Genomic DNA, 130,898 nt, shown 5'->3' with positions numbered 1-130,898 from the left:
GGACTTCCACACTGGGTCTGCAGGGTTGATGTCCTCTACTCTTAGAACTTCACAGATGGTATCCACAATGGAGCTGTAGAACACCCAGCTGGTTACGAACTACAGAGGAAAATATTTCAATAAAAAGGATCATTTGACAGTAATAAAAAAAAGTAAAGGGATAAGAAAAGACAAATCATAATAATACTGGCCCAAAGAAAGCTGAAGTAGCTATATTAACGTTAATATCAGACAAAGTTGATTCCAAAGAAAATTACAACAGATAATGAGGGGCATTACATACAACAAAAGATAAAAATTGTTGATTCACTAAGAAGATAAGACAATCTTAAATGTGTATGAACCTAATAAAAACGTGAAGCAAAATGACACAACAGGAAGGAGATTTAGAGAATACCACAATAACAGTCGGGAACTTCAATGGTTCTCTTTCATTAACTGAAGAGCAAACAGAAAATAAGTACTGATATAAAACAGGACTTCCCAACCTCACAACTATTCATTTTGGAGCAGTTAATTATTTTTTGTGGGGGAGCCATCGTGAATTCTTTAGCAGTATCTCTGCCTTTGCTCATTAGATGCCAGCAGCATCTTTCTTTCAAGATGTGACACTTAAAAATGTCTCCAGACATTGGCAAGAGTCCCACAGGGGAAAGGAGAAAGGGACAAGACCACCCCAGCTGAGAACCACTGTTACAGAAGAACCGACATTTACAGAATATTCCCCCCACAACAGAGAATGTACATGCTTCTCAAGTGGAATCACCTACAAGACAGTGTGCATTCTGAGATGGAAAACAAACCTGAACATTTTCTTTTTTAACTGAGATGGGACAAGGAAATTTCTCTATCCATAAAAGAACAAGGCCCCAAATCAGTCACAGGATAATAACAGGGAATTTTCCAAACAACTGGAAACAAAACAACTTAATTCTAAATAATCTATATGTCAAACAAAAGGTCTCAAGGAAAATTAGAAAGTATTTTGAGTTGAAAATGAAAATATAAGATATCAAAATTTGGGAAGCACAGCAAAAGCGGTGCTTAGAGGAAAATTCACAGCATTAAATGTGTATGTTATAAAAGAAGTCGAAATAAATATGCTGTGACTCGGAGAAAATAAGAGCAAAATAAAAACAAAGCAAACAAGAAGAGACCATAAAAAGCAGATATCAAAATGAAAAAAAGAAAAACAATAGAGCAAAGTGATGTAAGCAAAATCCAGTTATTTTTAAAGATCCATAAATTTGATAAACTCTGGAGAGAATGAACAAAGAGAAAAGAGGAATCACAAATCACCAGTACCACGAATGACAGAGCTTGACACTGTTGTGCAGGCAGACCTTAAGAGAATAATAAGCAACTCCTGCAAACAACTGATGAAGTAGATTCAACAGCCTAATTTCTCTAAGCCACGAATCAGAACGTGCTCCAAATGAAAGGTTAACCAGAATAGTCCTAACCATGAAGGAAATGAATTTGTATTTAAAATAGTCACCCAAATAAATCTTTAAGCCCAGGTGGTTTCACTGGTCAATTCAACAAAAAAAAAATCTAAAATGAAATGACACTGATTGTACATAATCTTTCTCAGAAAATAGAAAAGGAGGCAAACATGTTCTAACTCATTCTATGAGGCCAGCAGTAACCTGATATCAAAGTCACTCAGAGATAATACAGGACAAGAACACTACCAGCCAATATACCTCATAAATGTAGGTGCTAAAACGTCAACAAAATAGAAAATCAAATCCAGCTATAGGCAAAAAGGAAAATAATACACCTTGAACAAGTGAGCTTTCTCTTAGGAGTGAAATTGATGGAGAAAAAGCTTTCAATTAAGTGTAACATTAACACAATCTAAATGCTTAGAAAACTTAGAATAGGAGGGAATTTCAGTGACCTGGTCAAAGGTGCCTTAAAAAATTAATGTCACATGGAAGCTTGAGAGAGTGAATGCCTTCCTCCAGAGACCTGGGGCAGATCCAGAGTGTCCACTGGTGCTACTTGCTGCCCAGCACTATTGGGAGCACTAGCCAGTGCCGTGAACAGAAGGAACAGAAGAAGCTCACAGGTTGGGAAGAAAGAAACAAAACTATCGTTGTTTTTCAAACATGATGTTTTACATAGAAAACCCAACAAATCTGTTTTTTTAAATCATTACAACTAATAGATGGGTTTAGCAAGATTATGAATATATGAATGTGCAAAATTAATCATATATATATACATACATATATATATATACATATACTAGCAATAAACAGAAACCAAATGTATAAATATCATTTACAATAACTCCCCAAAATGAAAAAAAAACCCTGGTAGAAATCTAACAAAATACATATAGTACCTATATGATAAAAACTACAAAATGCTTACAAAAGATCTCAAAAACCTAAATAATTGAAGACACACTAATTCATGGATTGGACACTCAACATAGGAATAATGTCAATTCCCTAAATACTGATCTATGGATAAAATTAGAATTAAATTTTTAATTCTAATTTTCAGCAAGAATTTTTGTAGATCAATAAGATCATTCTCTTATGGAAAGGGCAAGAAACTAGGACTACCAAAAAAATTTTTTAAAATTTTTATTCTTCTTTTAAAAAGAAGAGTAACATAACCACCCTACCCAATTTTAAGACTTACTATAAAGTTACAGTATTTTATATAGCATTGTACTGTCATGAGATATGTATATATTAATAGGTCAATGAAAGAGAAGAGACAGAACAGAAATAGACTCACAAATATGACAAATTGATATTTGACAAAAGTCCAAGTACAATTCAATAGAGAAAATAATCTTTTTTTAAAAAAAAAGTTGTAACAAAACCTTGACCTTAATGTCTTACATAAATATAGATCATATATCTATAAAACATTTGAAAGCTCTATAAAACATTTAGAAGAAAACACAAGAGAAAACCTTTGGGTCCTAGAGCTAAGCAAATAGTTCATACATTTAATATCGAAAGCAAAATCTACAAAAGATAAGACTGATAAGTTGGAGTTTATTAAATTTTTAAAACTTTCGCTTTGCTGATGACACTGTTAAGAAGATAAAATATGAGCAATAGAGGAGGAGAAAATATTTGCAAATCATAGACCTGACAATGACTGACATTCAGAATATACAAAGTATGCTCTGAAGCCAACAATAAGAAAACAAACACCACAATTAAAAAGTGAGTGAAACTCCTATAGCACAAGAAATAAAATCAAAAAACAATAAATGGGATGAATTCAAACTAAAAAGCTTCTGATCTATGGATAAATTTTTTATTCTAATTTTCAGTAAGAATTTTTGTAAATGAATAAGATCATTCTTTTATGGAAAGGGAAAGAAACCAGGACTACCAAAACAAATTTTTAAAAATTTTTATTCTTCTTTTAAAAAGAAACAATCAGTGAGTTGAATAGAGAGCCTACAGAATGGGAGCAAATCTTTACCACACGCACATCAGATAGAGCACTGATCTCTAGGATATATAAAGCACTCAAAAACCTTAACACCAAACAAACAAATAACCCAATCAATAAATGGGCCAAGGAACTGAACAGACACTTCTCAGAAGATGATATACAGGGGCTGGGGATGTGGCTCAAATGGTAGCAGGCTCGCCTGGCATGTGTGCAGCCCCGGGTTCGATCCTCAGCACCACATACAAAAACAAAGATGTTGTGTCCGCCAAAAACTAAAAAATAAATATTAAAATTCTCTCTCTCTCTCTCTCTCTCTCTCTCTCTCTCTCTCTCTCTCTCTCTCTCTCTCTCTCTCTCTCTCTCTTTAAAAAAAAGAAGATGATATACAACAATCAGCAAATATATGAAAATATTCATCCTTGGTAGCAATTAGAGAAATGCAAATCAAAATTACTCTAAGATTTCATCTCACTCCAGTCAGAACGGCAGCTATTATGAAGACAAACAAAAATAAGTGTTGGTGAGGATGGGGAAAAGGCACACTCATACATTGCTAGTGGGACTGCAAATTGGTGCAGCCAACATGGGAAGAAGTATGGAGATTCCTTGGAAATCTGGGAATGGAACCACCATTTGATCCAGCTATCCCACTCCTTGGTTGATATCCAAAGGACTTAGAAACAGCATATTACAGGGACACAGCCACATCAATGCTGATAGCAGCACAATTCACAATAGCTTAAGTGTGGAACCAACCTAGATGCCCTTCAGTAGATGAATGGATAAAGAAACTGTGGTATATACGGAATATTACTCAGCATTAAAAGAGAATAAAATCATGTCACTTTCAGGTAAATGGATAGCATTGGAGAATATTATGTTAAGTGAAATAAGCCAATTCCAAAAAACCAAATGCTGAATATTTTCTCTGATATGAGGATGCTGATCCATAATGCGGGGGCGGGTGTAGAACATGGGCGGAAACTTTAAATAGTAAAGGGGAGAGGGGGAAGGGAGGGAGCAGGGGGTAGGAAAGACAGTGTAAGGAGATGGACATCATTACCCTAAGTACATGTATGAAGACACGAATGGTGTGACTCTACTTTGTGTACAACCAGACATGAAAAATCGTGCTCTATGTGTGTACTATGAATTGAAATGCATTCTTCTGTCAAGTATAACAAAATAGAATAAATAAATAAAAAACAACCACAGTTAAAGAAAAAAAAGTGAGTGGAAAAATTTGAACAGATGCTTCAAGGAAGAGGATAAACAGGAAATAAGTGCAAAAAAAAGATGTTGAAACCTTCTGCTATCAGGGGCCTGTACCATGTTCAAGCCTTTGTTCAAGCATCTGTCAATCTGCACCCAACAGCCCATCTTCAGAAGGAAAGAAATGGAGCATAGGGTTAAATGGAAGAAAGAAGTTAAAGGAGAGGAAGAGACACTTAATTTTTTTTAACTGATAATTGTGATTTTATTCCTTTTCTACAGCTCCCATGACAAAAACCTGAGAGATGCAGTGGCTTAACCAACATAAACCAAGGCCTCATGCTGTGGGCGCCCAGAGGCGGTGGCCAGTGTTGGCAGCTGGGTTTCCTCTGGCTGCCCCAGTGGGCTGCCTCCTCGCTGGGTCCTCCGTGGCCTTTCCTCTTGGACCTGCCTCCCTGGTTGTGTCCACATTTCCTCTTCCTCCATTTTTTGTGAAGATTTTTATTTCATTTTGAAATTATAACTGATGAATATTAATTGTGCCAATTGCTGGGTTTCACTGTGATATTTCCATAACATACGTGTCAAGTTTTGACCATGTTCACCTCCCCTCTACTCTCCTTGGCCCTCCCCTCTCTTCCCCTCTTTCCTGGACCCTGGGCCCTGTCCTCTTCCCTAACACTCTAATGGACCCTTTTCTACTATCAGGTTTTCTTTTATATATTTTTAGTTTCCATGTATGAAGAAACGTGTGGGGCCTGTCTTTCTGTGCCTGGCTTATTTTTCTTAACGGGATGTCCTAGAGTTCCATCCATTTTCCTGCAAATGATAAGGTTTCACTTTCATCCTGGCTCAGTATTGCTCCCCATATCGACCATATTTTCCTCATCCATTCATCTGTCTTTGGGCACCTAAGCTGATTTCACATTTTGGCTGTTGTGAATTGTGTCTCAATACACACACGCTGTCTCTCTTGTGTGCTGACTTCGTTTCCTCTGGATAAATAATCAGGAGTGGCTTGGCTGAATCGTGTGGTAGTTCTATTTTCATTTTTTCCTGAAGATAACTCATGTGATCACTGGGTTTTCCACGGTGGCTGTTCTAATTCACAGCCCATCAGCCCCGCAGGAGGGCTCCTTTTCCTCCACATCCTCACCAGCACTGTTTCTGGATTTTTTTAATACCAGCCATTTTCTGATGGCTAAAGGCATTGACTATTTTTTCGTGTAGTTATTGATCATTTTTGCTTTTGTGAACTGTCTGATCAGCGCATTTGTCCCTTTGTTTATTGGATTACTTATTCTGTGGTCATTTTTTAATTCTGCATATTAATTTATATTCTGGGTATTAATCCTCTGTCGGGTGAGCAGCTGGCAACGACTCCCTCCTGATTTGCAGGCTGCTCCTTCACTCTGTGGATTGTTTCCTGGGCTGTGCAAAAGATGTTCAGCTTCTTGTAACTGCATTTGTCAATTCTTGCTTTTGCTCCCTGGACTACTGCGGTCCCACTCAGGAGAGCATTCCCTTGCTGAGACCTTGAAGTGTTTCTCCTGTATTTTTGTCTAGTAGTCTTAAGGTTTGGGGACTTACCTTACAGTCTTGGATCGGTTTGAGTTGACTTTTGTACAAGGTGAGAAAACAGGTCCAGTTTTAATCGTCTGCACAAGACTCTCCAGTGTTCCCAGCACCATTTGTTGAAGAGGCTGTCTTTTCTCCAACATGTTTGTGGCATCTCTGTCAATAATCAGTTGGTTGTACATATGTGTTTATTTCAGAGTCCTCTATTCTATTACATTGGCCTACACGTCTATTTTTATGCCAATATCATGCTATTTTTGTTACTATCTGTGGAATATTTTGAAAATCAAGTATTATGATGCCTCCAACATTATTCTTTTTCAGGATTGCTTTGGCTATTTAAGCTTTTCTGCGTTTCCATATGAATTTCAGGGTTTTTTCCCTAGTTCTATGAGGAATACTATTGGTATTTTGATGGGGATTGCAGTGCACCAGCAGATCACTTGGGAGTGTGGCCATTTTAACACTATTAATTCTCCCCATTCATGAGCATGGAAGGTCTTTCCAACTTAGTGTCTTCAATTTCATTCTTTAATGTTTTTAAATTTTTATTGTAGAGGTCTTTCACTTTCTTGGTTTGTTTTCTTCCTAGAGTTTTTTTTTTTTGTTGTTGTTGTTTGTTTGTTTGTTTTGATGTTACTGTGAATAGGATTATGCTTCTAATTTCTTTCTTAGTGGGTTCATTATTTTGTGTACAGAAAAGCTCCTTTTTTTTTTTTTTTGGATACTGGGGATTGAACCCAGAGGTGCTTTACTGCTGAAAAGCTACTTATTTTTGAATGCTGATTTTGTATCCTGCTACCTTGCTAAATTTGTTTATTAATTCTAAGAGGTTTTTTGGTGGAGTTCTTAGAGTTTTCTAAATCTAGACCCATATCATCAGCAAAAGATGATTTGACTTTCTCCTTTACTATTTGTATTCCTTTTATTTATTTCTCTTGTCTAATTGCTATGGCTAAAGTTTCAAGTACGATATTGAATAAGAGTGGTAAAAGTGGGCATTCTTGATTGGTTCCTAATTTTAAAGGAAATTTTTTCAGTTTTTCCCCATTCAGTATGATGTTGTCTATAGATCCTTCTATGCCTAATTTCTACATCTGTTGAGATGTTCATATGCTTTTTAAAAATATACTTGATTCTTTTCATTTTGTTTTTGTTTGTACCACAAATTGAACTCAGAGGTGTTTAACCATTAAGTCACATCCCCAGCCCTTTTTACTTTGAGACAGGGTCTTACTAAATTGCTTAGGGCCTCCCTAAATTGCTGATGCTGGCTTTAAACTTGCTATCCTCCTGCCTCAGCCTTCCCTCCCAAACCCTGGATAGGTATAAGCCACCATGCCCACCTCCTTGATTATTTTTATCTGATGTATTATGTTTATTGATTTACATATGCTGAAACCATCCTTATATCCCTGGAATGAAATTTGATCATGGTATATGAACTTCTTAATGTGCTGCTGAATTCAATTTGCAAGTATTGTATAGACATTTTTTAATCTATGTTTATCATGGATATTGGTCTATAGTTTTCTTTTCTTTTTGTTGTTATTGTTAATGTTATGTCCTTATCAGTTTTCAGTAGCTCAGCTTCACAGAATAAGTTTGGAAGTGTTCCTTTTCTTTATTTTATGGAATAGGTTGAGGAGCATTGGTATTTGTTCTTTAAAAGCCTGGAAGAATTCAGCAGTGAATATGTCTGGTACTGAGCTTTTCTTTGTTGGGAACCTTCAATCAGTGCTCCAATATCATTGCTTGTTATTGATCTTTATCTCATTGGTTTGATTTTGGCAGTTCATGTGTCTGGAAATGTGCCCATTTCTTCTATATTTTCCAGTTTATTGGTGTATAGTTTTTCAAAATATTTATTCCCTAACGATTCTATGAATTTCAGTGATATCTGTTATAATATCCCCTTTTCATATCTACATTTATTTATTTAATTATTCTACTTTTATTTATTTGGTTAAGGGTTTGTCAATTTTGTTTACATTTTCAAAGAAAGAACCAATTATTTCATTCCTCCTTTGTATTGTTCTTTAGCCTCTATTTCACTTATTTCTCCCCTGATCTTTATCATTTCTTTCATTCCACTGATTTTGGATTCAGATGGTTCTTGTTCTTCTAACACCTTGAGATGCATCAATAGATCATTTTAGAGCTTTCTGTTTTTTAATGTAAGAACTCAAATCTATAAATGGCCCTCTGAGTATTGTTTTCACTGTATCCACAATTACAGTAAGTTGTGTTTCCATTTTCATTTGATTCTAAAGAATGTTTTAATTTCCCTTTTGATTTCTTCAGAGAGCCACTGTTTGTTCAAAGTGTATTGCTGAATCTCCATGTGCTTGTATAATTCCTATAGTTGCTGTTGATATGGATTTCTAGTGCCTTCCATTATTATTTGATAAAATGAGAGAAGTTATTTCAATTTTTTAAATCTGTTAAGCTTCCTTTATAACCTAATATGGGATTTGTTTTGGAAACAGGTCCATGTGCTGATGAAAACAATATATGTTCTGTGGCTGTTGAGTGAAATAATCCATAGGTTAACTACTAAATCCTTTGATCTATAATATAATTTAATATTGATATGTCTTTATTGATATTTGGTCAGGATAATCTATCTGTTGAAGAGAATGGGGTATTAAAATCACCCACTATTGTTGAATTGTGACCTATCTCTCCCTTAATATCCATTAGTATTTGTTTTATAAAATCAAGTGCTCTGATATTTGATGCATATAAACTTATAATCATTTTACCTTTTGATGGTTTGTTGCCTTTATCAAAATGTAGTGAACTTCTTTGTCTCTTCTGATTCTGGTTTAAAGTTTGTTTTGTTAAATATGAGTATAACTTCCTCTGCTTGCTTTCAGATTCCATTTGCTTGGAATATCATTTTCCATCTGTTTACTTTCAATTTGTGTGTGTTTTTACCAGGGAGATGATTTTCTTTCAGGCAGCATATTGTCAGGTCTTGTTTTTTTAATAAAAGTCAGCTGGTTTGAGTCTAATTGGAGAATTAAAATCATTTACATTTAGAGTTATTGAAAGACATGTTCTTCCTGTTATTTTGATGTTTTCCTTCTGATTGTTTTGAATATTCTATATTCATGTCTTCCTCCCTATTCATCTTAGAGACTTGATGGTTTACTATATGAATATTTTTGGTTTGATTAATGTTTGATTCCTTCCTATTCATATTTGCTTATCTATCTCTCTACTAAATTTATTCTTTCTTTTGCTGGAGGACATGCTTTTAAGGTAAACTCTACCTACTAGTCATGGAGGCAATAATCAGAGTGGGAAAAGTGTATGAGTATGGAGTCAGACATTAGATTTTTGAATCCACCTCTAGCATAATACCAGGTCTTGAACAACTCATATCATCCAATAGTTTGAATGCTGAATCTCCCCAAAGGTCCATGTGTTAAAGGCTTGGCCCACCGAGTGGTATTATTGAGAGATACTGGAAACTTCCAGAGGTGGGGCCTATTGGGAGGTCCTTGGGTCATTAGAGATGTGCCCTAGAAGGGAACTGTGGGAATCGAGACTTTCCCCCTCATCTTTTCTTTCTGGCTGATGAGGTTGGTGGTTTTGTTCTGCCATTCACTCCCACCATGATGCACTGCTTCACCACGGGCCCAAAGTAATGGGGCCAACTGACCATGAACTGACCCAACAGCAGGGTTTTTTAAATTTAGTTGTTCTCAGAGTAAACATCGCTAAAACAAACTTCTCCATCACACCAAAGAAGAATTTGAGCATTTTTCCCTCTAGTCCTAAGTTTATAAACTCTTGAAGAAGGGCCTATCAGTGCCCTAGTAAAGCCCAGGGCCCTCTTCTAACAAAGGAAATGAGATTTATATGAAAATAAATCACATTCAAACCAAATGGTTGAAGTAGGCAAAAGCATTTCTTGAAAGGAAGGAAAGAAGCATTTCTAAAAAGTGGGAAGAAATGTTGAGCACTTCAAACCACAGATATCTGTCTACCACAGTGCTGAATTGTTTAAACTTTATCAACTTTATATTTAGCCTAAGAATGCATCCTTAAGAAAATGTACTGGCATTGGATGAAATAAAGAAATAATTATCTCTTGAACATTCTCTGGCATCGCTAGGTGACTTTTGCCATCAATGACTTATAAAGAATATTTTAAAATCATTCACCTGCTCTTTTTACTTATAAATTTTAAACTGATGCTGTGTCTATGAGTTTGCAACCATCTTCCTTAACAAATATATGTGTAGTATAAAGCCAGAACATCTGAAGTCAAATCTCATCTTTGCACTTTGCTAGATTTATGACCTTGGTTAAGTTATTTATTCTCTCTGTGATTCAGTTTCCTCATGGCAGATTAAGGACACTAGCAGTATTTGGCCCACTGAGCCAATATGAGGACTATAGATAAATGATTGCTTATAAAAACACCTATAATTGCAAAACAAATATTCATTCTTATTATTCTATTATTAAATAAGCATTCTTAAGAACAACTCTTAAATGATAAGTTAGCTTCTAATGTATCAATTTATACTTTTAAAAAACATTATTTTCTTCTTCCTGATTTCCTTCTTTCTCTTTTAAATGCTCTAGGACAAATATCTAGCTCAATGATATGTCGTCTTCCTCTTTGACAATGAAAGAAATCAATGCCAGAACTTAAGATTATTGCTGCTTTGTGTCATGATCATTTTTCAAGGATTTTATAATTGAAGATTTTTTCTCTCTTTCAAGCAGCAGTTGTTAGTAAAACAATTTTGTTTGGTACATTGCTGGTGGGAATGCAAATTGGTGTGGCCAATTTGGAAAGCAGTATGGAGATTCCTGGGAAAGCTGGGAATGGAACCACCATTTGACCCAGCTATTGCCCTTCTCGGACTATTCCCTGAAGACCTCAAAAGAGTGCACTATAGGGATACTGCTACATCAATGTTCATAGCAGCAAAATTCACAATAGCTAGACTGTGGAACCAACCTAGATGCCCTTCAATAGATGAATGGATAAAAAAAAATGTGGCATTTATACACAATGGAGTATTACTCTGCACTAAAAAATGACAAATTATGGAATTTGCGGGGAAATGGATGGCTCTGGAGCAGATTATGCTAAGTGAAGCTAGCCAATCCCTAAAAAACAAATGCCAAATGTCATCTTTGATATAAGGAGAGCAACTAAGAACAGAATAGGGAGGAAGAGCATGAGAAGAAGATCACCATTAAACAGGGTCGAGGGGGGGGGAAGAGAGAGAGAAGGGAAATTGCATGGTAAAGGAAGGAGACCCTCATTGTTATACAAAATTATATATAAGAGGAAGTGAGAGGAAAGGGGAAAAAACAAGGGAGAGAAATGAATTACAGTAGATGGGGTAGAGAGAGAAGATGGGAGGGGAGACGGGATAGGAAGGGGATAGGGAAGGCAACAGAATACAACAGACACTAGTATGGCAGTATGTAAAAAAGTGGATGTGGAACCGATGTGAATCTGCAATATGTATACGGGATAAAAATGGGAGTTCATAATCTGCTTGAATCAAATGTATGAAATATGATATGTCAAGAGCTTTGTAATGTTTTGAAGAACTAATAATAAAAAATTTAAAAAAAACGATTTTGTTTGAATTTCTAAATGCTTGGTTTTCACTGTTGCTATAATATATATCATTTGAGAGTACTTTCTAGTTTTATTGTGAGTTGTTCAAGACTATGGTATGGATATTTTCTGCTTTAAGGAATATATTATATTTTATTTGTGGCCTAAGATATGAACTATTTTTGATTAAATTCTCTGGGCATAAGGAAAAACGTCATATCTGCTATAAATGCAGATTTTATTCATAAATCATATCTGTTATTTGTTATTGAAATTTTCTATACCCTCATTTATTTTTTACTTGCTTGATCTGTCAAGAGATGAGAGAAGAGTATTTCAATTTTCCATTACTGTTATAAAATTTCTCCTTGCATCAATGCTATGATATTTGGCAAATAGTTTCATGATGTCCTGTCTTATAAATTTCGCTTTTATGGATGTGAAGGAGACCTATTAGTCCTATTTAGTATTTTTAAATTTGATTCTTCTTTATCTGAAATACAATGCAAAGCTTTATTTCTGTGGTTTGTATTTGCTCTTCTCAGCCTTTTATACTTGGACTTTATTTCTTGACTAAATAGTTATAAGGAACCTCTTAAATTAATTCTTACAGGGCTGGTGTTGTGGCTCAGTGGTAGAGTGCTTGCCTAGCATGTGTGAGGCACTGGGTTTGATTCTCAGCACCACATATAAATAAATAAATAAAATAAAGGTCTATCAACAACTAAAAAATGTTTTTTAAAAATTTACTCTTATAATGATAGGAACTGTGTTATGCTTATCATAAACTTTTCTTGTTTCTTGTTACTGCTTTTATTTTTTCATTGTTTTCTAAAAAAATTTTAATCTCATAATTTGGGTAGTACACATGATCTTTAAAATTATATCTTGATTTATTTTTAATATGTTAAAACATTTGAATTGACATTCATCTCCCATCCTCAAGAACAGGACAAATTCTTTTGATCTCCTCCCATGCAAAACGAGATGCTCAGCACACATCTGTGCCTCTGTCTCATTTCCCTGCCTCCTTCCTCCCATATTTATCAGTTGAACCTAAGACATTTTTATCTTCGGAGTCTTTGCTTCCACTGTTGCATACTTCCCACTATTTCATTTCCATTCCTTGAGACACTTTTGTCAGAATTGGAAGTAGGAGGAAAAGTGAATACAATGTGAGATTTTTCCAGAAGGCCTCAAATGATACTCTACCTAATAGTAATTATTTTATATACTTAAGCTTCAAAGCGTCTTTGTGATGCTTCTGAGGTGATTTTCCATGACATCTTAGCACTTACTGTTTTGTTTTGCTTCCATGCATAAGCCTACCTCCAATGGAAGAGAATATAAAAGCATTTTAAGTGTCTCATTATAAATCTTGTTGTCAGTTTAAGAATCTTATTCAAAATTTAATGGTCTGATAGAAATGTGGGCTTTTTAGAAATCTGTTTTGAGACCCTCCCAGAGGCCAGCACAGAAGGAAGCTACGCTCACACTAGAGCTAGGAACTCTATATTGAAATTTCAAATAACAGAAGTCAGAAAGCTATGAAAAATGAGAGATTCTCTTTCTTCTTGAAAAGAGAAGGGGACATTGCCTTCTTTTGATTTAAAAGATAAAAGGACAATAGGCAGGCAGAAAGGCAAGCGGCAGGAAGGCCAGTCAAAATGTTTCCTCTGGCTGGCTAGAAATAGATGAAGAAGGAAATTCTCTTGGAAAAGGAGGCAAGCCTAGGGGTTAAAACTGACGGAACTTAACACAAGCAGAGAACTTACAAAGAATGCTTCCAACCAAGGCTGAGAAATCTATTTAGAAAGACATTCACCAACCAGAATAAAGACTTTTGGAGAAAGTTTTTGAATTTGCCCAGAAATTTATGTCTTTTAAAGGCATTCCAAGAACTATTTTCCTGTTAAATGATCCACTCATGGGTCTCTTCTACTAAAGGACTTCCTGGTGAGCCGTGTAAGATAAATGGCAAGTGAATGGAAAGGCCTCCCAACAAGCCAACTCTGAGCAGCTTTGAGTGCCAGAGATTTGTAAGAAACCCTCCAGATGAAGAAGGGAAGAGAAGAGGCAGAATGGCCAGAGGCAGAACTTGGGCTGTCTCAAGAATGTCCTTGGCCAGTCCTGCAGGCAGCTCTGAAGCTGGGATGGCCCTTCTGAGTTGTCTCAATTCAGGTGCAGGTGGGCAGCTTCCCCAAGAGGGCAGAATGTGGGCAAGGTGGCTTTTCATCTAAGGCCAGTTGCCAAAAAGGTTCCCAACCAAGGGTTCCAGCCAGCACTGAGGAATAACAGACTCAGTGCTGAAGGGAGTTCTATGTGGGCAACACGGCTTCCAGCAGGACAAACCCCCTGACTTCAAGTGTCTTCAAACTAATACTCTTGAATTTGTACCTTTAGAAGGGAGATTTCTGCTGGACTCCAGATCCCTATGCACAAGTTTCTTCAATACCTTTGCTTGGATGGTTTGAAGACATCTAAATCTCAATATGTCTGAAATTGAATTCAAGGTCTCAGGTTTGCCTCACCCCCCAATTCATCTGTTGAATTCTAATTCCCATTGTGGGAGTATTTGACGTGGGCCCTTTTGGAAGTGACTAGGTCACAAGGGTAGACCCTTCTGGATGGTATTAATGAATGCCCTTATTAAAGGGACCTAGCAAATCTCCTTAGCCACCACCACCCTTCTGTTTTTCCCACTATGTTAAAAGAAGCCAGCCGTCTGCAACCTGGGAGAGCTTACCAGAACCCAACCATGTCAGCGACCTGATCTTGCCCTTCTAACCTCCGGAACTGTGAGAAATAGATTTCTGCTGTCCGTCAGCCACCTGTGTATGGTACTCTATGATAGCAGCCCAAATGGCCAAGAGAGCCTCTACCCTTGAATTTACTCCTCTGCCTGCCTTGCCTCAGTGAATTGCCCCCTCCTGCCCACATTGTCCTAGCCAGAAACCTGACAGGAATTGTAGACATCTCCTTCTTCCTCATTTTTTATGTCTGATTACCAATTTTTAATAATTCTCCCTCCTAAGTGTCTTTCAAATAAGTCTACCCTTTCTATTACCATGACTCTTACTTAATCTGCTCCATTTCCCTGCTTAACAAATCCCTTTAAAATCATATTTTTCTCCTGCCATGGCATGAATATGGTTGGAACCTGACAAAACTCAAATTGAAATTTAACTGCAAAGGCATGGTATTGAGAGGTGGTGGGCCCTTTAAAAGGTGTCTGGGTCATGGAGACAACAGTCTCATGAATGGATGGATTGGTGGATCCATTAGTATAGATTCCAAGAGAATGGGCTATTGGTCACAGTGTAGCAAGTTATAGTATAAAGTAAATCCAAGCTGGGAGTTGTGGCACACCCCTGTAATTCCAGAGGCTGGAGAGGCTGAGGCAGGAGGACTGAAAGTTTGAGACCAGCATCATAAATTCAGTAGGGTGCTAAGCAAGTTAGAAAGACCCTGCCTCAAAATAAAAAATAAAAAGGACTGAGGATGTGACTCAGTGGTATTAAAAAAAAACAAACAAAAAAACCCACACCTGGGTTCAATCTCTGATACCAAAAAATAAAGATAAAAAAATACAGAAAATACAGCAAATCCAGCTGCCTTGGCTTTCTCTTGCTCCTCCCCAAGAAGCGCCCACAGTCCTCTCCACTTTCTACCATGAGTTGAGGCCACACGAGGACTTCACCAGAAGACAAGCAAATACCTGCTGTGGTTTAGACAAGTGTCCCCTCAAGATCTATATACAACAGCTTGGTCCCAGGGTGGTCTTAGGAGATGCTATGGACCTTTAGCAGGTGGAGCCCAATGGAGGGTCACCTCAGGTGCCCTCAGAGAGAACGGTGGGGCCCTGGCCAATCCTGCCTCTCGGCTTCCAGCATCATGATGTGAGCGCTTGTTTCAACATGTGCCCCTGATATGATGTGCTTCCCTCATCAGAGCCCAAATCTAGGGGACCTCCAGACTTTGGACCTGCGCCTCCAACACAGTGACATGAATAAACCCTCTTTTCTTCATTATTGTGATGCAAAGCCGACTGACAAATGCTGACTGGCAACCTCGGGCTTCCCAACCTCCAGAACCATGAGCCAAAACAAATCTCCGTCCTTCATAAAGGACTCAATCTCAGATCATAGCAACAGAAAACACCAGGACACTTCCTCATCCCTCTTCCAGCCCAGGCAATCCCACACTCAGCCTGGGAGGCTCTTCACAACCCGTGCCCTGTGCCCAGTTCCACTTCCCTTGTCTCCCAAACACACTCCTCACCCAGGGACCTTCCATGTGCGGTTTCCTCTGATGCTTGCTCTGTGGGGAGCACTCTGCCCACTTCGTTAATTAATTTCCTATGATTCTTCAGAGCCATCTAGATATTACCCTCAGAGAAGTCTACCTCAAGGATCTAGATATTCAAGTCTTCTCTCATACCCTCTCCGGGTCGGTGATTTTTATTTTCAGGTTTTGTTTTATTGTTTTGATTTGTTTGCTTATTGTCTCTCCAAAAATATATTACTTATTTTATACCAATGAGAAAAACATGAAAATTTTCTATCAGAGGAAAAATATCCACTCAGTCCTACAAAACATAAAAAGAAAATTAATTGTGGATTTATCAAAGACTATTAAGCCAAGGTGATAAAATCAAATAATTGAGGGTAAGTTCACTGGGTATTACACAAGACCTTGTGGAAAATTGCTTCTACAGACCTGAAACCTTTTGATTTATCAGAAAAGCTGAGCAGTTAGTAAACATCTATTACTCTTAAACAAAGTGCAGTGGGGATGTAAGTGCTCTCTCCCAGAAGGTGCGCTATACATTTCCTTTAAAGAAAACATGTAGTATCTGCAAATTTCTTACAAAAAGTCTTTGTAGAGAAGGTCTACTTGCTTGATCTTTTTGTATAAATTAAAATACAGGAGTAGAGGATCATCCCTCACCGACATTATAAGGTACAAAGTCCCTCGCCTCCTTGTAGTCCTTCCTCAAAATGGCTGCCAAGGCAGTTCTGTTAAAGTTAGTCGGCTCACATCAATCCTCTGCTCGGAGCTCTTCAGTGCTCTAAGGAGCCCAACATAATCTGGTGTCTCTTGCTCGTTTTTTCCTCTCCTCTTATTCATGCCACCAGATCTCATCTTATTTTGTGTTGTTTTGTTTGGGGTGAGGGTGCCCCCATTTCTCCAGCCTTGGGACTCTAGGGCTTCGCCCAGGGTGCCTCTTACACTTTCCTCCCATAGAAGTGCCTGTCTGGCTCCCTCAGTTCTGGTTTATCTAAGTCACACTTTCTATGGGAGGCCTTTCCTTCACCAACCTATTTAACATTGCACCCCTGAGACATACTCATATGCTTCCCTCATTTATTTCTTTATTTTTCTCCTTAGCATATTTATTTATTTGTTTGTTTGTTTGTTTTGATACTGGGGATTATACTCAGGGGCAACTGACCATTGAGCCACATCCCCAGCCCTAAATCTCCAATAAAATTTTGTATTTTATTTAGAGACAGGGTCTTAGTGAGTTGCTAAGCGCCTCACCATTGCTGAGGCTGGCTTTGAAATCACAATTTACCTGTCTCAGCCCCCTGAGTGGCTGGGTGCTTGTGCCACTGTGCCCATCTCCTTAGCACTTTTTATTAAAAAACATAGTTAATATTTATTTCAACATCTGTCTTCCCCCAAAGAGGGATTTTTATATATTTTGCTCACATTTGTTTCCCCAAAGCTTAGAAAAGAATCTGGTACATGAAATTGACTCAACATATATGAAACATGAATGCATGTATGTATGCATGTCTTACTTGAACCAGACTCACATAAGGTAGGAGACTCCTGTACAGAGGTCACAAAGCTCTGCCCTAGACCATTACATAACTGAAGACTCCCACCTTCAGGCAGGAGTGGGTAGTACATAATTGGCAGCCACTTGGCATTATCTTTTGTTGGGATAATTTCAGTTCTCATTTGATCTGTGCCTTTTGATACCCAGAAGATTCCTTTTCATGATGATTTAAAAAAAAAAAGAAAGAAAGAAATGGTTTGGCTCAGAGAGGAAATAGTCCTAATATGGCAGATGCTAACTATTGAGACTAATGGGGTGACTCACAGTCAAACTGGCCTGTTCTAGTTGTTTGAAATGTTCTCTGAGCATCAATCAAGTGCCATCATAATGAAATCCAATGAGGACACATTAGGATCCTTGAAAAACCAACATGACAGCTGATATTCTGTAAGTCTTAGCCTGTGCAATAAATTTTCAAATAATAAGAAAAGGGCATATATAGATTGGAAGGGGAAATTAAATCTCTACTCAAAAACAAAATAATTGTCTTTGAAATCACAAAAAATATATATGAACAATGGACAAAAAAAAGTATTACTAGGAGTAAAACCAAAAATCACAAAATACTTATGCCTACATCTTACATGGAAGATCTGCAGACTGAAACCACAGTGCATTCAAAACCCAAAAAAGTGAAAAGACCAAAATAAGTGAAGATATACACCATATTCCCAAATTAGAATATTAATATCATTATGAGAATTTTCACCAAACACCTATATACAGCTCAATAAAAAGCCCAATAGTGTTTCTTATCTACACCAACAAGCTGATTCTCAAATTTATATGAAAAGACAAATGACTAGAAGAGTCAAAATAATTGGGCATTCACAACATAACTTTTAAAAATACTATAGCTAGTTGTAGGAAAAACTAACCACATTTACTGTAGCTTCAAGACAGTGTGCTTTTGGAGAAAGAGTAGAGAGACACATATCCACAGAAGAGAATAGAGCATCCAGAAATAATCACAAACATGGTCAACTGATATTTTTAAGGAAAATTTTGTTTATATTATTATAAATAATGATTTATCATAAGGATTATTATGCAGTGTTATAAATTAACTTTTCTATTTGAGAGAATTTGCACAGTCACAAACAATTTTAGGAGGTCTCATGCTCCCCCATTGATGACATCTCACAAAGTACAGTGAAAAATCCCATGCAGAACACTGGCATTGACAGAGTCGAGATACAGAACATGTCCATCATCACAAGCTTCCTTCAGAATGCCCTTCCATAGCCACAGGTGCCAGCCTTGATGCCCTCTGTAAACCCTGGAAACCTCCAATCTCTTCTCTATTTAATAATCTTATCATTTCAAGAATGTAATGCAGATTGGATAAGATAACACATCACTTTTGAGATTGGCCTTTTTCACTCAGCATGATTCTCTGGAGACTCGTCCAGGTTGCTGTTGCACGATGGCTTATTTCTTTTCATTGATGAGTATTCCATGGTATGAAGGCACCTCATTTAATCCTCCATTGAAAGACATCTGGGTCACTTACTGCTCTCAGCTATTACTCATAAAACAGCTATAAATATTCATATACAGGTTTCTGCTTTTGTGTGAACAAAAATTCATCTCTCTGGGATGAATGCCCAGGAGTACAATTGCTGGGTTTGTGTAGTTTTTTAAGGAAATTGCTAAAATATTTTTCAAAGTGACTACACTATTTTATATTCTCACCAGCAATATATGACCATCTAAGATGCTTTGTACCCTTTCCAAGCCTTTGATGGAGTCAGAAATTTTTATTTACCCACTCTAATAGTGTTATCTCATCATGGTTTTAATTTGCATTTCCCTAAAAACCAACAATGCTGAACATTCCTTGATAGGCTTATTGCCTCTGTATATCTTCTCCAGTGAAGACTAAGTTCAAGTTTTTGTTAATTTTTTAATTATTGATTTTCTTACTATTGAGTTTAGCTCTTTATATATACTACATTCTAGTCTTTATCAAATCTGTGGTGTTTCAAATATTTTCTCCCATTCTATAGCTTCCAATTTTCTTATTGACTTTTGCAGAATGAAAGATTTAAATTTAATGAAGCCAGTTTTCTAGCTTTTTATGGATGTTTTTGTTGTTGCATGTCTAAAAACTCTCTGCCTAATTCTATGTTGTGAAGACTTTTTCTGTGTCTTCTAAATATTTTATGGTTTTACATTTATATCTATGATCCATTTTGAATTATTTATTTATATAAGATATGAAGTTTAGGTAGATTCTTTTTTTTTTTTTTTTTGCACATGATACTCAATTGTTCCAGCACCATTTATTGAAAAAATAACCCTTTCTTCATTGCATTAAATGTTTCATTACCTCATAAAATATCAGTTGAGACTATGCTTCCAGGGAAATGGAGTAGACATGTTTTCCTATTCCTTCTAGAAAGTGTTAAGACTAAAAATCTTGGACGTTATATACAAAACAAACATAAGGCGGAGAGGAAAGGAAGGAGAAAGACTGGATCAAGACCTCATGACTCATGAAACACCATCACGGTGAGTTCCCTAGATTTTCTTTTTGCTTCATATATTCCAGACTTGAAGCTGAAGAAACTGGACACTTGAAAATGCCACCAGGCATGGACAAAAATGGTCCAATGGAAGCCTGCTTTCAATCAATAGCCACTACCGAAGTCTGGCTGCAGCAAACTAACCCGGGGGTGACGAGCAACTTGTGAAGGTTAATACAGCAGAAGTGGGAGCCGTTTATTGTAGGACAGTAGGGGTATATATATATACATAACTAATTACACACAGCTTATCTTAATTAACATAAACTAGGTTCAGCAGTCAACCAATAAGGAATCATCATCTTAATGATTACACACAGCTTAACTTAGTTGACATAATCTAGACACAGCAGTCAGTCATTAAGGAATCTCTCATCTTAATGGCTCACTGGCGTTACTTCACAAACCACTCCCTCTGGCAAAACGCCAGGCACCATCTTGACTTGTTTACAGACTCTAACAATCTACCCCTGCCCCTCAGAAAACCAAGAAAGGGATAGCCTAGCAAGACAAAATTTAAGGAAATAACCACTGCACTCTAGCCAAGTGCCACGGAAGAAACTGGGGCCCCCACCATACCCACATCATTAAAGGCTGAATTAGGACCCCAGACTTCTCCCCTCCTGAGGCCATACTGATGTGCCCCAACAACCCAAGGCTGTTGCTTTTGACTTGATGGGTTCCAAAAGAATCCTATTCACAAAGTTCCAGGTGCATACATACTTGGTGCGTCCTAGCTAGGCAATTCATCTCTACCAGAGTCCAGAAACATATAGGAAGCTGTTTTTCAAAAGGCATTTAATTTTGTGCTGTGGGCAGCATGATTTTGATCCATAATCCCATTATAGGGCCTAAGATTTTCCATAAGCAACACATTACATCTTTTTCCAGTACTGACATCTTCAACACCATAAGATCTGCCAGATAATATGACCCAAGCAGCAGGATTACTTACACCACAGCCCAGACCTGCTACAGAGCTCTTTTCTGCACTGGTTTCCACTTAAGTTGACAAATTTCCATGTCACCTAATGTATGGGCCGATATAATCAATGTTCTTAGGTGAGAAATGTATCATTTAAAAACTGTCCTTCTCTGATTAGGATGGAAAGGAATGCATTTACCACATCAATACCATGTTTCTACTCTACCAATAATGTCTGTCTAACACAGAGGCTGTGATCAGGGCTACTCTTCAATGAAGTCTGTAGTCGTCTACAGTCTTTCACATTTTCATTGTAGCTATAATCTTTGCCATCCTCCTACACCTGTAAAACATCGTCTTGCTCTTTATTTAATATCTTATCTAGGAGCAGTGGGACAATTTTAGATATTTCCACTCATCTTTTCCCACTATAACTCTTACTGCACAGGACAAGTATCCAATGTGGGGGTTACTTCAACCACCAGGTACTTCAACTCCTGTCACATACCTGGGAAATGGGGAAGTGACTACTGGGTAGGTTTATAAACCCAGTGGGTGCATTGTGCACCAGACTTTAGTCAGGATTCCATTTACTACCTCATTCCTAGAAGATTCCATTCTAATAGGGGTGCCTAGAAGATGCTTTGCAGTTCCAAGTATCAATGTCAACTCAGAACCTTTGATCAATATTCCTAAGTATTCTTCTTTTCCCAAGCATCTAAAAAAGTGTCCCAAAGTACGTGGATCACTGATTATCTATAGGCTTGAATTCTAGCCTCTTTGATCATGCAGTCTCAGCATCCATCCCAGATATGTCCCTTGTTCATGACAATACATGCTAACTAATTCTTAAAGAGCTTTCTATGTTTTCTCTCCTTCTTCCTTTATCTGGCCCAGCACTTTTCCAGTTGGGTTACACTAGGACTTAATCCTAGTTAGACAGAGAGGTGAGGCAGTTCCCGAGAAGAACATCTCTTGCCTTAAAGGTGGGGCTCCTGCACCACCTTCCAACACAAGCTAAGAGTAGACCACCTTTGCAAACTCTGAGGATTCAAGTGAATCCTTCTGTATACTACCAGCACATAGCTATGATTCCCCACTTAGAAACGTAGATACTACTCCAGTGGCATACCTCTGCCTCATCAAGTGTTCCCCCATAGTAAAAGGCTGTGCAGTGCTACTCCCCCCCATCCACTCCCAGAGTTTTCAGCCTCCCTGTTCCCTCAAGCCTGTTCCCTTGTTCTAAACTATTCTTTTACTGTTTTATAAACCTGTTTCCTGAAGGGTCCTAGATTACTCAAGACTTTTCTAAAATGTTATCCTTTCTTCATGTTGCATTAGATGGAAAAAAAAAAAAAACCTTCCGTTACTTCTGTGTTAGAAGATCCCACTGATATTTCCTCATAATTCCAAAGTTCATTTGAAATCATCTGAGTTATCTGAAATAAATGGCTGAACGATTATTGGAAATATTGACATATTTCTTCTCTATTCTGTACTCACTAAAATCTTTCATTTTCTCCTCTTCCTGCCCTGCACATCTAAGCATAAAACATCTACCACAAATTCCAAAACAGAACATGAAAATAAAATCATACATCACATAATGATATCTTGGCCAACAACAAATTTCATACACAACAGTGACATCACAGACATGCTAACACAATGCATTCTTCAAGTGTTTGTGATGATGCTGGTATAAACAAACCTATTGTTCTACCAATCATATAAAAATCAGCACAGGGCTGGGGATGTAGCTCAGTGGTAGAGTGCATGCAGGCATGCATATGGCCCTAGGTTTGATCCCTAGCATTGCAAAAGAAAAAATATAGTAAAGTATAGCACATACATTATGCACTTTATAAACTTTAATGGTTTATATATTTACTATACTATGCTTTGTTGTTGTTTTAAAGTATACAAGTCTACTGTTATGCCAGTAGCAACCTCACACATTTGTTTACTGCATCTCCTGGTTGCATCAGGAGGACAAGTTGATAACCGACTCAAGCTACCTAAGCTTCTGTATGCAGAATCTCTGATGTTTAATGATGCCTTTATAAGAATGTAGGGCTACAGGACCAGACTACTGGGCTAAAATAAGCTGCCTTTAGTCTAAGAGGAAATAAAGAATTAGGTATGGATTTAATGAGTGGACATTCCTATTCATGGAGGCCACAGAAAAGAGAGTTTGGAATACAGATGAAGAGAAGCCAAGACTATATAGTAGTCTGAGGTTTTAATGTATCAGAGTCATCAACCTTGCTAGAATTATAGAATCATAAATAAACAACAGTATACAATGAACATGTCATCAAATAAGCCCTATTATATTTAAGAAAACAGAGACTTCAATACATTTTCACCAGGAATTATTTAACAAAAATTAAAATATTTAAAGCATTCATTTCAGTGAGAGTGTTCATTATTCCATGGTTCTAGAACAGTGAGACAAACTAAGTTTGTACCCAGCATTAGATTCATACTGTAAATCTAATGAATACTAGCACACCTGATAAAACAGACTATATTACTATGTCAAGTTGCACAAGTCACATAAATAAAAACTACACTGAAGAAACCTAAAACTTCACCACAAAACTTTATGCAGCATAAATTACAATAGAAACATGTCTCATTTTGCAATGCATTTAAGTTGTACATGCTAAAATTTGAAACTTCACTCAAGGATTTAGCATACTAATAATTTATTCAGCACACTTTAAAGAAGTTAGATGTTTCTGTGTGCAGGGGAACTGTGGACCTCATGTGACAGGCAGGACCTAGGCCATGTGCCCAGGCAATATGTCCTTCAACTAAAAACAAGTGGATTGGTAAACAATCACCAGAAGACATGCTGCTTCAAATCCTAGGCCATTGGACTTTTATGAAGTAAGTAAGTTATAAGTAGAGGAAGAAACAACACTGTGAATTATTTTACAGTGCTTATATCTTTTATTGTTTAATGATAATTTTGTATGTTCCCATTTTGCATCACCAGTATAAGAAAATTGAGGAAGCTCAACCTCTCAATGCTTCCACGAGGAACTGATGTAATCCGTGTTCCCATCTGGATTATTAAAGGAAAAGACCTACCACCTCAAGGGAAAGAAGCAAGTAGTGTACAAAAGGTTTGAAAACCCTCTTTTGTCTTTCCCTCCCAAATTCCCAAGCCAGCAAAAAAACCAAGAACACTGCTTAATGTAACATTACTTACTACTTAATATTAGGTGGAAAATAAAAGAACTAAACTGGGAAACACTTCTAAATAATTGTTTCAGAGTTCTAAAGTTCTCCCTCAATGATTTAAAAATAATGTATCTTTTAATTAGGAGTCTGGCCATGGAGAAGGGCATCTCCTCTGATCTTTGCTCAAAAATGTTCCTAAAATACTCCATATCATTATAGAGTCAATTGTAATATATTCATATCATAAACATATACACAGGCTAATTATCCTTAGGATGAAAGCACAGCTTAAGTAATAATTAGTTTAGTTTTAACACCCAAAATAATTATTGCTCTTCACAATTTTAAACAAAGGGAGGAAGCCAAAAATAATTTAAATTAATACAAGTTTAATTTAAAAGTTACACTTAAAAGAAGAGATGTATAAGTAGCAGTTGCAGACTTACTAATGAAAGGTAAAAGTTACCAATTATAAACATAATTGTGTTATATGCTAATTAAATTTTATGTTTAAGATTAATTTAAAAGTATTAATTCTGAAAATAATACTTGCATGCATATGATAATAATGTTTAAAAATTGTATCGGCTTGCAAAAAAAATACTATTAATTTATAAAGAGGCTAGTTTTTCCACTGAACTATTATATTACTAATTCCAAAATCACACCAAAGTTAACAAATAATTGTGATTCCATTTAACATTCCATCTTTAAACTCTTCATTATCTTCACTGGTAAATAAATCCAAAGATAGGTTAATCCTAAATGAAAGGTAACAAAATTTAATTTTATTAATAAAATAAAACATCATGTCAGTCAGTATTCATTGACATTTCTGACATTCTAGACTGTAGAGACCAGTAGGACACTCCTGCACTTACTGTGTTAATGACATGCTTGCTCTGGTCAGCCATGGCCTCTCCAGGTACAGCCCGTACTTTCCTTCTCCACTCAACTCCTACTAATACCCTTGGTGACTTCATCAGCTCCATGGACAGGAACTATGTCCCAGAAATGTGTCACAGGCCACTGCAGGCACTCACCGAAAGCCCACTTCCCAGACCTGCCATCACTTGTGCTTTGCTTCTGGGTGCTGGAAGGCTTAGAGTTCCTAGATGACATGTTCCCTTCCTCCTACTGTCCATGCCCCTCACTCTCAATGAGCACAGTCCCTTGACCTCCTGCAGACTCCATTGTGCTTCTCTCACTAACCCTCAGTCAGCTCTCTCTTTACTGCCAAGTCAGCCCCTAGAATCCCTAACTTTAAAACTAAAAACTCCCCTTCCTCCTCAACCCACCTGGTGTGCAGTCTCCTCTCTCCATCTCACAACCAAGCTTTCCTTTGCCCCTATTGTGAGAGCTACAAATGACCTTTATGCAGCTCAGATTGATCACACTGGCTCCAAAAATTGCTTGCATGCAATTTTTACCTGGGTCCCCTCACTTCACCTGACATTCAACATTCAAAAATAAAAGCCAATACATTGACTAAAGAGTTCTTTCTCCCCACTTCCTTCTTTCTTATTTCCTTGTTCTCAAAGCTCAGTGCCTTCTTTCTGATCCTGACATCTAATCATGTCTCTGCTCTACCTGCCCTTCCACCTTCCTTCAAGAACATTTCACTTTTTACTTGGATTGCCATGACAGTCACAAGTTTTCTTTTTCACCTCCTGATTGGTCTCCATTGAAAACCTTTTCACATGACAGATTCTTTCTAAAATGCAGATCTGATAGCTTCACTGTTTTAAAATGTTCTACATATTGATGAAGAATAAGATATTTGCATTCTTCTCTTATTATCTTTCCATGGAATATTCATTAATTACAAAAAGAAAAATTGTAACTATAAATGGGCAACTTAACCTAGAGATCCAAGTCAATAAAGGATCAATGAAGATCACATGACTCCAGATATGACACTTTGAGAAGTAAATTTACTAATATAAAGTTCCAGTCAAAATGCATAACATAAATCAAATAATGACAAAGTACCAGCAAGTCCAGAGGAATAATCTGAAACTTAACTAGTCTACTCTTTAAAAAAAAAAAAATGTCAATATCATGTCCAGCACAGATGGCTAACTTAAGGTCACTTGGGGGAAATTCTCAAGGCATTAGAAATAAAACACGACACACAATTTACCTTTAAACCAAGCTCCAGGACGGCGCCTCTGCCCTTGGCCTCAAGCTCTCCAAATGGGAGAGCAAGGAACTACATGAGAGGTTGGCGAGAGAGCAAACACATTTTGGAGCGAGCTTTTATTAGGGGAATCTAAATTTTTAGGAAATCCCGGTCCAATGAGGGTCAAGGGGGGCAGGGTTACAAGGACAAGTGAGGTGATTGGATCCCTGGGGATGTGGAGAGACATGCCCCTTGCACTAAGACACAGTTGATAGCACCCTAGAAGACTGGGGCTATCCAGCAGCGTGATGGCCTGATGCCATACCATTCAGCAGGGGAGTCAAACATGGTCACATGCTAGATTGGCCTCCCACAATCATGAAGTAGAAAGAAAAGTTAAAGAACTGTTACTGATTTAAGAAGATATTTGACAACTAAATACAATACATGATCCTGGACTGGACTTGGTACATAGAAAAAACTACCATTAGACTCATTTGAGGCAATGGAAAAAAAATCAGAATATAAATTATATAATGGTTTTATATTAATGTCATATTTCCTGAATTCCATAATTATAGTGTGGTTATACAAAAGATACACTTTTTTAGGGCCTACATATTAAAGTATTAGGGGTAATAGTTTCATACACAGAGAAAGGATAGGAAAGCAAATGTGGAAAGATGCTAAAATTGGTGGATCTGGATAAATAATAGAGTTCTTTCTTCTTGCAACTTTCCTGAACATTTGAAATCATTTAAAATAAGTGGTCCATGCTTCTTCATTACCTGCTAAACAGACTACAGATCCTTGCCTAGCAGCTAAGTGAGACTCTTTGAAATACAATCTTAGGGTTTTTTACATCTTTCTTTAATCATACTATCTTAAGTAATCTTTAATAAAACTGTACATTCCCTAAATGCTGTGGTTTGGACCTGGAATGACGCCCAAAGGCTTACATGTTGAAGGCCTGATGCCCAATGCAGCAGTGTTCAGAAGTGGGACTCTTAAGAAGCAACTGGCTTGCCAGGGCTGTAGCACTGGCTTAGAGGCTGGTGGCACCATTGGGAGGTGGAAACTTTAAGGGCAACCTAGTGGAGGAAGTAGGTTACTGGGGGTGTGCCTTCCCCAGCCCTTTCCTCCCTCCCTCTCTGTGCCCAGCTGCCCTGAGGTGAGCAGCGTTCTCACACCATGCCTTTCTGCCATTGGATTCTGTCTCACCAAAGCAAAGAAGCCAGTCAGCCACAGAGAGAAACCTCTGAAACCATGGGCCAAAAGAAAATTTTTCTCAAGTTGTTTTTCTCGGGTGTTTTTCACAGCAACAAAAAGCTGCCTAATACACTCAACATTCTGTTGTACTCCATCAATTTGTTATGTTCCTATCTAAGGTATATGCTCCTCTTCACAGTCCCACTTATAAAAATCTAATTTTTATTTTCAAAGGCCTGTCTTACCTCCTCTATTATTTTTCAATTCCCATAAAACTGTATGTAATCTCTCCTTAGGAGCTTAATGAGTCTAAATTATTAAGAAACCAGGGACATGATTGTTAAAAATAAAAAAGAACAAGATGGTCAGTTTAAAACCTGGGATATCAAAAGTAACTATGGAATAGCTTAAAGAAAATCAGAGGTCAGAGATAGAATAGAGATTTAAGTCATATTCCTAAAAGAAGTAATTGGAGAGCTATAAATAAATATCAGTATGTTATCTGAAAGTGAATGTAAGGAGAGCACCCGCCTGCCAGTTATTCCTGGAAAAGCAAAAGGGGCACATTAAAAATACACAGAAAATACAGTCAAAGAGGCAGAATGAGAACCATGACAGTCTTCAGGACACAAGAGAAAAGAAAATGTTGAAGGAACTATAATAGAAAGATAGCATTAAATGTGACAGCACTTTCAAAGAGAAATAACTGGAAATATGAGTAAAAGGAAGCAGAAGAAAAAAATGGACCATTGGGGGAGTGGTTTCAATAGTTTAATGAGAAGAACCTAAATGAAGTTTTAAATGTCAACAAATACTTAAGGAGTGACAAATACTGGATTAAGGATATAAGTAAACTGGAACTAGCAGTGGATATATATTAAAAGGCAAGGAAAAATCTATACAGTTATTATCTAAATGGATTCTTACCAAAAGATGAGCATAAGATTCATCTTGTGTAATCTGAGTCTAGAAATAATATAAAACACAAAAATTCAAGTTTGTCTTTAGCATTGATTTTCTCATTAAGAAATACATACTAAGGAATAAAGTTATAACATTTTTGAAACATTATTGGTTTTATAAAAATTTTGTAATCTAGTTTAAGACTGTAATGTGAACTAATAAATTACAAGGATACCTTTTTGTTTATTAGAAACTATTTCGGAAAAACAAAACAAATTAAGTTGTTAAATAATCTTTACAAGCTTACTTTATGTTTAGTGGAAGGCCTTTTGCTGAGGCACAAAAGAACCTGCCAAGTTCAAGGTCATACACCTGGATTATCATCCTGAACAATGCCCAGTGTTCCTGCACACTCTTCTGCCTATTCAAACATTTTCTTTTAAACAATCTCTGACCACTTTCCTTGCTCCTAATCCCTCTTCCTCTTTATTGTCCTTAACTAGATACGTGAAATAGATAGAATATCATGAATCTGAACATTGGTTTATATGCCACCATTGCAAACAATTTATGCTATTATTGATGCAATATTATATGAACATTAATAAGTTTCCAGTGTTTATATTGCTTACAAAATGCTATTGTTTTATTATCTTATTAAAATATTCTTTACAAAATTAAATACAAGTTTAATGACTGTCAAACAAAAATTGTCACCAAGTGACTATGTATTCTGAGCACCCATAGCAGCATTCATCATGTGCAGCATGTGCAGCAAATAAATTAACTATTTTGATTTACCAATTCATATGACATTGATTATATTAATTTTCTTCAACTTGACATTTTAAAAATCCAGAACTTCCAATTATGATAATAAACATAGTAGATTACATCATATTTTTCCCTGACCACAATATCAACTCATTATTGATGTGGCTTTAGAACATGGTTTAATTCATGAGCTGTTTTCCAGGAATGAAATACTGACATCAAGGCCATAACTCCAAGGCAGGTTTTAAGTGCCTTAAATTGTACTGCAACATCCATGGAAAGGAAATGACCACAAGAAGCTACATAAATAGAATGCATAATTTTATACTAGAGTTAAAATGTTTTTCTTCATCAATAAGGATGAGTTTTGTGATTGATATTGAAATTCACGTTTAACAGACAAGTGTGTTCCCTTTGCTCCATAAATTCCAGCCAACACACACTTTCTGCAACCCACCCACTCCTATACCTATGCCTGCAGTCTGCTCTACACTCACTCCTGGAAGACATCATATGCTTTCAATTATGATGAATGCTGATAACATAGTAAGCTCACTTCTAGTTCTATACATTAAATATGACAACTAGGAAAACTACTAGTATAACATGCTCCAAGGTGAACTAAACCATTTATAGAAGTCAGTTTTCTTGAATACAATAAAAATTGTGTTAACTTACTTTCACTAGATAACTTCTGGCATTTCAGCCTGAGTCTATATTTTTCATTTTCTTCAAGCATTCTAGAAATGACTTTGTATACACTGTTCCATACTGAAACCTTAAAAAATAAGCACAATTAAGGAATGCTGAACAGAATGTAGGAATGCAAGTGGTAATGATCCCACTATTACATGTCAATCAACATTATAAGCAACATTAGCACCTAAATTTAAATATGATTTTTTCCTGTGATCACTGAATTATCTGTTCTCCTTTTCCAACTTCCTAGAATTCCACCCCCTGTAGTATTTAAACTGTTCTGTATGAAGTTTCCTTTCAAAGGCAATGACCATCAAGTTGGAACCTAAATGATTCCAAAAACATTCAATTAAAAAAAATAGTATATTTCTATTTCTATGTCTAAACCATTGGGCAGTGATGTGATTTTTAATGTATTTAATTCTAGTTAAGAATTACATATTTTTTCAAGGACATAGCAAAACAAAATTACTAGACATCATGAATATACTAGAATAAGAATGAGTACTATGAGATCTAGACTCATAATCTGGGATTGAAACCTCATCAGAAATATCTTTACATCCTCAATTATTATGATTGATGAAAAATATATATGTAAAGCACTTATTTCCATGTCTGACATACAACAGTCAAAGCAAATATTGGCTACTGCTCTTTTCTCCTTACCCCAAAGGAAATTGTTCTTGGAATAAATATTTCTTAGTGCAGTAGGAAGATTAGATGCTCTCTCAAAGTACATATGGTGCAAGGGTTAGTTACCCTGCATACTATTTTATATATACATATGGATTATATATCAAACAAATTCAAAGATCAGAAACAATACAATTTTATCATAATCAACTAATAATTTCTTTAAATTAAACTAAAATGGCAATCAAAGGCACCTGATCTTGACTTAGTTAGAACACTAAAGGCACCATGACATTTGAACAACTAGGTGGAGAACAGAGCAGCAGTAAAGATTCATCCCTGTCAGCTTTCCACTAGAGGCCTAACATGTACTCCTTGTCTTTGAAAACAGCTATGTGACACTGATATAGATAATTTTCCTTTTATATGAAATCCATGATTTTATTTTTATACCAAATTATCTATCAATTTGTTATATTCCATGAAACACAGATTATGCTTCAAAAGATCTCCCAGGCTTACACTTTGATCAAAAGGCATTTTATACCTTCAAATACTCTAAGGACTACTCTTCATGGTTAATAAATATATCCAAGCTTACTTCTGCCAAATTACTTCTATTTTCTCATTTCAGAAAATTAAATTATTTTAAAAATGGAACTGACTTGAATATCTTCACACACTTTGAACTTTAATCTAAAGTTCAAAGTATTGCTCACTCTCCTTTACAATAATATACCTTTTTCATTTTTTTCATTATTTTGGAGGCTTCATTCACTTGTATAGGAAAATCAAACTTTTTAGCTGCATCCTTCTGAATGACACCTAATTTTTTAAGAGAGTAAAAACATATCAAAGTCAGTACATATTTTCAATAATTCACTAACCTTAACATAGAGAATTCAGAAATGTCTCTTGAGGTCTTTTGGAGAATTTTTACACTTGTTGGTATATTTCTGATCATCAAGTAATACTACTTTACCATTTAGTTAACAATATGCTGAAAAAAAACCAAGAAACCTGGAAGTGAACAACCCTGTAAGTAACCTAGGAAATCATTCACCTATTCCATCTTCTCCCCTTTCTGATTTGTGAGTCCCCAAAGGGTCAACAACAGAACAAAGACAAGAAACCACACCTTGCTGTTGTTCCACAGCCTTCCTCCTCTCCCAGGCCCTCCAGACACAGCTTGCGCTTCCCACCACACAATCCCCTGTGCTTCCTCCAGTGTGTCTCACACATACCCCTCCCAGCTTCTGCACATACCTCCCTACCAGGCACGCATGTGTGCACACACACATACCCCAGGTGAATTCTGCCCATCCTTCGACATTCAACTCACATGTCACCTCCTCTCCACAGCCTTCCTTCAAAGACACAGCCCCACATACAGCACTGGCTCCCAGACCTCCTGCACTGTGCTTAGCACACTTTTATATCAAGTTTCTGCAATCTGTTCCCTCTGGGAAGTTCTGGCTCTGAGGTTGGTGGCCATGTGTGGCTTATTCATCTCTTCATCTGTAATATTATAGAGGGCTCCTTGACTTATGAGGGGCTTATATCCAGATAAACCCATCATAATCAGAAAATATACAAGTCACTAATGAATTTACTATACTTAATCTACATAATATCATAGCTTAGCCTGGCCCACCTTAAACAGGCTCTGCACTTCCATTAGCTCACAGTTGGGCAAAATCTCCTGAAGCAAAGCCCACTTTGTAATACAATGTTGGATATCTCATGCAGACACAGAGATGGATGTTTCATTATCACGATGGGATGCAAAAACACTGGCAATACAGTACATGATAGGGTACCTGTTTACCATGATTGACTGAGAGCCATAGCTCCCTGTTACTGTCCAGCAGCACTTGCAAGTTTCCTACCATGTTATCATAAACTACCAAGGTATCATAAAGTTGAAAAATTGGCTAAGTTGGGGGAGGTTTTACAGAATGAATAAGCTTACTGACTCCACTCACTGAACCAGCATTGTGGCCTTCCCAAAGTTAACAGAAGAAAACCAAAGGACTTGTGTCCAAAAACAAATCATAGACAAGGTGTGTTCCCTAAAAGCCTTTGCATTTGCTCTCCTTATCTACAGTGTCCCCTAGCCTTCCCCATTTCCGTCCTGACCCACCATCACTCCACCTGAATCTTTTCTACACATTTCATAGTTAGCTTTGCAGGACCCAGTCTCTAATCTTACAAAACCACTAATGCTCAGTTACACAGGATTTATCACATTATTTACTTGATTATTTATTCTTCCCTAGAGATTCAGTTTCTAATTCTGTTCCATTTGTTGAAAGAACTAGAATAAGCTCTAAAATGACACTTTCCAACTGGTGAGGTACATGTCACTGATATAGGTGAGGCACAGACACAGTACTAAAGGACAATAATTCACACAGTGAGAAACATCCCCTTCCCAATTCCTTTTCAATCTCTTAATTATATCAAGGAGGAGGTCTGAGTTTGGCACAAGCATGCCATTTAGACTTCTCTAAGTCTTGCAAACTTCCTTTTATGAACATAGACAACCTACTTAGCTAGAATTCTTTTTTTTGGTCTTTATTAGATTTATTTTTAATAAATTTCTATTTATGGCAAATAGTATAGGTTTTCCAGTGCGGTGATGATGTAAGGTATTCTAAAAACAAATTTAATTAAGAAGGAACATGTACTTATTTAAATAAATGTATTAAGTAACAGTATAGATGATAATACATATATAACATAGAAAATTAAGTTTGGGAAACTGCTCTTTATATTCCCATGTTTAATCTTTCTTCTAAATGCCTTCAATATTTAGAACATTATATTTGCATCATTTCCAAAATTTCCTGTCTAAGTGTTATCCAGCCTATGCCTATACTTCTTGAGGCTAGGATAGGAGCCATCAAGTTTGTCTGTAATTACTTGCAGATCTAAGATATGGTAAGAAGTATAGCCTGGCATGTTGGTACATGCCTATGATCCCATCAGCTCGGGAGATTGAGCCGCAAGGATTGCAAGTTCAAGACCAGCCTCAGCAGTTTAGTGAGGCCCCAAGAAACAACTTAGTTGAGATCCTGTCTCAAAAAACAGCAAAAGAGAGAATGTACAAAACAGGCAAAAATATTTCTTCCACTTATTTTTTTGTACCACACTGAGGCTAACTCCAGTGTATACCATGGATTTTTGCCCCAACTTGTCTATCAAACCTTTCTCTACTCCTCTTTCTACACACTCCATCCAAACTGTATTTAAAGTTTTACCTAATTACTGCCCATCGCTGATCCATATTCAATAACTTGTCCACATTTCCTCCCAAGTGTCCTTTGCCCCATATCAGCTCCACATGGATATCATAAGGAACTTCCACCACCATGAAGCTGTCCTTGATTCTCTCACCCCCCAAGTTATTCAGCACTTCCAAAATAGTATAGCACTTCCACAATAGAATTCAATCCTCTATTATTTATAACTTATGGATATATCTCCCAAACTCTGTGTAGACAAGAAGCCAGCCTGATTTATTAATCTTCTCTGGAATGTTAGGCCAGGTGCCGTGGCACACACCTGTAATCTCAGTGACTTGGGAGGCTATGGCAGGAGGATCACAAGTTCAAAGGTAGCTATAGCAACTTGGTGAGGCCCTAAGCAATTTAATGAGACCCTGCCTCAAAATAAAAATAAATTATAAAAGGGCTGGGGTGTAGCTCAGAGGTTACACCTGGGTTCAGTTCCTGGTTCCAAAAAAGAAAAGAAAAAAAAATGTTAGAAGATTGCCTGATCTTACTGTTCCTGGATCTCTGAACTCCTGTATATCTTACAGTTAACAGATTTATCTTCCAGAAATAAATTTGTACCTGATAACTTTACTCCATCATGCAAAAATCTTTAATGATGATAAAAATGACAAACATTCCACAATCTGATCCAAAGCTTATTTTTCATTTATGCAATAAATATGGGTATGTACCTACCATATACTAGACACTGGACTAGTCACCTGTTGCCTTCTAGCTTTCTCTGCTCTGTGTCCACATAGTCAGGGCATTTATTGTGTGCCAGGCATTTGTCATGCATTATTTCACTTAGGTAGGAAATATTAATTGCATTTTACAGATATAAAAATTGTGGATCAGAGTAGTTACAAACACATCCAGTATTACCCTACTAATAAAAGACAAAGCCAAGGTTGTCTTCTGACTTCAAAGCCTGAGGATTTCTACTGTCCCATTAGAAACTTTTCTATTCAGTTGCTTTGATTTTCTGCCTCTATGCCTCTTCTTTCTTTGAACTCGATTATCAAAGCCTGGTTGAGGTCCCTCTGCCAGCACTCACAGCTACTAGCATAAATCCTCATAATTCACGTATAAGTCCTTCAAGTGCAGAATATATAACCCATCTTTGTCACTAGCCAAGTGCCCACCACAGTGTGATAGATGCTAAAACAATGCTACTGGATGGATAAATAATTCATCTTTATTCCCCACGGAGAGTGAGGTATAAGTATTTAATGGATACTTTTAAAAAGTGACAATGGAAACAATATATATTAGAATCTAAGGGAAATATTTAATAGTGATTTTAAAAATTCACTATCACTGAAATCTCCTGCTTAAAAAAAAAATCCATTAAAAGAACAAAGAAACCCTAAGGAAATAACAGGAAAAGAAATACAGGTGTGCTGAAACTAATGATGAAGAGACTAAAAACAAAATATCTATCAGTTAATCAAAATTGTAGCTTTTTAAAACAGACTGAATACGAGGTAACTCGTCAAGAGGAGGGGACAGCATATCTCCAAAACTAGGGGCCAGGGGCGCGCCTGTGGCGCAGGGCGGCACCGCGGGCCCAGACCCCTGCCGGCGGCCATGCGGGTTCCAGACCGACCGAGCCACTGAGTCACCCGGAGATGGAGACCAAAGGGGTGGTTGCCGCGAGGGCTGGCTGACGGGCGAGTGACCGGCAGAGCTAAGCCACAGGAAGGCTGGCTGCCAGGAGGGTCGACGCAGGGGTCACTGCGCGCTGGCTGACATTACCGCGGCGGGGAAGGGAGTGGACAGAGCGAGCAGTCGGCCCGCAGGACCGCCGGGGAGGCGAAGGACCCACAGGACGGGGGACAGGGGAACTGGCAGGAGACTGAGGGGCGGCTGCGTGGCAAAATGACTCGCAGCAGCAAGGACAGGAAGTGACCGCCGCGCTGACAGGAAATGACCGCCACGGCACGTGGCGGCGCCAAGGAGCCCGCCCGCCCGCCCGCGCGCGCCAAGCCACCTGCAGGGCCGGGGCGGCCTGGCGCATTCGACGCCCGTAGCCGGGAGCTGCCGGCCCGGCCCGCGGGGACCCTGCGCCCGGGACCCGCGGGCAGCTCGCCGCCGTTCAGGGACCCCGCCGCCGCCTCCCGCGGCTCTCTTGGGCCGCCGCGGGTCTCGGGCCTTGACCATCCGCGGCCGGAAGCTCGAGGGCCACCTAGCTGCAACACGCAGCCACACTGGTGCGAGCCGAAGCGGGTCACGTAGACGAAGCGCGCTGGAGCCCGCCGCTCCCCGCGGCCAGCTGGCGCCATCTTACTCCGTCGCGCGGCCCGCGGGTGGGGGTAGGCAGGGGAGGGCGTTCCTCTGTGGGGGAGTGGGCGGGGTCACTGCAGGGCTGGGGCGGGGCCTATGGGGGTGAAAAGCAGACGGGGTTCCTCTGTGGGAGGGCGGGGCGCTGCGCAGGTGGGCGGGGCCACTGCTGGGCTGGAAAGCAGACGGGATTCTGCGGGGTGGGGGGGGGTTCACTGCAGGGCTGGGGCGGGGCCACTGGGGGTGAAAAGCAGAAGGGGTTCCTCTGGCGGGGCGGGACGCTGCATAGGAGGGCGGGTCCAATGCAGGGCTGGGGTGGTGCGGCTGAGGGTGGAAAGCAGAAGGGGTTCCTCTGTGAGGGGCAATGGGTGGGTCCGCTGTAGGGCTGGGGCGGGACAGCTGGGGATGGAAAGCAGAGGGGGTTCTTCTGTGTTGGGGCGAAGAGCGCTGCATGGGTGGGTGGGGCCATTGGGCGAGCAGGGCAAGATCATTGCAGGGGTAGGAGGGACTGGGGCAGAAAGGCTATCACTTCATATGGCCAGCATTCGCCTGGGTTCACTGACCTCTCACCCCTCCCACTGCCTTTCACCCGTCCACGCTTTCCAGTGGGGTCATTTTCCCTGTGCCTGAAGAGCCACCTTAATGCTCCCAAAGGCTTCTGTACTAAAGGCTTGCTTGCCAGCCAGTGGCACTATTGGGGGTGGGGCCTTTAAGAAATGGGGCCTCAGGGAAGGTGGTCTGGTCCTAGGGGCGTGCCCTAGAAGAGGATAATGGACCCTAACTCCTCTTGCTTGCTCTGATTCCTGGACACCTGAGGTGAGCAGCTCAGCTTCATCACAGACTCCCCACGTGATGTTCTGCCTCACCACAGGCCCCAAAGCGATGGTCCGGGGACCACAGACTGAAACTTCTGTACCCAGGAGCCAAAATAAACTCTTCATTTTAAATTGTTTACCCCAGATATTTGTCATTGTGACCAAAGCTGACTCGAACGCCACCTTAGTTTTCACTTTAGTATGATCCTACTGGTGATGAGTTAGCTTAGATTTTATCTAATACATATTTTTAACTGAATTTTTAAAGAATGTTTTGCTGCACATTGAATCCAAGGTAGCCATTATTTTCTTTCAACACCTTGAAGCTACGATTTTCTGGTTTCTGGTAAAGATGTCTCTTGACTCATGATGGGTTACCCTTACACCCCGTTAAACCCATTATATGTTGAAAATATCTTAAGTCAAAAAAGCACTTAATCCTGTTCATCTGGACCACCAGGCATCATGGCCCAGCAACACACTGTGCCCTGGAGCACGGCAGTTCATCCTGACCATGCGTGGTCCACACCTCACACGGCTGGGGCAAGAGAAGACCAGAATTCAGAGTGGTTTCCGCTGGCCATCTGTTGAGTTTGCACCATTATAAAGTTGAAGAATTCTACAAGGAAGAATGTTCAGTCGGGGACCATCTGTTTCTGTTGAGGACTCAGCACTACCTGTTTCAGGTCAGGCATCTTTTTTCTCTCTCTGCCTCTTTTGCAGATTAACCTTGTGCCTCTGCTTTTGGAGGTGTCACTGTGATGGGCTAGAAGAGGTTTTCTTGGCATTGCTCTGCTTGGGCTTTATGGTGCTTCGGAAGCCCTTTGTTGGAGCTGCCCAGTTCTAGGCCATTGCTTGGTTACCCATTGCTGCTTTGCTCTCTCCTCTTCTAAGGTCCTGCTACACACATTCGGTCTTGACACTCTGCTTTGTGTATCTCTCACGCCCCTCTGCGAGGCGTCTGTGCTTGTTCCACTCACCGCTAGGGTCTGGTTATTTTCTACCTGTTGTGCACCAGTTAATTAGTCTCTTCTTCAAAACTATCTAATCTGCTATTAAGCCCTGCTAAAGTTTGGGTCTGGACCTTTCCGAAAGGCCCTAGTGTTAAAATCTTGGTCCCCAGTAAGATGTCCTTGGGAGGTGGTGGAACCTCTGGGAGGTGTGGCCAGTGCGGGGTTTTCTGTAATTGGGGGTGTGTTCTGGAAGAACGGTGGGCCCAGCCCCTTTCTCTTCATCACATCCCAGCCTAGGGTGGGTGACTCTACTCCACTCTTCCCCACCACAGGTCCAAAAGCAATGTGATCCCTGACCTTGGATGGAAACCTTTAAAACTATGGACCAAAACAACCCTCTTGTCTTTCTAAGTTGATGATTTCAGGTGTTTTAACAGTAACAGAAGCCAGATCCACATGAGCTCCCTTTATTAAATTCTTAATTCCAGCTGTATTTTTCATTTCTAGAATTTCCATTTCCATTCTCATGAATTTTATCCAGAATTTCTTCAGAGTTTTTTCTACTACATATCAATCAGAGTTATTTTCAATACCATTATGATGATGGGAAAATATTTTCTTGGTTTTTGGTCATTGGATTTTAAATTCCTGGGGAATTTTTTTTTATCAAACACCATATTAAGTCATAAAAATGATAGAGATTATTTGAAGCTCCATATGATAATGTCTTACTCCACAGAGAATGTATGTGTTTCTGGCAGGCAGTTAATGTAGGGGAGTTTACCTGAATCCTGTCTGGAATCAAAGTGATTTATTGCTGGGTTCAGTCTTTACTGAAGTGAGTGTGAATCTTGTTTAGTCTTTATCCTTACTTAGAGCATAGCTCTTCAGGTGCTAGAGTGTTTACTAGGGCCCTCTTTGGTTAGCCTTGAACTTGCTTTGTCCCTCCAGCCCCATGAAACCATCTGAACTCTTCTTGAAATTTTTTTGAGTTTCTTTTTTTTGTAGGGGGAGGGTAACAGGGATTGAACTCAGGGGCACTCAACCACTGAGCCACATCCCCAGCCCTGTTTATATTTTATTTAGAGACAGGGTCTCACTGAGTTGCTTAATGCCTCACTGTTGCTGAGGTTGGCTTTGAACTCATGATCCTCTGGTCTCAGCCTCCTGAGCCATTTGGATTATAGGCGTGCGCTACAGCCTGGCTCATTTTATTTTTGATTGACATATAATAATTGTACGTATTTTTGATATACAATATCTGGAAAAGGTATTTTGGATAAGACCTCAGAAAGGCCAGCAATAAAAGCAAAAATAAACAAGAGATTATGTCAGACTAAAAGAGACAATCAGAAGGGACACCCTACTTACAGGATGGGGGAAGAGGTCTGCAAACCACACGTCTGATAAAGGGTCAATATCCAAAATGTATAAGGAACTCAGACAACTCAGCAAAGCCAACACGCAAAAATTCCACAAAGACCAACCTGACTTGAAACTGGGCAGAAGCTCTGAACACACATCTCACTGCTCGCCATCTTAGCCTGTGCCTTCCACTCCCAGAACCACGATGCCTGGGTAGGTCTTGCTCAGTCACCTCAAGCCTTCCTCAGTCACCTCAAGCCTTCCTCTCCCCCCTAGTGGCTCCCTCTGTGTCTCACCACCTCAGTGGCTCGACATTCCTTTTGCATAGAATTATTTCCTTTTGAATCCAGTGTTGTCACCCGGTAGGAGGGACAACAAATCAGAGGCACACTAATTCCCACAGCCAGACCAGGGATGGGGAGACCTGGGGGGGGGGGCTTGAGGCTGCACCTCAAGCACCCATTTCTGCCTGCCTGTGTGCTCAGTCACCAAGCCACCCCACTGTCCCTGTTACCTGGGGCCTTCTGTGAACTGCACAAGCAGTAGGCATGGATGGCCCCTGGACAGGAGCCAAGCCCCTCTTAGGGAAAATCCACACAGCCAGCTCCTTCTCCTGCTCAGATCCCAGCCCCAGGGCCCCCTGAGGGCAGCCACCCTGATCCCCTCCCAGGTGCCATCTGTGCCGTGGTCTGAATGACTTCCTTGGTGGTAGTTTACTTGTTCACAAAGGGTCACCCTCCCTCCACCCCTGTGGCTGCATGAAGGCAAGGGCCTTGACTGTCCTGTTCCCACAGCACCTGCCCAGGTGCTGACCACAGCGCTGACATGCAGGCATGTCACCTGGATCTGTGTGTAAATGAGCAGACAGATGTCAGAAATCACAGAGCCCACACAGAGGGAAGGAGAGGTGGAATCTGCAGGACCAGCCCTCCCCTGCCTCCCTCCCTTCCTGGCTCCTCCACCGTCCCACGCTCTGTCCCCTGTGCACACTGCCCAGACCTCGCCTCTTCCCTCAGGAAGCTTCACCCCTCCACGGGGACCTGACCAGTGCCTTTGGTGTCGGGCAGACAGTGTGGCCTTCCGTGCTCTGTCCCTGCTGCTGGAGAGGGAGGTGTCAAACCTTAGGCCCAAGACTGAGGGTGAGGTGAGCATGGCAGGCCCAGCTGGGTCTCCATCACACCGAGTTCCTTAGGAAAGACTCAGGAAAGAGCCTGAGTTTCCTGGGTGTCAGGCTCACTCTGTGGAGAAGTCGCGTCTCGTTTCTTCTGTGAACATGGTTCAGGCCTTTAAGAGCAATCCTCTCCCAGCCCGTCCATCCTTCTCGGTGGACTCCAAATACACACACCCTGACGACAACTGTCTCTGAGAAATGCCACTAGCCTGCCCTATCAGCTTCCTCGGCCGTCCTTTGGTGCTAGGGGACCTTCGGGTTCATCCACTGCTGACCCATCCCACCCAAGCCAAGGGCCAGCCTTCAGCCTGGAGTGGGCTGCTCCACCCGCCCCTGACACTCAAGGGCCTTCTCCCTTCTGAGCCTTGCTCCCCTCAGAGCCCCGTTGCAGTCCTCAGAGGGTCCGGCCCCTCCCCCCTTCAGCCTCATCCACCTGTGCCCTTGGCCTCAGCCCCACCAAACTGCTCCACCTCCTCAGCCGCACTCAGTGGGCTCCACCACCAGCCCGGCTCCACCTGCTGGACCCTCCCCTGCGTCCACTGGCTTCCCCTCACCTCAAAGCTCAGCTCAGGAGCCGTTTTTCACCAGGTGCCTGGCTCCCTATGGCTCTGAGAAGCACCCAGAACAAGCTTATCACAAATCGTGATCACCCGTTAACGGGTCTACCTGCCCAGCTAGACCCAGCTGGCCTCAGCGCCGGTCCACTCTCCATTCACACCCTGACTCGTTCACACCCTCTCTCCACCAGAGCCACCTGGAGGAGATCGGGAGCATCTTGGTTCACCACTGTATTTTCAATGTGGAGCAGAGCACTCGACACACAATAGGTCCACACAGTCCCACCTTTTCCTTATACAACTTTCACTGAACACTTTCTTGAGCCAGACTTGTGACAAGCATGTACCTGGAGTGTGTCATTTAATTCATATACCCACCCTATGAGACAAGTATAGTCACCCCTGCTTATCTGAGAGACACATTCCAAGACCCCCCAGTGGTTGCCTAAAACCTTGAATAATACTGACACCTCTCTATATTGTTTCCTATTGAAAAACCAGCCTCTATCTCAGAGCAAAGCCTATCCAAGGAAGGGACATCACCTTTGTCCTTGGAAAAACCCACGGAGCACTCCTAGGCACATTCCCACCTTGCTAAGTTGTTTAACTACAAATAACAGGAGAGATCTGCTGCGCCAGGTGCCCTGACTCAGTCAGGCTAGGTGGGGATCCATAGCAACCCCCTAGCAGCCACCAATCAGCATGAGACAGGGAAATACCTGGGCTGCCAGATGGCCCTCCCAGCAGTTTATGGTGGTTGATAACAAAGTTAGGAAATCATGTAGTTCAGCACGTACACCCCTCTTGGCTTAAACCAATCAGTTCAAATTAATACCCCTTTTGTTCTGACCAATCACCCCTACCCAACTTGTTCCCGCCAGTGAATGTGCTAATCATGTTTTAGAGTTGTTATTTCATTTTCCCGAGGTGTGTGATGATTTGCTATGATGTATGTTAAGTCCCTGCCCTCTCCAAAGAATGTATAAAACTGCTGCAAACCCTGGGCTCGGGGCCTCTCAGTGTCACCAGTTGCTGTGTGTGCATGCGGAGGACTGAGCTAGCTCGCAATAAACACCTCTTTGCTGCTTGCATCGATCTTGAGTCTCTGGTGGTCTTTGGGGGTCCCGAATTCGAGCATAACACTATACATACATACCTATGATAAACTTGCACCTTTTCACTCGAAGAAAGCACTTTATGGCTTCTCTTTGGCATATCCAAATTGCCAGTATCAGTACTCTTGTGCCTTGGGGCAGTTATTAAGTACAATAAGTGTTACTTGGACACAAGCACTGTGATACCACCATGTCAATCAGATAACTAAGACAAACTAAGTAGCTCACAGGTGGATAGCATATATAGCATGGATACGCTGACAAAAGGATGATTTATGTCATGGCAGGATGGAGCAGGATGACAGGGATTTCATCATGCTACCCAGCATGACATTCGATTTAAACTTATGGATTACCCATTTAATATTTGCAAACCAAGGTTGACCAAGGCTAACTGAAACCTTGAATAAGGAGGGGATTACTTTACTATGATTCTGTCATAAGGATCATTAGCCCCATTTTACAGATAAAGAATAAAAGGCATAGATCAAGTTGTAGAGGGGAAAAAAAATCCCAGAATCACAGAGCGTATCAGACCCAGGCAGCATGGCTCCAGCAGGCAAACCTTAACCCCTGATCAAGACGTCCCTGTCACCACATCTGTCACACTGCGATGTACCTGTCTCTCTCCTCCTCAACTGAGCAGCTCCCAGACAGAAATGATGGAGGGGAGCATGAAGACATGAATGAGTCTAACTGTGACAGCCAGGCGCCTTTGCCGCTGCTCAGCTACCGTCAACCACCAGGTGGCAGTCACAGCTCCCAGATGAACGCCTGCTCCCTCCTCCCCCTCCCTCCCTCCCTCTCTTTTTAAAAATAGAAATGTGTCAATTTTTATTGTTATCAAGAAGTGAGCTTGAATTCAAAACACAACTCCCGACTGGACTTTGGGAAATGGCACTTAGAGAAAGGGTCCCCATCTTCGCACACCGTGCGCATCCCTGCCCCCCTGCCAGTTGGGTCAGCGCAGGTGGAGCCAGGGATGCCCTTGGGCAGTGCACCTCACAGCCGCTGGGGCCAGGGTGTAAAGTAATTTCAGCCCAAGTCAGAGAAGCTTTGCTCCTCCTCCTCCGATTGCTGCAGGAGCCCGGAGAAACAGAAGCAGCTCCTCCCAGCGAGCGCTCCACAGGGTCCTCCGAAGGGACAGCGTCCAGGACTGTGGGAAGGGCCTTCCACCTGGTCTGCGCCTGAAGTGCGTTGTCACCCTCCGCTGGCACTGCCACCGGCTTGTGGCGGCTTCCACTGTGTTCCCGAGAACATTCCCGACTCCGACTCCACGTGGGAGGTGGGGGCTGAAAGCCCTGAGGCAGCTTCGCCTTTCAAAAAGCGAACCTGAGACTGCAGGGAGGGAGGGAGGGAGGCCAGTCCACCGGGATGGAAACCGGAGCGCTGCGACCCTCCAGAAAGCCAGGCAGCGCGCTCAGAGCCTCCTGGACGACGCCGGGGCTTCTTGTTTCTAAGACTGGGTTTCAGGGTGGGATCTTGGGACCCAAGTTTAGAGGTGCCTGAGGGCTCCAGTCTGTTCTCAGAGCAGTCATCGGATCCCATGGCTGTTGTTCCACCTCAAATGTCCACGCCTCCATTTTCAGTCTTGGGCAGTGAGAGGACCGCAGGCTTCAGGGAACCCAGCCCAACGCTGAGCTGAGCTGGGCCCCAGTGAATGGCGGCCCCCACGCCTCTGGGGGCTGAGAGACGGTTCTCCAGGCCTGGATCAGGGAAGTGGAGCCTGCCCTCCCCCCCTGCACTAAGCCACCTAGCACACACCTGGCTCCTACTTGGGGGGGGGGGACTCGGTGTCTAAATTAATTAAGTTTCCTACATCATTTTGCATAAGCCGCCTCAGGCAAGGATCAGAATAAGGTAGAGTAACAATCGGAATTAGGATCAGTTCAATGCATCGCAGTGTCACCTGCCTTCTTGTTAAAAACGGTGCCTTCTGCCCTTTCAGACAAGCCAAGAATTTCATGGAGACTTTGGAGGACAGGGAGGGGTCCCTTGGTGTCAGGCAGATTTCACAAAGGTCTTGCCTCTGCTGGGGAAGGGCGACCAATGCACTGTAAACAGTGTTTTCCCCTAAAACGGTGGGCTGTGGAATTTTGCCAACAACCAGTGAGTCCACACTGCCTTTCCACTGCCCTCGGTCCCTCCACTAGACCTGCATCACCCACAGGACAGCAGCCGTCCCCTCCTGAAGGCTTTGCCACCCTGGCTCCTCCACACCAGGTCTCCCAATTGCCAGGATGAGTAGGAATCGGCTCAGAAGCCTCCCTGACACCCTTCTTCAGTGGCTCTCCCTAAATCTAATTGACCATACAGTTTTTAAAATGTAAAAATAAATGTAAAATAAATATAAAAGCCCAAACTATGAACCTTCTAGGAGAAAACACAGGAGAAATGCTTCCTGGCTTCAGACTGGGCAAGGATGGTTTGAACGAGACCTCAAAGGCCCCGTCAACACAAACAAAGAATAGACAAGTTGGCTGACATCAAACGGAGAGCTTCTGCACAGCGAAGGAAACGCTCCGTGGAGGGAAGAGACAGCCACAGAATGGAATATTCGCATAATATACATCTGATGACTAGAGGACTCCAGGAACTCGGCATCTCAGTAGCAAGAAAGCAGACGACCCAGTTAAAAATGGGCAAAGGGCCCGAATAGACATTTCTCCCCAGAAGACCTAGAAGATTCAAGGAGGTACCTAGAAGATGCTCCACATCCCTGATCATCAGGGAAATGCAAATCGAAACCACACCTAGATAACGTCTCACTTCAGTGAGGACAGCGGTTATGAAAAAAAGAAGCCGGTGCTGAGAAGATATGGAGAAAAGAGAACCCCTGCCCCCGTTGGTGCAATTGAATTAGCACCGCCATTACGGAAAACAGTGCAGAGCTTCCTTTAAAAATAAATGAAAATAGAACTAAAATAGAAACCAGAGTCTCCAACCTAACTGGTGAGGCCCTACGAGGTGTCCCCCTTGGCCTCTCAGCTCAGCCCCTGCCTACCCCTTGCCCAGGCGTCCAGCCACACTGACCTTCAGGCGTGTTTATCCAGCTTGGTGTTACCCCAGGACGTTTGCACAGGTTGCTTCCTCTGCAGAACACTTCCCCCCAGATTGCAGCACTGCTTGTTTTTTCTTGATATTTAGATTTTTACCTGCCATCCCATCTCTGCAGCCAAGTAGCCCCGCTCTTTCCTGGTCTCACCTCTCTATCCTAATTTATTCGCCTCACAACACTAAACACTAACACTTTCTTGTTTGTGGATGTGTTTATGTGTTAATTGCCTGGGTTTTCTTTCTAGAATGCAAATGCCAAGAGGATAGGGACTTTGCTACTTTTGCCTCCACAATGTCCCCAGACACTGGGACAGTACAAGATGAATGAGTAAGTGAATAAGAAAACTCCCTGGTTAATTCTCCTTTGCAGATCGACAACTCTGGCTAGCAGCTGTCAAGTTCAGTATTCAGACTAGCCCTTATGTACGGTGGGCCCTTGGGGTCCCAGCACTTCACCTTTGCAGATTTAACCAACCACAGACTCAGCCAACCTTGGATCAGAAATACTCAGAAAAAATTCTTCATCTGTATTGAGCATGTGCAGACGTCCCATCCCTAAGAAGAGCAGGATGGCACCTATTTCCCTGGCGTTTGCATTGTCCTGGGTGTCACAAGTCACCTAAAGGTGGTTTAAAATATACAGGAGGGTGTACGCAGGTGGCAGGCAAACACTCTGCTGTTAGATAAGGGGCTTGAGCCTCCTAGCATTTTGGTGTCCTTGGGGGCTATAAAGGACGACGATCACACCTTGCTTTTGCAAGACTTTATCTCCCTAGATGCCCCCCAGGTCCCCGTCCTGGTGAGGACAGTCAGCATTCTCTAAGACTCACCAGATCAGTCACAGAAAGAAACATATGCCCACATGCACTCGCACGGGCACGCCAAGGGCTCGAACGTAGGCCTTTGTCCCAAGAAAGCCATGCCAAGAGGGCCTTTGCCTGTTGTCCTCCTCCACGGTGCCTTTGGGGCCTGGCCCAATATCCTTGTTGAAGGAATGGATGGACGAATGACTGAGTGAGTGGGGAACTGGCACCGTCAGGCCTGGGGAGAGGCCAGCTCTTCCTCTGTGCCTCCCATCCCTGCCTAAAGCCGAGGCCAGGAGCCTTCCAGCTCAGGAGGCCGGGCACCCCGCCCACAGAGGGCACTGCTCCCAGCACCTCACTTGTGGTGACTCCCAAGGGTTAAGAATACCTCTCAGGACCTGCTCGCTCCTGTGAAGGCGTAGCACGGGGCTCATCTCCCTCTGGGCCAGCCGTGTGGGGTCCCAGGCCTCAGCCTCACTGTGACTCTGTCTTTGGGGAGCTTTCTGCACTTTGGCCCCAGGGGCTGCCTTGCCTTCTTCATCAGACACTCCGGCCTCCATTTTCCCTGTGAAAAGGCTGAGCCTTGGATCCCAGGGGCTGTGAGCATCCTCTTGGGACACAGAAATCCTGTCCCTGCTGACTTTAAGAGCAGTCTAGGAAAGAGAATGAACCTCTTGACCCTGTGAGACCCTCACTCACCAGCAACAAGCCGCATGATGGGCCCCAGGACACACTCACTGGGAAAAGCAGTGCTTGTCCCCCGTCCCTAAGAAGGCACAGGGATGCTGTGACAGCTACCCACTGTGGTAAGTGTGCGTCAGAGGAGGCTTCTGATGACAGACAAGTGGTGACGAAGGGGAGGGGTTGCTGTGGTCCTGACGGCCCCTCCCAAACGCTCCTTGAAGTTTGCTACCCCTGAAACGGGGCTGAGAGGTGGGACCCGCAGAAGGTGACTGGGTTGTGGGTACGTGGCTCTCAGGCACGGGTCGGTACTGTGTCTAGCAGTGGGCGCCACATCTGGAGAAGCTGGACCCTCTTGCCAGCTCCAGGCCCTGAACAGAGGCAAGGGCCCAGCTCGTGGACTTCTAGGTTTCTGTTATCATCCACCCAGTCCAGAGGGTTCTGAGACAGCACCAGAAATGGACAAGATGGGGTCTTTAGAAAGTGACCCAGGCAGCTGGGCCTAGTGGGGCAGGCCTGCAGTCTCCGCTGCTCAGGAGGCTGAGGCAGGAGGATGGCAATGGAGCAAGACCCTGCCTCAAAGTAAAATAAAAAGGGCCAGGGATACAGGTCAGTGGTAGAGCACTCCTGGGTCCATTCCTCAGCACCAAAACCATCGTCATCATCCAGGAGGTTCTCTGGGGCACGAGGGAGGAGCCAGCTCTGGGTTGGTTGGGTTGGAGTGAGGGAAGGGGCGGAGAGGCGGGAAGGTCATTTACACTGAGGACGTGGCCAGTGAGAAGAGCTTGCACCAGGACAGGGTCTCGCACCAGAGTTATGGAAGGAGGCCCCTCGGTGTCTTTGGAGTCCATGATCAAGAGGAGGCTGGGGTGGAGGTCGAGGGCAGATCCTGCCGGCCGGGACCCAGGGACCCGTGGATCTAATGTCCAGGGCAACAGGAAACTGTTGGACAGGGCTCGTAAGGCTGCAGCAAAGCTGGGCTTCTGTTCCACTCATCTGCATTAGGTGGATGGTGCAGGTGGTCATCTCAGGGAGGGGAAGGGACCTCTCTGCCCCGGTGGCCCGAGGTAAACCATAACCCTACGGTGATGGGAGCCACCGGTGTGTGTGGTTTACGTGCTTTTTCATTATTACTTCATTTCATCCTGACCCCAAACGATGGGATATTATTTGCCTCCCTGACCCAGGAGAAAATGGATTCTTAAGAGTTACTGAGGGCACCTGGCCAGTCAGAGGTGGTGCAGGGGCAGAGTCCAGCAGTGTTCCTGCAGAGGCATGGCAGAGACACAGGGATCTCTGTCTTTGGGGTTTGAGCCCAGCTTTGCCGGACGGTCAAGCCCAAGTCTGTCACATTGGCCTGCGATGCCTTGCGGCCACCTTCGCCTGCATTCGCAGCCTCCAGGGCAAGGGGACCAATCAGAGAAACTAAAATCCACATGTCCTTAAAGCAATGCCACTGAGCTGCCACTGGGGGTCAAGGCCCATTTTGCAATCCCCTCCCTTTCTTTTCCCAAAGAGAAAATGATCTGGGGCTCATCCCAAATGGTCCAGAAAACCACACCTGGGGACACAGCCCTCTGGAGTCTGTCCATTTGGTGGCACAAACAACACCCTCTGCTGTGGGAGGAGTCTCCTGTTTGCAAGATGGAGAGAGATGCCAACAGCTGGCACTCAGCTTTCTTTGTCACCATGGCAACTGCTGTAGGCTGCGGGAGTGGGGAGCCCAGAAGGCAGCCAGGAACCTGGCATGGAAGAGGGGCATCCCAGGGCTCCTGTGGCTGCCCACGCCCACCCCTGCGCCCGCCAGCCCGGCACCAGCCCGGCACCAGCACTTTGAGCAGACAGTGGAAACAGCAGCACTGGGATGGCCGTGGTCACAGTAAGGCTTCCCACTCGCTGAGCGCTTCCTCATGGCAGGACATGGCCCCAGGGCTCCAAGACCTGGACCCCAGCCCCAAACCTCCAAAGACCACGATACTCCGCTCTCCATGTGGAATTCAAAGAAAAAGCATTGAATTATAAAGTAGACTTTAAAAAAGAAAGACAGACTCCGTCTGCTCCATTTGAGTGGCGGCTGTGTGGCTGTAAAATTGCCTGGGCCTCTGAGAGCTGAGAATGTGATCAGGAGGTGGAAGCCACACATCCCTAGTCATGGGTGCCTGTGTGCACAGCTGGGGCCCTTGGCTTCCGGATGAGAAGTCCCTTTCCTTCTCCTCCTGCCCCACCCGCACCCTCCCTCCTGGGTTTGCTGGATTCACTTTAGCCCACCCTCCTGCACTCCACCTCTCATACCCCTAAGGCAGCCAATCCTGACCTAAATAGGGCATTATGGGACTAAATCTCACCCCACGTGCATCCTAATTTTAGCATTTCATGTTCAGTTGTGTTGGATTTGAATTTTGGGGGTGGCCAAGGAAAAGGAAGTAGCTGATGACTGCATTCAGCTGTGGCCTGAACACATCATCGCCTGCAGAAGGACATTTTGCTGCAAATCAAGATTCAGATCTTCTCAGTCGATTCTTCCGGGCTCTGCAGCATCACATCTGTTTGAGAACAGCTGTTTAGGCTGCAGCACATCAAAGCTGTGTGCTCCAGAGGGCTGGTGCTCTAAAAATGGAAAGCATTTTCTCTCTTCTGTAAAGACATACAAAATCTGGAATATAAATTCTCTGCAGAAACCTATTTTGATGCTTCCAACATCCTAGTGCTGAAGCAAAATGTTCAAGTGCTGTTTAAGAATTCACAAGGACACACGAGTGACAAAGCCCTTCCTCCACGCCTTTGGATTTCAGGACTATTTTTGTGAGAGCACAGAGACTATGCAGAGAATCGAAGGATAGGACGCATAACAGGCGCTTGATTCTCTATGCAGAATGTGCTGCTAATAGAGTTTTAGAGGAGGAAGTAAAACCCTTCCTCCTTGCTGGGATTTTCCTTGATATCTAAAAATACAGCCGGGTGGTAGCTCAGGCCTGTGATCCAGTGACTCAGGAGGCTGAGACAGGAGGATGGCAAGATCAAGGCCACCCTGGGCAATTTAAGGAGACCCTGTCTTAAAAAGGGCTGGGGGTGTATTTTGGTGGTAGAGCTCCCCAGGTTCAATACTCAGTGCTGTAAACATCATAATAACGTGTATAGATGGAGCTGTGTGTGTCACTTTTCCACCTATCTACCCAACCACCGCAGCCATCCACTGAGCCAGCTAGTTATCCTTGCTTGACACCCATGTGATTTGGGTGGTTTGGGCCACTTGTCTTAGTTCCCTGGCCATCTGGGGGATGCTGTAACTAGGACAAAGAGTTGCTCTCACATTATGGTCCAGGCATCCTTCTCAAAGCCAGCAAAGGATAAAGGATTTATAGATGGGCTTGTAGGATGGTATATGTCCATGAGTGCGACTTCTTGGTGACTCCCCGTCAGTGCAGGGGAAATGAAATTTTCAGGAAGTTTCTCCTTCTCAGCTTAAAATTTATGAGATGTGAAGTGAAGCAGGACCTGCCATCTATGACCCTGGATGCGAATCTCGGATTCGCAGGTTGGTTAACCTTTCTGGTTTGGTCACCTTAAATGGAGTAGAACTCCTGTACCTGTCTCTCTGGGTTGTGGGGGAAAAGGGCTTCTGTGGCAAAACACCTGGCACCTGGGAAGCACTCCACCAAGGCCAGGAGATGCCGTTCTTACTCCCAGAAACGTTTACTTCTGGAAATCCAGCGCACACTACTGGGGAACAGGGCTGTCCTTTTCCTTTGTTTCCCACCCCAACTGCTGTGTGTCTTTCCACTGTGGTTGAATCAAAGAGAAAGGACATGGACTCAGCCATCTCTACTTCCCCACAGTGAGTAGAAATAGCATGTGAACCTTTTGTCCCCACTCCTGAAAATGGCCACAGGACCACAGGCTTGGGCTCACAGGAGGCCAGTAAGGCAGACAGACCTGCAGGGGGACAGCGGGGCCACCTGGTTGATAGAACTCAAGGACATTAGTGTGGCCTCCTTACCGCCCCCAACTGGCCAATCCATGATCTGCAGCGCATCTCTTAGTAGACTTAGAGGTCAGTTCTTAGGGAGAAGGTAAACTCATGTGAGGACTCACCATCAGAACTCACACTCCCTCTTTCAACGTTTGTTTCATAGCTTATATTTTTGAATATAGCACTTGTAATCAGGTTAGGGTTAGGGATGGTAATTTGGTTTTACAAAGTACAACTTTTTTAAAAACAAAAAAATTCCTGATCCTGTCCATTGCTACCCAGTGGCTGAGGCTTCCAGGGAAGCTGTGGAGACTGCACAGATGAGAATAGGAATCTGGGCTTCACGGGGCCTGAGCTGTGGCCTTGCTGCAGCATTCACCTTCTCTGTGGGATAGTCCCATGTTCTTTTCAAGGGGGCATTAACCTTGCTGATGTGTGTAAGTGCCTGACACAGAACAAGTGATCGGCAATGAGTAGTTTCCTCTTCCAGAACCAAATCTTTCGGCCACTGCAGTCAGGGACGCTGGGAGGCTTGTGATGTTGGAGGCCATTCCATTTTCCCACCACAGCTCACCCTGTCCCAGCAGGTCACTGCCATCAAATATCCCACAGTTATAGACACAAGGGCAACACCACTTGTCTCGGATAGGAGGCTCCGAGTCCTCACTGGATGCTACCTAAAGTCATTTTTGGTGGTTCACAAATTTAGATTACCATGGCCCTCCAGGTTCTCCTGGAGAGGAACTCATTTCAGATCACGCTTCAAATGCCCTATTGGCTTTAGAGGATGCTGGGAGTCATGACTAGATCTGTTTTTTGTCTCTTATCATGTTGCAGGGGTTGGAAGAAGAGTTGAAAATAATCTCTTTAAAATGGTGACATTTGCTTGATCACATTGACATTTTTGTGGTATTGAAGTTCTGCTTCCTGAAATAGACCTCCAAAGAAAAGGAAGAAGATCACGCTTTGCCTTGGCGTCTGTATTCGCTGATTCACCACCACCCTCCGCCCCCATCTGCCCACGAGCAGTTTTTCAAGACACTTAATCAGATTATATGCAGAACAAAACACTGGCAGTTTGCTCACATTCTGGATTTGGACACTGCTGTTCATTTTTAACTTCCTTGAGACAAACTGTACTTTTCCAACTCTGGTCACCATGCTGAATCACAATAAGACACTTTTTCCAGGCGACCAACAGTGACACCCAATTTGACTAGAGAAAGATTAGAACTTAAAATATCCTGAGAAAACTCAACTCATGACAGAACAGAATGTTCTCTAATAAGGCACCAAATCAGTACTGCTAGGTGAGAGTTGGGAATTCTTAGTTTACTCAAAGCCAGGATTCAGATCCTCAGTGCTTGGAGGAGGTGTGCTGGGGAAAGTTTGCAAAGAAAACTTTTGAAGGAGGAAATGACAAATTCTCAGAAAGCTCTCATATCACAGAATGGCAGATGTTAAGTACAGGTTGTTTGTTTGAAGCGGGGTTTGTGGTACTTCTGAGAAAAAGGGCTAGTCCAAGTCAGGGAATGTGTGACTGACAGGGCTCTGCAAGATGCTGGTTTATCCAGAGTAACTTCTTTTTCTATTTTTATCTTTATTTATTTATGGGGTGGGAATTAAGGAGATGAATTAGAAATGGGACAGGGGCTGGAAGCTAGATAGGTAGATAGGACCCCAGTAAAACAAATGTGGACATGGGAATCAGCTCTGGATGTGACTAACTAGGGACTAAGTACCTGTGCAGAACTTCACAGAACACCTGTGCAGGTCGCTAAGTGGGATTCTATGGGGGTACAGTGGTGCATACCTATTATCCTAGCCACCCAGGAGGTTGCAGCAGGACCACATCAGAGGCCAGCCTGGGCAGCCTGTCAAGATCTCATCTCAAAATAAAATAAAAAGGGCTGGGGATGTTCAGTGGAGCCCTTGCCTAACGTGTGAGGCCCTGGTTCAATCCCCAATATAAAAAAAAAAAAAAAAAAAAAAGTGGGGTTTCTAAGGCTCTCTGAAACTAGTAAATAATACTAAAATGTCACAATCATGTTTTTCAAAGTATGTTCCTTCGGATCCTGGGCCACCTGCAAACAGAGTTTATATTCTAAGAAATTGGGGGAAGGATCACTTCCAACAAAATAAATAGGTTTCTTCACTGGAGAGCTTCAAGCCTGCAGCTAAGGCACAGTTCTACTTTTTCAAGGAACAGGTGACCTCATTTCCTAAGTTTAGTTAATGATGTGGCTTTTAAAATTTTTTGTTCTTTTTAATAAAATTATTTTCAAGGAGATGTGCACTCAATTTTGGATTGATGCAGAATAAAAAAGAAGAAAAAAATCAAAACCCCCCAAACAGGTAGCTGTCCCAAAGCCTGTCAGACTCGGAGTCTGACAGCAGTGCTCCTGGTCCTCGACTTGAGAAGTAAATATTGGCATTTCTTCGTTGTCACCCCACACATACTTCAGGGAAAAATACACCCTTAAACGTTTTCACTCATTTCATCAACACCTGTAACTGCTCCTTAATTTTTAAAATCAGGAATACACTTTTCCTGGGAATTTTTAAATTAGACTTTCAGAGAGTTTCTCAAACTTAAAGAAAAAATCTAAAATTTCATTTACTTTCTTTGTGAACGCAGCATGAAAACAAACCCACTACCCAATGAGGTTATGAAATAACTGGATGGTTAAGAACACAGTGGGTCTGGGTGAACAGCCAGTAGGGCAGGCAGCTGGGAGTCCTGGGCTCACCACCCTGGGCCTGTCAACAGCAGGGGCGCTGCTCCTCCATGTCCACCCTGCGCCAAGACAGTTGAGCGCATTGTGCAGAGCTGATGTTTCACGTGCTTAAAATAAATATTTCCCAAATTAAAGAAACTAAATATGCTCATGTCTCCCTTCCTCTCTTTTTCCTCTTAAAATGCTGAAATCAACCCAGAAGGCCTAAGAGGATCGTGGAGGTGGCAACCAAATGCCACCCCCATCTCTGATGTCCCTGGGCTTCCTCAGGGGCCTTCCCTGAAATCTGAAGAGCAGTCTGGGATACTTCGACCAAGTCAAAGCCCTGCCAGCAGGTCAGAATCCCTGGCCCCACCCTAACCCCCAGTTTTATTCATTCAACATCTCACATTACAAATATTTAAAAATATCCCAGTGACCAGGAAAGCTGCATGCAGGGAAAGACAGTCTAGAAGCCAACCATCCCACAGTCCGCCTGCCTTAGGGTCAGACCTATCTCCAGTCCTGAGAAGGCTGCACTAGTGGGAAGAAAAGAGGAGATGTTACCTTTAACAAAACAGGAGATTCTCAGAGAGGTCACACGTTTTGTCACAACCAACCCTTAACCTGGAAGTGTATAGTCTAAAAATATAAATACGAACACATTATAGCACTCAGTAGTCTATACCCCCCATGAACCAACTCAAAGGTGATATTTCTGATTCACATGATGCAGAGACCACGATCCCAGAGGCCATATCCTGTCACCTGGGGTCTAGAGAAAACTAGGCCTTCAAAGTCAGACGAGACTTGCTTTTTGAACTGGGAGTGTAGCTCGGTGGCAGAGCATGTGCTGAGCATGAGTGAGGCCCGTGGTTCCATTCCCCAGCACCAAAAAAAGGAAAAAAACAGAGATTGTTTTTAAGTCCTCTGGCAGAGGAGCCAGAAATCTTTCCTGACAAACATCCCAAACTGAAACTCCCGGATGTGGACTTCATTACATTAACATTTGTTCTTTTACTTTTTTTTTTTTGACATTTGGCCTTAGGCAGGTGGCTGAACACTCAGATCCAGGCTGAGAGGGCTACAAATAAAAGGAACTCTGGGGCCTGTGAGCCAACAGCCGCTCAGGGACACCGAAAGCCGCCCACATTTCCAGGCTGAAGCCAGCAAGGGGAGCTCGCCACGGGCACCCCCACTGAACAATTTTCCTTGTTGGTTGCCCTGCCTTGGTCCAAAGGTATACCTAATATTTTTTTAAGGGATATTTTCCCAACCACGGAAACATAATGTACTTATGTTGAAAAGAAATATTAAAAGAAATCTGAGTTAAAAGTTTTATTCATTCAACATCTCACATTACAAATATTTAAAAATTATATGCATACTGGTATAAATAGTCATTTGCAAACTATTTAATAACATTAATTTTCCACTAGCACTTCAACAAATGAACTCTTTTAAAAAAGGAACTGTGTTATATAACTTAAGAGTAGAACATACAAAAATAGGAACTTAACGTGAAAATGACTTTAATAAAAAATGAATTACCCTTATTTAAAATGCTATAATAAATACTACAACCTCCCCATACACAGTAAAAACTATATGGAAATTCAGCCAAGTAGTACAATTAACTGACACACTTAAATAACTTTTCCTTCTGATAATATGAGCAATACACTGGGAAAAAAATTAGGGATTAGTAAAAACTAGACACCCACTTGCTAAAAGTTTCACTTCCAAAAAATATAACAAAAATCTGATGAAAATTATAAAAACTAATTATACTTTAAATTTTAAAAATATAAAAAATAAAAGTTGAATACAATATTGTCCCAATTCTTACAATGCTATCAATCACAGTAGCTTTAAAATAAGATAATAAAATAAAGCAAATGACCAAAACCTCTTTTATTCCATTTTTAAAAATAATCTCAAATTTACATTAGTAGAAAGATTGATTTCTGATTCTTTTCTTTAGAAACACCAGCAAGAAAGAGGATTACTCTTAACAGTAGAAAATGACATTTTTAAATGTCTGCAATTAAAAACAAAGAATTACACTGCAAAGATCTTTCAAAAGTTTGAAATAAGTATTGCACATAACTTGAAGTTAACTTGCCACAATTCATCACATTCAAGTTTTAAATCACCTTTTAACAGAAGATTCAACTCTTCAAAACAAAAGGGGTGAGTTATCAAGTCTTTCCAACAGCACTCTCATAAAATGCTAAATTCATTCACTGCAAGTTTTATTTTGCATTCTGCAGAGGTCTGTGTATGGAGAAGTATATATATTATACCAAAGCGTGGGGACCAGAAAAGGGAGGGCGAGGGTTCCTTTACATAGAAAATAATCAGAAACACTTTATTTTACATTGCAAAAATAACCATGTAATTACTCTGTAACTACATTGTAAGTACATGGCTGGTGCCATGCTAGTGCGCTAGAACTACATGCTTGGTAAATTGAAGTGAGACCCTAAAATCTGTAAACTAATTACATGTTAATTATGTTTGAGTTACATGGTAACTCCCAACTACAATCCCATGTAATCTGAAGGACATGTAATCAATAAAATTCAGAGTAATAGATAATCATTGTTTATGCCCTGTAAATTGAAGTGTAACCAAATAATCTGTAAACACGCTTGTCACACAATCACAAGTAAATATTAGTAGAATAACAATTTCTTACATTAGTCATGCATACTAACATTACACACCTGTCCCATGGCAGGCTATTTTTTTTCCTTATATATAATTTAAAAGAGCAGACATCTCTGAATCAAACACTTAACATCAATTTATTAAGATTAAAAATGGCTAAACATTCACCAAAAATGTCTGCGTTTTATGAATAATTTTAAAAACTTAGTAAGAAGCTGTAGACAATTTTGTTATTTTAAATTTCTACCCTATGCTTATGCATTTAATTTTTTTTTCTTTTAGGAACTACAGTGTTATCTGTCATTTTCATGCGAATTTTTTTTTCATTAATTTGTGACTTTACATAGACTATTTCTTAAATTACAGGCACACCAAGAGCTGGTGCCGGGGAGGGATGTTTAAGCAACATGCTTTCTCTTCTCTGCAGACTCTAAAATAGCATTGCCAGTGCACAACATTCATAATTTAAAATGTATGCAGAGCACTGAAATGTATAAAAAGCAGAATATAAGAAAATAAAATTTATTAAAATTATTTATATTAAAAAAATGAAGTATATGAAGATCTCTCAGTAATAAAAGTACAAAAAGCTACTCTTTGCAATATGAAAAATTGAGGTATTGCATAAAGAGATATCCCGTCAGTGAAAAGTGTGCCTAAAAATGTTCACTGTTGGAAAAACAAGATATACAAAAGTAGTGCATAACAAATATACATTATGTGCATGACAAAATAAGTTAGCTACAAAAACACTGTACCGAAATTCAGCAGGTCATGTACAAAGGGGAAAATTATTATCCAAAGCTAGTTTTCAAACAGTGTTGTTTCTTGTTAACTCACCACACCTGTTTACTGAGTAGGAACAGCACATAGCACACCCCAAGCCACCTACAAGCATGGAAAAGAATCAAAAGAGGCAAATGAACATTCTGATCAGAATCATGTGGTTCAGGAGAAAAGGAAAACAAAAGTCCCTGACTAGCTAGCACCCTCCATCGCATGACTGCTTTACTGTTCACAGGGAGTTCTTGAAAAGCAGCTCCCTCTCTGTGTTGGACTCCTAGACAGCAATGCCTCCATTTTGACCTTTGGAACTTAACAGGTATAGTTCATTAAAGCCTGTATCAAAAATAAAGGACTGCTTTTCCTAAAGATAATCAGTGGGGGTCATCAGCCAGATGGTTCCACAGCAGTGCTAGGCAAGTCTTTGGTTTTGAAGGATCCAAGATGGTAACTGTTAGGTAGCACAACTAGCAAGATTGCCATTAGGTTGTTGTTGTTGTTGTTGTTGTTGTTGTTTACTGTTTTGCACACTGATAAGAATCCTTTGAATTGTTGATAGGGCATTTAATAAAAGAATGTCAATTAAAATAAAAGTTACTTCCATGACTAGGACTTCAAGAGACTATTTTAAATTTACTCCTGAAGCATACTGTTCAACACATAAGAACGCCTTTCGAAGCAAGAATTTTATTTATAAGAAAGCATGCATTACTTGATGAAGTTGGCACTTCAAACACTGACTATGTCCCATGCTAAGTTCTGAAACTGTAAGGTTATTTTATTTTATAGGAAGAGTAAGATAAACATACGTACCTTTGCACAGATTTACACAGTTACTTAGTTCAACAGTGCAAAACACTTTGCAACTACTTAACTTTTTTTAAAACTTTTTTCCGTTTTCTATGTTACAACTAAATTACAGGATATCCAAAGTAAGTTTAAATCTAAAAGTAAGCCAATCAGCAGCCAATTTGTATATTGTGTTTTTTTTGTTTTTTTTTTTTTGTTTTTGTCTCTGGGTTTTGGCTACGAGTGTTCTGGAACAAAATTAAAAATGGAATCCTTGAGGTATCTCTAGATCTGTTGCTTTTAATGTCAAAATGGAGAGCAAAGGCTGACACCTGACGAGTGTTAGTGAATTAGGATATAGAGTTTGTATATAATATCAAAAACAAAATGCACACATTTGTTCTTCAGGAGAGGAAATGCTAGTTTTCCCACCAGTTGTCATGAATTCTAGCTTTGGTAGGTTTCCTGGGGCTGTGACCAAATAAGTCAGTTAAATAAATAAGTGCACTCCCCTCAGTAGTAAATTTACCCAATTCTTACATTCTGAATTTTTAAACTTTTTTAAATATTTGAAAGAAAGTAAACCTAGCTCTGCCTACTTGACTATTTTTTTCTGATGTCCTAATAATGCTGAGGCAGAGTGAGTTCTCTTCAGCCTCAGGACCCTTAATATGAATTACAAAGCTGCTCACCCTTGCTCAGGCATCTGTGTGCTGTGACACGCTCTTTCCTGGTAGTGACTGTTCACTTCCTCCATTGCTGTTAAAAGCATTAGAAGGGGATGGAAAAAAGAGAGAGGAAAAAAAAAGGAAGAAAAGGAAGGAAAAGGCAGAAGCACTTCCCTGGGGGGAACTGTGTCAGAACAGACAGATAGTGTTCTTGTTGCATGGTTATCTTAATAAAAGTATTCTTATATGTTATATTATTAACAATAATTTAATTAAAAACCCAAAATACTCTATTGTTTCATTTCTGTGTTAATATTTCTCTCTCTCCTCTAAGAAAATGCTGCAGGAAGTTGGGACCCTCTTAGTCTCCAGCAAAGCAAGAGAACAGAACTTCCACGCAGCAGGTGCCAATACAAAAAGGAGTTCAGACGCGTTGTTTGCAGTGACACAAGGATCTACAAAACACCTATACCATAGGTCACTCTTTTCGTTATACTATTGTTAAGTTACACACTGCTACAAAAGGACATGCCAGCGTGAAGAGGCTGAGGAAGGGTCAGAAGGACGAAGAGTGCACTTATTCTGAGGCCTGGAAACGAGCACTGTAGTTAGGTAGCCTTTAGTTCCAGCGGAATGAAATGTGCCGAGGGCGGTCGCCGCCTTCCTTCACCAGGGGCTTGTGGAATTCCCTGCCAGCACGAGAATGAATAGCAGCCCAGCAATATTCACAGTAATACTGCAGACAGGTAACATTAGCACAGAAAAATGGGGCGAATTTGCCCCCGCAACGGGCCCCCTGACATTCATCACACAGCTGATCATCCAAGACATATGGCTTAACTTCCACCTGCAACAAAACAATAAAGAGGGAGTTCACATTTGTCGTGACTGGACCAGGCACCTCTTACCAGGAATACAGTGCGGTTCCCTCCACCATCTGGATGAATCTGTGCCAACGTGCCCAAAAGGGAAGGCCAACAAGTCCTTTACTGCAATGAAGGCGGACCATCTTTTAAGAACTTTGGTTATAAGACTTTTACACCTTTTGCTTTTATGGTTTCATCTTATTAAATAAATATCCTTCAGAGGGAAAAGAGGATCTCACTAGAAATCAGAAAGTGAAGCCAGCTGTTCAGAACAGCACACTATGAGATTAAACTCATGGGGAATTTTCAAACCCTTGTTTTCACTAGTGGATCTGGACTTTTGTCATAGGTGCAATTGTAATTTAAACAAAACCTATGAAGAGCTCCCAGGTTCCATAAAAAGCACTCCATGACTGTGACCAGTGGGAAGGGGCCTGACTTCTGCATTACCAGCATCTGAGTTGTCACCGAGCGGGCTCACAGTTTCTATTTACAGCATCCACATCAAGGGTCATAATCACAATCCTGGAATGCTGGTGAAACAGGACCTGGCCAGGGCACTCACAATCTGAAACCTTGTTTAGTTTTGTCAGTAAGAATGGTTTACTTGAGTCTAAAAGTCAGAGGTGAATTTATAAAACTGGGCTGTTCAGTACTCAATAGGCCAACCTGTCATTGGAGCCTCTTGACAAATAAAAGTCACATGGCTCTCAGCTCACCAGCTAGAAGATAGCTGGTCATTCTTAGTGCAGGAGACACCCGTAGTGGAGGTTCCCTCACATCACAGTATTGGTACCACTGGGGCCATCCAGTTCTGAAAGGAATCCTCACAAAGGTTAGCCAGGAAGGAAGGGACAGGAGTGACATGGAAGATGCCAAGGGCAGACAGAGCTGGCCCTGAGGCTCGGGCCTCTAGGCCACTCAATGTCATCTACAGAGTGGCAAGAACATGTCACAGGATGTCATTGTAGAGGACATAAATTGAGCCTGAATTTCTGATGAACACAACTCCGAAACTTACAGTAGAAATTTATATTACATTGAGGTGCAGATATTTTTCAGTGTGAATAAAAAGCAAATAGGCATGTTAACATACACTGCAATGAGTCCTGCCCCTTTTACCAGAGTTTATAATGTACACCTTTCTGCTTAACATAATCACAGTATTGTAAATGACCACTATTATTTCAAAATATTTACTGCCACTGAAGCAGAAAACACATGACGTGAAATATAAACGGTGTGTGTAGACCACTACTGACTTGCCAGCTTCCACACCACGGGAAAACCAATCAATAAAGACTTTAGCACAAGGCCCCCGAGTGCTGGGTATCAACATCAGCACTAATGAGAGTGCTGGTCTGCCGCAAAATAGGACTTGCACCAGAATGCATCTCAGCACGCTGCCTCCCTCATGAGGAAGGTCTTTCTCATCAAAAACCACTGTCGGCTGAACCCAGCACTGCACCTGGTCATGCAGTGGATTCAGATTCTGGTGTAAATTCCTATCTCACCACAACCTACTAACAGTTTCTGGCCTGGCCTTTGGCTCACAGGCCACACATTCAGTAATACTGGCATAAAATATGTTTCTATCAGAATGTGGGCTCATGAGGACGGTAACTTCTTATCCTAGGTACTAAAACATCTGTGGAATGCATGAAACACAAAGAAAAGGAATAAATCTGTGGAAAAAAAATAAGACATAATAGAATACAGAGCGCTGATATAATATACTGAAAAAAGGTTTCTTTCCCAGTCTTGTGATTCAGAGGGTAAATCCAACAAAGAGGAATTTAAAAAGTGTTGAAAATAATGCTAAGTAATACTACGTAATTTTAGGTGGAAAAACAGACTGCTAATAAAAAGATGATTCCTTCTATTTCATCTATTACAATGAAGGATTTCTAAGCAAGATGGATCTAGAAGTGAATTAATTCAATAACACGTTACCACCGTGCATTGAGAAATAGACTTGGGTATTCATGATGTTCCAAGATTTTTTTAAAAATCAGGAGATATTATATGCATTCATGTTTCCATAACTGAGAATTCAGTAAATTTTTATTGAATGAATGAAAGGATGGAGTGACAGTCTAGGAAAGATTAAATTAACTCAAGTTGTTACGGTGTCCAGTGTCCTAGTCCAGCTATCCAAAAATCAAAGAGAAGAAATTCAGAGGCAATTCTTAGAGCCCACATGTGACTGACTCTATAGGCATAACTGTCAGCTGTCAATTACAGCAATACAAAACTCCCCCATTCAGCAGCCTAGGACTTACCCGTTTATCTATCTCTCCGTGCTGCAGCTGGACAAAGCGGGCACTGATAGCAGCTATGTAGCTCTGTTGATTAGAGAATGCCACTCGCCCAGCTCCTTTTGGGTATTTCAGCTCAGGGTCCGTGTCGATCCCAGCATAGCACACACCTCCATACAGCCGATCCATTATCATAGCCAGCTCCACTGCATGAGGGGAGCAAAGGGGGCATTTAAATCAGGAAAATTCATCTGGTTCATCGACGGTTTCCTTCAAAGTAATTCATTTTCCTCCGAGCTCACATTATTACAGTCATTATTAATTAAACTCATTACTATGACCAGTAGTACAGTGGGTTAATCATTAATTTTTTAATTGTGGGCAGGGGCTCTGTGGTTTTACATGTTCTTTTCTAATCTTCACAACAACTCTAGGAAATAGGTAAGAATTTCCTAAGGAAATTGAGGCACAAAGATGACCCATCTGTCCAAAGTCTCAGATTGTTAAGTGACAGTCCTGGGCTTGGCAACCAGTTTTGCTTCCTATCCATGTTATTGTTGTATAGTCACCAGTTAGCAAGGTCTTTCTTACTATAAATAACTAATTAAACACTAATTAAGAGGGGCTTTGCATCCTCTCTCCATCAAAACCCGTTACCTTTTCCTATAGTCTAGCTATTCATCTATTTCTCATATAAAATTTGAAATAATTAAAGCATCCTTTCCATGAACTGTTACAATTCTGAAACTGCATTTCTGTTCATCTTATGTAAAGAACATTCATGCTATTAAACCCCAAGCTACTAGATGGTGGAAATGTAATTTCTTCTGTAATTACTACTCTAAAAACATGATGCATTGCTGAGAGCCAGTAAACAGCTCTCAGCAAACAGCTGAGCTCAGTAAATAGCTGCTGAGCAACTGAGGACATGGGAAACCAGCACTGAGTGGCTCAATACATAAGCTACTTTGCAAGGGCTTCTTTTTTCTTCAGACAATGATGAGAAAGATAATGTGAGCCCTTCACATCGGTTACCCCATTCGATCCAAAATAACCCTACAAAGCACATGCACTTTCCACTGTCTTGACAGATGGGGAAATTGAAAATCAGAGAAATTATGTCATTTGTCCAAGGCCACTCAGAGCAGAGCATGTAAATTCAAACCCTCACAAAACTGATTGCTAGAACTCTCACTCTTAGACAATAAGGTCAAACACTCATTAAGAGTTCATCCTAATGATCTTTATATTTCTTATTTTAAAGGGCAGGGAGTGTTTTGGGATGTTTGATCATACCAGCTCGTAATGGTCGAGGAACACCCCCAACAAATATAGTTTTTCTTGGGTCAAGAGGCTGTGAACCATCCATCACAAAGTCACTGTCACTGAGATTCCAGGGCCGAATCTGTACCTAGGGAGTGCAGAAACCAAAAGTGTCTCATTATCAAAAGGTCTAAAATTATCGAAGAGTATTGTATCTTTAAAAGTCAAAATCTATGTCATGACAAATCAAAAAAGGTATAAAGCTCAAAGACTTAAAAATAATCTATATCTTAACCCTTCATTTCATCTGTTAGAGCAAACTAAACCAAGGTGGAAAGTTCAATTTCAATGTCTACTATAAGCCAAATCACTTAGCAAGTCTTTATTTATTTGTAAGATAATTAGCTCTTTTTCAGCTTATTGGGTCTTCTACTCTATCCAACCCCTCAATATCTGCATAATTAAAAGGTATCTGACACTGATCAGCTTATAGTGATAAACTAGGATTGAATGTCCAAATCAACATATGTACAGAAAATGCAAATTATTTCTGATTTTAATAAATCTGTTGCATTATTTCAAAAAACATTTCAAAGTAAAAATATCACTGATATCTGTAATAAACCATTTTGTGATAAAGACTCAGTATGTCAATTACAATCAATTGAGAATCATGTACCTCATTTAAATTTGTTTGTATTTACTAACTGCTACAGGTGCCCACACCAAACGTAAGGTATTTCCAAATATGCACACCAATAATGTCTGAAGCCAGAGGTACCCAATTCAAACACCTATAAGAATTGGCGTGGAACATAAACAAGTCAAGCAGAAAGAATCCAGGCCACAGGAACTCAAAAGTATGTTCCTGACCCAGACACCAATACAAGCTCCACAAATCATTGCCTGAGTGGGCACCCCAATCTGTGCTCCACTTTATCTGGATGGTAGAGAAGTGTCTCTTCACTAACTGCTACCTGGCTGAGAAGAAACTGCTGATTGGTCAAGTTCATCACTACACTCCCTAATGATGAAATTCTATGATAAAGAAAAACTTCCAGGAAGAAAAAATAGCACCCAATATACCTTTACGAGAATACACATAATCAATTCTACTTTGGGAAAGCATCACAGGTAAAAAGTTAAGGATTCTTTGGGTAAAATCTTGATCCAAGAGAGGATAGAGATAGAAAGACATGGAACATACTTGTGATTTGAGTTTTATTCTTCAGAAGAAATTCAGCTGCTTTACCTTTGTAAAATATTTTTTTTTCAAGTGAAGACTTTAAATAGTGAAGACTTACCAAATATTTCAACTAACTACATACTCAATGTCAAAATAATGTGCACGATATACAGAATGTCAATGTTAGGAACCTGACAATAACAAAACCTTTTTATTTAGATTCTACTTACAAACATGTCGATTAAGTACAACAGACACATCAAGATGTTTTTCAAATATAGCAGATGGATCGAGGCAAAAACTAACAGCTATTTTACGCTAGACTGCACTTACTGGCTTATCCTTGATGGTGGGACTTGATACACACAGGTAGAGCTTTCCTTCTTCTTCAATGCATGCATCAATGAGAGCCTGAACAGAGCTTTCATCTTGAAATAGCAGGAATGCATAGCCTGAGAAAAAAAAGAAGAAAGGGCTTATACCTTTTCCTATCTTCTTTGTAATTCTTCAAGAGATAGAAAGTATAAATTAATACCAAGGAAAGGAAAAGGAATAGAAAAATATAAAAAAAATTAAAACTTAATATTCATACCAAAAATCTGATAATATCAATGCATAATTCACTTTTGTAGTAAAATAGAGTAGAATTGAATTTGAATTAAAAGTAAGTTATATAGAAATTTTAAAGACCACTTAGAAAAATATAAGCTGAAAAATAGGAAATGTTGCGATGAAGGTAAACATTTATGAAAAGGCTGAACGCTGAACAATATAAGGTTAAACTGTACTTATATACTGAATCTTGGGAATTACCTTTAGGAGGAAAATAAGATTTGCTCTCTGCTTTATGAGGCCAGTCCACAATCAAAGGGCCGAAGCGACGAAAACTAGCTGTGATCTCATCTAATGAACAAGAAAAAAATTCAAATATTTTAGGGTTACTTTTTTAAAGTAGTAGTTTTATTAACAAAAGCTTTAAATCTGCCATCTCCGAGAACAGTTCACAGAACTCCTTTCAGCCAGATTCACCAGCTATCAATGTTGGGCACATTTGCCTTCACCCTCTTCCTTCTCTCTTCCCCTTCCCCACTCCATCTGCACATGCATGAACCAATCTAGCAATCCACCCACACACCATCTTTTTCTGACAAGATACTCTGTAACCCCAAAACACGACAGTTGGTATCTGCTCAGAGCAAGGTCACCTCCTTATATACCAATATATAGAGTATTCACAATCAGGAAATCAACATGGGTACAACACTACCACCCAATTCACAGACTCCATTTACATTTCAAACTATCCCAACAATGTCCCTGTTTCCCCTTTTGATCCGGAGTTCTACCTAGAACATACGCTGCATCGAGCCCTCACAACCCTGCAGCACTGGTCCTTTTTAATTAGGAACCGCTCCCCATTCTTCCATTTTTCACATTCATTCTACAGGATGCTGCTATGCTCTGAATATTTGTGTCCCTTCCCCACCCCTGCCCAGATTCACATGTTGAAACCTAACCTCCAGCGTGAGGTATTTGGAAATGTGGCCTTCAGTAGATGATTGAGTCTTGGGGGCAGGGTCCTCATCAATGTGATCAATGCCCTTGTAAGAGAGGCCTCAGAGACAGCCTTTATCCCTTCTTCCATGTGTGCTTACAATGAAAAGATAGCTGCTATGAGGAACTAGCCCTTATCAGACACTGAGCCTGCTATGGCCTGGATCTTAAACTTCTCAGCCTACAGAACTGTGGGAAATTTCTGTTGTTAATAAGGTATTCAGTCTTTGGTAATTTGTGATAAGTCAAGGACCCTTGATGTGAGTCTGTACTCTGTTTACTAATGACCAGATTCATGCTACACATTTGAATACAAATACCACCATGATGACAGTCTGCTGTCCTATCCTACTACACTGGACATGTTAAGCTTGATCACTGGTCAAGTTGGTATCTGCCTGGGTTCTCCATCTCAAGGAGATCACTTTCCCCTTTGTATCTGATAAGTGTTATTACAAAGAAATATTGTGTAGTCACCAATATCCCATTTCCTCATTAGCCTTGGCATTCTGAAGAGTCCTGCTTCTATCCACTACCTCAATGATGATCACCAAATGGTAATTACCAATTTTCATCATTCCTTCTATATTTACTAGTTAGGATTAAATAGTAATACTTCTTTCCCTATTATTCATTTATTTATATCAACAAAGATTTTTAAAAATTTATTTTCTGAGATGTTGGAGATTGAACCCAGGGCCTCAAGGATGCCAAGCAGGCGTTCTGCCACTGAGCTACACCCCAGCCCTAGGCCTACTTTTTTATAAGTCATATAATCCAATTCTCTCCTTATTTATTTTGATGCTCACTTTGTCCAAAAATATTATCCCTGATTTTGCCCATAGGAACTTCCTTGTCCTCTGCCGTGTCCCTACCATTTTTTTAAACACTTCCATAATTTGTGGCACAAGATACTTGAGACTCATCCTGACCTTCCATTGCTCAAGCTCTAGAATCAACTATTTTTTTTTTATGAAGTCCTGGTTCCTTTTGGTGGCAAAAGATACTTAAAAAACTAAAATTTGGGTGTGCCACAGGTTCATTACTAGTGAGTTTTCATTATTTCCAAGTCTGCCCAGTGAACAAAGCTAGAAAACAAATGAAATATGCACATGTACATGCATGTTGATGGCTATTTCTATATCTGTGTATTATAAAAACCTATGATCTTACATTAGTATTCCAAATTCTACTCTAAATTCTCAGTTTTTTCTAGCCTTCCCTCCATATTTGTAAGTTCCCTTCTCATGGTGAGAAACTTAGCTCCTCTGGTCTGCAACACCCTTATTACTTGTTCAATATAACCAATCTTCCAGCCCCTGCTAGACTCCTCTGTCTCCTAGCTTGGTGCTCCGGCTTGGGTTGGCCCTGACTCCTGTACACACCATGCCTGCTGCTGCCAAGGCTCCTGGGCCCTGTGCACATACAGGAAAACACACCCCTTGACTTTGTCATTACTCCTCTTATCAGCCCACCTCCTTGGACAGCAAGAAACCCAAGTCAGGCAGGAAGGGAGAAGGAAAGAAGGGAAAGATAGCAAAAGAGAGAGAGAGAGAGAGAGAGAGAGAGAGAGAGAGAGAGAGAGAGAGAGAGAAAAGTGAAGACTTGATTATACTTAACCATTAATTTAATGATATTATTTGTGCCTCATCATATATTTGGATAACTAGCAGGTAAATTCTAGGAAAATATATTTCCAAAAAGCTTCTGCAAAAAATTGGTTAAGCATTGTAAAGGAAACCTGATGAAAGTCAGGAAGAACAAAAAATTGAGATGGGGACTACGTTCAAATTCCATCCTGGAGGAACTGTTTTCATTTCCCCCAGACTGTGAAGCAGGACAGTCTGTTCTGCTACGCCTGTTTCTATATTACAGGGGACTCACGTGAGACCGATAAATAGGAGAATGACATCAGCCGAACATGGAAAAGAGAATGACAGCCATCAGAAAAGACAAAAGCCTGGGCTCCAGAGATGCGCGTGTAAGCCCCACTCTGCTCTAAGCACACTGGAATGAGGACCACCAGGGCTCTCTCAGCACAGGTGCATCTCCAACCCTGAAGGACATCTGACCACTTGCACGTCCTCAGGTCCAGAGGCCCGGTTCCCTCTGCCTCTTCTCACACTGCCCTAGTGGTTTGGGACATATTTAGTACTCCCTGAGGCTGCCCCTGCCATGCTGAGCTTCTTCCTTCAATTTTTGATCTGGAGTTCTACCCAGAACACACGCTGCATTGAGTCCTCACAACCCTGTAGCTCTGGTCCTATGAAGAGGCTGATCCCCACAGCCATCATAACATCCATGTCTGTGACATGTCCAGTGGTTAATTCTCTTTTTTCTTCATGTCGCAGGTACAGATTCACTTGGTTTTAAATGTTCTCCCTCTATATTCCTCATAAATCCTGAAATTTTTAGAACATAATTCTATAGAACACAATACTCTTCAAGATATGCTCTCTAAGGAAAGGATAGAGATGGTTTCAGACTAAATTGAAATTTCCCCAAGACATTTCATTGTGTGTGTGTGTGGGGGGAAACAAACCAAACCTTGTGCTTATTTCAATCTTTGACTTTTCAGAACCCTTACTGTCTCAGCCTTCCAAAAGACTGATCATCTTGTAGAAAATGAAGTGGCTTGATAAGTTTTAATTCCAGTCTAAATGGTGAGTTATTAAATATTATTATTGGACACAACAGATTTTTAGAGAAACCTGCTGTATTCTTAAAATATGAATTAGTTTACTTCCATTTCCATTCAGGAAACCAAGACCAAAGAAGTTTAGAAGAAAGCAACCAAGATATATGATCACTGTATGTCTACTTTGAATTTTACTTAGAGTTACTTAGATCCAGAGATGAATTGCGGATTCCTAGATAACTGGTCCCACTAACCCTTGGCATGGCTGGCTCCTGACTAAAGTCTCAGTTCACATTTCACCTCCACAAAGAGACTTTCCTTCACCACTTGCATCACTAGCTCAGGTCACCATGTTTGCTTTTCAATACTTACTCTGGTATTTTCTTGCATGTGTACATATTTTTAATGGGCCTTCCCTAACCAGAATATCAACTCTATGCAAGCAGGGACATTCCATCTTGTTTACTGTTGTAAACAAGCCTGAGGGTGGTGCACAGCATTTAGAAAGCAAGTAAATATTTGCTGAATGAATAACTTTTAAGATTCCTTTTCTTGTGCTACAATTGTAGGCTACATTTATCAAAAGTTCACTATTAACCTAAGATTTAAAAGTCTGAAACAATGAACTGCACATTTATGAAGCATTTATAAAAGGTGGGAAAGAAAGATGGAGACACATAACTGAGTTGGCCAATGCAGGATGAGCAGCACCACGTGTACTCATGACAACAGAATGGCTGCCCGTTTCCCAGCGACCCGCGCTCTTTCTCACTGAATGCGCCCCTTGCTTCAGCAGGTCCCTGCAGCCTGCCTTCCTCACCGCTGCACCTAGGCTCTGTAAGACAACAATGCCATGGAGTCCGAATTCTGGAGTCAGATGGCACCGCAGCTATAAAGACGAGAGCCCTACTATGTGCCACCACAAGCACCCTACTGTAGACAGTTTTTTCTAAATATACCTTCATCAATGTCAGGAGGCAATCCGCCCACGAACACCTTGCGAGAATACCGCTCGACCCGTTCCCCATTCTGGTGAGTGAAGCAGTGAGGGGAGCCAAGGCCGCCATGAAGAGGCTGATCCCCACGGCCATCATCCAGGAACCCGTCTTCCATTGGGAACAATGAAGACTGACCTGAAATAGAAAGCAGGACAGAAAGCTAACAGGAAATGCTGCTTGTTACTGATTACTATGCATAAGAACAAGGAAAGCAGCAGATCCAATAAAACTGCTTTTATTTTTCTCACTGAATAATAGGATCACTTAGATATGCTCTTTAGTCCCCATCACCTTTAAGTCCCAACTGAGTCAGAGAAAGTACATGGTTAAATAGAGGGCTGCTCGAGTATCCCACTGGGACCCAGAAGCCTCAGTGAGGTGAAAGGGAAGTCCAGCAGGAGAGAGCACTCCTTTGAAAGCAGTTGGCAGCAGACTGCACTGCCTTGGCAGGGCCCCAGGGCCGCCGGCACACTAGATATGGACACTAAGTATGGGATCTGACTGTAAGATGCTAAGCCCTTAAATTTCTTCAACAGATCAAATAGCACAGCCTGCCCAATTTCCTCTAAGAATGGGTTTAAAATGAACAAGTCAATTTTTAAGTGAACGCTCATTTTATTTACCTTTACTAAGGGGATACAACCAAAACCCACCTACTATTCTATTGTTACCCAAGTTCACTGTCTGAATATAAGACCCACAGGCATGCTAAAGACACATTTGTTATTAGCTGAGTAATTATTAGCTCACCAAGGATGTTGTCTATTTCTAAAAACTAGTCACTAAATTTGTTGTTTGAAAATTATATTGCCAGAAAAGGAGAAAAGACCAGAGATGCCTCTGTGTGGACAGTCTTCCCATGTTTACCTGACAGAAAATAGGAACTTGTACACCATCAACAAAACACAGAGCTACAAATAACTGCAAAATCTCTCAACCACTGCTTTTTGTCACTGTTCAGATGCCAATTTACATCTAAGTTCTACAAAAAGAACTTGCTAATGGGTCCTCTAAAACTTATTTCAAGTGCTCTTCCCTTATCAGAACATCCCAATACCCTTTTGCGGCCACCCTTGTCTTTAATTTTCATTACTAAACACAAACAATAACAGTATCTTTATTGCACATTTATCCTAAATACCATGTCAAATGAAGACAAAAAGTAATTATAAAATTAGATATTGTTTTCTGAATGATCTTCAAAAACCACTTAGATTTTACATCTTAGCTATTTAACTGTCTTCTTGCTTGGAAAATGGCAAAACTATTACAGACAGCAAAAATAAGGTTTATTCAGGCACCTCTAGGAAATGAGTCTTTAAGATTCCCTAACACTTCTAGAGCTTCCCCACCCACCCCCCCCCCAGTATTTGAAATATATAGGAAGCCATTTATTTAGCTCAGCCTATTTTAAACCAAATGTTTTATGCTTACTTGGTAAAATCAGCTGACCCAAATTACTTTAAGTGAAATTGAGCCTCAAAGATAATGAGGTATTTTGAGACTAGTCTACATTATTGCTTTTAAATTTTTTTTAATTTTTTTTTCTCCCAAGAAATTCCCTCAAAAAGAAAAGGGGGGGAGGAATCTTTAGATATAAGTAAGTTGAATATATAATGTAATATAGGGAAGTCACATGAATTTAAATCAAAATCCCAGCATTCTGGCAATTTGACTAGAGCTCATTAACTCCTTCAAAACACAATGTCTGGAATGCCAACTAGGACACAGAGGCCATGGAGGATCAAAGCTGTGTTTCTGTGCTTTGCCTTCCCTTACCCCTTCCTTCCCCTCAAAGGCTATAGAAAGTGCAAGCTTGGGTCCTCTCCAAACACAACCAATACATTCAAAAGTTAGAAACAATAATGTTACCTCTCCTTCGCCCATATGTCCTTGCTGCATGTCAAATGAGAAGAAAAAAAACAAAACAAAACAAAAAACAAAACAAAACAAAACAAAACAAAAAAACAAAAAAACAACCTTTCAAACATTGTCAAAAGAATCAACTGAGATTTCATCTATCAGCTTTTGAAACAAAATTTGGCTATATTCTTCACGTCCTGGTTAATGTTTCCAAAACAAGGAACTGAATGGTAAGAAGTCAACTGAATGCATTTTTTAAAAGTTCTTCAAAGACATTGTAAATCTTTACTGAATCTTACTTGTTTTAAGGGAAACATTTGGCTGTAGTTGTCACCCAAAGTCCAAACCATTATAAAACTGAAACAGCATGTAACAAGATTTAAACCAACTAGTATATTAATCATATTTTTTCAGATTTTCCTGTTCACTAGCAATTTAGTAGATATACTGGTATTTAATTCATGTCTTTTCACCACTACAGGATAAACAACATTTTTACAGTATTTCTCAGTTCATTCCTAATAAAAAAATCATAACAAATGAATATTTAGGCAATTTAAAGCTTCTTTTTAACCAACAATTTTTTGTGACCCTAATCAAATCTTCTACCAAACCCAAATGCTGAAAAGTAAAAGGCTGGGCATTATATCACCAGGTAGGCTATAGCCAAGGGGAAAGGAAAAGGGAATCATTGAATATCCAGGAAACAAGAACACAAACCTTAAATCAGGAAATTTTGGAGAAACAAACAAATTGGCACTTAAAGCCCTGACACTCAAAGGCCTCAATTCTGTACAACAAACTTTTTGTAAATGTCCTATCTTGCTAGCACTATGGATAACAGCACAAGGGCCTGTCCTCAAAGGACTGGCAACTTTATGTGTCACAGGCCACATAAGCCAACACAAGGATAATGTACCATGCCTGCTGCTACACAGTTCTCCCCTCATCCCTGGTTTCTGTCCTAAGCTTTGGTTATCAGGTGTCCACTTCAGTCCAAAAATACTAAACAGGAAATTCCAGAAATAAACAACTCATAAGTTTTACATTGCACCATCTGAGTACCATGATGAAATATGGAACCTTCCCATCCATCCCACCTGGGATGTGAATCGTCCCTTCACCCAGAGAATTCAAGCTGTTCATGCTATCTGCCTGTTTGTCACTTTTGAGATGTATTTTCAGAGACAGAGATCACATTCACAAAACATTTATTACAGTATATGTTATAGCAGCTCTGCTTTTACTATTGGTTATTGCTAATCTCTTAACTATGCTCAATCTGTACATTAAATTTTATCATATATTTGTGTGTATATATATACATATCTCTCAATATGTATATTTATGTATTTAACCTTAGTATATGTAGGGTTCAATACCATCCTTGGCTTCAGTCATCTACGGGGTCTTGGAACACAGTCCTTAGTTAACTCTCCTAGTTATATGGTAGGAGTGACAGGACAGAAGAGAAGCAACAAATCTGATTAGCTAGCATCTGAGATGGCCATTCAGGGAAAATCAGAGGAATAGCACCTGAGACTGGCAGGGCCATAGGCAGGATGCTGTAAAGTTCAGGGATAGTAAACCAGAACAGAAGCCTACGGCTTGGCTAGGGACGAGGTTTAACAGGACAATGGGATAGGTTTTTGAGTTAGAAGGTATAGCACCTTTTAGAAGTCACATTACAAAATGGTCAGGGTCTTCATTCTTCGCCTTCTAAGTAAGTATAAGTTCTAAGTATGTATAACTTAGAAGCATCACAGGAGTTATTTTCCAAAATGAAATTACATCTCATATCAAAATACACTTCTACCATTACTAGATAAAATAGGATTTCACCAAAGTACCTGACTAAGCAGACTAAAACAAAATAAAGCCTTCCTTGAGGAAAACTTCATAGGTTTTAAGTTTAAGAGGAATAGGTTTTTTCCAACTTACCAGACAGAGGTTGAAAAGACAAATAGTATCACAAAAGCAGATGCCTGCTTAAGAGCCTCCATTTACACAACTGTTTTGAAGACAAGGAAACTTGGGAAAACAATGATTTGAAGATCTTGGTTGGTTCTGTCTATCTTAAAAAGAAGATTCATGCTGCTTGGATTTCTGAGACAGAGATGCTTGAAAAGAGTAGGATTTTAAAAGCTACAAAACTAACGTGAAAATGCTCATAGCTTCTATTTACTAATGTCGTTTCAGGAACAGTTAAAAATAAAACATCTCAAAATCTTCAAATGTATATTTTCAAAATTTGATAATGTTATAAAAAATTAAGCTGGTTTATATAGAGGAATTCATGGTTAGATTCTAAGACCAAATATCTGAAAACTATGCAGACACTGTCTTATATAACAGGAAAAATCAACTACAGGTGTACATCCTTGCAAACTACAAAAACTGCCCAGTCAAATAGATGAATTAATTAATAAAGCTGGGGGAGGGAATGACATTCTGTAACACACAAAATAAGAATGTGTAAATTTTTATTTCCAGTTATTATAATAGTTTATAAATTATTTTGACATACAATAAAGGAAAAGTAAATGAACCATAAATTCAGTGACTCTTCCATGAAGTGAACACATCTATATACCCAGAACAGAATGCTAAATGGTGCTACTTTACTCCATGTATAAAAGATGTACTAAGTACCCTCTTCTCATTTATTTCAAATTATATTTGAAGCAAACTTTTTGGTGAAATACACTGAAACAGATTCCCATCACTTTCCTGAGAAAAATGTCAGGAAGATGTCTAAGCTCATGACCATAAAGTGTTGCTTGCTATCTGATGTTTTGCAAGCATCTGAGGAAGTAGCAAGGAACAAAATGGCTTTAATTATGTTCAAAGAAATCTGTTTTAGGAAAGTTCTAAACTTAGCTGAAATAAACTCTGCTCAGAATTTTCCTTTAACTATTTAAGAATAAACTATTTAAAGATTTGAAAAATACACGTGTAAACACCACTAAATAAAAATCTCCCATTCCCCATCTGAGTTAAAATGAATGCTATACATATGTGTAGCTACCTTTATTTTTATTACTTAGCTTTGATTTATAAAGTCCTCAATAATTTACATTCAGAATTAATAGGAGTCCAGAATGTTAAAATGGGTTTTAAGCATTATGGTGATAATTTTTTTAAATTTCCAGTTACATGTTATTAGATGTATTAGTAAATATTTTATTTCTATAATGTCTTTACAGGACTGCTTATACATGTTTTTCTTCTTATTAGCCCTGTGCTCATCATGAAATTCCCCTTACTAAAATATTCCATTAATCTACAGTGCTTGATTTGCCAAGAAGGTACAGAAAGACTGTCCAGGACTTTTCCTTCTCCCTCCACATATATACATATTTCATTGTAAAAATATTATTTATCTCTTCAAAAGTATCTTTTTCTCATTTGCTGTAACAATGGATAAGTGTCCATAATATGATACATTCATAAAGAGAAAGCATCTAATATGCAACCATATTAAAATGTGGCACATGCTCATGGGCTGATGCGAAAGCTCTCCAAGATCTAGTTTGCATGTAGTGTCTAAGTGTGTATTATATGATCCTTGTGTAAACTTAAAAGTAAAAATATAGAGAGATGTTAAAACATGTATTAGCCTTTTTTCCAAAACAACCACAAAATCCTGAAAAAGAGAAAAACTAGAATAGGAAAAGAAAGAAGGCCTTTGCTTCTTGTTCCATCTACTTCTGTACTACCTGAATTCATGACTACTGTGTATGTGGCATTGCTCTATTGGCTGATGGGCCATTTCTGGTTTTCTTCTTGGTAGTTAGTATCTGCATTAAAGACAAACAAATGTTACTAAAGAAACATTCCCTTTCCTACATGACAGCCATAATTCTGGAAGGAAGAAGACTTAGGCCAGGAAAGATAAAATATTAGTAATTTCAGCAGGTAGTGCAGAGCAGAGCCTCTTCCGGCTCCTGGTCTACCTCAGGCTTCCCACTGCTTCCCCTGTGGCTTCCCTCTTGCTGAGAAGGAAGCAGGCACTCTACTGGGGGAATATAAAAAGGGTGGTGGCTCAGATGGAAAGAACTGACTTTTCTGCAGGAAAATGTGGGGGAGCCGGACACGGTGAGGAGCTTCTGTAGTCCCAGCTACTCAGGACTGAAGTAGGAGAATCAATTGAACCCAGGAGTGAGCAACACAAAGAAAACTTGACTAAAAACAAAAAAACAAAACAAAAAAAAAACTGGGGAAAATTAGCCAAATCAGTAAATCTTAAAATTACAGGCTCAAACTAAAAGTTGCAAATCTAGGAACAAAAGAATAAAGATGGTGGAACCAGAAAGCTTGACACCATCGCTGCAGGAGGCAGGAGGATGGCTCAAGAATGACACAAGGAGGCCAACAGTCATTCAAATTACCTTTTTAATCAACCTCAAATTTATCAGGCTCACTAATTTTTAATCCACATATATGCTTACTAGTTACAATTCCCAATGTCAAGCTGACTTGAGCTTTTATTAGCTTGTAGGTACAACAACATTCAAAGAACATTCATAAGCTATGGTAAAGATATGCATTATTAATTTGTGAAGAGTTGCCCAAGAGAAGGGCAACTCTAGTTTCTGCATACCTCTAATTCTCAGTTTATTAGAAAGAAAAAGGAACAAATGAGAGACCAGGGGAAGATATCACATGCTTATGTGATGGACAGTCACATGCTTAGTAAGTAATCTCCCCCTTTTTCAAAAACAACTCAAATGTGTCATTCTTAATTTAATCTTCAAGAGTTCCTCTGGGCTTTTCATTACTATTCTAAATGAACAACTGTAGAGGACATGAGTTTACAATGTTCCTACATCACCTTTTTCATGAAAGGATAGTTAACCAGGCCCCATATTCTAGCCACCAGAACCATATCATACATTTCAGTGACTATCATCCATAGTGCTCCTGGGTAAATGATACCCTCCTTTTTAATAGATTTCTATGTTCTATGCTAGCCTTTAAAAACTGTCTTACTAATCTCCTTCACTGGAACAAACAAATATTTAGTTGATGCTTCTAAATGAACAGACAGCCTTAGAAGAAAGGAATATATAGATAAATCTGTTAAAAAAACTAACATTTTCCTGTTGTTCTATAATTTGGGGGGGGCCATAGGTTCATTTTTGAAGAAGCTAATCCTAAGGGCTGAAGAAGTGAAACAGGAGATGGGAAAAATAAGCATTTTAAAAAGAGAGCAATGCACAGCACTTTTATACAGAGGTGGTGGCAACTGCATAGTCTCCTTAAGTTAAAAAAAAAAATTAATCTTTCACCTAACATCTACCGCAGCAGAGCTTAACCAAGCTGTGCCATGAGAAAATGGATATGCTCACTGCATTCCTATGACATAAGATGTATTGTCAAAGGCATCAGCTAATGGGCTGAATTCTGTTCCCCCACCCACTCACAAAATTCAAAGTTGAAGTCCTAGCCTCCAGGGCCTCAGGACATGACTGCACTTGGAGATAGGGTATTTAAGGGCTGAAGTTAAATGAGGTCATTGGGGTGGGCCCTAATCCAATATCACTGGGGTCCTTCTAAGAAGAGACGGACACAGACAAGCACAGAGGGAAGAGCATGTGAACACACAACAGCCTAAAAGCCAGGGAGAGCTGTTCAGAAGAAATCACTCTGAGAATACACCTAGCCTCCAGGATGAGGGAAATCTGTTGTCTAAGGCACACCACCTGCAGTACTTATTGTGGCAGCTCTAGCAAAATAAAACAGTATCCAAAAAGTGGACACAAAGTGAGTTTTTTAAAATACATTCGAAATCTAAGAATTTTCCCCCAAGATCCCCTGACCTCCCTGCAAACAAAACAAAACAAAACAAAAAACCTCTATAACTAATCTCACACAGCAACAAGTTGAATAATTTTCTGAAATAAACTCTGCAATATTCTTAGCAGAGTTTTTTTTTTAAATCATTATTTGTTGAATTATATTGGCAATGACTCTTAAAAGTCATAAGTGACATATGAAGGTCACCGGGTAGCATGAAAGCTGAAGAGGAGCAGGGCCAAATAATAATAAGTAATTTGATCCGTGGATGAGTAAGCTCCTTTTATCTGTGTACATGCAAATGTCAAGGTTATTCCAATATAAACTGCCAAAACTTGTGGAAGGCTCTTTTTTTTTTCCTTTATTTATTTAGAACTTAAACCCCATTTCTTCCTCAAAAGCTTTGAGATTGCTTGAAAATTTCAAAACAAGTTGGATAATAAAATCATAGTGGAAAGTCAAATGTTTGTGTTACAATGTTCACCTGAAAAAGAAGCTAACAGCAGCTCTAACTACTTTCATCCAAACCAAACAAGAAATGCCTCTAGGCTCAGATACTTGGAAAGAGAGCTCTGAAAGTCACAGCTGAACAGTACAGAGGCCAGGCCACCACCTCTACAGGCCTCTTACAGCCCGAACAGACTGGCTACAGCAGACAAGGACAGACAGGTCCCTAGAGTTCCCTTCTATAACTGCAATTTGACACCATGTATTAAGCATTTATTTTCAGCTCTAATAAAAGGTTCCATGGCCATAAGATATGGAGGGACTGCATTGGGACGTCGAACCAAGTTTTAGGTCATCCATCTCAGTAGTAGACACAGAAAGCATGTTTAATAGTGGACAGTTTTTTAAAAAATCCTCTTAACCCATTGTTTTGTAATTTTTCCTTTAGCACTAAAATTTATGACCAAAAAAATCACTATAATTATTTTAGTTTGATTACTATGTGCCAGGTGTCATGTAAAATGATTTATATGCATTTATAATTGTCACTACAACCTCAGGAGGTGGCAGGTATCTGTAATTCTTGAGTTTATCTTCATTAAGCACAATTCATGACATGAGACTTTAAATATAGCTATCCAAAACCTGAGATACAGCAAGAACAAAGCTAGTAAGAAATATACAGGAATGAAATGAAATTACCTTTATAGATGATTTCTATAAGTGATCTGCTCTAGAGGATGTTTTATGAATTTGAGTAGGGAACAGACAATGCCCACATCTAAATGAAGGTGAATAAGGGCTGGTCTCAATGCCTCCTTCCCGGCCTAGATTCAATTTCATAATTTTTTTTTTAAGTGGGGACTGAAATCAGGGCATCAACCACTGAGCCACATCCCCAGCCCTATTTTGTATTTTATTTAGAGACAGGGTTTCACTGAGTTGCTTAGTGCCTCACCATTACTGAGGCTGGCTTTGAACTCTCTATTCTCCTGTCTCAGCCTCCCGAGCCACTGGGATTACAAGCATGCACCACCTCACCTGTCCAATTTCATGATTTTTAAGCAATATTCTGCTATAATCTGGACTTTTCCACTGTAGAGAGAATGGGTCTATTACCAGCATCCAACCTATCTGGAATGTTTTTCTTCCTTATAAATGAATATACTGGCAGCTGATCCTAGCTGGTTGGTCACTAAAACCTAACACTTGATCACATTTGTTACAATCAAGGCCAGAGGCCAAGGCAAGACCTTGCACTGCTGCTCCTGGCTTTAGGAGCCAGGAAGGTTCCCCGTGTTGACATCTCTTTTGGTTCTTCTTTTATTTCATGACTCTTGGTTTGAGTCAATGCTAACCTCAGCCAACACACCTTTATAATAACCAAAACTTCCATATAAGCAGCAGTAAAAACCAACCATTCTAGAGTTTATGAAGCAGTAAAATTTCAAAACATAAATGTTGGAGGGGTAGTTTCCTTTGCCAAATAAGGGTCATTAAAACTAACCTATTCATAAAGAAAGGCTATTAATGGAGAAAAAAGGAAAGGCAACTTCATAATCATAGAGGATTTTTTAAATTAAATGAATTTTGCTTTAAAGAAAAACCCACTAGAGAGTTCTTATCTCCTCAACAAAGATGCAGCCTGAAGGAACTGATCCAACTGAATAACCTCCTGAGGGGAATGGGACACAGAAGCTTTGATCCCGTTGCCTGAGAACACACAGCAGTAAGCCACATGGTGGGTCCCTGAACTTCCCAGAACCTGGACCTGAGCAGGAACTAGTTCCCAGGAAAAGCTAAACCTGCTTCAGGGCAGGTACATTCTCTTTATCCTGATGATACTGTCACCCCTGGGTTTGGATTTGGGACTACACACTTTTATGCTAGAATATTATACCATGGGATTAATATTAAATATTACTATTATCTTTATTTATGCTGGAATCCTAAAGCATTGCTTTCTATTGTAACTATTATTATGATGATATTATTTCTCGCACTATAGCATGAAGAGACCAAAGTCTGAGATCAAACTCTCATCAATCAAATCTCCTTCCAACATTTTCTGGCTCGACAAGCCTATAACTCACAGCACACAGACTTTACACACTAACCAAAAGGAGATGCACTCACAAAACTAATTTTCAATTCACCACATACCATAGACAAGGTTTTGTTGTTGTTGTTGTTTTGATTTGTTTTGTTTTCTGGTTGTTGATTGGGAAATAATGAGAACACAGCTATTTGGTCGAGAATACTTCTTGGAGACTGTAGGACTTAAAATGAACTTTGGCCAAGAAGGAGAGATTATCAACACAGCAATAGTAAATGAGAAGAAAAGAAATCAGCAAGACCTGTGCATTCTACTCAGCTATTCTAAACACTAAAAAACAGACACTTTGCAATTCTTTAATTCTGTGAGGAGATGCCCTTCTCGGTAAAGCTCAACTTGCTTCTACACACGTACTCATTAGCACAGAAGTAACATTTAGAACAGGTAATGAGAGAATCTACAGAAGGTACTGTAAAAGCCAACAAACTTCATTTTTCCCTGATCTCCTTTGGCAGCAGTGAATGACCTTGTCTTTCCCAATGTCAAGCACTGTGGTCTCTGGCTGCCTCTATCTGGTTTTAGATCTCTGATTATCCTCTTTTTTCTGGCACAGTTTTCCATTGACACAGAAATGGCTTTTATGTTGACATTTCAAAGGTCATTCTTCAGAAGGTAATGTTCAATAAAGCTGGTCTTTATCTATCATGTGGAATTCTCACTTACTGTTAGCAATTTCAAGACAGGGAATCAGCACCCAAGTTTTCTTAAAAAAAAAAAAATCCTGCCCAATTTTGAGGGGAAAGAATTATTTTAAAATAGCTTATTAGTAGCAACTTTCAACTATCATTGCAGAACAATTAATGTCATTTTCTCTATTAATCGAAGTACAATTTCTCTATTAATTGTATTTTCTCCCCTAGTACTGACTTCTGCTTTGTGAACTTCACTGTGGTAAATCAATTATCACTTACCATTAATAAGCAGAGAGCTATCGGATCCTGGGTATGAATAGTTTAGACGACCTGAAGGTAAAAGAAGGCCGTTACTAAATTTATTTTTTTCATTGATGGTTTAAACTCATTCAATAACAGAGCTGAACTGATTGCTTTTAATAGGCAAAGTATTTAAAAATCTGTATTATAAGACCAAACTTTGTGGTGCTACAGAAAACAATGAATCAACATGTTCCCCAAAATTCAAAAAGAAAGTTTGGAGGAGACAAAATACAATATCCCTCATGTTTAACAATTAAGTCATTCCAATTTCCAAATCCCCACCCAAAGTAATTTTCTTTATACCATTGTGTTGTAACTCCAACTTATAATAGCAATCTTCACATTTTTTCATTTGTGCAGTTTTTTGTTACTTTTTACAAATATCTAATTAGCAATAATATTTTCCTATGTGGCCCATAACAAAAGTGCTAGCTGATGCCTGAATGCACAGACAAGCTTAAATTCAGACTTTGGTCAATACATACTAAAGACTGTCTAATGGCATTTACACATAGTAAGAAATAACGAAAGTCCCTAACATTATACCCAAGAATAATGGGCTCTTACTAAATCCTGAGATTCCTCTGAATTTTGCAGTAGTTCAAAAATGTTTAACCTAAAACAATCATCCAAGGTGCCCCTCCTTAATGAATTTATAGACATACTAAAAATGTTGGACAAGCTGTCTTCAAAAATCATAGCCATAATAAATGGGGGAAAGGCAATGGATCTTTTCTACCCTGAAGGAATGTCATTTATGTTTTGGAAGAGCTCTTACATGTAAGTTGAAGAACCTAGACCACAGCTTCTCAAGAGTGCATACTACGTACACTAGAAGATATAAAATAAAATCACTATGGTATATTTTAAGTTTCCATAGCCCACATGCCCATCCACACCCATTTAGAAGAAGGGTGATGAGCCCACAGCAAGACTTGCTAAGAAATGGACAGAAAACCTTGGTGGGTCACTCTCTGCCATGGTTCAGCACTCTATGAATCAGGAATAGTGTGCAAATTTAAAATTGACTCAGAACTACAAACACTCCTTTAGTACTGACCTCTCAGACCTCTCAGAACTATGACTCTCAAGGCTCTGAAAAGTGGATAAAGAGGTTGTCTCAAGCCCTGAGCCTGGAGTGAGACTTTTCCTAGCTTGCTGAATACTCAGGACCCAAGCAAGTGTGCAGCCACATAATAACAGTTTTTCTGGAAGGAACTTTAGACCTTCCCTGTTTTAGAATCCCGTGTCTCTGAAACGGTCTCCACAGTAATGAACTCCTGCTACGAGAAGAGAAAACTGTTCTTTACAGCCAGCAGCTTTAATCAATCCAAACCCAAAGCCTGGAGTCTATCATGAAAAATCAGAACTCAGTTTAAACCAAATAAAATGGCATTCTAAAGTTAAATTGTTCCACTTAAAATTTCAGCTTATTCCTACTTGGGGAGTGACAGCAGGTATGGAGATAAGAGCGAAGAAGGTAAAAATTAATTTCTACATTTCAATTTGTTTCTACAAACTGGCTTCATTCATTAATGGTAACGTACAGTCAAGTATCCAAATCTAGTAAACTCCATTACAATTGTTTTAACTAGCCTGGATCTTGTTACTTGTTACAAATATATATTTTTTAAAGTATATACTTCAGATGCTAAGCACAGGAACATGACTTGAACTGTTAAAAACTTCAGGAAGCGAAGCCCAGTTTCTGAATCACCTAACTCCAAGTAGCAGCCAATCAGCTGGGATGGAATGCATGTATGACCAGGGTAGCTGTAGAATACTCCAGTAAACGCACTAACAAGGAGCTATCACATACCACCTTCATGTGTTATAAAACATGCTTAAAAGATGATTTATTCAATACAGAAATAAAAATATTTAATTATATTAATTGAAATTGAGGATTAATATAATCCTTAGATTATTACTCTAAGGAGATGTTCTAACTTTTTTAATGCTTTCAGTACAACTGAAGTCATGGCTGTTCTATATGAACCAAATGTTTCTTATTTGATACTTAAGAAGGAGAAAAACAATAACAATGAGAATGCAAAAGACAAAATACCAAACTGGCTGGCGCAGTTGAACCAAGGAAGTTTTACCTCATCAGAAACTCATCTTTTGGGGTATCTTTTACTTAGAAGATGCCCTTAACTCAGTAGAGAGTTTGCCTCACTGCACAGTTCCTAAAGAGACAGACCCTCACTCCAAGGATGGGTGACCTTGGACACCTTTTCTGCTCTTAGCCTTTCTGAATATAGTAATTCTACCCCTCTCCTAGACACACACACACACACACACACACACACAAGACAAAAAAAAAAATCACTGACAGAACTCGGCTGAACTCAGAAAAAAATACTTTGTTTTTGATTTTTTTGACCTGATCTTGTAATATGATTCTTGTCAAGCTAGATTCAATTTTGGTCTCCAAGTAGCAAGTACACTCATGACATTTCCTTAAACAGCCAGTTATTCTTTCTACTTCGATTTTAAGATTCAAGCAGTGATATTTAGAAGATTTTCTGGGGAACATTCACAATGCTTCCCCAACCTGTCTGCCCTACTCTTCTGTAAATTCTTTCCACAACTAAACTATCCAGAGTCACAGTTAAGAATAGAGCTCCTCCCGTCCCTCCTGGGAGTCCCCAAGGCGGCCTTGGCGAGTGCCCCGGGGACTCCTCCCACAGTCTGTTTCACTTCCACTCTAATATCCCTCCGCCCTTCCAGTGCCATCACACTGACAGCACCCAGGGCTCCACACGCTACCTTCCCACCAAGGGGTGTCTCTGGTTGAGGCATATTTCTTTTAGTCCATCTATCTAAAGACCTGATTTTTTTAAGAGTAGCTTTAGTTTCACAGCAAAACTAGGAGGAAGGTACACAGATTTCCTACACCCACTGCCTCCCCAATGATAGACATCGCACACCAGAGTGGCACATTGTCACACCATGAACAACCTCCACTCGGCTATCCCGGAGGTCACAGTTGACACGAGGTCCATCTTGGCACTGTGCAGTCCGCAAGTCTGATCGGCGTACAGTGCCACGTGTCCAGCATCAGTCACCCCGCGAAGCAGCTTCACCGCCCTAGAAGTTCTCAGGATGCCAGCCACTTAATCATTCTTCCCTAGATCTTTTGGCTGGATCCACAGTTTTGCCCTTTCCAGAATGTCACGGAGTTGAAATCACAGAATAAAAGCCTTTCACTGAGTAACAAGCATTTAAATTTCCTCTCTGTCTTTTGGGGACTTGATAGCTCATTTCTTTTTAGCGCTGAGTAACAAGTATTCGGTTGTCTGTAGAGACCATAGTTTATTTATCCATTCACCTACTGAAGGATTCCCAGTTGCTTCCAAGTTTTAGCAATTATAAATAAGCTGCCATAAACATCAATGTGCGGGGTTCTGAGATAGTTTTCTGAAGAGTTTTTTCAACTTCTGCTTCAGATTTACCTTCTTTAGAAGACCCTTCCCAAAAGGAAGCCTCTTTTTAAATTAACTTGCGGAATTGTAGGCAATCATTTCGGCATCTGGCTGCCTCTCATCTCTTTAACATAATCACCATCCCTCCCCCAGCCCTTAGGAACTAGAGCTCTTCAAATTCAGCAACCTGAGCCTTCTGCACAAGCCCCAGGCTAGCTCATTACACTGAACCCTAAACACCAGAATCGCACAAGGAAAACAAAAATAAGTGAGATACCTGAATGTGAACAGAACCTAGTGCCTGTGGTTTCATTTGGCTAGTTTGTGATAACTCACCTATCTACAAACAGAACCCAGGTTTGAGTACATTTGTAATTTAATTTTGAAGGGAGAAAGAAGGCACTAGGATTTGCAAGTGACTCTTAACTCTATTTGATGAGTAAAACTCAACCTTCAAAGGCTCTTGGTATTGATTGTGTTACAAATATTAAAAAAACACTGCCTGATCAGCACTACTTCTCTTAAGGGCTATTATGACAAGAAAAGTAGTAGTCTCTGGAGGCCAGCTGTGGCATTTGGAGCCAGATGCCTTGCATACATCATGCAGAAGGCGTAGGCTATATTTGGTGACATGACTCAACCCAGCCTAATACAGGCAACTGATCATGTGACTCTGAGGAACCACACCACCAAATTCTACAGCCTAGAAAAGACTCATACACCAACTAGACAATTCTACAGTAGGCATCCATGATCATCTGTGAGTTGGAAAGAACCAATATTTACCAAACAGACTGACAGAGAACAGGTGGGGTGAGGAGTGCTCACAAGAACAGTATGTACTATCATATTCTTTTAAGACTCCCAGCAACCTCATCAAAGAGATGAAAGAAGGACAGACTAGAAGCAATTACTTGATTATGTGAGCAATGTATGTACACATTACTTTCTAATTAGGTAAAATCTATTTCCTAAAGAGGAACACATATTATTGCTAGTAAGGATTCATGAGGGAAAGATAAAATAAATACTTCCATTTCAAACAAGAGCTGAAAAGCACTAAGTGTTCCTCAGTGCTACTAGGTGTCATGCTATGATCTTCTCTTTGTCAGAGGCATGCCAGCATCGTTGGTGACATAGCACCAACCAAAGAACCATAATAAGGAATGACTCTGCAAGGCTGTCCAAAACATACCTTTAGTCTCATAGACTGACAAGGAGCATGGAATCCTAAGTTATTTTCTTCGATTGCCTCAAGCTATAAAAATTTAGTTCAAAGAAAAAGGAGGGGAGGAGTTTTCAGAGAACACCATTAAGAACTTTTAACTACACATATATATTCACACACAAACATCTGTAGCAATTGTTTAACTAGAGGTGCTACTCCTGCCTCTGTTCTTGCTAATTTTACTTAGTTCACATCTAAGTAAATCAAAGTTATACTGCCACAAATGTTTGTTTGTTTTTGCGGGGGGGCAGGTGCTGGGATTGAACGCAGAGGCACTGTACCACTGAGCCACATCTCCAGCCCATTTTATCTCATTTAAAAAATATATATTTTTAGTTGTAGCTGGACACGATATCTTTATTTTATTTATTTATCATTATGTGGTGCTGATAATCAAACCCAGTGCCTTATGCATGCTGGGCAAGCACTCTACCACTGAGCCACAACCCCAGCCCCTTATTTTTAATTTTAGGTTAGGGTCTCACTAAGTTGCTTAGGGTTTCACCAATTTGCTGAGGCGGCCCTCAAACTTGGCAATCCTCATGCCTCAACCTCCTGAATCGCTGGGATTACAGGTGTGTACCATCACACCCAGACACACATGTTTTTTTAAAGAAAACACTCCACCTACCTCTTCTACATCTGCTGTTTTTACCCACACTGCCTGACACTCGCAGCAAGATGGCGCTGTGGGGATCTGGACAACACATGGCAGGTCACTGGATGCAAATACCAACTTTACATAAAATATTGCAGAACCAATATTAATAGGAACTAACAAAACTTATTCAATATGTTCTGTAACTTCATGCTATGAAGATAATTTTTAGTAATTTACTCTATCAATGTAAAAATAATTTCCCAAATCAAAATCGCAAGTTTATTGTATCCCTGATCTGTCTGTGCTCCAACCAACTACCCATAAAGGCATTTCTATGCAAAATTACAAAGGCAGAACTGGTTGGGACTGACACCAACTGGAGAGTCTTGTTTCTTCCCAAAGAGCCATTTAAAATTCATTAAACGCACACACACAGAGTTTAGGCCAAACAAAAGCCCTCTCTGACATAAATCTGGCTTTCAGTTTCAAAGCCAGAGCTTATAAAAATCCTTGAATTCATGCCCTTTCCTGTCTCTGCACACTGCCATTTCCCCTCTCACATCAGGCATCCAGCCATTCAGAACTCCTGGTTCATAACTTCTACTTGTAGGTTACTCTCTCTCTTCAGCACCCTCCTCTGCCTGCCTCCAATGTGTCAACCCAAGCCTCCACCCTCTTGTCCAGACAATTCCTTAGGTTCACATCCTATAGGAAGTCCTCCCTGCCCCAATCCACCCCATGCTCTGGCTCAGATAACCCCCAGTGCTCCATACAGAATCCTGACACTTTTCATACTGTACCTAAGTTATCCATTTTAAGCTACCTCTTGCTCTAGGGCAAAAAAATCTTTGAGGATGGATTTTGAGTTTTGCATCCTGAGCAAGAAAAAAGTGCTCAATAAAATATTGTCAAATGAATTAATAAATATATGAGTGAATGAAACAAAGTCAGCAACTGGTGGTCTCTCTGCCCTGAAAGACACAGTGGGAAAGGCAGAATCAAACCTATCTCATCTCGTGACTTGTGTCAAATACTTAGCTTTATTGAATCTCAGGAAAACAGAGATTCATATTTCTATTTACTTCACATAGCTATTATGAAACAATCCTGAGATAATTTTTTGCAGAATAGCAAGAAAAGTTTCCAGGATACAATAGGTGCCTAAATAATATTAATTTCTTTCCCCTCCCTAACTATGATCCAGAGAAAATCAATAACTTTCCATTTGTGAGAGAAAGGAGATGGAGGGTTCCTCTTGGCTAGTCAGTCCCAAACTGGAACCTTGGCGAAGGAAAGGAAAATATGGGAATCTTTCAGTTCCAGAGAAATGAAAAGTTTGCTAGTGTCCTTGGTTACAAACAGGGATACAATTCTTCTCCAGGAAATTTAAAAAAAAAAAAAAAAAAAAGGAAGAAAAACCTAACTCCTTACTTTTATCATAGCCAAACTAGCAAGTAGCCAGAAGAATTTTTAGGAAAGAAGAATTTTGAAAATTCAACTTAAATTTTTTCCTATTAATTAAATCAAGGAGGGTTTCCTTTTTGCACTAAGAACTCAAATTTAATTTTTAAATTATAATAGGACAGTGAAAAACAGACTGTAATAGTGGCAAAAAATATATAGTGATCTACAATTAAAAGTGGATGGAATAAATTTCTATAGAGTAAGGAAGGTTTCATGTAAAGGAAAGACTGACTACAACTCATGACAGGTGCAAAGTTGTAAGATCTAAAAGCATCTCAGAATTTCAGGCAGAAGGGAATGTCTCTAGAGAAGCCAGCAAGGAACTGACCCAATTAAGGAATTCAAAAGATTTCCTACTGCCAGGAAAGCCAACAGCGGAGAAGCAGGCAGGAGGCTATTTTTATCCTTGCCAGAGCCTTCTGACTCGGCTGCCACATTTAGAGGACAGAGCTACAAGATAACTTGCCTTAAGAGGATGTTATGATACCAGTGATTAATGGCAATTTTTAAAGCTCTACAAAATTAGGCATAATTTTTGTCCAAACAAAACTAGCCAAAGCCAGCTTTAAAAAAAAAAAATAAAAAGGATAATATAGTGAAAAAGAAAAGTAGAAAACCAACCAATAGATAGCACAAAATTTGTAAGTAATCCAGGGGGGAAAAAGTCAATGCAATAAGTTAAAGTTCTTCTAAGTTAGGTTGCAAAAACACTGACACATGTGTTTTCAGAAGCACATTTTAAAAGATCCACTGAATAAAGAATTGTAGAACTGCCTCAAAGGTAAAAAAGATTTTCCAAAAACGGCTCTCCCTACTGACATGAACACTTAAAAACGACAAACTTATGATAGCCCTTGGACCCCTGGCTAGGTGGCTGTGATTGAAACCTTTGGAGATGAGAGAGAACAGACTAAAAGAAATCTAATTAACATTGTTCTGACTGACCACAGATTATTAAAGAAAAAAAGTAAGAGTGCTTTTCTTATTTATAATCATTATTTTATAAAATAGAACACTACCCCTGCATTGACAAGCAGGTACCCATAAAACTGGTCATTGAGGGGCTGGGGTTGTGGCTTAGCGGTAAAGTGCTTGCCTAGTATGCGCAAGGCCCTGGGCTTGATCCTCAGCACCAGATATAAATAAGTAAAATAAAAGTATTGTGTCCAACTATGACTAAAAAATAAATATAAAAAAAACTGGTCAATGAAATCCAAATCCCTGAAAATAATTGACCAAGTCATTAGCTGGCTCTGCACACAGACCTATCATCAATCTAATCATGTATTTCATATAAGATCTAAAGGCTTTTTGAAACTTAATGAAGATTGTACTTAAATTTCTAATCTAATCCAAGAATTCTCTTTGCTCTCTCTCTCTCTGAAGGCTCAGTCTCTATTTTTCTTATACACACTCAGGGTCTGAGTCTTCATTCTTAGCCTTCAAAATTAAATAACAAGCTATTCAAATATCTCTGCTAATTATTTGGAGAATAAGCTGCACAAGGCCGGGAACCTGTTTTTAGTGCCTGCTTGACATCAACAGCCCAACATACTCCCTGGAACAGAGCAGATGCTTGATGTATATTTGTTGTATGAATGGCCTCGGCCAGCCTTGAACTTTGTAGATATTCCCAAAGTAGAATGGGGTTGGGGGGTTGGGAGGGAGAGCAGTGTATCTGAATCACTCAGGGAAGACACATGCTTAAGTCTCATGACAGACCCAGTGAATCAGAATCAGGGCAGAGAGTAAGCTGGCTTGGAAAAGTCGCCTCAGTGAGTCTATACTGACCTCCTCTCTTCAATATATAAAGCCATCAAATATGAGATCCAAATCTTTTATTACAGATCATCATGATAAAATACATAAATTCAGTCCTTAGACTCCTAAATTGAAATTAGGAAGTGTTAATGTCTTCCCTGTCAAAGTAAACAAGCCTGAAGTGTTTAAGTTTTCTAAAGTTTGTTTCCCCCTTAAAGGCTACAATAATCAATGCCTGAGCCACTGAATCAGGAACAAGAGGCCCTGTGTACCTGTCCCAACCTCTAGGTACTGGAAAGGATAAGGACTTTATAGATCCTGTTTCATCTCACTGAGCTTTGATGGTCTTCAACTATAAAATAGAGATGATAAAATTTAAATAAAAAGTTACTGTACAGTTTCAGGTTAGGGATCATTCTCAAAGGACACTCAGTAAAACTCAGCAAAATGGTACCTAAAGTGCCCTGAAACTTGCACTGGTTGTTAACTCCACCGTCCATATGGGAGGTCTACCTCAAAATCGAAAATGCTAAAGTGTCCTTCAACCTACCTGGTACACAGAGTATGCTCCAATGTTTGTGGAGCTGGATTATAAGAAGAGGCTATAAGGTAAGGTATTTTCAGTCAAATGGTTTAAAGAAGGTTTTAGTGGTCCCTGTCTTCCCCCCTAGGAACAGCCTTGTTACATAATTCCAGGATATCCCTACACACATAGCTCTGCCTTAAAGGGCAAAAAGATGGCTCAGATATCAAAAATGATACTCCAACATGTTCTTTGGTGAAGATGACAATGTAGGATAGGGTGAGTGACTTCCTCAACATTCCTCCATTAAATTCCTTTTTTATGCTATGTTCTTTTTGATATTGAGGACCATTCTAACGACAGGAGTATAAAGTAGAATGGTTGAAGAAGATCTCTAGAACAGTATTTTGTAACCTTTGTAACTATTAAGACCTACTTTGAACAACATTATTTCATAGAGGCTCCCTCCAGGATAACAATGGAAGACCTCTACCCTCATCCCCAATCCAGCAAATAAACACAAAACAACTCAAACGTTAACAAAATAACCTTAGGAACAATATGAATTCACAACACATTTAAATGTATTCTGCCTGCATTACATCAGCATCCTCGTGCTCTTAGAAGATAATCACACATACATAAGTGACATACCAATTATCTAACTAGAATGCTCGGTCACTAATGGGTTCACAGGCTCCATCAAACAATTTCTATAGCTGAAGAGACTCATGGTCCACAAATGGAGAATAGAAATGTTTCAAGAGGCCAAGTAGAAAATAACTGTTTCCTAAACAGTTTTTAGGCCTATCTCAAAAAGAAAAGATGTAGTCTAGAAGCAAAGCCTTCATTCAACTGATTCAGTTGACTGGTTTGTGTTTATACACACGCTTTCCACAAACTACTCAATATCAAATACTGCCACACGCAGACTCGCATGATAACATGTGCTACTCTGTCATGAAACTGTAAAAACACTGAATTTTGTAATGTAAGACTATATAGAACTGCCTACGGTAATTTAAAATTCATTGAGATCAACCCCTCTGATTACAGGTGAGAAAAGAAAAGTGACCAACCTCAGGCCATACAGCTGGTGATAGCATAGTCAGATTTGAACCCAATCCCAAATGTTTCTCTTTTGGTTTCTTAATACTTCAAGAAGTATATCATATGTTAACAACTTCTGATCATTACAATAAAGAGATCAAGCTAGCTGATTTAAATATCTCTATTTAGGCAACTATGGTAGATATTTATTATTTGGAATATTACAGCCAGTAGAAGTTAGATTTAAGTTCTTTATACTTCAATTAATCATGGCTGATTTTCAAACTAAGACTTGTACTGCATTGTTGGTTTCCCAAGCACTAAAAAGGGCCCTCTAATTGGCTAACTCCTCCTTCTCTTTCCCAATGTATAGCAACTGGCATCTACCCAACTGGATTCCAAAGAGATTATGGAACTGCTTTTCCTTCAGAGTTCCACTAATGTTCTTAATTGACTGGTTACCAGGTAAAACCAGGGATAAAACAAAGCCTTGCTTTTGGATCTGAATGCACTGGTGTGGGAATGAATTCAGAACCAGCCAATTAGACAAAACAATGAAGCCAGAGGTAGCAGAGGATGGGCACTACAACAGCTTTTTCAAAGAGTAGTAACTAGTTTAAAATTAGTTAAAAAGTCTGATTTACACAAACTTTACTGCTGAGCAGCAACAAGATCAATGTGGGTTTATTCTGAGGTTTTGGCTCCCCTCCCCCCTTCCTCTCCTTTTAAACTGTTAGAGGGAGAACAGAGGCAACATGAGGAAAAAAAGAAATTCACAAGCCAGGCACAGATAGCTGATAAATTAATCAAGTGCATTCAGCATTCAGGTAAAAATTCCATGCATATCATCAGGAAGCAATAATTTTTGAGGCACAAGTGTGAACTATTCCCTCTTCCTGTTGCTAAACTGCATGTGATGAGAACCTTGGATATTTTTATGACAGCTTTCCCTCCCCCAAAGTCACCCAATGACACAGTCTAGGATTACATAACAGGATCAAGGAAGGCCTCAAGACCTTCACCATGACAAAGGGTTTATTAAGCAGATATTAGTATATGGGGCTGTTTCAATAGCTACCAGCAAGTGAGAAAGCAAGAATTACCTCTCTACATGGTTTTATAAAAAATTTAACAGAAACACATTAAGAAAAAAAGATTAGTGACACTATCAAAAGGTACACTATGCTCAAAATTAATCAGGTGTGTAGCACAAGCAACATGGATATCTAGAAATGTGGACCCATTTTCTCTTAGATAAACTGCTGGAAGTCTGAAAGTCTTATTCCTTAAATTTTATTCAGATTTCACTTCTAAATGGAGACTATTACTATTTTTGTCTGTCCATCTGGTAAAATCCACCCATACATACATAATACGTAATGAAACAATGCAAGTCATTAAAGAAACATATCTATTAATTTGCTACCTGATTATTACTTGCTTTCTGATTTGTTATCTCTGAAGTGTTTAGTTACCACATCTACTTTATTACTTTACCAGTCCCTACCCTAAATGTATATCAAACTAAATTCAATCATAGCATACTGTTTCCCCCAGCTCCTCTCTACCCTCACCTCCTCACCCAGGTAAGAATCAGAGTTGCTTCACCAATTCAAAATAGGATTCCTCTGCTCAATATTCAAGATGAAAGTAAGGGACTGCCTAAGTAATTGTGGACTCACATCATGAATATGACAATTGCCTGTTTAATTTTCAGAACAAATAAAAACAAGGGTCAAATATCACAAATGTGAGGAGGGCAGATGGCAGAAGATCACTACTTTCGACTTTCAGGGCATGTTACGCAAGGACCAGGGCCCATGAGGGTTTGGCCAGAGTACAAGATGTGCTCAGCACGAACTGAGCTGATTTCAGTTCAGAGGCACAGCAAGGAAGATCCCAGTCCAATTCAATGAGCAAATCAACGTTCACACATCACATTTTTTTCTCTCCCAGGCATTCCCTTTCCCTCCTCCCCTTAAAGAGAGGAGGGGGGGAGGGAAACAATAGCAACCCCAAATCTGGAAAAGCGCAACACGCTGTTCAAAGTCCACACCTCGTAAACTCTGCCCACACAGGGCCCTGAGGAATCCAATAAATCCTGATCAAAAGTCAACGAGAAAGCAGGCAGCTGTTCAAGTTAGGGAAAGGCCCTGTACCAGCATTGACACAAAGCATCTTGCCCCACAAGCATGCCCTCTTCTTCCTCAGGACAGTTACCTCAACAGGAGAAAGTCCAGGTCCCATCCTACTTGCACAAGTAAAGGCAAAGGAGACTGTGTAGGATGTTCCATGTCCCTGGTCAGAAAAGGGAGGTTCAGAAGGAAAGGAAACCACTTCATGTCTAAACAGCCACACACCATGTTAACTATAGCCCAGTTTAAATTGTACGCTTAGGTATGTACCCCTCCCCATGACCCAGGAGGCTTTTAGAAGGAAGGCAATTTTCCACTCTCTGGAGATCTCAGCCACTCCCCTACTCTGCTGCTTTGAATTACTTGGTATCACCCAAAGAGAGCAAGAAAGAGCAAGCAGTTCAGGAAGGATCTGGGCAGGCATGCAGGGCAGCTAGAGGGCTGAGCCTGGATCCTGAACACTCCTAACATATAAAGATCCCTGGATTTGCCAGAAGACATTTGATACCATATAACAGCAATTTATCTGGAAGGAGAAATCTGATTATGAATCCCAAGAAAACTGGCTGGTTTGCACTGCCCATTTCTTCCATAGATGTCTCTAAAGGAAAATGGCCATCTAACCCTGTAAAAAGGTTGGGGGTGGCTGGGGTACTGAGTTATCTGTTCTCAATTTGCCACAGCAAATCCATTTAAACAGAGAAAGTTTAAACACTGTAAGAATGATACTACTCCCCTACACCATTCCTTCTTGAAATAAATCCTTCTAATATTAAAGTAACAGAACCTATTTCCATAGGAGATCCTTTAATTTTTAACATTTTTATTTATGCCCAGATTATTTCAAGTTTATAATATATAATCTAAATAAATGAAAGAATTTAATCCTATACATTGTAACTCTCAGTAAATCTCTAGAGCTCTCAGTCTACATAAAGTGCATATCCATATAAAATCTGTTCTAAGACATCTGTTTATTAGTATAAATGTCTCTTCTCCAACACAGAGAACTGAGTGATGGCAATTTGGAATACAGGAATATTGAGAGAAGTGAGTATCAAAAAAAAGTTAAGGTTTCTCAGATATTGCTTCTTAGACAGCAGCACTAAATTCATTCTCTCCCCACAATAAAGATATAAAATTTAAATAATTATCCCAACAGTCACTCTTTTATAGTGACATAAAAAAATCTTATATGAAATTAATGAAACAAGCTTTTGTACTAAACTTGCAACTGAGTTTCATGATTTCCTTCAAGAAGAATATTATAAATTCTTTTGCTTAGCAACAAAGAAAAGAGGCACAGATGGAATCTTTGCCCACTCATTTAAGCATTTGTTCCAAACAAATTTTACAGCAATGAAAAGTAGTGGGAGAGGGCCCCTAAATATAATGTGCAAAGAAAGAAAAAAACATCAAGACTGTGTTAAAATGAAAGGTCACAACATCTTTGGCAATCAGGAATTAAACATGAAGCGTTTTTGGAGTAGATGGACAACGTTTAAAATAAATGTGTATTAAATGAATGCATGAAGCAAGTAAGGCAGTGGCATGTTAAGCTGCGTAACAAGCACCACTTCTACTCTGCATACGCCATCGGTTTTCTGAGCACACAGGCATCTGGACAAGACAGTCTCTAATTGCCCTGCATTGCTGAATGTGATCCCTTATTGCCTGCATTCAAACTAAATATCTGAAATGCCTGAAACTCACAGGAAATATGGTGGGTATGCCAAGTCCCCCTCTTCCAAAAATTGAAAGCAAGATACATTCTCAAACAATATGAGGAAAAAAGACTCCATTTTTACCATATTCAAAGGAAAATTAGGATGATATTCTGATTCATAATTCAGTTAATATCTGAAAAACAACTATAATGTTTTGACAATTGCCTTTGTTCTTGCTGTCTCATTCTGACATTCTACTAAAATGAAGCAAACTGGATGTTGAATTGTTTTCATATATCAAATTTTAAACACTCAGCCACTCTATGAAATTGTGAATTGTACATTCTGCTGACATCTGATAATTTTCAAGTACTATTTTTTGTCTCTTTATCCAGTACATCTCCTTCTGCCTCCATTCCATAGCTACTGCTTCTTGGTTTATTCCTAAATCCTTTTATTCCCTTCAGATGGTGGGTAGGTCTGTCTTACAGGATAAACTGAATACAACTGCTTTATGAATCTTTATTTCACCGTGCCCAACCTATGCTTCAGATGGCCAAAAACAGATGTACTCACATGCGGTTTTAATCTATTCCATGCTGCTCTATTTCTAAATAATAACTACCATTTCACAGGCAAGAAAAACCCACAAATTCAGTAAGATAAAATAAGCCCAAAATAAGCATCTGGGCATTTATGATAGTAAAATATTTTTCCATCCAGGGAAAAAATTCTTGATAAGCCCAGTAATACTGCAGCAATGCGCAAGCCGCCGTGCAGGTGATCAGAATTCAGAATCTGCCTGTAGCTCAGGCTCTGGGCTTATGAGACTGGGTGTGCAGCAAAGAAAACGACATCAGTCTCTGGGGACAAGCTTCTGTGGACTGTCGCTGGCGCTGGTTATGGAGAAGGCAAGGCACAATTTCCAGGATAAAAATAACACAGAGACCTGCCAGCTGACCAGAGAAAGGACTCAGCGATAAGAGAGAGGGCAGACCCCGTTCCTCCCCAGGGAGCGAAGCCCCTGTGAGAAGATGACAGTGGCTTTAAAATTCTTAGAAAATTAGTTAAAGAATAAGTTATTTTTTAAAAGAAATGGATATAAGTTATGAAATGAAGACAAAGTCCCCCTGAACATTTGTTGGGAAAAAAAAAAGATAAAAGTTTTCCAGGAAGCCAGCTGGAATCAACAACACATTCAAAAACAAAATCAAAAACAATATCGAAAGTTCTCTAGGCATATCAAGTATCTTATCTGTGGATGACTAAAATAAAAAAATTCAAGTATCTTATCTGTGGATGACTAAAATAAAAAAATTAAACACCATATATATCAAGAGAGATTTTTTTTCCCAAAATGGAAAACATAAATTCAATTTTTTGGCTTTTTGTTTATGTAAATTAATTAAGCTGCAACAAGAAATTCAACTTTTAGTTTTGTAGCCATTTTAGGTTTCATTATTTAAATACAAACACAAACCACATATCTATGAGCACTGCCATAAAAGCTAAAAATAAATGGGATTATCCATGATATGCTTTGTAAAATTATTAATATAAAATGAACTCAAATATAAAATCTGTCTTCATGTTTTAAAAAATTCCTCAATGATCCTTCTAATTCAATTTCTACATTTTTTATTCTGAGAGATATATTGCTATCTACTAGTCTCATAGAATGAATGCCAATTTCTATTTCTGTTCCAGTGGAAGCAGAGCACTGGGAGAGGTATTTTATTTATTTACTTTCAAAATGGATTGGCAGATTTTAGATACCTATTCTAAAAAGACAGTGTTATTTTGTTAAGGTATTCAAATTTTCTTATTACCTTTAAACCAAATCTCACAAGAGAATCACTGTTAAGAACAAGCATGATATTTCTTAAACTATCTAACCTGGAACAGAGTTTGATAAGAATAAACTATTTCCCTGAACAACACTACATTTTGGTAGTAACAGACTACAATGATATCAAGTTCATGATGTTGGTTTTAAAAATTATATACTAGCTTTTAAGACTGCACTTACTTATGAATTCTTTACTGCTCTTTGAAGGAAAAAAACACACTTAATACCTAAACTTAAACTGAAGCTGGTTTTCTCATTTGATGTACATGAAAAAAGACTTAATAGATATTTAGTAACACGCCATGCCATATTGTTTCTTGAGTGTCTTCTATAACTAGGCGCATGCTGGATTTTACAGATACATCATATCATTTAACCTCATGAGCACCACTGAATGTAGTGGCAGAGTGGTGGTTTAAATCCAGACCTGATGCCAAAACCCCTGGTTTTTCCACCTGCCATGCTGCTTCTTATAAATCACAATTTCACAAAATCTTAAGGTTCCCAGACTAGATAAATCACACATAATTTTTTCTATCATTTAACTTTTGATTCTTCCTCCCTACAGAATCAACTAAAAAGAATTAAGGGAAAATTGATTGAGAATATGTTTAGAAAAGGAATACAGAATAAAAGTGAACTTTATATAATAATCCATTTAGCAAACTAGAAGATGGACATAAAACTGAGATATCCTGGTTAAAACTGATAGACCAAGGAAATTCTACAGTTAATCCTATAATAATGTGTGCAAATTCTTCGTATTTATTTCAGCACCAGATAGAGGTTTGCTTCTTAGAAAAGTCACATAACAAATTATATCTACTGTTGTTTGTAGCCTGTGTTTTCTCTGATAAAAACCATAGGCACTTACCATGAAAAATGATTTGACTACCTATCATTCCTAGGATCCAGTATGTAGGAGGCTTTAAAAAAAATGGCTAAAAAAATTAAATACATTAGGAATAAAAGAGCCTAGCACAGCAGTGCGTGCCTGTAATCTCAGCAACTCAGAGGCAGAGGCAGAAGGATGGTAAGTGCAAGGCCAGCCTTAGCAACTTAGAGAGTCCCTGTCTCAAAATAAAAAAGATTAAAAAGACTAGAGATGTAGATCAAGGGTAGTGCAACCCTGGGTGCAATACCCAGTAACAAATAAATAAATGAATGTCCTTCAGCTACTTTTTTTGTACTTAACTTTTAATTCCGAAGTAATTATAGATTCTCACCAAGTTACAAAAAAGTACTACAGAGAGATTCTCACGTGCCTTTTATCTGGTGTCCCCAAATGGTAACATCTCACATCACCATGGTACAAAACCAGGACACTGACATCATATAACCCCAGACCTCACCCAGATTCCTCCTAGAGTTTACTCTTCTAAGTGCAGTTTTCCTGGTGCTAGAAATGGCCTCAGACTCTCTTCACCTTTTATGATGAGAATACGAGAGTGGAGAGGAGGAAGGACTGCCCAAGTCAGAGTGCTGGAAAGCAGCGAACAAAACCAAGTTTGAAAAGGATAAGAGATAAAGCATGCATCTGGATCAGAATCATTTTCCAGAATCCCACGAGGCATTCAGTAAGAACCTTCAAAATATTATTAAAGACCCTTGAAACAGTTCTAATATTTCAAAGTTATCTGTGAAATGGATGCATATTTTTGTACACATTATTTTTCATCTCTCCAGAAGCCCCAAAGCATTCCTTATTTTTTTTTCATTCCTTATTTTTTTTTTAAAAAAGGGACCCCTACTGGTCTTTTTAAAATATTTAAACATATTACTGCAGCAGTAATATGATAAACCAAACTCAAAGGGAAACTAACTGGCTTGTCACCACTTGCCACCTTTGCCACCTGTGTCCTTAGTACAAAGCTCTACATCTGGCACAAAGCAGGCTCTTAAAGGCCACATGAATGAATGAATGAATGGATGAATGAACGAACTAACTAACTAACAAACAAATAAGTGGGGTTACCAATATACTAAACACTCCAAATTTCTTTGGGAGGAAAAAAAAATAACTTGCAGCTGGGGGTGCAGTGGCACATGCCTGTAATCCTAGTGACCTGGGAGGCTGAGATAGGGGGATTACAAGTTCAAGGCCAGCCTGGGCAACCTAGCCAGACTTGTCTCAAAATAAGATAATAAAAGGGCTGGAAGGATAGCTTGGTGGTAGAGTGCCCCAGAGCTCCAACCCCAGTACTACCAAAAACAAACAAAAAATCTTGGTTCTCACTTTTTAGTAAACTGCGATTTTTGTGAAAAATGTTTTATTTTATTTTGTGGAGTAGTTTTCACAGAATCAGAAGAAGGGCTTTTATAGAACATGTAGTCTGGTAAATCCCAACAAAGGTGCATGTTGCATCTGACAATAAAAAGAACCCACCACGTCCTATCCCACATTTGGGATGGGGCTGGCATCTGCTTTTTATTGCTGAAACTCCCAGGTGATAAAAGGACCTATAGCATAAAGGTGAAGAAATAGGTCTGGTCAAGCTGAATGTTTTTTCAAAAATGTTTTTTCTGGTCAGTACCAGAATTGAGACCAGAAGCCATGCAGGAATACTGCTACTTTTTAAACATAATACGTAATAATAATAATAATAATAATAATAAAACTTATTTTAATTGTAAAAACTGTTGGCCATCTTTTAAAAATTTACAACTAGGCAGAATTAAACAAAAAAAAACCTATCAAGACTTGACTCTTGCTGGTTTACAGTCACTAGCATAAGTGGGTAGACATATACAGTTAGGGCCCTGAGAAGATTTTTGCCTGATACATTAAAAATAAATAAGAGTACAGTTCATGCTTTGAGCTAACTGCCCACTTCTACCAATCTGTCCTCTTGCAGGACTTAATTTGGTATCACAATGGGTCTATTATAGATGCTCATCAAATATGTTTGATTTTTTAACAAAAAGTTCATGTACAAAATTGAGAGCACTTACTTGATACAAAATATGACTTTATAATATTGGCTATATGCTCATCAGATTAAATAGATAATATGCGTTCTGACTATCTGCTAAAATAGAATAGTATATTTCTCAACTTACCTTTTTTTTATTTTTTTTATTGGTTGTTTACAACATTACAAAGCTCTTGATATATCGTATTTCATACATTAGATTCAAGTGGGTTATGAACTCCCAATTTTTACCCCAAATGCAGATTGCAGAATCACGACGGTTACACATCCACAATTTTACATAACGCCCTATTAGTAACTGTTGTATTCTGCTACCTTTCCTATCCTCTACTATCCCCTCTCCCCTCCCCTCCCATCTTCTCTCTCTACCCCATCTACTGTAATTCATTTCTCTCCTTGTTTATTTTCCCATTCCCCTCACAACCTCTTATATGTAATTTTGTATAGCAATGAGGGTCTCCCTTCATTTCCACGCAATTTCCCTTTTCTCTCCCTTTCCCTCCCATCTCATGTCTCTGTTTAATGTTAATCTTTTCTTCCTGCTCTTCCTCCCTGCTCTGTTCTTAGTTGCTCTCATTATATCAAAGAAGACATTTGGTATTTGTTTTTTAGGGATTGGCTAGCTTCACTAAGCATAATCTGCTCTAGTGCCATCCATTTCCCTGCAAATTCCATGATTTTGTCATTTTTTAGTGCTGCGTAATACTCCATGGTGTATAAATGCCACATTTTTTTAATCCATTCATCTATTGAAGGGCATCTGCCAGCTCAACTTACCTTTAATGGAATCATTCTCAGCTCTCATTATGTCAATGAGTGAACTCTCCAGGGAGTGCATATCGAATGTCCTGGGGCGGTCCTGTAAGTCCAAACACCACAAACCACTTTTTAAAACAGCATTTACATGTAAAAGAGGAAAACAAGTTGCACTTCATGGGACAGAGATCAAAAAACAGCAAAAGTACTCCCTTTCCATATCAGGTAGATTATTACTTCATGTTATTACTTATCCTTTCAAAACATCAAAAACCACAAAGTACATAGAGCTCAGTAGAAAGTAATTTTGTTTTTAACAATGTATTCCAACAAAGCACCATTTTTATTAATAAAGCATAAACCATTAAAACTAATCTCCATATCAGTTAAGAACATTAAATAAAATATAAATAAATCTATCTTTTCCACCACTTGAGACTGTAAAATGTGGCAAAGCTTTCTAACTTGTTTCAAGACTTACTTCTAAACTGGCATCTCTGAGTGCTCTCAGAAGAGATATATTTCCTTATAAGCCAAGGTTTGCTAATATTCATCAAATATCTGTTAGATAATATTCCAAAACAATATTACTGGTTAATCATGAAAAACACATTATACCCTCAATGAAAGAAAAGAAAAATACTTGATTTATCTCTTTCTATGTTACCAAGACTGTCCTTGAATTCTAATGATTTACATTCTCTAAAGATTTTTTAAAACTAACGACTCATTCAGAATATAGACAATATCCCCAAATACACACACACACACACACACACACACACACACACACACACACACACAAAATACGTTTTAAAAAAAGATATAATCACCCCTCCCCCAATATAAAACTCAATCTGGAATGATGGGTCACAGGGACAGCTCTTGTTACTTTCACAAAGCTTCCTCCAAAGAGGAAACCATGAGGAGCTGTGGAAGCAGGTTCCATCTCTCCCTGCCCCCTAGGCACAAGATAGGAGGACCCCCCAAAATCCAGCCCTTACCCTGATAAGTAAAGAATAAAAGACACAGATCAGAGTCAGCATCTCGATGAGAAAACCAAAGGCCATCCCAATCTTATTTACCATGTCAACTTGGAAGAAAGGTGTAGGGTACGTTGTTCTCTGAAACCCTGGCTCAACCAGGTACATTTTAAGAATGAGTGGGGACTCCTAAATATATAGCAAATATCCTACTGCTCTGGGAGTCCTCAGGATGAAAACAACTACAGATAACTCAAATTAAATCTGGCTTGGTAAGTTAAATGCAGGAGAGGAAACCTTTTCATATTAAACTCTGAGAGGAAACAGCGATCCATGCTTCTGATCCACCCCCTACACACAGAATATTAATGGGGCTTCCAAAGCAGACAGACAGGCAGGTTCCATAAAACTCTCTCTTCACTTCTGCTTTCTCTTCCATTACTTTTCTTGCTTATTTCTTTTCTTTCTTTATTTTTGGCACTAGAAGTGAACCCAGGGACTTGGGTATTCTAAGCACACTCTAGTACTGAGCTACAGTCCCAATATTATTTTTTCTTTTTCTTTTTTTCTTTCTTTCTTTTTTTTCTTTTTGTTACTGAAGATTGAACTCAAGGTCACTTTACCACTGAGCCATATCATCAGCCCTTTTAATTTTTTTATTCTGAGACCAAGTCTGGCCTCAAACTTGCAATCCTCCTGCCACAGCCTTCCAGCCCAATATTACTTTATAACTCAAAACTTTAGCTTCTTAAAAATTCACCTCCAGGGCTGTGGCTGTAGCTCAGTGGTAAAGCACTTCCCTAGCATAGGTGAGGCCCTGGGTTTGATCCTCAGCACCACATAAAAATAAATAAAGATACTGTGTGTCCATCTACAACTAAAAAAATATTAAAAAACAAAAATCACCTCATAAGTTTATTGTTTGTTTGCTTAATTGTTAGGATCTCCCTTTTCTATTTTCCGAGCTAACTTCTAGAACCTCTAACTGATAGCAACTATCCTTCACAGGAGAGCATTTTTGATCAAGCTGACATTTCTCCCTTGTGCAGCTCTAATACCACGCCCTGTACGATTATCATGCTTCCCTGAAGCAGGGCCACTCCTCACCCTGCCCCACCATGTAGACAGACACTCACTCAGCAGTGTTTACCAGATGGACTGCTCTGTAATGCAAACTGTTCATCCCTGTGATTTGAGGCATCTGAACACAATTCTATTCAGATATAAACAATATTAGATGAGAATGATGCAGGTTCCTCTGTGGGGGAGAGACCGGGGTCTTAACACAGGGCTCTGCTCTGAGAGTGGTGGCCACAGCCCAAAACTCCTCCCCACTTCTCTTCTTTTCTCACCAGCTTCTCCTCAGCAAGATTCACAGAGCAGCAGGAGGATGTGGCCAGAATCAGAACTTCTGAAGGTCAGTATTCCTAAGAGTATTCGTACTGCATGTCAAGCACTAAATCACTGTATGTTCTCTGAGCAGAGAAGTGCATAAGAAGGTCACGAAGCTCCACCAGCCCATCCGGCCGTAGCTGGACTGGCCCTCCTCACGGCAGTCTAGAACCAGGTCATAACTGGGCCTTCCCTACAACCCATCTCCCCGACACGCCCATACTGAAGGCCAGACTTCTGGGTTACTGTTCACCTGACTGTCCTCTGACTGCGAGGTTCCCAAAGGCAGCAGCTGCATCCTACTTCAAATGTATCCAGGGAGTCCGCCTCAAATGGGCGCCTATATGCCAAGACAGTCATCCCGTCAGTCCCTGGTACTGGCAGGGGTCTGAGGTGAGGAGCTCCCTAGAGAACAACTGTTCTATGTGTGCCATGGCACAAAACAGGTGAAGAAGCGCTGTCCCACATTCTGTACCACCATGTCCCAAGCACATTCTATTAGTGCACAAATGTTGCAACATCAAGGAATGGATGAATTCCTTCAAGTCATTTTTAATGTTTAAATATTTCTTCTTTCCTACTTCCTTATCTTAAGGTTTGTTTGTAGATTTCCCCTTTCCCACTATAGAGCTGTATGTTTTCTTTTGCCAAAATAAATAATGGAGTAGGAGGAAGAACTCGGCCTATTATTCTTTTTCAGGCAAATAAAGCAGTAAGCGACCTTGTGAATTTCCGGAACTTGCATTCTGACAATCACTGATGAAGAACGCCAAAGAGAAGCAGTTGAAAAAGAATAGAACACAGAGAGGTTTTTGCTTAGTTTCTTTCATAAGAGCTCTTCTCATTAAGTCAAGAAGCCCTGTGAGTTTCTACATGGAGTACTAGAACTTAGCAAATAATTTCACAGCATCCTCTGCCCCAAGTACACTGCCTGGAACATAAATTTTTGCTAAACTTAATAACTGATCATTTCTAAATGGTAGAGTACATTAGAGCTAAAATTCTAATGAAAAGTTTAAATTTCAGTAGTATTTTGTATGATTGAAAAAAACAAATCCTTTACCCCTTTTCCTTTAAATTTTATGATTTAGTTGAGGGGTGACAAGTAAATAACATTATACAAACTCTGATCAATTGCAATGCATCAAGAAGGATTCTCAGACTCTATGTGAACTTGGAAGGACACTGTGCCTCAACAGATTGCTGGTGATTATATTAAACGCAAAGTATAAAGCCCAGTGGAACAAGCACCACATTCTTGCCAATCCTAGTCTAATATGTATTCTTCTCCACAATCCAACCATATTAGGAATTATACTTATTATAAACTACATTTGAATAGTAATAGCATTACTTTTTTCTTTTTTCTTTTTTTCTTTTTTTTTTTTGGCAATACCAGGAATAAAACCTAAGGCCTCCCATGTTAAGCAAGCATTCTACCACTGACACTGAGCTACCTCCCAAGCCCCTTTTAAAAAATGTTTATTTTGAGACAGGGTCTCACTAAGTTGCTACAACTTCAACTTGGGATCCAACTTGAAAGCCTCCTGCCTCAGCCTCCCAAGTAGCCCGGATTATAGGCCAGCACCACCATACCCAGTGAAATTTTACTTCATATGATACTTTGGTAATTTAAAGTTCAAAAACCACACACTATTTCAAGTAAATATTTTGCTCACAGAGAGGGTCCAAAGTTTATCATTCTTATGCTACTCGGCTGATTTTCTTCAATTTTTAAATACAATAATTTTAAAAACTTAAACTGGAAGTGTCTGTGCCATTAGGAAGCTGGCAGAGGAAGAGAAACACACAGAAACCCAACATATAAGCACAGCAAAACAATGCCAGCTTTCCTGCCCAACAGCCAGGTTCAATCAAGGGAGTAAGAGTGCTTTCAGTTCCTAACTCCATCCTCAATTTTGCCCCTTCTGATTACTAACTGAACCAAACATAATTACTGACCTATTTTCTAGGATCCATTTCCCAGAAAGTAAACAGTCAAAAAAAAAATTCCTTAAGTGACAGCTCTTCTTCATTGAACTTGAGCTGATGACCAAAATATGAAGATCAGCATAAATCCATGTATGTGTATCGGACACAGGAAAGCTCAGCAATGCGGGGGCATGTCCATCCTCCAGAGCTCCTTCCTGGCCCATGAAAGGAAATGGTTTGATTAGCTCTCTAATTTCTCCTTCCCAGCTCCAACGTCTTTTTGGTTTTGGTTTTTGGTTTTGTTTCAGTTTGGGCAGTGCTGGGGTGGAACGGAGGGCTCTATGGAGGCTGCACAAGTGCTCCACTGTGGAGCCACACCCCTGCCCGTCTTTGTATTTTAGTTTTCCAAAATGGACTCTTCCAAAATGTACATTTTATAAATTGTAATGAAAATATGGCAGGAACCAGAAATCTGGATAAAACGACGAATTCAAGTTCACCACATTTTGTCCATGAAAAAGCAAAGGGCCAAAGGTAGATCAGTAAGAAAATAAACCTCTAGAGTTTTGTTTCCTTAGTTTTGGGGATCAAACCCAGGAATTCGCAGGTGTTCAGTATATGTTCTAACCACTGAGGTATACTCCCAGACCCCCTTAGAGTCTTAACAGTCAATTCATTTTCATTACACTATACACAATGCAAAATAACAAGTTTCTTTAAAAAGAAATTACTAAAACAATTTGTTGGGAGAAAAGGAAGCAAAGCGTCCTGATTTCAGATAAAAGATTAAAGAATCTCTTAAAAACAAAAAACACCAACAACTTTATTTGCTTCGACTCACTTTTGCCAGTTTCTCCTGGCAGCTTAAAGGGGAGAAGAGGTGAATCAGCAGAACCCGCCTTTATTCAGCACCTATTAGGTGCCTCTTCTCAGCACCTTCTTAATACTGTCTTATTTAATCCTCAAGACTCCTAAGTTAGGCCATCTTATTCCATTTAATAATAAACACTGGGGTGGGAAAATACAGTTTACTGCCCATACTGTGCTGCAGAGTTCAGCAGTCAGGACTCCAGCCCAGGTCTCCTACCAAAGTGGCTGACATGTCCTCAGGTAAGGGAAAGGTCATGGCAGTCATGACTGGGGACTTCAGACGCACATTTGAATAAAGGTGGCCCTCTGCTTTGAGGGCAGGAACATGCTGACCAGTGCCTGGCAAATAGGCAACCACGAATTACATAACAAAGGAAAGAATGACCAAAACCCAGAAGGATGACAAAAGATGATATCAGAGTTCTGAAAACCATATGAAAAGAGAAGCCTTACCTTTCTTCTCCCCATGGGATGACAGACAGTTGCAGCACACAAATTATTTCTAAGTTACCACAGGAGAAGAGACAGCAGTACTAATGTCAGCAGCAGCTAGCATTACGCCTTACATACAGCTTCATTTATTCCTCACACAAACCCTAGGCAATTGGGGATGTTCAGTTATTACCCCATTTCACAGATGAAGAAACTGAAGCTTACATTGACTAAACAAGTTTATCATCGCCATGTACGTAGAGGAGGCAGAACTTGAACCCAGGCCTTCTGATCTTAGAACACGTGAGCTTAATAATCATGCCCCAAAATAAAAGAGCAACAATCATCTTCAAGGCTCAGCAAAGTACACTTTATTACAGTATTTAGCCCTCATTTTGTTTTGTAATCTTAATTCTTATATTTAATATGCTGAGCTGCATGTCAGAAACTGGCTGGTTAAGTTTCTGTCATCTCTCTTTCACAGGACTATTTATAAAGAAAAAAACTATACAATACCACTATGAAAATCAAAGTTAATAAAAATGACCTTCTTAAAAAACAAAGTGAGCATTTCAAAGGGCAAGACCCCACCTTTCATACGCCCCTGAAAAATGCTGCCGGCTGTGGCATAATAGGAAGACCTATGTCAGCACACAGCTACCCACAGGGCTTCTCATAACATTCCAGAAGTAGCCACAAGAAGCACAGGAACCTGTCGGTCCATCACTGTCTGGAAGAACAACTTAACTGTGATCACGCCACAAGCCAAAATCATCATCATCTGTGGCAACTTATTTTGAGACCAGGTCTCACTAAATTGCCCTGGCTGCCTCAAACCTGAGAACCTCCCAGCTCAGTCTCCCTGTGGCTGGGATTCCAGGTGTGTGCCACCATACCTAGCCATGGCAACTTCTTTTAACATCCAGATGATGATCTAAGCCAATGTGTCTTATACTTGAAAAAACATCAGAATCACCTGGAGGTCTTGTTAAAACGAGGATTACCAAATCAACCTCCAGAGTCTCTCATCAGTAGGTCTGGGTGGAGCCCAAGAAGCCACATTCCTTTGAGTTTTCAAGTGACGCCACGCCAGGAAACACACTTTGAGAACCACTGAGGTAAGCAATTCCATTCGACAGGTTAGCTTCACTAGATTTGTAGCTTATACTCTGACTGGTCAGCTGTGTATAGTCCAGCCTAAAATATTCCACAAGAATCATTTTAAGGTTTTCATAGGAAGAGAAGGCCTTTGTTTTCAAAACCTGAAACAAAGCTCTCTTCTCCACCTCTAAGATACATACCTCGGGAAAAGATTATAATCAAGTCCAATTTCAACAAATAGGGAGTTGCTACTTGAGAAAAAGCCTGGCGAGGTAAATGGCTCACCATTAAGAACAAAACAATACAAATCTGGAACTTACATTTTCACTCTAAAATATTATCTCTGGCATTTATATATCTGGTACCTTAGGTATAGGGTTCTATTTTGACCCAATGACAGAATATCTGCCGTCTGGCTTACTAATTTTGTGTCTCTTCTCTATCAAAAATATTAGTCAAATGTTCTCTGCTCATTATTGATTTATTGAGTTTTTTTTTTTTTAATCAAGTCACGTCACCAGACAACTGCCTAGGATAGAACTGTGGCTTAACAGTATGATCTCAGATTTTAATAAGTAGAAAACAGTAGTATCTATCATTTGCTAAACATTTATGGATGTTATCAAGGAAAAAAGTCATTATGTCTGCCAATATGCCATGGTTTGAAACCCACAAGGCAAATTTTTCTGAAAGGTTTCACTCTTACGTAAAAGAAAGCTTACTTCCGTTGGAGAATGAGAGGTATGTAACCCTTCAAGTTCCATTTTTGGAGCAGGATGTTGGGATATTGATAGCTAAGTTTTTTGCTCAGACGTAGTAGCTGTCCTCAGCCTCAATTTTCTCATCTAAATATATCCCATCTACCCACCACTGTCCCCACTGCCACTCAATTGTTTATAAACTTGAGTTAGTATGTTTTGGCATTCCTGGACCAGGTCTAAAACAAAATGTAATTAGTTGAATATAACCAAATTATTAAAAGCCAAAGCCAAATCAGCTATCCTCTTTACTCATTCTCTTTCTGTAAAATATCTGTTACTGTGATTGCTTTTCAGACCTGCTATCAATCTCTATCAGGCTATGGAAGCTTCTCTTTTTGGCTTAAACGTTCCCTGGTGAAGAAGGGAAAGAAAATATTTTGGTTTAAAAAGAAAGTCTATGCCAGTATGTCAGCTGCCAAAATAAATAGGAAGTTTGAGATGCCAGTAGGGCCCATAATTAATCAGAGGTAATATGGGAGTTTAATCCAAGATTTTTCAAAATGTAAATATTCTTTTTGGATCAAATGATATTTAACTCCACAGATCATCAAAAGTTGATGATACATTCCACGTTTAGAGTCCCACTTCCAAATGAACCTCACTCACATCCCAGTGCAGGCAGAAGTTCGCCTCTGCACTCGGGCATTGTACAGGATGTCGAGAGGCTCAGATAGGACTACTTCCCTGCTGAATCATGAGCTTCTCTCACTTTCACACCCACATGTTAACACAGCACGCGTAGAGTGTGCTGTAAATTCATCCCCACCAACAGAGAAGGGGCTGATATGTTCCTCCTGCCTCTGTTATGCATCTTGTGTGATTTATCATTTGCCTTCATTAATTTCTCACCATATGAAGTCACTACTGTTATTAGTCCCATCTTAGGCAAATGAAGCTATAAGAGTTTAACTAACTGCCCTTGTAGTCACACAGTGAGTGGCAGTTCATTTAAATGAATCTTGTCGTGAACTAGAATTTTCACTACTGACATCCGCAAGGCTTGAAATCCTTCATTCTATTTACATGATCTGAATGCAGACAAGTGTCGAAGGTTGAAGTCAAAGAGGTAGTTGTGTGACCTAGGAGGAAGCATCTCATATTTCTTAGCAAGTTCCCTTTTCCATCAGTACTTTCTCATCATGATCTCTAAAAGGAGGCAAAGAGCTCTTATGTTACCAAATGTTCCCTATCAGAATTACAAACTACATATAAAGGGATGAAATGTTTTCAGTGTTTCACTCTGACTAGATCAACAGCTGCATCTGCTTCCCACCTAAACCAATGAATCAGAAGATCCCTCCAGAAAGCCTTTGAGAACATTTTCTTTAATTCCTCCTTCACTAAACTAACTACAGTCATTTTGAAAGCAAAGAAATCTTTAATGTGGTAAACACTTCGTATCATCACTTATTTGTACTAAAAAAAATTGAACTGGCATTCGAGGCTCCATTAGTCAGTTCTTGGACCATCAGACCCTTCTTCCTCATTCTTACCTTACCTGGCAGAAAGAAAACATTGGAATCTATCATAAGACCTACATTCAAATCATCACTTATGGGCTGGGGTTGTGGCTCAGTGAGAGAAGGCTTACCATGCGTATCTGAAGTGCTGGGTTCAATCCTCAGCACCACATAAAAATAAATAAACAAAATAAAGATATTGTGCCCATGTATAACTTAAAAAAATGTTTTTAAAAAAATCATCACTTAGTAGGCAAGTAATGCTGATACAGCAGCAGCACTGAACACTGATTTCTTCCTCAAAATGAAGATAATAATGCTCCCTTTATGAAATTATGGTAAGGAGTAAACGAGATGAGATATTCGACAGCAGGTGCCCATGGCCTGGCAGTCAACAGAATAAACACTTCCTCTGCCCCTTCTCTCTGTGGGACAGTGGGAAAGAGCCTGAAACTCACATGTTTTAGGTACTGACTACAGCAGGACAATTCAGCTGTTCTGTTATTTCCTATAGCCTGTTTTCATAGAGATAATCACATACCTAAATCTCTGAACCCACAAGTATCCCAGAAGGTTTCTATTACCTAATAACCCATTCAGAACAAAGGACCATTGGTTTAAGGAAAGCAAATACTACTAAAACTCAGCCCAGAGAGGTGAAGTTACAAAGACCCACGAAGACTCTGAGTGGCCATTGGGGTTCTTCTTCCTCATGTCTGGTAGGCCCGAGCAGAGCCTAGAGTCAGCAGGGGAATGCGCCCCAAAACGCGCAATCCTTACTCCTAAACTGACACTTCTGTCCCAGAACTACCAACATCTCTTCTTTTTGTGAGCTTGGAGAACAATCCTCAGGCAGCCTCTACCTTTTGGGTCCTCACAAGTCTTTTGCCACATCCTTAGATCTCCAGAGTCTCCTGGGCAGAAGCCCCTCCTCCACCCTGAAGCATGAAACAGGCCACCACACTGTACTCTTCATAAGAAGGATGCCCTTAGCCTGGGTTAATTATTCCCAGCCCATCAGAAGCATCAAATGTCTGTGCACTGAAAGAGAACGGAATGAGAAGTGCTGGTGGAGCCAAGACCTGCAGAAGACCCAAGCCTCCACATTCCTTCCAAGGGCAGCGCACATGGATGTTAGTTCTTGGGAATGGAACCCAGGTGCACTCAACCCTTTAATATTTTATCTTGAGACAGGGTCTCACTTAGTTGCTAAGGCTGGCCTCGAACTTTTGATACTGCCTCAGACTCCAGAGTAGCTGGGGCAACAGGCATGGGCCTCCACACCTGCTACTTCTACATTCCTCTTAAAAGACAAAAGTATAACTCCAAAGACTCAGTCCTTTCCTGTTCTCTGTCTCATTATTCTTCCTTCCAGAGGTCCACCACTAGTGTCCAGAAACCAGGACCCAGAGAAAGACTAAGATGGAAAAAAGACTCCCAAATTTCTGGTCACCAACTGATGTTCTGATATTTTGGCTGGACCTTTTTTCTTTTTATTTGTTTTGGTGGCTGAGAAGGAGATGAGGCCATTAGTGTCATCTGTAGTGATTAAGAGGAGGCTGAGCAGTGGAACAGGCTGGCGGTCTCAGAAATACGGCTTTGCCTCAGTTTCTCACTCTTTTTCTTTAAAAACAAAAAACTTGAAAGCTATCTTTTGTTGTGTTTTGTTTTTTAAAGACTCCTTTATCTTTTAGAGATACCTGAGCCATTTTCAGATGAAATGATACTGTATCTGGGAAGTACTTTAAGATAACGTAAAAGGAGAGAGAGTGTTAGCACTATAGAAGAAAGGCTGGCCAGGAGCAGCCACCAGGAGCAGACAGCTCAGCTCATGAAGCCAGGTGACAAGTACATGGCAGTTCGCTAGACTCTTCTGCCTACTATTGTATATGTTTACATTTTTCCATGATAAAATATGTAAAAGAGCGGAGCTGGGGTAGCGCAGTGGTTGAGCATTTGCCTCACATGCATGAGGCACTGCATTCAAACTGCAGCACCACAAAATAAATAAATAAATAAATAAACAAAGATGTTGTGTCCATCTAAAACTAAAAAAAAAAAAAATGTTAAAAACACTGTGGAAGAAACTTATAAAAAGTGGGTTCAAGAAAACAAACATTATCTAGCCCAATCCACCATTACTTAAGTACAGTCATTTTATTTTTAAAACTAAAGAAACTGCTATTCTTAAGATTGAATTAATATTTCTATTGGAAGACTTGTTTTTGTTTAACAACAGAATCTTCTGAAAGCCAAATATCAGACATATTTTTTAATCTCAAAAATCACACAAGCAAAAAAAGAAAAAAAAAACAGACAAAATAAATGAGAAAATGAAGGATCAGAAAGGTTGGAGTAGTTTGCCCTGAGCCACATAGCTAGGAAGTGTCAGAGCCATATATGAAATCCAGATTCAACTCTCGTTACTATAATTAGGATATTTTTCTAGTAGTAATGTTCTTATATTGAGGTGTCTGTCCTTTTTAAGTCTCACAGACAATAAACTAACAAGAGCTATTTTATTGACTAGCACCATGAACCTACGGACTAGATGCAATCCTCAAGAATACTTGAAAGAACTATTATTAAAAAGATTACATGATGTTTTAAGTATAAATATGGTCTTAAAATGTATAAAACCTAGGGATTAATTATAATAATTTTGGACTATAAAAATGACTGGGATATATTTGATAAATATTTGGCAAAAAGAAACTGTCCAACCTAATAAATATCCTATAATATGGAAATGACATGCAGAGCTTATGGCTCTAAACTTTAATAATCAAGTCTGAAAACATGAGACAGGACCTATAGACAGCTGATAGAGTTGTTCCTTGACATATCAATTGGATTGAATTCTGTTATTCATAGGTTACAGTCTGCCTTTTGTAGTACTTTTGTCATAGAATGTAAATCAGCACGTTATAAGTATTCAAGGTAACTTACACAAGTGTATACTTGCAAATGCCCAGATATTTTTGGAAGTTTCCACACATTTCATTAATGGTTACATTTATACATAGTTTTTATCCAACCTAAAGGTGAGCCTGTTAGTTTGCCTTAAAGTTTAATCATAGATTAAAATGACATCATTAGGCTAGCTGATAATTTATTCATCATGTTTAAGACGAAAAATTCATGTTCAGTATAATTTAAGATTATCACAGGTCAGAATACACTATAAAATCAATTTTGAGAGTCCTATGCCTAGTCCATAACATAGCAGGTGTTCAAAAATGTATGGTAAAAATTAAGATATAAGAAAACAAAACCTAATTCCAGGATAAAAATAAAATTATACCCAATTCAAATCTACAGTATCATCTGCTACTTCTTACCAAAAAGTCACAATTTTTCCATTAAAATGTTGTCTTCTTTAGTGTATATAAAAGCAATACATGTTCTAAAGTTCTTAATAAAACAACTATAGACAAACTCTTTCAAAATACTAAAAAATACAGGCTGCAAATCAATAAATAAGTGTGTGCGTGTGCATGTATTTATTTATTTGTTTATTTATTTATAATACTTCCCTTCAAGAAAACTGATAATTCTTCTAACAATTTACCTGTCCTGGGTCACATCTATAACTCATTCAAAAGGAGTACTTTGAGAAATAAAGCAAGAATTGTTCAAAATCTTTTAAAGGAACCCAAGCTATACTTGTAATTATTTTATGATTTTATTCAATATTTGGAAGCCATATTTTAAATTAAAAAAAAAATTAAGCTGCCTAATATGGCCACATACTTAAAGTACCTCACCCTTTATTGTTAGGTACTATTATCTTGATGAGGAACTGTCCTCCAATTAAGGGATTTACTCAAGGCCATGATGCAAATTAGAATTCAGGGTCAAACTTCAGTTTGTTTGGATCCACAGCCCATGCCATGTATTTGGCTTCACAAAACAGCTTCTCAATAATTATTCATGTTACACATGGAGAAACTGATTTAATAAAATAAGACATACATTTTATCATTTTATAATCTTAAGCATTTCCTGAGAACTTGAAAAATGTAATTCACTGTCTCAATAATATGTGACAGAAAAATTTTGATGAGAATCTACACTAAATTTGAATATATATGTGTGTGTGTGTGTGTGTGTGTGTGTGTGTGTGTGTGTGTGTGTGTGTGTGTATACATATATACATATTTGAAAATTTATCATGGCAAAAACATACTTTTAATTTCTGATAGACACCTTTACTCAATTAAAATGAAATAATGCATTTGCCACAAAATTAAAATGGATGCTCACAATCTAAGCTCTCTGACTTAAAGAAAAACACCTATTCACATTATCTTATCTGTGATGAAACCAAAAAACCCAAGTATAACACATTGCTAAAAATAATGTGGTAATAGAGCTTCCAAGATTATTTTCCTACTATCTGAAGAGAAAAATCACACAGGAAATGAATTTATACAGGAAAATTCAAATCTAGGCACAAGTTAAGGGCACCTTTCCCATTTCTTTTCATAAACAACAATAAGGATTACTCCCAAATCTTAACCTCATGACTAGGAAGCATCTTTCTACTTGCAACTAGCAATCATCACCTTCACCAAGATGGCAATAAACAGGTTTTTTCTGAAAGGTGTTGGAACAATGTGTTGACTATATTCTACAGTTTCTACAAAGACAAAATAGAATACCAAAAAAAAAATCTATCCTAAGATCATTCCCACTCCATCAGAAAAACAAATAAATCTACAAAGAGGGAGGAAATCTTATGTGGAGGCTTTTCCCAAAGTTTCTTCAGAATCTCAATTCTATTAAAGCTAGAACCATCCAACCCATATTTGCAAGTCAGAAAGTTAGTTTCTCCCCTTTCTAAGTCAAAGAAAATGTTTCCTATGCAAAAATTCCTTTTGGGATTATATTAAGAAAAATAAAATGGAATAAGATTGCATGTTGAGATGGTTCCAACAATTCACCATGAGTGTCAGAACTGAAACACTGCTGCGACTGTTTGCAAATAGAAGATGTGGTACAGAATTTAAGCATCAATAAACTGACATGAGGAGAGTTTAAATTAAAGTGATGAGAATTACTTGCCTAGTTAAGACAACTTGACAAATCTGTGGTACCTGGGTCTAAAGTAAGGGCAAATGGGGCTGGTTCTAAGTCTTAAAGTATTTCCTACCATTCAGTTTTAGGTTAATCTTTTTAAGAGACGTGTGTGACTTCCCAGTTCTTAGCTAATAGAAGCAAGAGCACAATTAAGCAGTAGATAACAGAGTGTCAGCATACAAACTAGGCAACTCTCCTCTACTTTCCTGCAAAGACAAGGGACCTAAGCATCCCACTAAAGTGGTGCTATATTCAAACATCATTGTTGGCAGTTGTCCTAATTCACTATTTGATTTGGTTACCAGAATTCCAGAATCAGTTTGGCAAGACAGGATTTTCCCCCCCTTAATGTAAGGATCAAATCATTCCTGTACTCACAAGAATATGGGCCCTGTTTTTTTTTTTTTTTTTCCTTTTGGAATCAGGCAATAAAACCAAAAGTCACAGTGTTGATACATTCTACACATGAAGTAAAATAATAAATATGAAAGCACCTAGCCTAGTACCTGGTATATAGCAACCACTCAAAATTAAAAACAAAAGTACTGACTTGAATATTATCTTAGTTTAACATTTAAAGTTGATAAACAAATATAACCTATTATTTTTCACTCTCAAAACCCTGCAATCAGATTTTATGTTTGTTTGTTTTAAGAGACAGGGTCTGTCGATATTGCACAGGCTGATCTGAAACTCTAGGCTCAAGTGGCCCTCCACCTCAGGCCTCCAGAGGACCTACAGCCCTACAATCAGCTTTGTTCAACACTTGTAAAGGTTGTAAAAGTTTTTCTTCCATCTTCCACACTTCTTGGAGACCTTCTCTCCTCATCCCCAAACTTGCCTATGTTATAATGACTTGAGGGTACACAATGCTTTAGCATAGTGGTTAAGAGTTGATTCTTATGTGTGAGTAATAATAATTTCTACCTCAGGACTGTTGAATGAATTAAATGTGTTAATATGTGTCAAACACTTAGAACCCAGCAGGCACCTTAGCTCTCATTAGATGCATACTACTTTAATATGCCGGAAAATAGGACTTGAGGCATGCCATCTGAATTCGTACAATGAAGTTTTAGGCTAAGCAAAAATAGCCTATAAATATATTTTAATACAAAAAAATCTAAAATGCAATGCCTTTCCATATAAGTTATTGGAGGGAGCATTATTCATATATTTGGAATCTTCTCATGCTTTATAACCATGGATAAAAGGAAATGTTGAGATTAGACAAAAAACTAATTTAAAATGTCATCATTAATTTTAATTCTCTGTGTGTACCCAAGCCTGCAGTAAACAAAGATAGAAATAATTCTGGTTCTTTTCAAATTAAAATAAACATTGCCCAGTAACAGTTACATTTCAGGAACATAATTCCCTTTAATATAACAATTCCATGCTAACCTCTGGTTGAATATCAATATTATAATGTAACCATGTTAAACTCTAGCCTATAATTTCTGTAATATATTTCAAGATCTCTCCATAACATCTTGGGAATTCTTTTCAGCAGCAATTGAAATTTAATGACTAATATCTATAAACTTTCTTTCCTAAAATTATTAGTGCTCAAATTATAAATTTAAATAAGCCAGGAATGTTTAGAAAAAAAGAGTATGAATTACAGTCACCCAGTTGAGGTTTCACAGTAGGCTGCTTTAGAATCATAAGGAACTTTAGGGATCACCTGGGTCACCTCCACACTTCATGAAGAAACTGAGGCCTCACAATGCTGCTACTGATAGAGCCACGATTTCAACCTAGGTCTCCTGGGTCCAAAGAAATGTTCCTTCTAGCCTTTTCATATCAAATTTAACCACGCAATTTATATCAACCCAGAGCACTTTTTGCCAAAAAGTAGTTCAAAAGAATTATTGTTTAAAACACACACACACACACACACACACACACACGAACTGCATTCATTTAAGCAAGCACCACAGTCCTAAGTTTATTTACTTCTTATGAACTTTTTTCAAATTTCAACTAGGAGTTGTTTGTTATAGAGATTTTTTTCTCATATTACTTATTTCTCTTGTGACTTTCGAATCACCCCACGGTTTGTTGTCTCTCCCAGTCACCCCCCCACACACACACACACATACACTCCTAAAACTGGTGATGAAAGAGAGCAGAAATGAGCAGTTTACTTTCTAAATCTATCCTACCATATTTGAGCCATGTACTTTGACCTTTTTCCATTCTCAACAAAATAGACAAGGGAAGGGTTAGTTTCTAAGAATATCTTTTAGTATTAGCCTATTATTTTATAAATCAGCTTAATCTCCAAAGAAATTGATCAAAAAGATTTCACATTAAATACATTCCACTAACCCCGCACAGAAAAATATTAATGTACACATGTGCATATATAATTCATTCTCTGAACTTTTAATTTTTCCCAAAGCAAATCTTTATCATAAGTCAAGAAGCTGAGAATGAGAGAAAACAATCATGAGTTTGCATAAATTTCATTCTGTCATCGTATAATAGCAAATTAAGAATGAAAATTATGTTTGATTCTGAGCCAAATTTTAATTCAGTTAAAAGCTATAGAATGCCACCTTGGATTTTTAAAATTAGCAATACATAAATAATTCATAGATGTTACCTTTCCATTACATTTCCTTTAAATTTATGTTCAAAGGAATATCAAGAGCAACTTTTTATAAATAGACCTTATAGGACTGTCAGTTTCTTACACAGCCATTTATCTGACCACTAAAACATAATTCCTCTTTATTTTGAGTAAAAATGGTGTCTAAAAGCAAATGTCAACAGCTGCTCAACAGGCAACACAAGCATTTTTTAAAATCTAAAACTAAATTTAACTAAATATTTTAAGCTACATTGCACCTGAATTCTTAGGGTAGAAACAGATATTTAATTCCACAGAATAACAGGATTCTCTTGGCAAACTTCCCATCCCACTAAATAGTTACTAATAAAAACATATTTAGGATTATGCTAACATGGAATTTGAGAACACTACAACTATTTTTTACTGTTTTGTCCCTTAAATAACTCTAAATAACCCTCCAGTTGCAACATGCGTGTCTGTATTACACACACGGTCACATTTTTTTAATCCTTGTTTTTTAACCTAGAATTCATACCCATAGCAGCTATAATTTCCTTATCTGTAAAATGGGGATAATAATAGAACTTACCTTGTAGGGCTGTTGTGATGACTGACTCAATGTTATCTTACCACCTAACTTTTCTAAACATACATAAATGATCATACTCCCAAAATAAAAAATTTAATGAGGCATGTGATACTCAACTAATGATGAAATTCCCTTTATCTTGTTTCTATCAACTAAACAGGCTGCTCATTAGTTCAAAACGTCCAACAATGTGACTCTTGCCAGAGACAGGATATACTGGTAGCAAGAAAGACAAGTGATCTTTGCCTGCATCTATTTTTAGGAATGGTTTAATTATCTACACCCCTAGTGTTAACACTGGAAAGTAAACAAATGGGTGAAAGGCGTCATCAAAAAAAAAAAAAAAAGTCACGAAGAGATTAATAGTTTCATAGTATTTAAAAGAAATTATTAGCCTGCTGCAGGGAAAGGACCCGGGTTCAATCCCCAGCACCACAAAAAATAAAACAAAAATGGTGATCAAATTACACTTTAGATCACCTCTCTCACGAGTAGTCCTTACTGACACAAGGCGGGCCAGAATTTGCACAGGTCTGAGAGGAATTACGTATTGACTGAATAAGACTGTCCAGGTTTAAAATACAACCTAGTGAGAAAACTGGAATTCAATAGTCAATTTTCAGTGAATCACTATCTTAACAGTGTCAAAAGAAATTTTTTTTAAAGTTACACAGTTACTTCATATGGACAGAAAATATTCATTGGCTTCTATAATGAAATACATTTACATTTATATATTGTTTGTTCTCACCTAACTAAGCAGGGAAAACTGACCCTGATTTCTCTTGTCAGGCAAGAAAGATACTGTAGTTAATAATCATGACATCACTAGCTACCTGGTATGCATAATTATCTATGGAAAAATTAAGGCTATAATTAGAAAATTGCCAAAGAATCAGCTGAACATTTTGTTCCAAATTACACTCTTCTGATAAAGTCTGGAAACGGCTTCATTTTCTAAGAAGAGCTCTGAGGTGAATATGGACAATTCGAACTCTTTAGTTCCAGAGATATTACACCATGCTATTTCCTTATTCATCTTAATCTATTAATGGAACATAATCTTACCGGAAAAGGAAAAATATTGTCAGCCCTGTTCAAGCTATCTTCCATCCAGGATTTTGGAGCAAAGGCAGAGGTGGGACGAGCATACTTCTGGAGCTGAATGTGATTGCTTGCAAAATTTTTCTTCAAAGGTGAGATGGAGTTCAGGGGTGTTATTCCACCATTCAGCCCTCTGCGGTGATCTCGGCCCTGGGAGCCTCCCCAGCCTCCGTATCCACCACCTCCTGGGCTCCAGGAAGATGACGGGGTTGGAGAGGGACTCTGGTAGCTGCTCCACGGAGAGGGGGGTTTGTTAAGATTATTCGCCAAATGAGGCAGCTGGTTAAAAGCAGCACTCCTGTGTGTGAAGGGAGGCGGGTGGGGGCTGGCAGGAGACCTCCTCTGCTGTTGATGCTGGCTGTGATGATGCTGGAAATGAGGGTGGTGAGGGTGGTGCTGTGAGAGAGGCCCGATCTGAGGGGAGAAGCTGCCTCCAAAGCCAGGGCTGACATGATGGGGGAAATTTTGAAACAACAGAGCACCGTTATTAGCTGAAGCAGCAGGGACCCCTCCCTGGTGAAAGAAACTTGCATCCTCATTGATTATTGTAGATGAAGAAGGCGCTATGGCTGCTGACCAGTTACTGAAACCAGTAAGAGAGGATGCACTCGATGTCAAGGGTTGGGTCGAAGTACCTAGCCCTGTGGCTTCTTGATAATCAAACCCTGTCAAAACTGGTGATTCAATTCGTATTTTCTCCTTCCCATTGCTGTTTTCTGAAGAACTGTCCCCTTGGTTTTCTTCAGACTTTGCCTTCTCTGTTTCAGGCAGTATTCCAGCTTCCTGACCTGGACTCGGGGAGAGCTGCTGCTTCTCTAAAGGGTCTTGCTGTTCCTGTTGCTGACTTTTGGCTTTTTCTGACCCCAAGATCTCATCCTGAATGTTATGGGTAGCTGGAGCAGGAAAGAGCCAAGCTGACCCAGCACTGCTGCCATTGGCAGCTGTGTTATTATTTATAAAAGCAGCAGGGTTGGGGGTGGCATTCTGGTGATGGTGTGGAGGTTGCAGATGTGGATGGAATCGGACTGGAAAAGCAGATTTGTTCCCAGTATTGCTTTGTACTAGCACTCCAAACCCGTAATCCCCCATTTATTATTTTTAGGATCAGAATCTCACAAAAAAAAAAAAAACACAACCTGATGTCTCACACCGTTTTTGTTCCTCTACTCCAATTTAAGTCGCTTGTTTGTTTGCTTGAAATATCTTATTTATAGCTAGCTCAAAGATCGTAGCTTATCACCCTAAGTAGCTCTGATTTGGAATTCTGGTCTCTCTCTGAAAGAAGAAAAAAAGCAACTAAAAAAATCTCTTATAATATTGACATGAATCCAATTGGGCTGATTTCTAGGAGGGAATAAAAACGAAGAGGGTAAAAATCAAGTCTTTGGTTAGTAAAATAGGCGCTTTCTTTTTCCAAAGGAAAATACACATGAATGACAAAAACACAGCTTCTCAAGCATCTATGGATGTAGAAGAATAAGCATTGCTCGGAGTAAAAATATATATATGTGTGTATATATATATATATATATAATTTAACAATCACATATGGTCTTCCTCAGCAGTTTAGATTCACTCACATAAAAATTAGAATAGTGCTAAGGGGGAGAATACGTTCTTCTCTTCTTGGCAGCTTGGTTAAAAAAATCAGGAATAATTTAAGAACATTATATATTATATATTTATATATATAGATTATATTAGGTTATCTGGGGCGGGAGGTGAATTCTTGGTTGCGGGAGAGGAAATCAGCATTGACTAATGGAAAGACGATTGCAGGGAGGTTTCTGCTGTTCCTGGTCCTGTCTCTGCTCCTTCGCTGGGCGCAGTTCTGGCCTCCGGGGCTGTTCCCGAGGCTCCGGGTGCAGATCTTGCTGTGGTCGCTGTTCTCGGGCTCCCCCCGGCCTCCTCTCCCCCATGAAAGGGGCTGGAAACCCGCGTCTGCCCCTCTCGGGTTGCGATCGGGAGGGGTTAGCGGGACAGGGCGAGCGGGCGGCCCGGGGGTGCGCGGACCACGGGGGCGAGCGGGCAGGTCCTGCGGTTGCTGCCTCTTCCCCTCTCTGCGGCTCCGGGGTTTTTCTCCCTCATGGGACCCAGGGGCGGTTTGTTCAGTTCTCCCAGTTCGATTCTCCGCAGGGGTGGGGGGGCGGGGAGGAAGGAAAACCCCACTACGGCAGGTAGACTACAGAGAAAGGCCTCCCCCCCGGCGCTCTCTCGGCTCCCCCGGGTTTTTTTAAACTATAATTTAGAAGGCTTTTGTTTCTCCTCACGGTTGCTGGGCCGTCGTTGTCGCCGCCGCCGCCGCCGCCGCCGCCGCTCTACCCAGGTCCCGCAGTCCCAGCTGTCGTCGTTGCGGACTCCGCCTGGCTCTTCTTTTCCTTTCCTTCTTCCTCCTCTTCCTCCCTGCTGTCGCCGCCGCCGCCTCCCGGTGCCCGGGTCCAGCAGCCGCGGCTGAGTCCTTCTCCTCAGGACCGAGCCGAGTGAAATGACAACCAGCTGGAAAGACCAAGAGACACTTCCGGTTCGAGGAGGGAGGGGTGGGGCGCCGCTTAAGCCCCGCCCACCTTCCGGAAGACCAATGCGCTGCTAGCGAGCAGACCCAGCCCCGCCTCCTGGGCGCGGAGACCCTCCCAGGAAGGTCAAAAAGTTGCCTGGAGAGACGCCCCTTCCGTCTGCGCCTCGCCCAGTGAGGCCGGGCGCCTAGAACCTGTCCCCCAACCCAGAGACGGCGCAGCAAGCCGCCATCTTTTATGTGGGCAAAGGGCCCCTTCGATGTTTATCTTCCCGAAACAGGCTCCGAAGGAGGATTATCCAGGGACACTTGGGAGACAATGGGCTTCTCGCATTCTGTGGCATAAAGTCAAGGTTTTGGGGAGCGAAATGTAGATCTACCAAACGGCCGATGAACGAGAGGACTGCCCTTAGTAAAGGTGGTGCCCCAGGCGTCACGTGCTCTGGCCCGAGCTCCGCCCCAGAGGGATCAGGATAAGGAAGCGCGTCTTCCCAGCAGCTGTGCGGTACCCGGCTCTGCGTAGGTCCTTGCCCAGAATGTGGACCTGGTGATGGATTCTCCCCTCACCACCATCCCCCACCCCCCACCCCCAACTCTCCCATGCTGTCTTAGAGGTGTAGCTGCGGTAAGCAGCGTGGCTGCCGTCATCTCGCTGGTGCTGGTCTAGCCTAACGCATTGCGGAGGGACATTTCCTAAAGGAAAATTTAATCATGGTCCTCTGCTCATATCTTCTATGTCTGCACATTAACTCAGGATAAAGGCCAGACTAGGTCTGGTTCCTTTTCACCTTGTGGGCGGCATATCTTTAAAGCCTCATCTCCCTCTGAGTATACTCTTAAGTGCCTTTCTATGTGTCCTTTACTCTTATCTCTGCTTGCCAAACTCCTGGTTTTAGAGGTCAGTTCGAAAGCCACCAACTCTGCTTTCTAAATTCTCTCTCTTGCGTGTCCACGGGCCTATGCACATCTCAGTCTTGCTTATCACACTATACAGTAATAGTCTATGTCTCCCAGACCTGTGCTGGACTATGAGATCTTGGAGGAGTAGGCATTATAGATAGGAGGCATTAGTGAATGAATCCTGAAGACATGAATGGACGGACAGCAACAATGGAGTCTTTCCTAAGTGATAGCTTCTATTTTCGAATCTGAATTAATTTCATTTCTTATACCATTTGACTTGGGGCTCACATCTCAAATTTCTATCATGTAGGTTGTTTGCTGCTCAGTTCTGAGTGTCATTTTCATCTTGTACATTCCCAGCATTATGGTCACCATCAAGGCCTGAGATAGTTCTGCTCTTGGCACAAGCCTTAATGTTGAAGAATTGTTTTCCTTTAGCAGGAAATGAAAAAGAAACAAAGCGGGAGGGGGGAGGGGGGAATCAGTGTAGAAATGACTATGGAAAAATTAATGAGGAAAAGACATAGGGGTTTAAAAAGAATCCTATAAGCAAAAGTGCCTTCATTATCATTTCTGTATCCTTCCTGCAATGGCCCCAATTTATGTGCCTCAGTCTTTCATTTCTCCAACACCTATATGCAGCTCACCTGTGTGGGCCTTAATCAGAGATTCTCTGTCATTGTATCATAAGTATGAGTCTTGTCTTTGTAATTCTATGAGTTACTAGAGCACAGAGATTGGATATTACTCTGGTGTTTTTTGTTTGTTTGTTTGTTTGTTTGTTTGTTTTGGTTTGGTTTTTATTTCCCACCATTGGACATGCCTTGAGACCTACTTGGTTCAGCCAGGTGGTGTTTCCTCCAGAATAATTTCCCCTCCTTCCCTCCCTCTAGCATCTTGTAGATTCTTTTTTTTTTTTTAATTATATTACTGATGGTTGTCAGTAGGTTAGTTTCTTGAGGGCATAGGTTATGTCTGAGTTGTCCTTATGCCCCAGTGACCAGGAGTGGATCAGGCACAGAGAGACTCCGGACATGTTTATTGAATGAATGGATGGATTCCCAGTAGATGGCAGAGGGTCTCTTGAAGGTACCAATTCTTCTCAGTAGCTACAGTGGCAGCTATGACTTAGAAGGAAAAGGGACTACCTTAGAACCAAACAGCCATGAATTTGAACCTCCGGTTTGCTACTTCCTCATTGTGCAGCCCTGGGCATCACTTCTACAAACCTTCCTTCTTCATAAAGCGTGGATAGTGTGTCCACCACCACCACTCTCACTAGGTTTGTAAATGATATGAGAGGCACAGAAGTACTGGGCTGATCGGAGGTGTTCAAAAAAGTGGATTCCCTAACAGCATATGAAGTGCAGAGAATTATTTCACAAGCATTTTCACACAGAAGCAGTTACATGCACTACAGAATCTGGGAGCCTGTCTTTGATCTGTAGGAGAAGGAACCACACCCTGAGCCACAGTCAGGTGCTTCCAGGTCAGCCTGATCTTCTAGGACTAAATCCAGCAGACAGTAGGTTTGGGCAGGGCCGGGCTGCAGCTAGGAAGATCACTGTATACATTAGTCAGTTTCCTTGTTTGGTACTGGAGGCAGGAGAGAAGGAAGAGGGATTCAATTCTCTTAGGTTTGTCGCCCACTCAGAAACCCAGGATACACAGCCCAGGACTGCCCTCCTTGGAAAAAATATCTGGCCTCAGAAACTGTCCCATGGTAACCATGACAACAATTCAGTGCTCCATTTAGGATCTCCAAAGGGATCTCCAGTTGCAGATGAGTGCTGGCTGGAATACTCTGCAGGGAGAAGAGAGCCCTTCCCATAGAGCATGCTCACCAGAAAGCTTTCAGATTACGGGGAAAGCAAGCTCTGCCCAAACATTAAGGGTGCTACCAGATAACAAAACAAAGCCCTCCCTGTCCAGTGCACAAATACACCTTCAGAGAAGTTGTAGGCTGGCGAATGCCTGTACCTGTAGGCTGCCTCCCAGCCCCTCTGGGATTTGAGGTCAACCACGCCCCAAACCTGGAGCCTCCCCGGAAGCAGAGCCTCAGTGCCTTCTCCACCAGACCTTTTAAAGTCTGGTGGAGGACATAAACCTCACCCTGTAATCACACAGGATGAACTCTGCTCCACCCCTGCTCTAATGTCCTCTCCACTGCCCTTGAACACACACTATCAGCCTTCTTCCAAGGGCCCACACCCAGCTACTAGGGCCTAGCTGATGACTATGGCAATCTGAGCCACCACCCTGGGCTGCCCATGCTATGCAGTGGGCACAAGAACTGGTCTGCGAATGTGGCCCATGGGAGCTAGGCGATGAATCGACCCTGCTGCGGTTCACAAGGAAACATTGCATCCCGACACAAAGAGACACCACAATAGCGTGAGCCCATGTGCACTGCATGCAGAAATGTTTCAAGCAGTGGATCCTTTCAGCATTATGGCCCCGAGCTTTCTGTAATTGAATTGAAGGACACAGTGTCCTTGGTATTGGTTTCAGCTAGTGAGCTGTAGGGAGAAGACAGGTCCAGACAGGTAAATGGTCCAGTCTCCAAGAGATTAATACCCAGCAGTTACTTTGCCTAACAGCATTAATGAGCATTCTGGTGTAGTGGTAGACTCTAAAACATCAGATTCAAAGGCAGATCCATGAAGGCAGGGGAAGAGAGAAAGATGGAATTACTTTTGGAAGATAGTCTTTTCCAAGAGTAGCTGGAATATTACTGCCATAATTACTGCAAGCTGGACAGAAACAAAACCAAGTTCTAAAAGCAGGTTTTATGAAATTGCACCTCTCATCTTCACCCCATTCCAATATTGGAAAGTGTTCATGTGGGTTTAGGAAGCACCCCCTTTTTAAACAACTAATTGTAGGCTGTGTTTTCTGCTTTTGTTGTTTTGCAACCTGCGCAAGCCCTCTGCCTTTTAACCACTGTTTTCCTCCTGCCCTCCCACTTGAGGTATTACCATTTGCATAGACTCCGCAGTTAACAAGCTCTTTTGCTGGGGAGTGGCGAAGCCAGTCCTCCAAGGCATCGTTACTGAATAACTGGTTTGGAAAGGTCCAGGACACGGACATGCTTCACTTGAAATGGCTGTGTCCTGGCAAAGATTTAGGTGAGCTGGCCCAGGGAGGTTGACCTTCCAAACTGTGACGTGCATCATGCAGAATGACTTGGAGCATTCCGCGGCTCCAGCCCCCTAAGTGAGCAGGCTGCTGACCTGGGTTACCCCTCTTGCTATTTTGACTGGATGCACTCCACTTCCTCTATCAAAGCCACAGCCATGCCACCAAGCAGCTGCCATCTCACACCCTGAAGCTGTGCTGGAGGATTTTCACCTGCAATTATGGGAAAAGAATAGCTTTCCCAAGAATGGAGGGAAGGTGTCAGGTCCAGAGGCCAGAGAGCTGGGGGTTGGAGATCAAAACTGTAGCCCCAACAAAGCTAGAAACTCACAGGCGCTCGTTTGTGGGATGACTTCCTTACGGCCAGAGTTTCTGCTAAAAAAGTTTCCATCTTGAATCATTAAGCAAAAAAAAAAAAAAATCATCTCTATGTTTTTAAAAAGAAAAGAAACCCACTAAAAATGATTCTTCCCTTTTATGTCCAAATCTCTTGCTCCGTGTTCTTGGAATATGTATGTTACTAGGAAACGATGGTAAGAAGTGATTTCTAACTGCTCAACCTCAATCTTTAGGGAGCCTTATACCCAGGGAAACTCATCAAATTCAGATTCCTAGGCCCTGTCCCCCAAGATAGAAGGTATTTTGCATTTTTCTCATAGTATGGTTTCATAAAATTATAAGGCTCAAAAGGGTTTCTCATGAAAACGTACCACAGAAAAACTGGAATAGGAATGGTTAAAACAAAAATGTTCCTTGCACGAAAGGCCACACGTCCATTACACCTAGTGGCATGAGATATTGGTCTTTACTCTGGACTCACAACTGCTAAGTTGGGATTCTAATACTAACAAAGGAGGAGGTGATGGATGCTTGGGGATGGGGCACTGAAACCCAGAAAGATTTAGGGACTTACAGGGAGTCTCAGAGCCAAGTCAACACCCTCATTTTGCAGTTGAGGAAACTGAGGCCCAGAGAAAGACCTTGTGTGAAATAATGCAGCTGGTTTGGCTGGATATCTTGCCTCAGAACTCTTTGTCCTGTCCAGTGACCCTTGAATCTTAACATGTGTCTGAGTCACCTGGAGAACTAGTTGAACTAGACTAGAATTTCTGATTCACTAAACTGTTGTCAGCTTTCCATCATTGTGACAAGATACCTGAGAAAATTAACTTATAAGATGGAAAGGTTTATTTTGACTCATGGTTTCAAAAGATTCAGTCCACGGTTGCTTAGTCCTGTTGCTTTGGGCCTATGGTGACACAGGATGTAGGGTGAGAGAATATGGCAGGGGAGCTGCTCACCTCATGGTAGCTGGGAAGTAAAAAGCAAAGGAAGGGGGCCAAGCCCTTAAAATCCCATTAGGTCACCCAACCTCCTCTCAGTAGGCTCCACCTCTTAAAGGTCCCACAACTCCTAATAGTGTGACAAATTGGTAACCAAGCCTTTGGCACCTGGGCCTTTGGGAGACACTAAGATCCAAACTGTAACAAAAGGCTATGGACAAACCAAGAATATGCATTGAGATCAAGTTTCCAGGTGCAGCTGATTTGGTGAACGCACTCCAAGAGCCATGGTCAACAAAGTGCATCAGCTCTGCCTGGCCAGCTGCACCCCTGTCCCTCCCTCCCTCCCAGCCATAGTCCTCCTGTCTGCTGCGGCTCATTTAAAGGTGCCATGATTCATCCTCTTGATCACCCAAGCCAAATTTAAGAGTTGTCCCAAACTCCACCTTCTCTCTTTCTCCGTCCTCTTACAGTTGGTCCCCAAGTCTCTCCTTTTCCTCCCCATCTCCTGCCTTGATTCCAGTTTAATTGTTTCTCATCTGTTTTTTTTTTTTTTTTGCAAACACCACCTTTTTAACCTCCCTGTTAAAAAGACTCACCTCTGAGCTAGGCCTGGCCTGAGTCTTTTTAACAGGGAGGCTAATTACATGACTCCATTGAAAACAGTGCTTCCGGTAGCTCCCTGATGGACTCGATTATGCTCTTCAGACTTCAGTGATTTTCACTTCAGCATTACAGGTCTTGTCACATTGGTGTAGCTTCTACCCTGCCACTTGACATTTTTTTTCTGAAAGCCGGCTTGCTCTTTAAAACATTTTAGAATAGGCATACATTCAAAGAAACTTGATTCCCCACCCCAAATCAAAATCCAGTATCACTTTTCATAACCAAACATAGACATAAACATGAAAACAAAACACTGCTGTTGCCCTCCGCCTACACCAAGTCCCTGAATCTGGGACCTTCTTCCTCTTTTTTTTGAAAGGAAAGATGAATGAGTTTAGAAATGAGCCTTAAAGATGTTCTAGCCCCAATCTGAAAAGTCTCCTGCGTGTGAAGAGAAGGACTAAGGACGAGGAGGAACTGCATTTCTCACCGTGTGCTTCAGCCTCCTGCACTGCTTGATCTGTGCCCCAGAAGTCATCTCGGTCGTGTCCCCCACTGAGAGAGCACCTGTTGTTTGGAAATCATTGCCAGACTCTTCTGCCATGGCCTTGGGCCCTGGTCAACCTGGCACCTGCCTGACATTTCCACACCATCTCTGCCGTCTCCAGAGCGTGGCTCCAAGCACCCTGGAAAACTTATTTCCACAACCCCCTCCCAGCCAGTCCTAGGTGCTCTAGCAGCAGATAACAGAAGGCATGAGCCCCAGTACCGGGCGCTGTCTGAGGTTGTTTCTCTTACCCATTGAGAGCACTCGAGAGGGCACACTCCTGTAATCCCAGCAGAGGATGGCAAGTTCAAGGCCAGTCTCAGCAGCTTAGCAAGGCCCTAAACAACTTAGAAAGTCTCAAAATAAAAAAAATAAATAAAATAAAAAGGGCTGGGGATCTATCTCATTGATAAGAGCCCCTGAAAAGAAGGCAAGAGGCAGCTGGTGGGAATCTCTGGGGCTCCAATCCTAGTCACTGTACAGTGGCCTTCAGAAGCGAGGGACAGAGGACTACCAAGAGCCTAGAGTTTCTAGTCATGAGCTTTGTCCTGATCAGGGAGGGCAGGTCTTTTCCTAAGGCCCACCAACACACACTTCTTGCTCAGGACTGGCCCATGAGCTTTGATCTAGACCTGACCCGGGCCCACCTTCCTAAAGATCCCTACCTGAAACATGGATGGAATCACATACTCTAGCAAGGAGAGGGGAGAGCACTTGAGGGGTCAGCAGAGCCTCCCCTGCTGGCCTCTCAAGGACTGTGGGCCTTTCTGCTTTTCAAATGTCCTTCCTCCAATGGGCTGTGACCACCATGCAGAGGCGGTACCTTCCCTGCAGCTGGTGTTGACCCTCAGCTTCACGACGGATGGACTGCTACGTTCCAGGCTGTTAGATGTCACCCTCTGCAGAGGCTCCTGCTGCTCAGGAACTCTTCTTTTCTCCCTTCAGTGCCCTGTCCCTGGCATTGTGCCCCGCACACAGTAGGCCTTCACTGAGCGTTCACTGACTTCAAGTTGAATTACTTGTTTTCTTTCTTCTAGACAAGTCACAAGTAAGTCCATAGTAATACCTATCAGGTTGAATTTAGAAGCAAGCACATTTTGGGCCATTTTACAAATAGGACTCTCAATTTGATTGTTGTTCTGTGTGTTTGGGGAGAACACAGCAACTTCCCGATAGCAGGTGTGAAGTTCCCGTTGACATAAAACTTTTACACATGGAGACTCTTACGGGAGGCTAGACACTGTAAATCCTGGAGTGATTTTTATAAACAGTAAACCATTTCAATCTTGCATAAAACACATTATGCAGGGTAATAGCTTCATTTGGCCGTGCTGTCCTAGGTACTTTTGAGGACTGCATTAAGCTCGTCTTTATTGATGTACCCTCCATGTTAAACAGCTCCTTAATGAAATGGATTGCCTTGGAGTCATTGGATAGTGCCTGCGTGCACATACATACACATAAAGTTATCACCACCCCAAAACTACTGCAGAGGCAGTAATTATCTAATATTAATGAGCATTACCACGTACAAGTGGATGTGCCGGTTTCTAATATAGTTGAGTTGATTCTCAGTAATGGGCTTCTTGAAATGACCTAGTCCCCACAGAAGTACCTTCATGTTCAATGGCTCATGTAAAATATAATAAATGCATAAATAATTTAGCAAGGGAAATAGGTAGCATTATGGCCACACTTCTCTGTGCTGCTGTTATTTAAAAGCCTGGCAGCTTGGTAGTTAGAAACCACTATGTCCAGGGGTGCTGTAATTCACCATTTGCGCTGAGTTGAAATGAGGCAGAGGAAGCTCCAGGCCCCTAGCTCATTTTTTATTTAGAGGCAATTTTTTAAAAATCCATTCAGCTATTTAAGTTCCAAAAATAGAGAGGGGGAAAAAGAAATAAACATGCTTCAAATTTAGAAGTGTAGAGCCTGCTGAGAGTCTTCATTAGGTGGGGTCTGAGATGTCATTTTATTTTATTTATTTATTTGGTACTGGGGAATGAAGGCAGAGCTAAATCCCCACCCCCTTTTTATTTTTTGATTGTGAGACAGTTGCCCAGACTGGCCTCAAATTTGAGATCCTCCTGCCACAGCCTCCGGAGCAGCTGGGATTTGCTGTGCCCAGCCTGGCATGCGATTTTTAAATCAACATTCTGCACATTCATAAGCCCATGGTGTGGGGCTGGGGATGTGGCTCAAGCGGTAGCACGCTCGCCTGGCATGTATGCGGCCCGGGTTCGATCCTCAGCACCACATACAAAGATGTTGTATCCGCCAAAAACTAAAAAATAAATATTAAAACTAACTCTCTCTCTCTCTCTCTCTCTCTCTCTCTCTCTCTCTCTCTCTCTCTCTCTTAAAAAAAAAAAGCCCATGGAGAGAATTTAAAAGTTAGTTTCATTGTGTGCCTGTGTGCTCACATATTTCTTTCAAATCCATATGCCATTCTGAGTCAAGTGTTTTTCAGAATCTAGTCATTTTTATATATTCAAATAAATAATTTGTGTTGTGTTATTGTATTATCTTGGTTGGTATCCACTGAACGCTATTTATAAATGGACTCAGTGTTTTAGAATTTCAGTAAATAAGTTAAAAGGAATATTTTGTTTCTCTGATATAAATAGAAAAATCAATGTGACATGCCAGAAAGTTAATGCTATCATTACTTTTTTCCAAATACACTCTGAAATAAAAGCAGAGTGGCTCCAACAGATGTCCAGTGATCACCATAAGAGATGTCCCCTGTGTACTCTTGGCTCGAGGACATTCAGGAAAGTACTCAGAGACCTTTCGATTCAGGCAAGATGGATTCAGTCCCACCTCTGCCACTTGCCAGCCTGGTAACTTATGACAAGGACTTTTTACTCTCTGAGCCTCAGTTTCTACACCTGGAAAATGAGAATGAAAGTGGTTGAGCGGCTTGTTGGGGGATTAGGTGAGGTCAGATCCTGAGAGCTCTCAGCAGAGTGCGAAGGCTAAGCCCAAGAAATGTCAGCTACCATAATTAATTTTTGACTAGGGAGACATAGGTGAGCAGAGAGAGCCAAACGCCAGTGAACTCAGTTCAGAACAAACAAAGTGCTCTAGGTGTCTGCGTACAATGGACTCTGGTAGGCCCTGTGGATATGGAGAAGATTCTGGAAGTGGCAGCTCATCCAGAGCTGGGGGCAGCAGCATTCCCACAGTGCAGGGAGAGCACCTGCCTCAGGTAGATGGCGGCCAGAGACACAGGGTGGAAACACCTGCTCATGGGGACATGCCCAGTCCTAGAAGATGCCACGTAAACCGGATTTCTGCTGGAGAGCAGAGGACTCATGAAACTCAAACATACATGCAGCCATGGAGCCCTATCATCATTTATTTATGGGGTCAAGTGACATTAAAGAACTAGAGAATATCATTTTCAAAACCAGTGATCAAACAACATGTAAATAGACGACTAATATTCTTTCCTTCCCCTAAGGTCACACAACCATAGATAGAGCATAGAAACTTATTGCATTTCTTGGCCCTCTGTATCCCTGGGTTTAACCCACCATGGATCAAAAATATTTGGAAAACAAATTGTGTCTGGAGTGAACACATACAGACTTTTTCTTGTCATGATCTGTAAACAATGCCAACTATTCACATGGTACCTGCACTGTATTATGTATCATAAGTCATTTAGAGCTGATTTAAAGTAGAGAGAGGAAGGAGATAGATTATACACAATTAGTATGCTAATTTACTAAAGGGACTTCTGGGCATCCTTAGATTTCAGCATCCAACCCCTTTTTGGAACCATTTCCTATGTGTTTGGACATACCAGAGTGGGCACCCATTTGTAGTCTTTCCCTGTGTCTTTGGGTGTTCTGGGAATCGTGAGGTGGCCTGCTAGTGGATTGGACTCCTTTCTCCTTCATGCCTGGCCACCTTGGTATTGTATTTCTTGGCTCTTTCTTTCTCTCTCTTTCTTTTTTA

The 130,898-nt window shown here is 40.2% G+C and overlaps 2 protein-coding genes and 1 long non-coding RNA gene across 6 annotated transcripts; 1 reads left to right on the top strand and 2 right to left on the bottom strand.

Moving 5' to 3' along the window:
* Positions 1 to 23,352: 23,352 nt before the first annotated feature.
* C1H5orf47 (chromosome 1 C5orf47 homolog) lies at positions 23,353 to 36,248 on the bottom strand. Its single transcript, XM_021732305.3, has 5 exons — positions 35,932 to 36,248; positions 31,400 to 31,485; positions 30,004 to 30,103; positions 28,576 to 28,614; positions 23,353 to 25,078 (listed from the first exon to the last, which is right to left on the bottom strand). The coding sequence occupies exons 1-4, from the start codon at positions 36,221 to 36,223 to the stop codon at positions 28,595 to 28,597; spliced, it is 498 nt and encodes a 165-aa protein (XP_021587980.2). The 5' UTR covers positions 36,224 to 36,248; the 3' UTR covers positions 23,353 to 25,078; positions 28,576 to 28,594.
* LOC120885786 (uncharacterized) lies at positions 36,114 to 38,482 on the top strand. Its single transcript, XR_013440212.1, has 3 exons — positions 36,114 to 36,253; positions 37,497 to 37,722; positions 38,322 to 38,482. It is a non-coding gene; the product is annotated as an uncharacterized LOC120885786 (long non-coding RNA).
* A 16,266-nt stretch (positions 38,483 to 54,748) lies between these two features.
* Cpeb4 (cytoplasmic polyadenylation element binding protein 4) lies at positions 54,749 to 120,454 on the bottom strand. 4 transcript variants are annotated; one of them, XM_005334108.5, is made up of 10 exons: positions 117,908 to 120,454; positions 99,678 to 99,759; positions 80,238 to 80,288; positions 70,974 to 70,997; positions 69,063 to 69,236; positions 64,725 to 64,814; positions 64,245 to 64,363; positions 62,759 to 62,873; positions 61,487 to 61,668; positions 54,749 to 59,185 (listed from the first exon to the last, which is right to left on the bottom strand). In XM_005334108.5, the coding sequence occupies exons 1-10, from the start codon at positions 119,030 to 119,032 to the stop codon at positions 58,958 to 58,960; spliced, it is 2,190 nt and encodes a 729-aa protein (XP_005334165.1). In that variant the 5' UTR covers positions 119,033 to 120,454; the 3' UTR covers positions 54,749 to 58,957. The 4 variants fall into 4 exon arrangements, with proteins under 4 accessions (XP_005334165.1, XP_005334166.1, XP_021588003.1 ...); XM_005334109.5 differs by lacking the exon at positions 70,974 to 70,997; XM_021732328.3 differs by lacking the exon at positions 80,238 to 80,288.
* Positions 120,455 to 130,898: the final 10,444 nt, after the last annotated feature.

This window comes from Ictidomys tridecemlineatus, chromosome 1 (assembly GCF_052094955.1).
Source record: "Ictidomys tridecemlineatus isolate mIctTri1 chromosome 1, mIctTri1.hap1, whole genome shotgun sequence".
Taxonomy (NCBI): domain Eukaryota; kingdom Metazoa; phylum Chordata; class Mammalia; order Rodentia; family Sciuridae; genus Ictidomys; species Ictidomys tridecemlineatus.
This window is presented reverse-complemented; position numbering and strand designations above follow the sequence as displayed.

Coding starts and splice junctions, on each gene's coding strand:
- C1H5orf47 (XM_021732305.3), bottom strand. CDS start 36,223: ATGGCGCCAGCTGGCCGCGGGGAGCGGCGGGCTCCAGCGCGCTTCGTC. Junction 31,486..35,931: donor AGGCCGCCCCGGCCCTGCAG/GTGGCTTGGCGC, acceptor TTAAAAAATTAG/GTGTCATTCAGAAGGATGCA. Junction 28,615..30,003: donor CCAGAAGTTATCTAGTGAAA/GTAAGTTAACAC, acceptor TATTATTTCTAG/ACTCAGATTACACAAGATGA.
- Cpeb4 (XM_005334108.5), bottom strand. CDS start 119,032: ATGGGGGATTACGGGTTTGGAGTGCTAGTACAAAGCAATACTGGGAAC. Junction 80,289..99,677: donor TGAGAATGATTCCATTAAAG/GTAAGTTGAGCT, acceptor TTTTACCTTCAG/GTCGTCTAAACTATTCATAC. Junction 62,874..64,244: donor CCACCATCAAGGATAAGCCA/GTAAGTGCAGTC, acceptor TGCACTCCCTAG/GTACAGATTCGGCCCTGGAA.